This window comes from Elgaria multicarinata, chromosome 3 (assembly GCF_023053635.1).
Source record: "Elgaria multicarinata webbii isolate HBS135686 ecotype San Diego chromosome 3, rElgMul1.1.pri, whole genome shotgun sequence".
Classification (NCBI taxonomy): Eukaryota; Metazoa; Chordata; class Lepidosauria; order Squamata; family Anguidae; genus Elgaria; species Elgaria multicarinata.
In genome coordinates this window covers 168,942,027-169,054,525 of record NC_086173.1, presented here as the reverse complement: position 1 = coordinate 169,054,525, position 112,499 = coordinate 168,942,027, and the positions used below count along the sequence as shown (strand labels likewise).

The 112,499-nt window shown below is 44.9% G+C and overlaps 3 protein-coding genes across 4 annotated transcripts; 1 reads left to right on the top strand and 2 right to left on the bottom strand.

Moving 5' to 3' along the window:
- Positions 1 to 17,114: 17,114 nt before the first annotated feature.
- Positions 17,115 to 63,255, bottom strand: LOC134396987 (zinc finger protein 91-like). The gene is made up of 6 exons (XM_063123601.1): positions 62,968 to 63,255; positions 60,000 to 60,111; positions 55,440 to 56,510; positions 37,983 to 37,989; positions 36,313 to 37,859; positions 17,115 to 19,157 (listed from the first exon to the last, which is right to left on the bottom strand). The coding sequence occupies exons 1-6, from the start codon at positions 63,253 to 63,255 to the stop codon at positions 18,238 to 18,240; spliced, it is 3,945 nt and encodes a 1,314-aa protein (XP_062979671.1). The 3' UTR covers positions 17,115 to 18,237.
- An 8,010-nt stretch (positions 63,256 to 71,265) lies between these two features.
- LOC134396279 (zinc finger protein 420-like) lies at positions 71,266 to 95,289 on the bottom strand. Of its 2 annotated transcripts, none has more exons than XM_063122707.1 (7): positions 95,256 to 95,289; positions 85,834 to 85,983; positions 84,919 to 85,045; positions 83,773 to 83,846; positions 78,614 to 78,740; positions 75,988 to 76,083; positions 71,266 to 74,698 (listed from the first exon to the last, which is right to left on the bottom strand). In XM_063122707.1, exons 2-7 carry the CDS (start codon positions 85,855 to 85,857, stop codon positions 71,742 to 71,744), a joined length of 3,405 nt encoding a protein of 1,134 aa, XP_062978777.1. In that variant the 5' UTR covers positions 85,858 to 85,983; positions 95,256 to 95,289; the 3' UTR covers positions 71,266 to 71,741. The 2 variants fall into 2 exon arrangements, with proteins under 2 accessions (XP_062978777.1, XP_062978776.1); XM_063122706.1 differs by lacking the exon at positions 95,256 to 95,289 and adding an exon at positions 88,868 to 88,944.
- A 3,096-nt stretch (positions 95,290 to 98,385) lies between these two features.
- LOC134396358 (zinc finger protein 883-like) lies at positions 98,386 to 112,228 on the top strand. The gene is made up of 4 exons (XM_063122828.1): positions 98,386 to 98,646; positions 100,271 to 100,374; positions 100,592 to 100,718; positions 109,775 to 112,228. Exons 1-4 carry the CDS (start codon positions 98,556 to 98,558, stop codon positions 111,433 to 111,435), a joined length of 1,983 nt encoding a protein of 660 aa, XP_062978898.1. The 5' UTR covers positions 98,386 to 98,555; the 3' UTR covers positions 111,436 to 112,228.
- Positions 112,229 to 112,499: the final 271 nt, after the last annotated feature.

The window sequence follows — 112,499 nt, the reverse complement described above, 5'->3', positions numbered from 1 at the left end:
GGCACCCATGCGTCAGGTATGCTGGGGGTTGGACTCAATGGCCTTAGAGGCCCCTTCCAACTCTACTATTCTGTGATTCTATAACTGGGCATGTTTACCCTGGAGAAGAGGAGGCTGATGGGAGACATGATAGCACTTTTAAAAGAGTTGAAAGGTTGTCACAGAGAGGAGGGCCAGGATCTCCCTCGATCCTCCCAGAATACAGGACACGGAATAATGGACTCAAGTTACAGGAAGCCAGATTCCAGCTGGACATCAGGAAAAATGTCCTCACTATTAGAGCAGTACGACAATGGAACCAGTTACCTAGGGAGGTTGTGGGCTCTCCCACACTAGAGGCCTTCGAGAGGCAGCTGGACAACCATCTGTCAGGGATGCTTTAGCGTGGATTCCTGCATTTAATGGGGTTTGACTAGATGGCCTCATAGACCCCTTCCAACTCTATGATTCTTTGATTCTATGCAGCTGGACAGCCGTCTGTCATATTCGATGATTCTATGAAAGAGGCGAAGAAGTTGCAGAGATAATTCTCCCACATATAATTATCTAAATGATGGTGATTTAAAAAAAAATATTAAGGGTTTTCACCAAAGTTCTCCTTTGAGTCCAACAATGCAAACATCAGCAACATGAGGTAATGCCTTGAAACTCCGCACGAGAGCAGTGGTACATAAATATTCAGTCCTGTCTCACTGGAAGTCTGGACTGAGGGTAGGTTCACAGCTCCATTACAATCAAAGCCACCAACGTTAGAGTGACCCTATGGAAAGGAGGACAGGGCTCCTGTATCTTTTAAGAGTTGTATTGAAAAAGGAATTTCAGCAGGTGTGATTTGTATGCAGGCAGCACTGAGTGAAATTCGCTCTTACAGCTAGAGTGTATAGCTAGAATGACCAGATACAAAAGAGGGCAGGCCTGCTGCAGCTTTAACTGTGGTGATGAAGAGGGAATTTCACCAGGATCTCCATATATACAAATGACACCTGCAGAAATTCCCTTATCTATACAACTGTTAAAGGATACAGGAGCCCTGTCCTCCTTTCCATATGGAGTGAGAAAACAACCGAAGGCAGGGGCGGAAACAAGGATAATCTTAAAAAATATTATTTGTTTGAAAAAGGGTTTATTGAAGATAGCCTACGTGTTTTGGACAAAAAACGTCCTTCCTCAGAGAAATCTGAAAGCCTGGAGAAGAGAAGATTGAGGGGAGACATGATAACACTCTTCAAATACTTAAAAGGTTGTCACACAGAGGAGGGCCAGGATCTCTTCTCGATCCTCCCAGAGTGCAGGACACGGAATAATGGGCTCAAGTTACAGGAAGCCAGATTCCAGCTGGACATCAGGAAAAACTTCTTGACTGTTAGAGCAGTACGACAATGGAACCAGTTACCTAGGGAGGTTGTGGGCTCTCCCACACTAGAGGCATTCAAGAGGCAGCTGGACAACCATCTGTCAGGGATGCTTTAAGGTGGATTCCTGCATTGAGCAGGGGGTTGGACTCGATGGCCTTGTAGGCCCCTTCCAACTCTACTATTCTACGATTCTATGAAAAACATTCTTTTGTAACGAAATATTTACAATAGAAAAAAGGATACACTTTCCAGGCAGCTGTGCCTTGAGGTACATATCATTGTAAAAAAAAACCCAGTTTAAAACAATAAGTATAAGGAGACATTAGAAACAAAATGTTAGGATACATAATTATTCAGGCTATAGTATGACTAAAAAATATAACGGAGGAGAATCATCTTATGTTATACAAATAAAATTCGAATACTTACTCAAATGGTTGTTACAGTTGTCTGCCAATTCTTTTTTCCCCCTTCATATATGAGAATTTATTCCCCAGAAAGTGATTAAAGAATTCAGGTATTTATGTGCATGCCCATTTATACTGTACACACACATGCATACGCACACACAAATATACATATGTTGTTTAAAGCTTGGTGCAACCTTAATAAATAACAGAAGGAACCAGCAGCTAAGCACTAACGTAAGTCAAGGAAAAAGGCTGTAGTCAATTTTCTAATTGTTCTAAAAATAATTATAGTTTAATGAGCTCTTAAAAAACCATCAGACAGGTAGCTATGTTAGCCTGTTACAGTAAAAACAATGAAGTCTTGTGGCATCCTAAAGACCAATGCTAACACATTTTTGGGCATAAGTCTTTGTGGACGCTGGTGAAGTAATCAGTGTTCACAAAAGCCAATGCCGAAATAAATTTGTTAGTCTTTAAAGTGCTACAAGACTCCTTGCTGATATTGGTGGTTTTTTTTGTTTTTTTTAGAGGATTGATCGATATTCTACCATAACATCAGTTTTTGGTTTCATTTTTTGCCTAGAGCTATCATGGCACTAATTGCTTCACATTTCTTTGGAGAAATATATTCTAAATTAACGGGATGTTTCTCTCCCCCCCCCCCCCCCAGGTTTTAATGCTTTATTTATTTCAACAACAACAACAAAATACAACATACTGCCATACAATATATTCATTATACACTGTCAATTATTTCAGCTGTTCAACCAAAAAAACCAACCAGCTTAACACACCTATTAATATCTAAGAATAAATTAAGTAAATTTTGTATCCAATAAATAGAATTTTCATAACACTACACAGAACATCCCAAAATAAATTAAATGTAAATGGAACTAAACAGATTAGATAGTACAAATAAGATCCAAAGTATCTTATGTTATATGGTCAAGGTTTGACCATATAACACCTGCTCTGGTCCGCTTGCACTGGCTGCCTGTATGTTTCTGAGCCCAATTCAAGGTGCTGGTTTTGACCTGTAAAGCCTTACACGGCTTGGGACCACAATACCTGACGGAACGCCTCTCCCGACGTGAATATACCCGGTCGCTACGTTCAACATCTAAGGTCCTCCTCCGGGTGCCTACTCCGAGAGAGGCTCGGAGTGTGGCAACGAGGGACAGGGCCTTTTCAGTGGTGGCCCCTAGACTTTGGAACGATCTCCCTGACAAGGCTCGCCTGGCACCAACGCTGCTGTCTTTCCGGCGCCAGGTTAAGACTTTCCTCTTTGCCCAGGCGTATGGCGGCACATCTTAATCACCCACATGTTTAGTTTTTTAACGGGTTTTAATGCTTTATGTATGTACGTTCTGTGTTTTAGAATTTTAAAGTTTGTATACTCGTTTTTATCTTAATTTTAGAATTTCTGTAAACCGCCCAGAGAGCCCTGGCTATGGGAGCGGTATATAAGTGTAATAAATAAATTAAATAAATAAATATGTCCAATTCGAGGTGTTCCTGTAGTAGCTTGAAAGGTGCAGAGCATTGCACCTGAATGGGTTTGGGGATGATGGTGCCAGGGTGGAGGGATTGAGGCAGGCAGGCGGTGGGCGCCTCTGCCCCTCGGCCCTCCAATGGTTAAAGGAACTGAGCTGCGGTTCCTAGAGAGGATGGAGACCATAAAATTGGGGGGGGGGAGTTCCTGGAAGCTCCACCTTCCTCTTTCAGGAAGGTCAGGGGGGGCTGCTGTGGTGTGGGCAAGAAGGTGTGGGCTGGTGCATGAAGAATGCAAGACAAAGAGGTACAAGGTTGGGCCGCGGAAGGAGGCGTGGGGACCCCCCCCCCCTAGAATTTGCATTTGGGGGGAGGGTTGGGGGGAAGGAGAAGAGCCTCCTCCTCCTTGACTCCCTTCTTATCATCCTAGGGAGGGGGGTGGGTTGATGGATGCCACCCAGCTGCAAAGCGCTGCCCAAACAGCTGTGTGGTTCTGAGATCAACCCATCTGCCCGTGGAATAGGGCGATGGGTCCGCCTTGGCACAGAGGAATCAGTGTTGGTGGGAGAGAAGTAGGAGTTCTGTCCCCCCAGAGAGAGCAGAGACATCCAAAGGATCCCAGCTTACGGTGTTGCAAATTGTCTGTTTTGGACAACGGTGCCGTCTTCCTTAAGAACATAAGGTGAGCCCTGATGCTGGATCAGACCAAGGGTCCATCTAGTCCAGCACTCTGTTCACATAGTGGCCAACCAGCCATCGACTAGGGATGAGCAAGCAGGACATGGTGCAACAACACCCTCCCGCCCATGTTCCCCAGCAAATGGTGCACACAGGCTTACTGCCTCGAATACTGGAGACAGCACACAACCATCAGGGCTAGTAGCCATGGATAGCCTTTGCCTCCAGGAATTTATCCAACCCCCTTTAAAAGCCATCCAAATGGGTGGCCATCACTACATCTCGTGGTAATGAGTTCCATAATTTAACTCTTCCTTTTATTTGTCCTGAATTCCTTCCGTCCCCACTTGTAGCCCATAGGACATTGGCAGTGGGGTCGCGCTGGTGCAGAGGAAAAAGCCTTGCTGGAAGGCGGGGTGGGGTCACAGCTGTGCCCCCTGCGCCCGAGATGTAAGGGCGCATCCTTGAATTCCCTTCACTGGCAAAGAGCCTGGCCAGTTTCCAGTTTCCCTTCTGCTGGGTGAGGAAACTGACTGTAGGGCCTTCTTGGTGGCCGCTCCAAAGCTGTAGAACTCCCTGCCGAGGGAGGTCAGGTTCGCTCCTTCTCTCTCTTACACTTTCGCTAGCAGGTAAAGAGGTGTTTTTTTTTTAATCCAAGCGGCCCTTGCATGCATAAGCTGGTCTGTTGGCTTGGATGCTGTTTTTTTTCTGCTGTTGAACCGTTTTCAATGGTGTTTCAGTGCATCTTCGGCTGAGAAGTAACGACCCTCTCTCCTTCTTCAAAAGTCATGCGCAAACTAGAACTCGCCTCCCAGCTGGAAGAAGGAATAGATCCATTGGTCCAGGACGCCAGGGAAGCGCAGAGATCAACAGGTACTGCTTAGATATTTTGGGTGAATTTTTCAACTTCTGCTTATTTATTGTATTGCATTTTTATACCGCCCAATTGCTGAAGCTCCCTGGGCGGTTCACAAAAATTAAAACCATTCAAAGTATAAACAAAGAGTATAAAAACATGATATAAAATACAACATAAAAGCACAACCAGGATAAAATCAGCAGCGGTGCAGAAATACAAATTTACAATATAAATTTTAAACAAAGTTAAAATTAAATTTATAGGCTGTTAAAATACTGAAAGGTGCCAGGCAAACCTCCTTAGGGAGCTCATTCCACAGCCGGGGTGCCACAGCAGAGAAGGCCCTCCTCCTGGTAGCCACCTGCCTCGCTTCCTTTGGCAGGGGCTCACGTGGAAGGGCCCCTGTAGATGATCTTAAGGTCCGGGCAGGTACATATGGGAGGAGGCGTTCCTTCAGATAGTCTGGCCCCAAGCTGTTTAGGGTTTTAAATATTAACACCAGAGAGCTTTGGCTATGGGCAGAATAATAATAATAATAATAATAATAATAATAATAATAATAATAATAATAATAATAATAATAGCCATTTAACTTATCCATCCTTTTAAAGCCGTCCAAATTGGTGGCCATCACCCCATCTTGTGGGAGCGAATTTCTGGAGGAATTCCTCTGGTCTGGGTGCCAAAACTGGCCCTTTGAGCATCCGGAGGAGTCCACACTCTTTCCCTCTGTCAACAGATATTAATAACATATTCCCTTCTGGTCCACTTCCCACTGGGTTGGTTTTTTTGTGTGTGTGGGGGGGTGCGTTTCTCCACGCCTGTCCCGCGGTGGCAAAACTGTCCAATTTCCGTGAGATTTTAACTAATCATAGATGGCCATGGGGCAAGGAGGTGCTATGGTGCCCCCTCCAAATTCCAGTCATGATGTCATACTGATAGCTTCATAACACCAGGGTTATACTGTGCAATCACTGCGAATTGTGTGCAAAGGACTCTGAAGTTTTCCAGCTTATAATCTGCTTTGACTGTGAAGTATTCCCAGGCGTCCTGTTTTAATTTTTCTTCTTAACCAAAAGAACTGTTGTATTTTAGTACCCCTTTAAGAGCAAATCTTTTGTTGTTCTCTGAGTGGCCACTGGGGGCGCAGGAGGAGGATGTGATAGGTTTAAAGTACAAATTAAACAAATGCTTACATCTGTGTAACTTTTAAAGATAAAGACATCAAAATTGGCACAGTAATAGATATTAAGGAGAGCTTTAAGCTTACCAAATTTGAATTGGATTGGGTTATCCGTTGATTTTTTATGATTTTTTACATTCCCCCCCCTTAAACCCTTTTCCTGGTATGCAAAGGATCTTACGAGCGCTGCCACCCGGGGTGTGATTTAGCTAGCAACAAGAATGACAGCATTATGCTGTAGGGGATAATTCAAGGGAAACAGGTATGTGGGATGAAGCCTTGAGAGCAGCTACAGCAGCGGCAGACCTGTGCCTATCCTGTCTATCTCTACTTTCAGTTTCCATACTCACAGACAGGACAGGAGGTCAGTTAATTCAACACTGGGAAATGGACATAAATCCAATTCATATTCTTGTGGGAGAGAGAGGAGCATATTTAAAAGTAGCCTGGGTTTCAGCAGTAGAAGCATTCAGAGGAAAAGGGAAGGATTGTTGAGATGTTGAAGTAAGAGCAGCTAACTGGGCTTGATCCCTGAATGGAGATCCTAGGGTTCTGCCATGAACTCCTAATAGGATTTTCTCTTTCTCTTCCTTTCCAAGTAGAGGATGAGCAGGACAATGGGAGTTCTACGGAGCTATCCAAGGTATCCTCAGAAACAACCGAGCATCAAGTGGGAAAAGAGATGTACGGAAAACGAAGGGGACCAAAAAGGACTGAAGGAAACCGCATAAAGGATGGGAGTAAACAATTCTCTACTTCTCTGGGTCCATCCGATGTCCATGATCTGATCCCAGAAGATCACAAAGAAAAGAGAAGGGAAAAGTGTCCAACCTGTGGGGAAATATTCAGATATAAATCGGACTTAAATAGACATTGCAGAACCCACACAGGGGAGAAACCATATAAATGCCTGGAGTGTGGGAAAAGCTTCAATAGGAGCCAACACCTTCTTGTCCATGAAAGTGTCCACACAGGGGAGAAGCCGTATAAATGTCTGGAGTGTGGAAAAAGCTTTAGGAATAGGGGAAACCTCAATAGACATCAAAGAATCCACACAGGGGAGAAGCCATATAAATGCATCGAGTGTGGAAAGTGCTTCAATAACCTTACTTCACACTGGAGAACCCACACAGGGGAGAAGCCCTACAAATGCATAGTGTGCGGAAAGAGCTTCAGTATGAGCAGTAGCCTTACTTCACATCAAAGAACCCACACAGGGGAGAAACCATATAAATGCATGTTGTGTGGAAAGAGCTTTGGTATGAGCAGTACCCTTACTTCACATCAAAGAACCCACACAGGGGAGAAACCATATAAATGCATGGAGTGTGGAAAGAGCTTCATTCAGAGCGGGAACCTAACATCACATCAAAGAACCCACACTGGAGAGAAACCATATAAATGCATGGAGTGTGGAAAAAGCTTCAGTCAGAGTCAGTACCTTATTGTCCATGAAAGTATCCACACAGGAGAGAAACCGTATAAATGCCTGGAGTGTGGAAAGCGCTTCAGGAATAGAGGAAATGTTAACAAACATCAACGAACCCACACAGGGGAGAAACCATATAAATGCATGGAGTGTGGAAAGACCTTCATTCAGAACAGTAACCTCATTTCACATCAAAGAATGCACACAGGTGAGAAACCATATAAATGCCTGGAGTGTGGGAAGTGTTTTAGGAATAGAGGAAACATTAATAAACACCAAAGAACCCACACAAAGGAGAAACCATATAAATGCATGGAGTGTGGAAAGAGCTTCAGTAATAGCAGATGCCTTACTACACATCAGTTAATACACTGAAGAGAGAAACCATATGCATGTATGGAGTGTAAAAAAAAGGCTTCAATAAGAAGATAACTCTTATTTTACATCAGAGAACTCAAACTGGGAATTGCATAAGAAGAGCTTCAGTCATAGCAATAACCTAGTAGTAGTCTAACATGTTTGAAATTATTATTTAAAAAATGAAATTTCGCAGCCTATTTTACCTTATGGAGTCCATTAGGTGTCCTGGCAGAGATGCAAAGTACAATTCTGTGTTGCCTATCTAATGAACCTCATGGAGATGGGAGAGGTTAGAACAGGAGTGAGTGTGTCTGGTTACCAGAGAGACAGGAGAGAAAACAAGGAGGAGGGAGTTATGTCAGTTAAGGTGGGGCCCCTCCCTTCCCAGGAAGGAGAAATATCTTTATTGAAAATAAGGGTCACTTTTGAATGGTTTTGTTCATGTCTCTTCTGAGTGTCTGAAGTAACTTTTGGGCCTCTTTGCAATACAGGTCTTGGCTCCTTTTAGCAGTAGTACAGTAGTTTCACCTTAATTTTGCTTATATTTTCCTCAAAACCTCTAGGCCTCAGTGCTGCTGCTTGGCTTTAACCATCCTCCAACTTTGTATCTCATAGGGTGACCATATGAAAAGGAGGACCGGGCTCCTGTGTCTTTAACAGTTGCATAGAAAAGGGAATTTCAGCAGGTGTCATTTGTAAATATGGAGAACCTGGTGAGATTCCCTCTTCATCACAACAGTTAAAGCTGCAGGAGCTGTACTAGAGTGACCAGATGTAAAAGAGGGCAGGGCACCTGCAGCTTTAACTATTGTGATGAAGAGGAAATTTCACCAGGTTCCCCATATATACACATGACACCTGCTGAAATTCCCTTTTCAATACAACTGTTAAAGATACAGGAGCCCTGTCCTCCTTTTCATAGGGTCACCCTAGTATCTCATAAAGGAAAGGGGATCTCTGGGATTTTGTGAGTAAAACACCCAGAGCACTTTGGCTATTGGGCGGTGTAAAAATGAATTATTATGTTTTAATCTTTCACAATTGTGAACATTTTTAGAGTAGCGCTAAATTCCCTGAAGTCATCATCAGTATTTCTTTATTGGAATAAATATGTGTTTGAACAAAGTATGTTAAGGTGCCTCTGTGTGAGTTCTTACCGTTCCAAGGATGCTGTCTTATGCTGATAGGGAATGCTGGGAATTGTAGGACTTTTGTCTGTCAAAACATGCATGGGATTGCACCCTAAGTGGTGTCTAATTTCTTATTGTGACATTTCTTCCTTTCTTGCCCCCCCCCCCCACCAATAATTGCTCTCAAGAACGAACTGCTTCTGTCAAGAGTTTTTCTTCTAATGTTCAACCCAAATCTGCCCTCCTGCAATTTAAGCCCATTCGATCAAGTCCTGCCTTCTGGGGAGCACAGAACAAATCTTCTCCCTCTTCTTTGTGACAGTCCTTCAGATATTTTGAAAAGTGCCATCGTGTGTTTCCCCTTTCTTCATAGGCCCTGTTTCCATATCGGTGATCAGCTTTGCAGCCTTTCTTTGAACTCGTCCCTGTTTGCCGATATCTTTCTTGAAGTGCAGTGCCCAGAAGTAGGCACAATATTCCAGACAAGATCAAATTCAGGGATGCAAAAGTCCACTCCTTCAGCCCATTTTCCTAGGGTGACCATATGGAAAGGAGGACCTGTATTCTTTAACAGTCGTACAGAAAAGGGAATTTTAGCAGGTGGCACTGGTAAAATCCCCTCTTCATCACAACAGTTAAAGCTGCAGGAGCCCTGCCCTCTTTTGTTTCTGGTCAAGAGGGCAAGGATCCTGCAGCTTTAACTATTGTGATGAAGAGGGAATTCCACCAGGTACTGCAGGCATCCAAATGACACCCGTTGAAATTCCCTTTTCTACACAACAGTTAAAGATACAGGAGCCCGGTCCTCCTTTTCATAGGCTCACCCTACATTTCCCCCAACCTTGGATCGTTCATTTCCCAGACTTTGTGGCAGGTATTTTCCCCACTCTAGAAAGTTGAAACGCTGCTCTTATATCACGTCCTTCAGGGTGAAAGAGAACTCGTACAACTGTTGCAGCCAAAAAAAACCAAAACTACAGGATAGAACCTGCAACAGCCTTCTTGAAACTGTTTTGGAGAGTGATGATAAAATGGGAAGGAGAAATTGTTTCGAGGAGAGAGCAGGGGGGATGGATATCTTTTGTGGGGTGGAATCTTTGAGCAGGAACAGTGGGGATTTGACAGGTAGAGAACAGAGTAAGAAGAAAAAATCCATACAAAATGGCATTCACCAACCAATTTGGCTTGGTATTTATTTTTCATTCTCTTGGAAAATTCTGAGAGTGCCTTGGACTGCAAGAAGATCAAACCAGTCCATACTCCAGGAAATAAAGCCAGACTGCTCACTTGAGGGAATGGTATTAAAGGCAAAACTGAAGTACTTTGGCCACATAATGAGAAGACAGGATACCCTGGAGAAGAGGCTGATGCTAGGGAAAGTGGAAGGCAAAAGGAAGAGGGGCCGACCAAGGGCAAGATGGAGGGATGATATTCTGGAGGTGACGGACTTGACCTTGGGGGAGCTGGGGGTGGCGACAGCCGACAGAAAGCTCTGGCGTGGGCTGGTCCATGAAGTCACGAAGAGTCGGAAGCGACTGAACGAATAAACAACATGAATCAAATCAGGTACCTTGTTTATCTTGTTCTGTCTCCGCTGGAGTTCACATTAACGGGTTACATTAACGGGTTACAAATCCACCCCAAAAGTATTCATGGCAAGATTGTGTCGATATAAAGCGCACTGTAATAAAAAAACCCAACCCTCTAATAACTGATATTGTTGAAAAGTTGCTTCACTTCCTGAACTGTTCCCCTTCCTGAATATTTCCCTTCCATGGCGTATTTACTCCATAAGGCAAAATAACCAATTATGTTTCTAGGTTGAGAATGAGATATGGTCTTCTAGGACAGAACTCCAATACTGTAGTGAAAGTAAAAATCCTGGTTTTCTCCAATTCCCTCTTCCCAAAACGTGTGCGCATTGGAGAAGCCAGGCACCAAACAAAAGACAAAATGGCACCACAGCAGATTGCGTTGTAACAAATGTCTCTCCCACACTAGAGGCCTTCAAGAGGCAGCTGGACAAGCATCTGTCAGGGTTGCTTTAGGGTGGATTCCTGCATTGAGCAGGGGTTGGACTCGATGGCCTTGTAGGCCCCTTCCAACTCTGCTATTCTATGATTCTATGAATACATCTTTATTTTTCTATTTAATATTTTTAGCCAGACTAAGGCCTAATCTACACCAAGCAGGATATTGCACTATTAAAGTGGCATAAAAGCGGTTCACAAAACCCCTTTTCTTTTTCTTTCTTAGTCACAAATATTGGAACATTTGTGATCAACCCAAAACCTTCAGAAAAACCAATTGGAAAACAAAAGTCAGTCCCAACAGATCAGAAAGGCTTCCCTCAAAAGCTAAACCACAGTGTGTCATGGTCCTGTTGGAGGGATACAAAAGACAGATACAAAAAGAGGGCAGGGCTCCTGCAGCTTTGTTGGGATGAAGAGGCAATTTCACCGGGTGCTGCATGCATACAAATGACACTTGATGGAATCCCCTTTTCTAGGGTGACCCTATGAAAAGGAGGACAGGCCTCCTGTATCCTTAACAGTTGTATAGAAAAGGGAATTTCAGCAGGTGTCATTGTATGCATGCAGCACCTGGTGGAATTCCCTCTTCGTCACAACAGTTAAAGCTGAAGGAGCTATACTAGAGCGGCCAGATACAAAAGAGGGCAGGGTTCCTAAAGCTTTAGAGGGAATCTCGCCAGGTGTTGCAGGCATACAAATGACGTCTGCTACACAACTGTTAAAGATACGGGAGCCCTGTCCTCCTTTCCATAGGGTCACCGTAGCTTTAACCTTTTCCCTTCAGCACATTCGGAGTTCGTTTCCAAGGTTTTTCATTTTCTTTCGGTTTTAGACAAGTCCCAGAAAAGGCGATCTGAGTAATTCATGGCGCAAGGCAATGGAACATATAAATCAGGGCTGTGCTTCGCCTCGGATCTGAACCCCGAATCCAAAGTGGATAGGGGTGGTTCGGACACTTCGGGTCGCCTCGGGGCTTCAGAGCCAGCCCCACCACCCACCCCCAGTCTCCTTACCTGCTGCCTCTGTCACTGCTGCCACCTTCCTTCTGGCGGCTTCCGGTGCTGCCGCCAGAAATGACAGGGAGTAGGCCATGCGGTTTTAAGTTAGCGCACGGCCTACTCCCTTTCATTTCCGGCGGCACCGGAAGCCGCCAGAAGAAAGATGGCGGTGGTGACGGAGGCAGCAGGTAAGTTCCCCTCCCCCTTACCTGCCTCCACCGCCGCCGGACACAAGCCAGCAGCAGCGGACCCAGGTAAGTCCACTCCCCCACTTACCTGCATCCGCCACTGCCACTGTGTTAGATCAATGTTCTTTTCACCCAAGGACGAGATCCAAACAGCCCTTAAGCACGACTCCATCTTTATCTGTGTGAAAAACTCCAGCTTGCATTACTGTGTTTGCACTACCAGCCTCAAGTGTGCTGTGCCAAAAACGTGGCACAGACCAGTGGAGTACAGTGGAAGAAGCTAACACCTGAACCCTGCCTGCCAGTCCAGATATGAGATCAACCTCCTCGTGGACCCAAGGCTCGCCTCATTGAATCCTGCCACGTTGATACCTGAACTACAAAGAAGAAGTTCCAGAGAATGCCTTGAAGTCTTGCAACTTGGCACCAAACCTCACCCAGACCTATACGATGACCTCGAGTTGTTTACTGATGGATCCAGCTACAATTGTACAACAACTGGCTTGCATCCGGTGGCTTCCACACGAGGACGGCCTGCTTCTGGCCTTCAGCGTCCTCGTGTGGAAGCCGCCGGACACGAGTCAGTGGCAGTGACAGATGTCTGCGGTGGTGGAGGCACCAGGTAATTGGGGAGAGTTTTCTGAGTACCTCCTGTGCAGAAAAATCAAGTACCCCCGAAGCAGCCCCGAGGCGGATCAGGAGGGGGTCCCTGCACAGCCCTAATAATAAACCACAATCCTCTCTAGGCTCAGCATTAAAAGCACAATCATCATTTCATTTGAATTGGCGGAGGCACACGCCCGCTGCCCAGGTTCCAGGTTTCTCTTCCGCAAGAGCGGAAGTGAAAGCTGTTCCTAGAAAACAGTTTGAGCAGTCCTAGCATTTTACCGTAGCTGTGAATAGGCAGCAATGCGTCAAAAGGGGGTGGCAAAAACGGTAGGCCGTGTTTTTTTAAGAGCTCCTTTTGTGTGAAAATGGACATTTTTGAGTTTTAAAACATGAAACAGGCCATGTATCTGTGTGCAAATCAATGGATCACCAGGACGTCTGCATGCAAGTCAATGCTGCTGCCCAAAGACATTGTACACTATTCCGTTTTGCCTTCCTTAATGGCTTTTCCGGGATAAGGAGAAAAGGTGGAAGAACCAATGGGAAAACATGGGAGGTTTAGCGGGAGACTACAACCCTGTTCAGACAACACGCAAAGCCACGGTGGTTAAGCATTTTGAGCTAAACCTTATGGCTTAGCATTTATTATTATTATTATTATTATTTATTTATATAGCACCATCATTGTACATGGTGCTGTACAGATAACACAGTAAATAGCAAGACCCTGCCGCATAGGCTTACATTGTAATAAAGTTGTAGTAAACAGTAAGGAGGGAAAGAGAATGCAGACAGGCACAGGGAAGTGTAAACAGGCACCGGGTAGGGTGAGGCTAACAGTATAGAGTCAGAACAAACTCAGCATTTAAAAGCTATAGGGAAAAGAAAAGTTTTTAGCTGAGTTTTAAAAGCTGTGATTGAGTTGGTAGTTCTCAAGTGTTCTGGAAGAGCGTTCCAGGCGTAAGGGGCAGCAGAGGAAAATGGGCGAAGCCGAGCAAGGGAAGTAGAGACCCTTGGGCAGGCGAGAAGCATGGCATCAGAGGAGTGGAGAGCACGAGCGGGGCAATAGTGTGAGATGAGAGAGGAGAGATAGGCAGGAGCTAGACCGTGAAAAGCTTTGAAGGTCAGCAGGAGAAGTTTATATTGGATTCTGGAGTGAATTGGAAGCCAATGAAGAGATTTCAGAAGTGGAGTGACATGGTCAGAGCGGCGGGCCAAGAAGAGTGGTGGACAGAGACCAGTGGACTGATGTGAGACGAGGGAAGGCCAGAGAGAAGAAGGGTGCAGTAGTCCAACCGAGAGATAACCAGTGCGTGAACGAGAGTCTTGGCAGAAGAGACAGACAAAAATGGTCGAATCCTGGCAATATTATACAGGAAGAAACGACAGGATTTAGCTACTGCCTCGATATGAGGAATAAAGGAGAGCGAGGAATCAAATATAAAGCCAAGACTACGAGCTTCCTTGACCGAAGTAAGCGTGACATCGTTGACAGTAAGAGAGAATGAGAGGTGAGGAGAAGGTTTAGGAGGAAAAACAAGCAGTTCAGTTTTTGCCATATTAAGTTTCAAACGACGATGAAGCAGCCAGGCTGACTTAGCATGCCGTGTGAACCATTCCTAACCATGGTGACTACATAACCATGGTTTAAACACGCTCTGTTTGAGGCAAAATGGTTAGCAGCCTAACCATGGTTTAGTGTGTCATCTGAACAGGCCCAATGTTAGGTTTTGTCAGGCAGTTGCTTTATCTCATTCATAGGATGTTACAGGGGGCTTATTTGTAACCCTCCTGCGTTTTCTCAGCGCTTCTTGTCTTCAGAAACGTCCCTTAATTTTTAAAATCTCTTCACTGGCTGCCAATTAGTTTCTGGGCGAAGTATAAAGTGTTGGTTACTACCTTTAAAGTAGGGTGACCATATGAAAAAGAGGACAGGGCTCCTGTATCTTTAACAGTTGTATTGAAAAGGGAATTGCAGGTGTCATTTGTATATATGGGGAACTTGGTGAAATTTCCTCTTCATCACAACAGTTAAAGCTGCAGGAGCTCTGCCCTCATTTAAATCTGGTCACTCTAGTATAGCTCCTGCAGCTTTCTAGGATGACCATACGAAAAGGAGGACAGGGCTCCTGTATCTGTAACGATTAGAAAAGGGAATTTCAGCAGGTGTCATTTGTATATATGGAGATCCTGGTGAAATTCCCTCTTCCTCACACCAGTTAAAGCTGCAGGTGCCCTGCCCTCTTTTAAATTTGGTCACTCTAGTATAGCTCCTGCAGCTTTAACTAGGATGACCATATGAAAAGGAGGACAGGGCTCCTGTATCTGTAACAGTTGATTAGAAAAGGGAATTGCAGCAGGTGTCATTTGTATGCATGTCGCACCTGGTGAAATTTCCTTTTCATCACAGCAGTTAAAGCTGCAGGAGCTATACTAGAGTGACCAGATTTAAAAGAGGGCAGGGCACTTGCAACTTTAACTGGTGTGAGGAAGAGGGAATTTCACCAGGATCTCCATATATACCAATGACAGCTGCTGAAATTCCCTTTTCAATGCAACTGTTAAACATACAGGAGCCCTGTCCTCCTTTTCATATGGTTACCCTATTTAAAGCCCTACATGGTTTGGGTCCAGGCTACCTGCGGAATCGCCTTCTCCTGTACAATCCGCCCCCCGCACTCAGGTCTTCTGGGAAGAACCAACTTCAGTCTGCCAAAATTAGGCTGACGGGTATTACTCAGAGGACCTTCTCTTCTGCTGCTCCCAGACTGTGGAATGGCCTGCTGGAGGAGATTCGCCAACTTCAAAGTCTTTTAGCATTTTAGCTATAAAGACTGATCTCTTCCGGCAGGCCTATCCAGGGGAATTTTAGGATGTTTTAATAATGTATACTATGTCTTTAATTCAATTTTATGTATTTTATGCTTGTTGTTCCCCGCCTTGATCCAGACGGAGAGGCGGGTAAGAAATAAATTTATTATTATCATTATTGTGAAGAGTTATTATGGTTTATATAATCAGAAGACAAAGACTCATTTCTGTCCATTTATTTATTTATTTATTTATTTATTTATTACATTTCTATCTTGCCATTCTGCCAAGGCAGTTTACAATTTTCAAAATACTGAAAAGGAAGAAAGGTTACCGACAAAAAACCCACAAATGAAACACATACATCAGAATACATTTCTCTCAGGCTAAATGAAAGCATGGGTTTCGTGGCCTCTCTTTTGCCTCTCTTCAGAACACGCACAATTTAAGTAGTCCCAGGGAAAGTGAAAAGGGCAAATGCCATGTTAGGCATAATTAGGAAAGGCAATGATTTTTTTTTTAAATGCCAACGTCATACTGCCCTTATACACATCTATGGTGTGTAGGGTGACCATATGGAAAGGAGGACAGGGCTCATGTATCTTTAACAGTTGCATAGAAAAGGGAATTTCAGCAGGTGTCATTTGTATATATGGGGAACCTGGTGAAATTCCCTCTTCATCACAACAGTTAAAGCTGCAGGAGCTGTACTAGTGTGACCAGATACAAAAGAGGGCAGGGCACCTGCAACTTTAACTGTTGTGATGAAGAGGAAATTTCACCAGGTTCCCCATATATACAAATGACACCTGCTGAAATTTCCTTTTTAATACAACTGTTAAAGAGACAGGAGCCCTGTCTTCCTTTTCGTATGGTCACCCTAACAGTGCAACCACATTTGGAATACCATCTACATTTCTGGTCACCACAACTCCCCTGCGGAAAAAGGTTGCCACTGTTTAGTTTAGATAAAAAGTGAATATCGGGAGACATGATAGAGGTGCATAAAATTATGGATAGGGAGACATTTCTCTCTCTTTCTGGTCATTCCATGAAGATGCATGGTGGGAGATTCAGGACAGATAAAAGGAAGATTTCTTCACGTAGGGTGACCCTATGAAAAGGAGGACAGGACTCCTGTATCTTTTAACAGTTGTATAAAGAAGGGAATTTCAGCAGGGGTCTCGCAGCACCTGGTGAAATTCCCTCTTCATCACAACAGTTAAAGCTGCAGGATCCCTACCCTCTTTTGTATAGCTCCTGCACTATTGTGATGAAGAGGGAATTTCACCAGGTGCTGCATGCATAACAATGACACCTGCTGAAATCCCCTTTTCTATGCAACTGTTAAAAGATACAGGAACCCTGTCCTTCTTTTCATAGGGTCACCCTATCTTCACATAGCACATAAAACTATGGAATTTACTTAGGGTGACCCTATGAAAAGGAGGACAGGGCTCCTGTATCTTTAACAGTTGAATTGAAAAAAAAACATCAGTAGCTGTCATTTGTATATATGGAGAACCTGGTGAAATGTCCTCTTCATTACAACAGTTAAAGCTGCAGGTGCCCTGCCCTCTTTTAAACGTGGTCATTCTAGTATAGCTCCTGCAGCTTTAACTGTTGTGACGAAGAGGGAATTCCACCAGGTGTTGCATGCATACAATGACACCTGCTGAAATTCCCTCTTCTATACAACTGTTAAAGATACAGGAGCCCTGTCCTCCTTTTCATAGGGTCACCCTAATTTACTACAACAGATGTAGTGATGGCCACCAGTTTGGCTTCTAAGAGGGGATTACAGAAATTCATGGAGGGTTAAGCCTATCAATTTTCTTCCTGTAAAATCTTAACATACATGTCTTTTATCGGTCATATTGTTTCAAAACACACCAGATGTCCAGAGTGACTTCTCATACAAGTTGAAGTGGAGCATTTTTGGGCAGCCCTCAGAACTTCTCATCAGACAGGAAGCGGAGAAGGGGGCCTCATCTACATCAAGCAGGGTATTCCACTATGAAAGCGGTATATAAAAGGAAGGAGCCACACTACTGCTTTATAGCGGTGTTGAAATGCACTGACAACTGTTGGGGCCTATTGACATATACCATATACCACTTTCATACTGCTATATCCTCCTTAGTGTGGCTCCTGCCCTTTATATACAGCTTTCATAGTGCTATATCCTGCTCAGTGTAGATTAGGCCAGGGAAAACAGCACAGTAGAATGATACGGTTTATACAGCTTCCTTCCTTCTATACTGCATGTTTTGTCAATGGGAATTAGCTCTGTCACTAGGAAAAACGATTTGAGTGTCCCAGACTACCAGGTGAGCGCTTTCAAAAAGTTGATACTTCGGAAGAATGTCGGCTCCAACTTTCTTACGTTCACTTCTTTCCTCTCATGTAGTAGAGTTTTGCACGCTTGACAATGTTTTTAGCATTTATGTTTTCCCACTGCGATAGATTCTCTCTATGATGGGGCGTCAAAATCATTTGATGTGAAAATCTGTGCTCCACCTCAAATTTCCCCACGCCCTATGCTAGGAAGAAAAGTATTCACAGGATACTTGTGTGAGCTATTTGTTATATTTATATCCTACCTTTCCTCTAAGGAATGCAAGATAATTATCCTTCTCCTATCCATTTAATTCCTCACAAGAACCTTGTGAGGTAGGCTAGGGCGAAATCGACCCATAGTCACCCAGTGAGCTTCATGGCAGAGTGAGGACTCGAACCTGGGTCTCCCCAGTCCCAGTCCAACACTCTAACCACCACGCCACACTGCTCGTCTTTGCTTTCATCAAACATTTCTCTTGTTACGGAAGTCCTTTCCGCCCTCTTGGCATTTTTATGTGGCGTCGCCGTGTGGATTCTTTGATGATAAGTAAGGCTACTTCTCTGACTGAAGCCCTTTCCACATTCTGAGCATTTATAGGGCTTCTCCCCTGTGTGGATTCTTTCATGATTAGTAAGGGTGCTGCTGTGACTGAAGCTCTTTCCACACTCTAAGCATACATACGGCTTCTCCCCTGTATGGGTTCTGTAGTGTAACCCACGGGTTCGGCTACAACTAAAACTCTTCCCACATACTGAGCATTTAAATGGCTTTTCCCCTGTGTGGGTTCTTTGATGGTAAGTAAGGTTGCTGCTGTGACTGAATGTTTTTCCACACTCTGAGCATGTATAGGGTTTCTCGCCTGTGTGGATTCTTTGATGGGAAGTAAGGGTACTGCTCTGACTGAAGCTTTTTCCGCACTCTAAGCATTTATAGGGCCTCTCCCCGGTATGGGTTCGGTGATGCAAACCAAGGGTTCGGCTACAACCAAAGCTCTTTCCACACACCGAACATTTAAACGGTTTCTCCCCTGTGTGGATTCTCTGATGATAAATGAGGATGCTGCTCCTACTAAAGCTCTTTCCACACTCTGAGCATTTAAAGGGCTTTTCCCCGGTGTGGATTCTTTGATGATAAATCAAGGTATTGCTCTGGTTGAAGCTTTTTCCACAATCAGAACATGTAAACGGTTTCTCCCCGGTGTGGATTCTCCGATGATTTGTGAGATGCATCCTCTGGCTGAAGCTCTTTCCGCACTCCGGGCATTTGAATGGTTTCTCTGCTTTGTGCCTTCTCAGCTTTTCGCCCTCTTTATTGCTTTCGCTCCCATCTCCTACAGGAATAATGAGAGAAACCTGATCAGGAAGGGTCTAGAATCAGAGAACGAACCAAATTAACTGCAGGATGAATAATGTCACAACGCCCAGGTGGCTGCGGTGTCCAAGAATGCATTCTACCAGCTTAAGCTGGTACACCAGCTGTGGCCGTACCTGAGGAGGACAGACCTTGCCTCAGTTATCCATGCACTAGTCACATCTTGGCTGGGCTACTGTGATGCACAGTACGTGGGGCTGCCTTTGAAGACGGTTTGGAAACTTCAGCCAGTGCAGAATGCGTCCACCTGACTATTGGTGGGGGCCAGGTGATTTGATCAAATAATGCCTATACTGCACCAGCTGCACTGGCTACTGGTGTGTCTCTGAGCCCAATTCAGAGTGTTTTGAGCTTTAAAGCTCTAAACCAGTGGTTCCCAAACTGGGTGGTACTGCCTCCTTGGGGGCTTTGGGATTGCATAGGGGGGCGGCAGGGGGGCGCTAAGAGGCAAAGGGGCAGCAGGGGGGCCGTCGAGGTAGTCTTTTTCGAGAAGCACCTCCCCAGAAGGTCTTAAAACCCAGGGACATCTTTATGGGAGAAGGTAGTTTGGTCCCAAGCCAAATAGGGGAAGAATCCACACATGTATTAATACCGTTTAAGAAGAGTCCTTTTAATTGTGAATTGAAATGTTTCAAAAGCACCAAAATGCTAATGAAGAGACATACCCTGCGTGGTGTGCCCCGCTATCCTGCACTATGGAGAGTGGTTCAGAAGCTCCTGGTTGCATTTCCAACATCCTATTTGGTGGAATGTGGTTTTAGTGTGGTCTGCCTACTTCTCTCCAAGCAAAGAAATCAACTCCCGATTACTAAACGTGGCGATTTAAGACTCATGTTAAGTGACTTTAAACCAGACATTGGGAAACTGGTATCACTTCATCAAGCCCATCCATCACATTAAGTATTTACAGAATAGTGAGGTAGTATTGAGCATTGAGCAGGGGGTTAGACTCGATGGCCTTGTAGGCCCCTTCCAACTCTGCTATTCTATGATTCTACTGCCCAGAGAGCTTTGGTTATGATGTGGTATATAAATGCAATAAATCACATCAAATCAAATCTATCCTAGTTAATAATGTGATATCTAATATTCTTGCTAAATGACTATCAGACTTTGAAAAGATGATATCACTGGATCAAGTTCATCAATTATGTTTAATTGAATAAACTAAAAAAATGTAATTGGATTTTGAATACATATTCAATTAATTGTTACTGTTTTGAATTTTATTGTTATTATCTAAACTGGGCATGTTTAGCCTGGAGAAGAGAAGATTGAGGGGAGACATGACAGCACTCTTCAAATACTTGAAAGGTTGTCACACAGAGGAGGGCCAGGATCTCTGCTCGATCCTCCCAGAGTGCAGGACACGGAATAACGGGCTCAAGTTACAGGAAGCCAGATTCCAGCTGGACATCAGGAAAAACGTCCTGACTGTTAGAGCAGTACGACAATGGAATCAGTTACCTAAGGAGGTCGTGGGCTCTCCCACACTAGAGGCCTTCAAGAGGCAGCTGGACAACCATCTGTCAGGGATGCTTTAAGGTGGATTCCTGCATTGAGCAGGGGGTTGGGCTTGATGGCCTTGTAGGCCCCTTCCAACTCTGCTATTCTGATTCTATGATTCTATCTTCCATAGAGGGTTGTTGAAATCCACTATTCTGAATAATGATTTTTATAGGGTAGGGCAGGGGGCGCTGGGCATGAGTTTGTGGAACCAAGGGGGTGGTGACCTGAAAAAGTTTGGGAACCACTGCGCTAAACGATTTGTGACCAAGCGTCTTGAAGGACCGCCTTCACCCACATGGGATCATGATCTCCCTGACACCAATATTGTCATCTTTTTGATGCCAGGTTAAAACGGTCATTTGGAAGCACATAATGAGTCTTTTGACCGGGACTTGGAGTGTCTCTGGATGATGGTTTTAAATGGTTTTTTATATGTTGTCGTTGTGTGCTATCTATTTCATGTCCTTATGTGAATAGTTTCATGCCTTATATAATGTATTTTAATGGTTTTAAATTTTCGTGAATCGCCCAGAGATCTTTGGCTATTGGGCGGTATTGAAATGAAATGAATGAAATGAGTAAAATAAAAGCTCTAAATAACATTTGTCTCAAATTATTATATTTCGTCTGAAAAACTATACTATCAGTGGGGGATGGTAGAATCATAGAATCATAGAATAGCAGAGTTGGAAGGGGCCTACAAGGCCATCGAATCCAACCCCCTGCTCAATGCAGGAATCCACCCTAAAGCATCCCTGACAGATGGCTGTCCAGCTGCCTCTTGAAGGCCTCTAGTGTGGGAGAGACCACAACGTCCCTAGGCAACTGATTCCATTGTTGTACTGCTCTAACAGTCAGGAAGTTTTTCCTAATGTCCAGCTGGAATCTGACTTCCTTTAACTTGAGCCCGTTATTCCGTGTCCTGCACTCTGGGAGGATCGAGAAGAGATCCTGGCCCTCCTCTGTGTGACAACCTTTCAAGTATTTGAAGTGAGCTATCATGTTTCCCCTCCGTCTTCTCTTCTCCAGGCTAAACATGCCCAGTTCTTTCAGTCTCTCTTCATAGGGCTTTGTTTCCAGACCCCTGATCATCCTAGCAGCTGATAAGGCCACAATCTTCCAGGTGTGCTATTTCGGCACTATTAGAAAGTATAGTTCATTGCATGATGAAGCTATGAATTCATTTTAGAAGAGACCGTTGCCAACAGTCTGATCAGCAAAACATATGCCTTCGTTTCAACGGACGGGATCAATGATCCATAAAGGATAATAACAAATTAAATCACAGCACCCAAAGCAGATGGAGTAGCCACGGTTGTCCTGAACGACATCCGTAAAGTCCACTAAAAAAAATAGCAGCGATTCTCTTTTTCAGCATCAGCTAAGTGAAAGAATACACTTTATTTATTTAAGCATTTTTATGCCGCCATTCAGCCAAAAAAGGCCCTCACGGCGGCTTACAAAAGTATTTCTTGACAGTCCCTGCTCACAGGCTTACAATCTAAAAGATTAATTAATACAGACATAGAAGAGCTGCAATCCCGCCTTCTAGGATCTGTTAAGAAGGCAAAGAGGGAGCCTTACCCAGAGGAATCCCATTCCTTACCCAGAGAGGCCTGGTTCCCATTCCTTACCCAGAGAGGCCTGGTTCCCACGATTCTCCTCCATGACTTCCTTGTGCAGAGTCCTCTGGCCTGGATCCAGCAGAGCCCACTCCTCTTCCGAGAAATGCACAGCCACCTCCTCAATGGTTACCGGACCCTGAAAGAAGAAGAAGAAATCACGTTCTCCTTTCACATAATGTTGCAATCCATGAAGACAGTAGAGGTGAGATGGTTGGAGGTTTTTCTGCCGGTTCAGAGCTTCACGAGTGACATTCAAGGCCTTCCTAGCCGCTGTAACAGAACTCAGCGTCCACCTGACGTCCCTGCAAGGTAGGCTCCTGGACCAAACGTCGTAAACTGGGCATGTTTAGCCCAGAGAAGAGAAGATTGAGGGGAGACATGAGAGCACTCTTCAAATACTTAAAAGGTTGCCACACAGAGGAGGGCCAGGATCTCTTCTCAATCATCCCAGAGTGCAGGACATGGAAAAAGGGCTCAAGTTACAGTAAGCCAGGTTGTGTCTGGACATCAGGAAAAATGTCCTGACTGTTAGAGCAGTACAACAATGGAATCAGTTACCTTGGGAGGTTGAGGGCTCTCCCACACTGGAAGCCTTCAAGAGACAGCTGGACAACCATCTGTCAGGGATGCTTATGGGTGGATTCCTGCATTGAGCAGGGGGTTGGACTCGATGGCCTTGTAGGCCCCTTCCAACTCTGCTATTCTATGATTCTATGATAAACTCCCAGGCAACCCACCTCCCTAGCGGGATGAGCCAGATGTTCCAAGGATAAAGCACAAACACCCATTAGGGACCAAAGCAAGTTTATTACCACCACTAAGACTAACATGCAGGGCCTTGGTCAGTAAAAGCTAAGCAAAAGGGAAAGGGAAAATAGGGGAAGGGGGGGTGAGGGGAAAAGGGGTGAGAAGTGAGGTTGAGGAACACAACTAGCAATGACCTCAATAAAACCATCAGTCATTCCACCAACCAGCCGCAGCGACGGCTCACCTTGTCCACGATACTTCAACACTTAAAACGTAAGAAAAGCCTAACTAACTCCAAGTAGTCCCCCCTGACTGCCCGAACCTGTGTCATCCAGCAAAGAAGATGGAAACCCTCCAGCACTAGACATTTTTATCCCTTTTCAGTCACCTGGCCCCATAGAATCATAGAATAGCAGAGTTGGAAGGGGCCTACAAGGCCATCGAGTCCAACCCCCTGCTCAATGCAGGAATCCACCCTAAAGCATCCCCGACAGATACTTGTCCAGCTGCCTCTTGAAGGCCTCTAGCGTGGGAGAGCCCACAACCTCCGTAGGTAACTGGTTCCATTGTCGTACTGCTCTAATAGTCAGGAAGTTTTTCCTGATGTCCAGCTGGAATCTGGCTTCCTGTAATTTGAGCCCGTTATTCCGTGTCCTGCACTCTGGGAGGATCGAGAAGAGATCCTGGCCCTCCTCTGTGGGACAACCTTTTAAGTCTTTGAAGAGTGCTATCATGTCTCCCCTCCATCTTCTCTTCTCCAGGCTAAACATGCCCAGTTCTTTCGGTCTCTCTTCATAGGGCTTTGTTTCCAGACCCCTGATCATCCGTGATCCACATCAACCAACCAACGCCCTTCCGGAGCTTCTGGCGACCCCTCCCAACAGGAGCGAGACCCACATTCTTTCCCAGAGCTGAAACAAGTTGATTTCTAAGCAGCCCTGATAATCCCCAGGTGCTACGGCGGGAGTTGGAAGTGCCAGGCAAGGATGACCTTGGCAGGCGCTCCCAGCTCCTTCCCTCCCACCTGAGCCTGGGACAGCAAACTCGAAGCACAAAAAAATGCACATTCAGGTGGACACAAAAGTAGGGTGACCCTATGAAAAGGAGGACAGGGCTCCTGTATCTTTAACAGTTGCATAGGAAAGGGAATTTCGGCAGTTGTCATTTGTATATATGGAGAACCTGGTGAAATACCCTCTTCATCACAACAGTTAAAGGTGCAAGAGCTACTAGAGTGACCAGATTTAAAAGAGGGCAGGGCACCTGCAGCTTTAACTGTTGTGATGAAGAGGAAATTTCACCAGGTTCCCCATATATACAAATGACACCTGCTGAAATTTCCTTTTCAATACAACTGTTAAAGATACAAGAGCCCTGTCCTCCTTTTCATATGGTCACCCTACACAAAAGTAACATAAAAATCAGAACAGAAACCATTCCAGACCCCTTGTCCTTCACAGCCGCCATCTTGGAAGAGAAGGAAAGGGGCAGGTTCTTCCAGGACCAAAGAGATTTTCAAGGGACAGAGGCACCCAGGAGGAGGGCTTTCTCCGCTGTGGCACCCCGGTTGTGGAATGAGCTCCCCAGAGAGGTCCGCCTGGCGCCTACACTGTACTCCTTTCGTCGCCAGCTGAAGACCTTTTTATTCACTCAGTATTTTAACACTTAATTTTAACTTAAATTTAAATTATACTGTTTTTAACTCTGTATTTTAACCTTATATCAATTTTGCTGCGTGGTTTTATCCTGGTTGTGCTTTTTATATTGTATTTTGTATTTGTATTTTTAACTTGTTGATTGTTTTATGATGATTTTAATTTTTGTGAACCGCCCAGAGAGCTTCGGCTATTGGGCGGTATAAAAATGTAATAAATAAATAAATAAATAAATAAATAAAACCCAGGACTCCCCTCCCTGCCCTGGCCGCACAGAAACCGCTTCCACTTCACCAAATATGTGGGCATTCTCGGTGCGTCTTCCCTTCATCTCCCCCTCCCACCATGAACTGTGTCTTTCACTCCCTTTCCTTCCGAAATCCCTTCCTCCAGACCCCTGCTTCTTTCCAGGTCCTATTTTGCACACATAAAGTGGTGTGAACCCGGTTTCCGTGCATCCAGATTTAGAAGGCACACTATTATTTCGTTAATGATCTCTATGAACACATTAAAAGACATTTTTTTTTTAAAAAAAACACCTTTCTAAGCAATGCACAAAAATCTGCTATTGGGTCAGAACATCTGACTTTGGCCTAAATCTACACCAAGCAGGATATAGCACTACGAAAGTGGTATGAAAGCGGTATATAGTATGTGTCAATGGGCCCCAACAGTTGTCAATACACTTCAATGTACTTACACGGCTTGGGACCACAATACCTGATGGAATGCCTCTCCCGACATGAACCTACCCATACACTGCGCTCAACATCTAAGGTCCTCCTCCGAGTGCCTACTCCGAGGGAAGCTCGGAGGACGGCAACAAGGGAGAGGGCCTTTTCTGCGGTGGCCCCCCAATTGTGGAACAATCTCCCTGACGAGGCCCGCCTGGCGCCGACATTGTTATCTTTTTGGAGCCAGGTCAAGACTTTTCTCTTCTCCAAAGCATTTAGCAATATGTAATCAGCCTGGATTTGTTTTTGTAAGTTCTTGTGGTTTTAAATTGTATCTTTTTGTGATTTTAAATTTTGTATATTGTTTTTAAGTGTTATTATCCTATGTAAAATGCCCAGAGAGCTTCGGCTATGGGGTGGTATACAAATGTAATAAATAATAATAATAAAATAATAATTCAATACCACTATAAAGCAGTAGTGTGGTTCCTGACTTATATACTGCTTTCATAGCGAAATATTCTCTTTTTTCTTTCTTTGTCAGGTGCTCTGATTGGATTTGTTTGCCTGAAAAACCAAGGCCAAATCTACTCCAAGGAGGATATTGCACTATGAAAGCAGTATATAAAAGGCAGGACCCACACAACTGTTTTATGGCGATATTGAAGTGCACTGACAACTGTTGGGGCCCATGGACACACACCATATACCGCTTTCATATGCTATATCCTGCTTGGTGTAGATTAGGCCTTTTATAAAACATGGCAGAATTTCATTTTATATACTGATACACAGCAGGATCTGTTCATGTTTTTCCTTAAGACTACAGAAAAGAGACTGAGGCCTTAGCTAGACCTAAGGTAGGGTGACCATATGAAAAGGAGGACAGGGCTCCTGCATCTTTAACAGTTGTATTGAGAAGGGAATTTCAGCAGCTGTCATTTGTATATATGGAGAACCTGGTGACATTCCCTCTTCATCACAACAGTTAAAGCTGCAGGAGCCCTGCCCTCTTTTAAATCTGGTCACTCTAGTATAGCTCCTGCACTTTAACGGTTGTGATGAAGAGGGAATTTCAGCAGGTTCTCCATATATACAAATGACACCTGCTGAAATTTATTTATTTATTTATTTATTACATTTCTATACCGCCCAATAGCCGGAGCTCTCTGGGCGGTTCACAAAAATTAAAAACATTCAAAGTATGAAACAACAGTATAAAACCATAATATAAAACACAATATAAAAGCTCAACCAGATAAAAACAACAGCAATGCAAAATTACGAATTTAAAACACCAAGTTAAAATTTATTTATAGGCTGTTAAAATGCTGGGAAAATAGGAAAGGAAATTCCCTTTTCTATGCAACTGTTAAAGATACAGGAGCCCTGTCCTCCTTTTCATATGGGCACCCTACCTAAGGTTTATCCTGGGATTGTCCTGGGGTCATCCCTGTTCATGTAAATGACACACATGGGATCCCGGGAGCAGGCAGGGACGACCCCGGGATAAATCTTAGGTCTAGCCAAAGCCTGAATATACTTAGATACAGAAAAACATTACAAAACAGTGTGTGGATTCCACATATACCTTAGTTTATAAGGTAACGGGGGGAATTATACATATCCGTTTAATGTTCAGCCCTATGTCAATAACTAGATTTAAATTCCATGCATTTATTTTTCTTGTTGTTGGGATTTGTTTGCTCTTTGTTCTGGAAAACTAATGAAATCTTTGAAGAGAAAAAAAACTGCTATGGGGGACCTCTGGGGTTAAAAGCAGAAAGGCAGGAAAAATGTTCCAACACTGGATGTCATGGGGGGAACCCCATAGGGGTCAGGCTCTCTCCCTTGGTGGTGAATTTGGTGTGGTGTGTGTGTGGGGGGGTCCCCTTTCCACCTGGCATGAAAAAACTGGCATGAAACTTGCTTTACCGTCTCCAGATTCACAGGGAACAGCCTACATCCCTTTATTTATATATTATTTGGGGTGAAGGGGTGGAGGGACATTACTCTTTTCTCACCCCCCCCCATCACCCCCAAAACAGTGAATTGTCTCCAGGCCATTTTCCTCCCATTCCCTGCATGAACATCTATTACCAACTTCGCCCCCCACCTCCACGTCCTGGTGCCCTCCAAATATTTTATTTTGTGGGGAGGTGTCCCACTCTCATCATTCATAGCCAGCCTGGCCAACGGTTGGGGATGATGGGGTTTGTAGTCCCGAACATCTGCAGGGCAGCCGGTGGCTGGGGAGGCTGCAAAGGACCATTGCACAGCCTCCCCCCTTTCCACGCCTTGCATTCCCACCCCCCCACACCCCAAATCTCCCCATTGCACCCCAGTCTTGCTTTGCACTCACTGGGTGGATCCTCTGGGCCTGCAGTTGCGCCAGGTGGGAATCGGGGGGGGGATTCCCTGCCCATTTCCCAGGGAAGGGGCGGGACCGGAAGTGAGTAATTTTAGGGATAGCCCCCCCCCCTTATTTGCCGTTCTAGGCATCCGGATGGCTCCTTCCTTTTCAGTGGAGGCTGGTGGCTCAGATGTCAGAGGGGGCGTTGAACCTGCTCTGGGTTTCAGCCAGAACCGTCCAGAACTCTAAAAAAAGCGCTCCAAGGTGCTGAACCCACTTTGGAGCGATCCTTTGGAGAGTTCTGGACGGTTCTGGCTGGAGCCCAGAGCAGGTCCAACGCCCCCACTGACACCTGAGCCACCAGCCTCCACTGCCCTGGAGGGAGACTCTCCTTTGCAGTTCCCCAACCTGGCGCCCCTCTGGATAATTCGGACTACAACCCCCAGCATGCTTGACCATTGGCCACAGTGACCGGGACTGATGGAAGTTGAAAGCTTCCGTTGTTGGGAGGTACAGAAACGCAAATAAATAAATAAATATATTAATAAATCAAAGGAGCCCAAAATGTCTGCAGACAGCAATTTGGGGAAACTGCTTTATATAGGGTGACCCTATGAAAAGGAGGTCAGGGCTCCTGTGTCTTTAACAGTGGTATTGAAAAGGGAATTTCTGCAGGGGTCATTTGCATGCATTCAAGAACCTGGTGAAATTCCCTCTTCATTACAACAATTAAAGCTGCAGGATCCCTGCCCTCTTTTGCATCTGGTCAAGAGGGCAGAGCTCCTGCAGGTTTTACTGTTGTGATGAAGAGGGAATTTCACCAGGTTCCCCATATATACAAATGACACCTGCTGAAATTCCCTTTTCTAAGCAACTGTTAAAGATACAGGAGCCCTGTCCTGCTATTGGGAAGGCCTGGTGTGTGATCTGCAGGAGCTGAGTGTCTGTCTGCCCCGCCCTCTTGCAGGTACAAAAGGCCCCTGGGTGCTAGAAGGCTGGGGAAAGGCTGCTGTTGGGAAGGCCTGGTGTGTGATCTGCAGGAGCTGAGTGTCTGTCTGCAAGAGCCCTGCCCTCTTTTGTATCTGGTCACTCTAGTATAGCATACAAATGACACCTGCTGAAATTCCCTTTTCTATACAACTGTTAAAAGATACAGGAGCCCTGTCCTCCTTTCCATAGGGTCACCCTAAATAAATTGCACCGGTATATAGTACCTGGGTTGTATTTCTCTTTCTTTTCCCCTCCCTTAGAAATCTACTCTTTGGTTTTATTTGGAGCTGGGTTGCAAGCGTTGAAGTCCTGTATTTCTAGAGTTAAAAGAACTACATGGATTATCCATAAGCTACTTCAGGGGTTCCCAATGGTTAGGCTGACCCTATGGAAAGGAGGACAGGGCTCCTGTATCTATAACAGTTGTAGAGAAAAGGGAATTTCAGCAGGTGCTGTATGCCTGCAGCACCTGGTGATAATAAAAGTTAACAGTTAAAGCAGCAGGAGCCCTGCCTAGCATGACCAGATACGAAAAAAGGCAGGGCTCCTGCAGCTTTAACTGTTGTGATGAATAGGGAATTCCACCAGGTGCTGCATGCATACAAATGACATGTGAAATTCCCTTTTCTACACAACTGTGAAAGATATAGGAGCCCTGTCCTCTTTTTCATAGGGTCACCCTACCAACGTGGCACCCAAGGGCAATCAAAAAACGTTTTTAAACCCTGTGTGTTTGTTTTTAATATTGTGTGCATTTATTTTTTATATATCCACAACAATAAATACATACGAAATACAAAAAAACTTTCTAGTAATTATACGTAGGCCAAATATACACCGCCCAATAGCCGAAGCTCTCTGGGCAGTTCACAAAAATTAAAACCATGAAGACAATTCAAAGCATAAAGTATTATTATTATTATTATTATTATTATTATTATTATTATTATTATTATTATTTGTATATAATATAGCTTGGTTCCTAGCCATTTGGTTCCTTGGTGTGACCTGATAGGGGAATGGTTTGGATTTACTTTATTTTTTTTATCACATGCTATTCCATCCTCTGAACAGATTACAATCTAAAAGCCAAAAACAGAAAAGGGTTGCAGTGTCTGGGACTCAGAGGTGGGGCTGTGCAAGTTGATATTCTCTTGCATGGAAAGATGGTTTCTTCGGAATTTTTTATAAGTGGTTCCCAATTTGCTAAGTACTGCGGACCCCGTGTTTTTCAAATGCTGAGCCAGGGAATTCCCTACTTTTGAAAAAAATGTTAACTCTATGGTAGTGCCCTGTGCGAAGCAATTTTTTTGAGAAAATCAGGGTTAGCCCCTAATAAGCAAAGGATTTTAGGTATACTAAAAAGCAGACCATAAAATTTGTGATATTTATGATATTACCACGCAAAAATGACAATGATTTAGCCAGGAATATAAAGACGAATTTAATTTTACTAACGTCTAGTTTTCAATTGAACAAATTATGACTTGCCTAGCAGCTACTAAACCTAAATGTGATGGGAGAAATCAAGCCTCTTTTCGTCCCGAACAATCCCTTCCATATCCGGTTCAATATTTCCTACTTTTAATCTCAAATCTTGGATCAACATCAAGCCGATTTCTATGCTTGTTCTTCATATAACAAAATGTCGAAAATGTTTGTTCACAAAGATATGTAGAACGAAAGGGAACTAGATGTTTCAAAGCTTTTTCACCTAACTTCTTATAATCAGGAAAAACCTTCACCCAGAATTGATCCAGTCTATATTCTTTGAGAAATGATTTCAATGAACCATCACAAGTCACGTCAACAAGTGCATCTCGCTCTTCCGCAGATAGAGTTGTTAGTTTGTACATCACCACATTCAAGAGGATTCCTTCTCCATGAGTTTTCAGGATTAGGTGCAGGGAAGTAATCTCTGAAGCTAGTCGCTAAATCACGCAGGTGCTCAGTGATGTTATATTTTACTTCTGGTAGGAATTCGTTGTCAGTGGACTCCAGAAATGAATGGTGAATATGTGAATGGTGCCACGGACCCCCTGGGTAGGTTATGTGGACCCCCTGGGGTCTGTGGACCACCAACTGGAAACCACTGATCTAGAGTTCAGAAAGCTCAAATTTTATGTCCTTTTGTGAAAGAGAAGGAGAGAATGCGGTTTGCAGAGACTCACTGGGAGGGCGTATCTGGTCTTTGCAGGACGCTGATGGAGGCAGCTTGTAGGCTGCAGGAAGTCCTGAGCTGGAGAAAGGAGAGATGGAGACCTGGAGACCACAGCAGAACACACAGAGAGGTGACAGCTTAGAGGTGAAACTTTTGGATAACACTGGAACATACTAAAATGAAGGACATAGAACGGACATTGACATATACCGATTCTTTCCCAATGCAGCTCATGAGGGAGCAACCAGAAGTTCCTGAAATATTATTAATCCAAGGAAGGCATGCTGTCAAAAGGTGTTAGCTTCTGTGATGTGTCCAATAAAGCAGTTTCTTGCAACTACTCGAACGCATGTTGCAAAAAAGTAAAATAAAACAAAAAAGCCCAGTTTATTGTACATTCACAGACCCATCGGAAGACAACGCACAGCACCGAAACACCTACATTCCATGACATATCAAAATGTTAAAATATAAATACATATTTTATTTATTTATTTATTTATTTATTAAATTTATATACCACCCCATAGCCGAAGCTCACTGGGCAGTTTACAAAAATGCACATTGAAAGGAGAGAAGATAAAAAGATGGACAAAAAGAAAGCCAAACGTCACTTAAGATGTAAATAACATCTTTTACAAGTCTTTACAGGAGAGAAGAGAAATTTGGCAACTCCTTCTGTACAGTTTTGTGGGAAGCAGTCAGCAAGGCTCAAAACCTAGGGAGGTTGTGGGCTCTCCCACACGAGAGGCCTTCAAGAGGCAGCTGGACAACCATCTGTCAGGGATGCTTTAGGGTGGATCCCTGCATTGAGCGGGGAGTTGGACTCGATGGCCTTGTAGGCCCTTTCCAACTCTACTATTCTATGATCCTATGAAATAATTTTAGGGTAACCATATGAAAAGGAGGACAGGGCTCCTGTATCTTTGCCTGACGGAACACCTCTCCCAGCATGAACCTACCCGTACACTACGCTCAACATCTAAGGTCCTCCTCTGGATGCCTACTCCGAGGGAATCTTGAAGGACGGCAACAAGAGAGAGGGCCTTCTCTGTGGTGGCCCCCCAACTGTGGAACGATCTCCCTGACGAGGTTCGCCTGGCACCAACACTATTATCTTTTTTGTGCCAGGTCAAGACTTTTCTCTTCTTCCAGGCATTTAACAGCAAATGTTGAGTTTTTAACCATACCATACATCTTTATTGCGATCCATAGATCCATGAAAAAACTAGAATCAAACATGAAACATCAGACAGAGCTATTGTCAACTGTTGTCTAATACACAGAGAGCTCTAATCCTGGCTGCCACTGTAAGAAATTTAGCAACAGCCAAAGTTACTTTTGAGGACATATCTTCCAACAGAAACTTAACATAAAATTTGTCTGAACTTCTGGACAGTTTACTCAACAATGGGGTGATCATAAGATGACGGGCCTGATTATAGAGTTTTTAACTAACCCGGAATAGTTATTTGAAATGGATATTGTATGTAATCTGTTTTTATGCTTTTCATGGTTTTAAATTTTGTACATCGCTTTTTAATGTTCAGTGTTTAATCTTTGTAAACCATCCAGAGAGATTCAGCTATGGGACGGAACACTTTCCCCCCCATATAAACATCTCTACAAATGGGGTGCGTCTTAGAATCGCGGGTGCGTCTTAGGTTTTTTTTTCTGTTGGTGGTACTGAAATTAGTGTGCGTCTTACAATCGATGGTGTCTTACAATCGAAAAAATACGGTGGTAATTATTATTATTATTATTATTATTATTATTATTATTATTTAACAGTTGTATAGAAAAGGGAATTTCAGCAGGAGTCATTTGTATGCATGCAGCCCCTGGCGAAACTCCTTCTCCATCACAACAGTTAAAGCTGCAGGAGCCCTGCCCTTTTGACCAAATACAAAGGTTTTAAAGATACAGGAGCCCTGTCTTTGCTTTCATATGGTCACCCTACCCAAATGTCACCCAAGAGTCTTTCCTGGGTATCTTAATAAAACAGGAGTGAGTAATCAATTTTGCTTAGCGATATAGGAATTACGTTCAAGGATAATGTGTATTAAGATGTCTAATATTCCATCCTTAAAGAACAAAAGCCACACGTGTTGAAATCCAACAAGGCCCAGGTTGCCCCAGAATCTGCCTGAAATGGCCGGCCGCAGACCCTCATCCACCATATTTCTTTCATCCATCTGCTCCTCTCCAAGTGGTCTCTTCATCCTTTGACACACCAAAAACTACCTGAAGAGTTCTAAGGCCTCTTTGCAGAGGACATCCTGTGTTCTCCAAGGGACATGCAATGTCGTTTTGTAAGGACCAGGTGGGCCCTGTCTTGAACTCTCCCCTCACCCCACAACCACAAAGAAGGTGCAGTGATGGCCCACTGAAGACCAAAAAATCAGAAGGATAAGTTCTGGGCCCATAATCTTTGCTGATCAGTGTCTAATGTCTGGCTCCAACTCAGCACAGCCAGATCTTCAAGAATGGTGGTTTTTAGAAGCACAGCCTGAAGCAAGCCGTTTCAGGGCTCAACATGGCGCCAGAGTGAATGACAGGACTAGATCCAAACGAAATGCTATTTTGGGCTGCATTAATAGAATATAGCTTCCAAATTGTGCGAGGTCCTGGTTCCTCTCTATTCGGCCCTGGTTAGGCCTCACCTAGAGTATTGCGTCCAGTTCTGGGCTCCACAATTCAAGAAGGACGCAGACAAGCTGGAGCATGTTCAGAGGAGGGCAACCAGGATGATCAGGAGTCTGGAAACAAAGCCCTATGAAGAGAGACTGAAAGAACTGGGCATGTTTAGCCTGGAGAAGAGAAGATAGAGGGGAGACATGATAGCACTCTTCAAATACTTGAAAAGTTGTCACACAGAGAAGGGCCGGGAGCTCTTCTTGATCCTCCCAGAGTGCAGGACATGGAATAACAGGCTCAAGTTGTTGCCTAAATGGCAGAAAGAGGTTTGTTTCCCCTGGAGGACTGTGCCAATTTTATCCTTCAGAGTGGAATCAGATTCAAAGACCGTCCACGGATGAAATTCAGCTTTATTTCTCGAGAAAGGCGAGGCTCCAACAAGCTAGTGCCCTGTAGGATCTGGCCCCGAACAATCTAAAGGTTTTTCCTTATATTAGCATACAAACAATGGAGATGAGTCACAATCATGTGAGGTTACTTCAGAGTCAAAGTTCAAATGCCACGTTGCTGTTTCTGGGCAGAGTTTGCACTCGGCACACAAAGCTAAGCTCCCGGCCTACTACCTTAGGCATGGATGTGTATTCAGGGTCTTGTGATTAGCTAATTCAAGTAGGCATTTTGCAATTTATTCTACAAAGTGACAGGAAGCCAGATTTTGGCTGGACATCAGGAAAAACTTCCTGACTGTTTGAGCAGTACGACAAATGGAACCAGTTACCTAGGGAGGTTGTGGGCTGTCCCACACTAGAGGCCTTCAAGAGGCAGCTGGACAACCATCTGTCAGGGATGCTTTAGGGTGGATTCCTGCATTGAGCAGGGGGCTGGACTTGATGGCCTTATAGGCCCCTTCCATCTCTACTATTCTGTGATTCTATGAAAGGCAGAGTGAAGGATGCAGGAACACCTCAACGTTCAGGAAGACCATGCTGCTCAAGAAAAGCTTCGCCGGAACAGGAAACCCGTTTATACTCTTCCTGCCCCGAAGGATCCAATGGCACTCTTGGGTGGGTGGAGTCAGGGCCACGCCAGAAGGTGCTTCACTGAGAAGGCTGCCACCTGCAGTTCAGTGGTTCACCACATGGCGGCTGCTGCGCACCCCCCAGCACTTCCTGTCACGGCTGAAGGGGCGCACCGAGAAACAAGATGGCGGATGCCGCATGGGAGCCCTGACGTTTGCAGAAGTCGCTACTCTTCCTTTCCACGGAAACATGGTGACTGGGGCGCTTTTGCTGCCTCTCTGGGGGGAGAAAGTGAGAGAGTAATTCTCGCAGGAGAGAGTAATTCTCCTCTGTAATTCTCCACACAAGTCTCACAGTCTCTCTCTTGGCCCCGAGGCAAGGCTGGCCCTTGAGATTTTGCCGCCTGAGGCAAAAAAACCAAGATGGCAGCTGCTCCCATTCCGTGTACAAAAGCTGGCCTGACTGGCAGTTAGATGTTTCTTCAAGACAGCATTTGCCACTACGCCTGAAGGGGAGCAGGCTAGTTTAGAGGGCAGGGAATGTGGCTCACAGCTCTCTCCTCCAACCGCGCTCTGCCACCTCCTAGTATCTGCCGCCTGAGGCAACTGCTTCCCTCTGCCTAATGGTAGGGTCGGCCACACCACAAGGATTGGATGGTGTGTGTGTGTGTGTGTGTGTGTGTGTGGAGACAGAGTCTGAGAGCGTGCTGAACAAGATTACCTAAGATCTGCTAAGAACTATAAGATTTTAACGATGACTGCTTTGCTGGTCAAGAGGAATGTAACTTTGATCTTACTAAACAATATGCTAGCCAAGGGTGACCCTATGGAAAGGAGGACAGGGCTCCTGTATCTTTAACACTTGTATTGAAAAGAGAATTTCAGCAGGTGTCATTTGTATATATGGGGAACCTGGTGAGATTCCCTCTTCATCACAACAGTTAAAGCTGCAGGTGCCCTGCCCTCTTTTAAATCTGGTCACTCTAGTATAGCTCCTGCAGCTTTAACTGTGAAGAGGGAATTTCACCAGGTTCTCCATATATACAAATGACACCTGCTGAAATTCCTTTTTCTATGTAAATGTTAAATATACAGGAGCCCGGTCCTCCTTTTCATAGGGTCACCCTATGCTAGCCACTGTTTCTATTATGCTTCTAATTACCCTAATTACATTGTATGTCGTATTTCATCATTTCGAAGAGTTGTTATTCTCTAATACCATTTGAGCAATAAATATATAGTTTGTGTATAGTTTGAGCAATAAATGTATAGTTAGCCTCAGAGGGGTTTCAGGGACCACAACCCAAATCAGTTCATTCTTGGAAGCCCAGAACACTCAGCCGGGATTCATACATCTATCACTGAGTGGGGTCGGTCCATATATAGCCACTGTTTTTTTTTCCTTGGCCAGGTGAGTCACAGAGACACTTGTTGGATGGAGCAGGAATGGGTCTCCCATCTCATTCTCTTGTTGTATCATTTGATGGGACCTATGCTGATGACTTGGATGGAAGTTCATTCCACACTCTGAGTATTTACGTGGCTTCTCCCCAGGGTGAATTCTTTGATGAGAGTTGAGGTCTGTGCTCCGTCCAAACCTCTTTCCACGCTTAGATGGGTTGTCTCCTGTGTGGATAATGTGACGGGGGTTGGAGGCTCATTCCATTCCCTTGAGCATTTATATGGCTTCTCGCCTGTGTGTACATTCTGATGTGACTTTAGGCTTCTGCTGTCGCTGAAACTCTTTCCACACTCTGAGCATTTATAGGGCTTCTCCCCGGTGTGAATCCGTTGGTGAGATTTAAGGTTTGAGCTCTGACTAAAGCTTTTCCCACACTCCGAGCATGTATAGGGCCTCTCTCCAGTGTGGTTTCTTTGATGTAAGGTGAGGCTTATGCTCTGGCTGAAGCTTTTCCCACACTCCGAACATTTGTAGGGCTTCTCCCCAGTGTGGATTCTTTGATGAGTTTTAAGGACCGAGCTCTGGCTGAAACTTTTCCCACATTCTTGACATTTAAAGGGCTTCTCCCCTGTGTGATTGGTTTGATGAAAGGTTAGGCTTTTACTATGAATAAAACTCTTTCCGCACTCTAAACACTTATAGGGTTTTTCCCCCGTGTGAATCCTTTCATGTGATTTTAGGCTTCTGCTATCACTTAAACTCTTTCCACATTCTAAGCATTTATATGGCTTCTCCCCTGTGTGAATTCTTTCATGTGATTTTAAGCTCCTGCTATCACTGAAACCCTTGCCACACTCTGAGCATTTATAGGGCTTCTCCCCTCTATGAGTTCGTTCATGCGATTTAAGATTTGAGCTCTGGCTGAAGGTTTTCCCACATTCTGAGCATTTATACGGCTTCTCCCCTGTGTGGTTTCTCTGATGTAAGGTAAGGCTTATGCTCTGACTGAAGCTTTTTCCGCACTCCAGACATTTGTAGGGCTTCTCCCCGGTGTGAATTCTTTGATGTGAACTGAGACTTCTGCTATCATTGAAACTCTTTTCACACTCTGAGCATTTATAGGGCTTCTCCCCCGTGTGAATTCTTTGATGCGTTTTAAGGTTTGAACTCTGGCTGAAGCTTTTCCCACACTCCAAACATTTGTAGGGCTTCTCCCCCGTGTGGATTATTTGGTGTAAGATCAAGCTTTTGCTATGACTGAAAGTCTTTCCACATTCCAAACATTTGTACGGCTTCTCCCCTGTGTGGATTCTTTCATGTGAATTGAGACTTCTGCTATCACTGAAACACTTTCCACACTCTGGACATTTATAGGGCTTCTCGCCTGTATGGATTCTTTGATGTGTTTTGAGATTTGAGGTCTGGCTGAAGCTTTTTCCACACTCTGAGCATTTATAAGGCCTCTCCCCTGTATGGTTTCTTTGATGTAAGATCAGGCTTATGCTCTGGCTGAAGCTTTTTCCACATTGTGAACACTTGTAGGGCTTCTCCCCTGTGTGGATTCTCTGATGTGTTTTAAGGACTGAACTCTGGCTGAAGCTTTTCCCACACTCTAGACATTTATAGGGCCTCTCAATTTTGTGGTTTCTTTGATGCAGGTTAAGGTTCTTGCTGTGACTGAAACTCTTTCCACATTCTGAGCATTTATATGGCTTCTCCCCTGTATGGATTCTTTGATGTGATTTCAAATATTTCCTTTGACGAAAGCTCTTTCCACACACTGAACATTTACAAAGATTCTCTCCTGTGTGGAACTTCTGATGTAAGTTAAGGTCTGAGCTGCAACAGAATTGTTTTCCGCACTCCAAGCAATTATATGTTTTCTCTTCTGTGTAATAACTTTGATGATCAGTAAGGTATGTCTGCTGGCTAAAACTCTTTTCAAACTTAAAGAATTTGAACAGTTTCTCTGTGTTGTGACTATTCCTTTTGCTTCCTTTGTAAAATCCTTCTAGCGTTGGGATATCATGGATGTCAGCAATGAATTTGATTCTCTGCTTTTCTTCAGTTTTCACACTGTGCTGTTCACCCCCTTTATTGCTCGCCCTCCCATCATCTGAAGGAATAAAAAAAGAAATATGATCAGGGAGGAATTAATTCACAGCTCGCAGGAATAAATCTAATAAACCACTATTAATAATACAAATCCAGAGGGAGTATATATCGAAGGATCATTAAAATAAAAAACAGCCTAGAACCAACTTCTTCCAAAATATATTATGGTAGGGTGACCATATGAAAAGGAGGACAGGGCTCCTGTATCTTTAACAGTTGTATAGAAAAGGGAATTTCAGCAGGTGTCATTTGTATATATAGAGAACCTGGTGAAATTCCCTCTTCATCACAACAGTTAAAGTGCAGGAGCTATACTAGAGTGACCAGATTTAAAAGAGGGCAACTTTAACTGTTGTGATGAAGAGGAAATTTCACCAGGTTCCCCATATATACAAATGACACCTGCTGAAATTCCCTTTTCAATACAATTGTTAAAGATACAGGAGTCCTGTCCTCCTTTTCATATGGTCACCCTAATACTGCCCCATAGCCGAAGCTGTCTGGGTGGTTTACAAAAGTTAAAAACAATGAACATCAATCTGGCCGCTGCATTTTGCGTTAAACTTGAATTAAACAAACTGATTTTCCTCTTCTCAACAGGATAGTCGCTAGTATCTTTATTTATTAGAAATATGGGGCTGTTCACGCATCACAATAACCCACACTCAGTGGTTGAGTGTGGGATATCGTTGAACTGTTGTTTTGTTGAATCTTGGGTTCGCCTGTTGTCTGGCTTGTTAACTGTGGCTTGCAAACTATGCAGTGTGGCTTGATAACCATGGGGAAAATGTCCTGGGTTCAGACCACACAATAACCCACGGTTCAGCGCCAACCCACACTCAACCACTGAGTGTGGGTTAACACATTGCACGAACCCGGTCATAGGTCCGTTTCAGACATCATGCTAACCCACTGCGGATTGCTCAAAAAGCGGCCTCAGTGGGTTAGTGCATCATGTGGTGGGTGTTCTCCCCATGATGGTCGAACTATCCACGCCCTCTACAGTGGGGTTAGCAGGCATCCACAGTGGTTCCCATGTCGTCTGACGGGACATCCATGTTTTTTTCCTCATTGTTCCAGCAAAAAATAAACCCACCCCCAAATGGCGGAGACCATAGAGTCCACCGGCAAGAACAACCACCGCTTCCGGCGATGTTCTTGCCACCGTGGACTTTTTCTATGGTCGGATGGCTAGGATGGCTGGATTGACGCCATGGCACCCGCTGGGATACATGAGCACACAGGCAGGAGAATACAAGGTTACCCATGGAATGGGGAGGGGTAAGTAAGTCACAGCACTCTGTGGTAACAGTCATGTGACAAACATGTGCACCATGCTTTCCGTAGCCGTCCCTGCTCCATGGATAATTTACCTCCCCCCGTTATCATGTGAACGTAGCAACAGCTGGACAGCCATCTGTCAGGGATGCTTTGAGGTAGATTCATGCATTGAGCAGGGGGTTGGACTTGATGGCCTTAGAGGCCCCTTCCAGCTCGACGATTCTATGATTCTATGATAGACTGACGCGCCTGCCAAAACTACCCATGACACATGAGTAGCACCGACCTGTTGACCTCTCTCCTTCCTCGGACCCTTCTACAAATGGATTTCCCGTTCTTTCTTGCCAGGAGATGTCAGATCTGGCAGCAGGAAACTCTGTTTAACAGAGAGACGGGCATTTAAAACATATGCATGCATTTATTCCATGGGCCAACGTTCAGAAAATAGAAATGATATCGTAATAATAACATTCTAAAATCGTAACGCCCCTTCTCTCTGCGTTTATTTATTTATTTATTTATTTATTTATTTATTTATTACATTTTTATACCGCCCAACAGCAAAAAGCTCTCTGGGCGGTTCACAAAAATGAAAACCACGAAAAGCATAAAAACAACCAACAATTTAAAAACATGAATACAAAATACAATATAAAAAGCACAACCAGGATTAAAACCACACTGCAAAATAACAAAATAAAAAACCATAAAAAAATAGGATAAAATAATAAGTGGACATATGCAACTTCAAAAGCCTCAGTTTCAAATATCACAACATTCTAAATCAGTGGTTCCCAAACTTTTTCAGGTAACCTCCCCCTTGGTTCCACAAACTCATGCCCAGTGCCCCCTACCCTACACTATTAAAACCATTATTCAGAATAGTGGTTTTCAATGACCCACTAAGGAAGATAATAACAATAAAATTCAAAACAGTAACAATTAATTGAATATTTATTTAAAATCCAAAGCACCCGCCGCAGGCTTGCTGAGGGAGGGAGGGAAAAGAGAGCGAATGCCTCTGTTTTGCAGCCAGCATGGCAGGGCACACCAAGCAGAGTTTGTCTTTTCATTAGCGTTTTGGTGCTTTTGAAACATTTCAATTCACCGTTAAAAGGACTCTTCTTAAACGGTATTAATACATGTGTGGATTCTTCCCCAATATGGCTTGGGACCAAACTACCTTCTCCCATAAAAATGTCCCTGGGTTTTAAGACCTTCTGGAGAGGCGCTTCTCAGAAAAGACCACCTCGAGCACCCCTCTGCCGCCCCCTTGCCTCTTAACGCCCCCCTATGCAATCCCACGGCCCCCAAGGGGGCAGTACCGCCCACTTTGGGAACCACTGTTCTAAATGAACAAAGATCAAAAAGAAAAGTAGCATATATTACACATAAATGTCCGTAAAGACAGACCAAATGTCTGAGTAGAAGTCCATTTGCAAATGGTGCCTGTCTGCCACGCTTTCAAATGTGGCTAATGTGGGTAAGTCTTCAATCCATTTCATTATTGGCAGTTTTATCTTTCCAACGTTGTAGAATCAGTCCTTTGGCAGTCTCTGCTTTTAGTAGCTTCTCCTCCTTTCATTCACACTCTGCTTCTACTCACTAATTAACTTAACTACCTGTGGCAGCTAATTTAGGGCGACCATATGAAAAGGAGGACAGGGCACCTGTATCTTTAACAGTGTTATTGAAAAGGAAATTTCAGCAGGTGTCATTTGTATATATGGGGAACCTGGTGAAATTTCCTCTTCATCACAACAGTTAAAGCCGCAGATGCCCTGCCCTCTTTTAAATCTGGTCACTCTAGTATAGCTCCTGCACTTTAACTGTTGTGATGAAGATGGAATTTTATCAGGTTCTCCATATATACAAATGACACCTGCTGAAATTCCCTTTTCTATACAACTGTTAAAAGATGCAGGAGCCCTGTCCTCCTTTCCATAGGGTCACCCTAAATAAACAGTACCGGAATATAGTACCTGGGTTGTATTTCTCTTTCTTTTCCCCTCCCTTAGAAATCTACTCTTTGGTTTTATTTGGAGCTGGGTTGCAAGCGTTGAAGTCCTGTATTTCTAGAGTTAAAAGAACTACATGGATTGTCCATAAGCTACTTCAGGGGTTCCCAGTGGTTAGGCTGACCCTATGGAAAGGAGGACAGGGCTCCTGTATCTATAACAGTTGTAGAGAAAAGGGAATTTCAGCAGGTGCTGTATGCCTGCAGCACCTGGTGATAATAAAAGTTAACAGTTAAAGCAGCAGGAGCCCTGCCTAGCATGACCAGATACGAAAAAAGGCAGGGCTCCTGCAGCTTTAACTGTTGTGATGAATAGGGAATTCCACCAGGTGCTGCATGCATACAAATGACATGTGAAATTCCCTTTTCTACACAACTGTGAAAGATATAGGAGCCCTGTCCTCTTTTTCATAGGGTCACCCTACCAACGTGGCACCCAAGGGCAATCAAAAAACTTTTTAAAACCTGTGTGTTTTTTTTTATATATATATCCACGACAATAAATACATATGAAATACAAAAAAACTTTCTAGTAATTATACGTAGGCCAAATATACAACGCCCAATATCCGAAGCTCTCTGGGCAGTTCACAAAAATTAAAACCATGAAGACAATTCAAAGCATAAAGTATTATTATTATTTGCTGTTGTTTATTCGTTCAGTCGTTTCCGACTCTTCGTGACTTCATGGACCAGCCCACGCCAGAGCTTTCTGTCGGCTGTCGCCACCCCTAGCTCCCCCAAGGTCAAGTCTGTCACCTCCAGAATATCATCCATCCATCTTGCCCTTGGTCGGCCCCTCTTCCTTTTGCCTTCCACTTTCCCTAGCATCAGCCTCTTCTCCAGGGTATCCTGTCTTCTCATTATGTGGCCAAAGTACTTCAGTTTTGCCTTTAATACCATTCCCTCAAGTGAGCAGTCTGGCTTTATTTCCTGGAGTATGGACTGGTTTGATCTTCTTGCAGTCCAAGGCACTCTCAGAATTATTTGTATATAATATAGCTTGGTTCCTAGGCAGTTTGGTTCCTTGGTGTGACCTGATAGGGGAATGCTATTCCATCTTCTGAACAGATTAAGAACTGTTAAAGATACAGGAGCCCTGTCCTCCTTTTTATATGGTCACCCTAAGCTAATTCTTTTTGCTATCACCCTCCATCCAAATTCAGCTCGATCTCCCTCTGACCTTTCCCTGTTCTCCTCCTAACTTACGTACTCTAACTGCCACTATATCTCCACCCAATTCTGGACAGAGCTGTACATAGGGTGACCCTATGAAAAGGAGGACAGGGCTCCCGTTTCTTTAAGATAGAGCCTGGAGAAGAGAAGACTGAGGGGAGACATGATAGCACTCTTCAAATACTTAAAAGGTTGTCACACAGAGGAGGGCCAGGATCTCTTCTCGATCCTCCCAGAGTGCAGGACACGGAATAACGGGCTCAAGTTAAAGGAAGCCAGATTCCGGCTGGACATCAGGAAAAACTTCCTGACTGTTAGAGCAGTACGACAATGGAACCAGTTACCTAGGGAGGTTGTGGGCTCTCCCACACTAGAGGCCTTCAAGAGGCAGCTGGACAACCATCTGTCAGGGATGCTTTAGGGTGGATTCCTGCATTGAGCAGGGGGTTGGACTCGATGGCCTTGTAGGCCCCTTCCAACTCTGCTATTCTTTCAAGTATTTGAAGAGTGCTATCATGTCTCCCCTCCATCTTCTCTTCTCCAGGCTAAACAAGCCCAGTTCTTTCAGCCTCTCTTCATAGGGCTTTGTTTCCAGACCCCTGATCCTCCCGGTTGCCCTCCTCTGAACACGCTCCAGCTTGTCTGTGTCCTTCTTGAATTGTGGAGCCCAGAACTGGACGCAGTACTCTAGATGAGGCCTAACCAGGGCCAAATAGAGAGGAACCAGGACCTCACGTGATTTGGAAGCTATACTTCTATTAATGTCCCAGGGCATCCAAATACCACACAAGGGATCCCAGGAGCAGGCAGAGATAATCCCTCCATTTTCCTGGGAAAAACCTTAGGTGTAGAAAGGGCCTTTGATACTTTCCTGAATCTATTTCTTTATTTATTACATTTTTATACCGCCCAATAGCCAAAGCTCTCTGGGCGGTTCACAAAAAGTGTTGTTTGACCCAGCTTCTGACGGATACTTCGGCTTTCAACCACGGACTATTTGTTGACATTTCCCTCCTGCTTATCGAGTTTAACGCCGGTGATTTACGCCACCCCTTTTCCTATCTCTGTCTCCATTTCCACGCATAGATATGTAGCGATTCAATGTCCCTTGCGCCACGAGGCACTGCCTGAGGTGCATAGAATTACTCCATTTTTTTAATTTAAATTTTAATAATAATAATAATAATAATAATAATAATAATAATAATAATAATATATTTATTACCAACATCTCTCTTTGGATCAAGGTGGGGAACAACACGACTACAACAATACAATATAAATCAAATACATAAAATTAATTTTAAAAGCCTATAAAACCAATTCAATATCAAAATAACAATCAAGACATCTTAAAATTCTTGATTTAAAATTCATCTGGGTAGGCCTGCTGGAAGAGACTAGTCTTTATAGCTGTCTTAAACTCAGAGAGAGAGAGAGAGAGAGAGAGAAAGAGAGAGAGTTAAGTTGACAAATCTCCGGCCGAACATTCCACAGTCTAGGAGTGACAGATGAAAAGAACCCCCGGGGAACAGTTGTCAGCCTAGTTTTGGCTGACTGATGCAAGTTCTCTCCAGAGGACCTGAGTGGGTGGGGTAGATTGTATGGGGGAGGGCGATCCTGCAGGTAACCTGAACCCAAATCATGTAGGGCTTTAAAGGCTCTCCCACACTAGAGGCCTTCAAGAGGCAGCTGGACAACCACTTGTCAGGGATGCTTTAGGGTGGATTCCTGCATTGAGCAGGGGGTTGGACTCGATGGCCTTGTAGGCCCCTTCCAACTCTGCTATTCCATGATTCTATGATTCTATGACCAACACTTTGTGTTTTGCCCGGAAACAAATTGGCAGCCAGTGAAGTGATTTTAAGGTTGGTGTAATATGATCGCTCCTAGGTGTACCGGTGACCAACCTGGCTATATTTTGAACTAGTTGAAATTTCCAGGCTAGGCACAAAGGTAGCCCTATGTAGAGCACATTGCAGAAGTTGAACTTCAAGGTTACCAGCGCGTGCACTACCGTCTTTAGGTCTTCAAACTCTAGGAAAGGTATCACTGCAAGATGGACTATCCACTGTTGTCCTCAATGACATCCACGAAGGGCATTGATGGAGGCAGCGATTCTTGCTTATGATTCATCTCCCCCAAGGAAAAGAGGGATCCTTACCCAGAGAGGCCAGGATCCCACGGTTCTCCTCCATGACTTCCATGTGAAGAGTCCTTTGGCCTGGATTCAGTAGAGCCCACTCCTCCTCCGAGAAATGCACGGCCACCTCCTCAAAGGTCACCGGACCCTGAAAGGAGAAGTAAACATGTTGTCCTAGCAGATAACGTACCAATCTAAAAGGAGACGGTTGGAGGTTGTCCTGTAGGGTCCAGAACTTCCCTCAGTAATGTGCGATGTTTTCTTACCTTGCAAGTTTGACTGAAGCAAAAAGGCAGATCCTTCATGGCCCAGGGAGATTTCCAGGGGATCCCTGATGATCCTTCCCCTACCTGACCTGGCCACACAGGTGCCGCATGTCTGACAGCCCAAAGAGAACGAGGCCTAGAAGAAACCCCCGGTGTTGGTTCACTTTCTCTGAGCATTGTTCCATTTTCTGTGAGGAAAGCAAGGAAGGTGAGAAGATATTTTGCAATTTAGTTCCTTTTATTTTCGATCCACCCAGTAACTAAAGTTCTCTGGGCAGATTACAAATAGCTTGTATCAATCCCTTACCAACCTGCCTGGTCACCGAGTTCCTCAGAGGGCATGATCCTGCTGGTTCCGCATAGACCTATGGCCCAAGTGGAGTCCACCAGGAGAAGAGCCTTCAGTGTGGTGGCCCCCTTCCTTTGGAACTCCCTGCCCCTGGAGGTCAAGCAAGTGCCAACACTAGTGTTTCCGGCACCTCCTGAAAACAGCTATATTCCGGAAGCCTTCCTTAACTGACAGCCATTTTTTTATTGGCATTCTGTGTTGTTGTTTTAAAAGTGTAATTTTAATGGTGTTCAAATCTTTGTATATTTTACTGTTTTACTTCTTATGTTCACCGCTCTGGAATTTGTTTCGGATACGGAGTGATATAACACAGATTCTGGCCTGATTGCATTGGCTGCCTATACGTTTCCGAGCCCAATTCAAGGTGCTGGTTTTAACCTATAAAGCCCTACATGGCTTGGGACCACAATACCTAATGGAACGCCTCTCCCGACATGAACCTACCCGTACACTGCGCTCAACATCTGAGGTCTTCCTCTGAGTGCCTACTCCGAGGAAAGCTTGGAGGATGGCAAAAAGAGAGAGGGCCTTTTCAGTGGTGGCCCCCCAATTATGGAATGATCTCCCCAATGAGGCTCGCCTGACGCCAACATTGTTATCTTTTCAGTGCCAGGTCAAGACTTTTCTCTTCTCCCAGGTATTTAGCAGCATTTAACAACATATGCTAAGTTTGTTTGTTTTTTTAATGGACCCCAGAACTGTTGTTGTTTTAAATGGATACTGTTGTTTTATACTGTTGTTTTTATATTTTTGATGGTTTTAAATTTTGTATACTTTTTAATGTTCACTGTTTTTAACTTTTGTAAACCGCCCAGAGAGCTTTGGCTATGGGGTGGCCTATAAATTTAATAAAATAAATAAATAAACAAAATCTTTTGGCATGTTGCCTTTTGGCATATTTCAAAGTACAGCTTTGGACGCTTACAGTGCGAGTCGATTGAAAGAAGACGCCTTTTCAGATATATCGGAGTGGAGGGAGAGGAAGGGTCTCTTTCCCATAACAGGCCCGTGGGAAACCTCAAAGCAGTCTGTTGATTTCATAGAATCATAGAATCATAGAATAGCAGCATTGGAAGGGGCCTACAAGGCCATTGAGTCCAACCTCCTGCTCAATGCAGGAATCCACCCTAAAGCATCCCTGACAGATGGTTGTCCAGCTGCCTCTTGAAGGCCTCTAGTGTGGGAGAGCCCACCACCTCCCTAGGTCACTGATTCCATTGCCGTACTGCTCTAACACTCAGGAATTTTTTCCTGATGTCCAGCTGGAATCTGACTTCCTGTAACTTGAGCCCGTTATTCCGTGTCCTGCACTCTGGGAGGATCGAGAAGAGATCCTGGCCCTCTTCTGTGGGACAACCTTTGAAGTATTTGAAGAGTGCTATCATGTCTAGGGTGACCATATGAAAAGGAGGACAGGGCTGTTGTATCTTTAACTGTAATGTAGAAAAGGGAATTTCAGCAGGTGTCAATTGAAGAGAGTGAAATTCCCTCTTCATCAGCACAGTTAAAGCTGCAGAAGCCCTGCCCTCTTCTGCATCTGGCCACTCTACTATAGCTAGTGTAGCTTTAACTGTTGTGATGAAGAGGGAATTTCACCCACTTCAATTGACATCTGCTGCAATTCCCTTTTCTACATTACTGTTAAAGATACAGCAGCCCTGTCCTCCTTTTCATATGGTCACCCTAATCATGTCCCCCCTCAACCTTCTCTTCTCCAGGCTAAACATGCCCAGTTCTTTCAGTCTCTCTTCACAGGGCTTTGTTTCCAGACCCCTGATCATCCTGGTTGCCCTCCTCTGAACATTTCAGCCCCATTTGGGAGAAATAGAGACCTTGTTGAAATATGGCCCAAATATTCTTACCCAGTGAGGCAGCACTGCCATCAGCCTCTTCAACGATCCACTTGAACAATGTCCTGTGTCTGGTGTACGACGCAGCTTCTTGTGGCTGGGAGATCTCAATGGCCACATTTGAAGGCTTCTGTACCTAAAGCGGGAAAGAGGGCCCCAGTAAGGAAAATGGAAGAGAGATTCTGAAAATTATTATTATTAATTATTTATTGTGAATATTATAATAATAGTAATAATAGTAATAATGATGATGATGATGATAATAATAATAATAACAATAATAATAATAATAATAATAATAATAATAATAATATATTTATTTATTTGTTACCCGCCTCTCCCTCTGGATCGAGGCGGGGTACAACACAAATACAAACACCATAAAATACATATAACTAATTAAAACATTTAAAAGCAGCACATGATAAAAAAGGCATCTTAAGCAAACAATATCAACAAACAAAACAGAAAATACATCGTGAGAATGGGGAAAAAACCCCATAGATTTTGTATACTAGGGCTGTGCTCTGCTTCTTTTCGGGTCAGAGAAGCAACAGCGAGGCGGCCTGATTCGCCTCCAGAAAAGGCGGAGGAGAAGCGAGTCGGGGGGGGGGGCTGCGGATTGAGGCGAAGAGGATCACCTCAATCCGGAGCTCTGGACGCAGGTAAGGGGAGGGGAGGGGGACTCATCTGGCTCTGCCGCTGCCACCGCAGTCCCTGTGGCGACAGCGGTGGCGGAGCCAGGTAAGGGGGCAGGGAGGAGGGAGGCTTACCTGCGTCCATCGTGGGCTTCAATTGAGGCTGCGGTTGAAGCCAGAAGTGAAGGCCGGGGCCTCTTCTGGCTTCAAGCCGGGGCCTCGATTGACACCTGCGATGACAGATGCAGGTAAGGGGGTGGGGGTGGGTTGGCTTACCTGGCGCCGCCACCGTCGCCGTCCATGCGGCAACAGCGGTGGAGCCGGATCTTGCTCTGCGGAGCGGGGGGAAGGCGGATCGCCCCGAAGCAGATCGGGGGGGTCTGTGCACAGCCCTAGTGTATACAGAATTATCATCATTTCCATTGTATGAACTGTTAAAAAAAATATTATTATTAATGTTTCTTTACTGTCTGAAAACCAAAGCTCTCTGGGCAGTTTCTTCTTCTTAAGGTGCCTTCTCCTATCGGAGGTTAGCTATCATTACAGTTATTTTTGGGTTTGACACCGCTGCATTAAATAATTGCATAGAAGGACATCAGGACACGGAATAACGGGCTGAAGTTACAGGAAGCCAGATTCCAGCTGGACATCAGGAAAAACTTCCTGACTGTTAGAGCAGTACAACAATCGAACCAGTGACTTAGGGAGGTTGTGGGCTCTCCCACACTAGGGGCATTCAAGAGGCAGCTGGACAGCCATCTGTCAGGGATGCTTTAGGGTGGATTCCTGCATTGAGCAGGGGGTTGGACTCGATGGCCTTAGAGGCCCCTTCCAACTCAACTATTCTATGATTCTATAACAATTAGTAATAAAGGTCGTGTCTTAAACCAAAATCAATATACAGAACAAAATGGGTTTATTTATTGATTTCATTTATATACCTCCCCATAGCCGAAGCTCTCTGGGCAGTTCAATAAGATGTAGGGACTGGGCTTCTGTATCTTTAACAGTTGTATAGAAAAGGGAATTTCCGCAGGTGTCCTTTGTAAGCATGCAGCACCTGGCGAAATGCCCTCTTCATCACAACAGTTAAAGCTGGAGGAGCTACAGTAGAGTGACCAGATACAAAAGAGGGCAGGGCTCCTGCAGCTTTAACTGTCTTGATGAAGAGGGGATTTCACCAGGTGCTTTATGCATGCAAACAGCACCTGCTGAAATTCCCTTCTCTATACAACTGTTAAAGATATAGGAGCCCTGTCCTCCTTTCCATAGGGTCACCCTAGGACCAAATGTTCTCACCTGCTCCTCTTCCTGCTTCTTCTTTTCTGCTTGGCTCAAGAGGAAGCCTTCTGCCACGGCCACCGCCTGGGAACTGGTCTCCGCTCCACACTCTCTGACCCAGCTCTCCATCTCCGGGGGCAGGACAGCCAGGAACTGCTCCAGAACCACCAGGTCCAACATCTGAGCTTTCGTGTTCCTTTCTGGCTTCAGCCACTGACGGCAAAGGCGGTGGAGTCGGCTGCAAACCTCCCGGGGGCCCTCGGCCTCCTGGTAACAAAATGTCCTGAAGCTGTGGTGGGGTTCTTGTGAACTGGAGCGGTCCTCAACCAGAGCCTTTCGTGGTCTTGTTTCCCAGTGCTCCATGCTGCTTCCAGTGTCACGGGGGTCTTGCTCTTCCATCCTGACATCCTGCTCCATCTTCGCCTCCAACAGCACTCACAGGACCTCTGCTCTCTGCGGCCAATGTCTTTCTTGAGGGATGGGCCGGCTGAATGGGAGACCCCCACCCCGTCTTGCAAAGGTCTCCCGGCCCTGGGTGCAGGTACTAAACACCCCAAGCAGGAAGATGCTTCACCCTCCTCCCTCACCCACCCACACCAGTTGTGTCTGTCTGCCCTCCCTCTCCCCTGACCCCAAAGTCCTGCCTCCCAGTTTTCCAGTCCTAGCCTGCAAACGTCAACCGGTCCGAATCCTGTTTCATTGTTTCCAGAGTTCTGACCCAGGGAAGGAACTGACAAAAGCTCCTGGCCTAGCAGAGGAAGCCCAATAAACATGGGTGAGCAAAGACAGTCCCAACCTGTTGTGGGATGGGGTGGGGTCAGGATCTCAAGCACCCCCTCCCATTGATCCGCAGTGGTGTCCCTGCCGTTTGCTGCCTCCACGCATTGTCTGCGCTTCTCTGCCTACCAGCTCTTCTATCCCACTCACCCCCCCTCCCTCTTCTACCTAAAGGCACTCGGCATCCTCTAGCTCCCTTGGAGGGGGCTGCTGATGGGATGGATGGAAGAGGAAGTGGGTGGCCCAGCGCCTTTCTAGGCATCCTGACTCTCTCTCCCGTTAACCCCAACTCGGATTTTCCCAGGATGCAAAGCAGACCCGACCCCCCCACCCCCACAACCCATCCCAGTGGAGGCTGGTGGCTCTGAAAACAATGGGGCAACGAATCCGCTCTGGGTTTCAGTCAGACGGCTAAAGAAACATCCAAGGTGCTGAACCCTATTTGGGGCATATGGTTTGGGACCTTGGAGAGCTCCTTTGGAGTTCTGACTGAAACCCAGCGAGGATTCACAGCCCTACTAACATCGGAGTCACCAGCCTCCCCAGCCATGTCCCTTCTTCTTTTACACTGTGCTGCATGATTTGAATAGGGAGGAGCCAGGGATTGCATTGAGGACATCCAAACCTCCCCCCCTGACTGTTAGAGCAGTGCGAAGGTGGAATCAGCTACCTAGGGAGGTCGTGGGCTCTCCCACACTAGAGGCCTTCAAGAGGCAGCTGAACAACCCTCTGTCAGGGATGCTTTAGGGTGGATTCCTGCATTGAGCAGGGGGTTGGACTTGATGGCCTTGTAGGCCCCTTCCAACTCTACTATTCTATGATTCTATGACCCACCCCCGTAATTTCAGCACTGGACAGCTACAAACATACCTGCTAGGGCTTTTCATGCCTGTTTTCTTTTGAGTTTTCCTCGCCCCCAGGAAAATGCAGCGCATTTGAACTTCTGAGCTTCAGTAAAAAAAAAAAGTGAAAAAGGCTGCACCTGAAGTCCTAGAGAAGGGTGTGGAGGAAAGAGGAGGGGGTGGACCTGTCAAAGCCACCCCTCCCTCCGGCTTCCGAGTGTCCCAGCCTGGCTGCAGGTTCTGTTGAATTCCAAGTGGGTTTGGGAGAAGAAGAGGAAACAGACAGGCTAAATTCTATAGTCCAGGCAGAAGAGAGGGAGGGAGAGAATGCAGACAGAAGAGAGAGAGAAAAGGCAGACAGGTCTTTATATTATTATTATTATTATTATTATTATTATTATTATTATTATTATTACTACATTTATATCCCGCCATTTTTACTCCAAGGAATGGAGGGCGGCCTACATAATCCTCCTCCTCTCCGTTTTATCCTCACAACAGCAACCCTGTGAGGTAGGTTGGGCTGAGAGTCTGTGACTGGCCCAAAGTCACCCAGTGGGTTAACATGGCCGAGTGGGGACTAGAAGCCGGATCTCCAGACTCCCAGTCCAACACTCTAACCACTACACCACACTGGCTGGAAAAAAGGGGAGGGGAAAGGGATTGTTATGGAGGGGGGGGGGCTTTATGAGGATTGGAGGTTGTTGCGAAGACATAAGAACGTAAGAGACCAGCTGGATCTGACCAAGGGTCCATTTAGTCATAGATCATAGAATAGCAGAGTTGGAAGGGGCCTACAAGGCCATCGAGTCCAACCCCCTGCTCAATGCAGGAATCCACCCTAAAGCATCCCTGACAGATGGTTGTCCAGCTGCTTCTTGAAGGCCTCTAGTGTGGGAGAGCCCACAACCACCCTAGGTCATTGGTTCCATTGTTGTACTGCTCTAACAGTCAAGAAGTTTTTCCTGGTGTCCAGCCGGAATCTGGCTTCCCGTAACTTGAGCCTGTTATTCCGTGTCCTGCACTCTGGGAGGATCGAGAAGAGATCTTGGCCCTCCTCTGTGTGACAAAGTTTTAAGTATTTGAAGAATGCTATCATGTCTCCCCTCAATCTCCTCTCCTCCAGGCTAAACATGCCCAGTTCTTTCAGTCTCTCTTCATAGGGCTTTGTTTCCAGACCCCTGATCATCCTGGTTGCCCTCCTCTGAACACGCTCCAGCTTGTCTGCGTCCTTCTTGAATTATGGAGCCCAGAACTGGACACAATACTCTAGAGTCCAGTGCTCTCTTCACATAGTGGCCAACCAGCTGTTGACCAGGGACCAACAAAGCAGGACATGGTGCAACAGCACCCTCCCGCCCATGTTCCCCAGCAACTGGTGCACATAGGCTTAATGCCCGGATACTGGAGGCAGCACATAACCATCAGGGCTAGTAGCCGTTGATAGTCTTCGCCTCCTACAGGAATTTATCCAACCCCCCTTTTGAAGCCATCCAGATTGGTGGCCATCATCACTACATCTTGTGGCAGTGAGTTCCATAATTTATTTATTTATTTATTTATTTACATTTATATACCGCCCCACAGCCGAAGCTCTCTGGGTGGTTTACAACAATTAAAAATAGTAAACATTAAAAGTATACAAAAATTTTAAAAACATAAAAACAGTATAAAAACAACAGTATCCATTTAAAAACAACAATTCTGGGATCCATTAAAAACAAACTTAATGTTGTTCAATGCTGTTAAAATGCCTGGGAGAAGAGAAAAGTTTTGACCTGGCGCCGAAAAGATAACAACGTTGGCGCCAGGCGAGCCTCATCGGGAAGATCATTCCACAGTTGGGGGGCCATCACTGAGAAGGCCCTCTCCCTTGTTGCCATCCTCTGAGCTTCCCTCGGAGTAGACACTCAGAGGAGGACCTTAGATGTTGAGCGCAGTGTACGGGTAGGTTCATGTCGGGAGAGGCGTTCCATCACAATAGGGCTTTTCATGCCTGCTTTCTTTTGAGTTTTCCTCGCCCCCAGGAAAATGCAGCACATTTGAACTTCTGAGCGTCAGTAAAAAAAAAAAAGTGAAAAAGGCTGCACCTGAAGTCCTAGAGAAGGGTGTGGAGGAAAGAGGAGGGGGTGGACCTGTCAAAGCCACCCCTCCCTCCGGCTTCTGAGTGTCCCAGCCTGGCTGCAGGTTCTGTTGAATTCCAAGTGGGTTTGGGAGAAGAAGAGGAAACAGACAGGCTAAATTTGTGGTCCCAAGCCTTTTAACTCTGCGCTGTGTGAAGCATCTCCCACCACTCAGCTTCATGGGATGACTCCGGGATTTAGTATTATGGGAGAGGGAGAAAAATGTCTCCCTATCCACATTCTCAACACTCTGCATAATTTCCTACACCTCTATCATGTCTCCCCTTAGCTTCCTTTTTTCCAAGCTGAACAATCCCAGCTGTTGTAACCTTTCCTCATCTGGGAGATGTCCAGTCCCTTGATCATTTTACTTACCCTTTTCTGCCTTTTTTTTTTTACAGTATCTGACAATAACATTTAGAACTTTATTTGGATTTTGAAATATGGAAAAAATACATTGAAAGACACCACACCACTGTGGAGAAATGTGTTGTCTAGAGGGAAAACTCCACCCTACAGTGGTTTTTTTTTGGGGGGGGGGAAACACAGCACACTGAATATCCACGCTGAGCAGAGGAGAGTTCCTGCACAACCGCTGTGTTGCATGTTGTGTGGCAGGCTCTGTGGAATTCTCCGTTGCGTTGCGTTGACTTTTCCCACTGGCTACAGAGTTCCCTGGCAAGAGTGGCGAAAGGAGCGAGTGCCACTCTAGGAGAGCCACTGGGATTTTCTTTTTTGCAGCAATGGCTGATGGGATACCATCGGGAGGACCGGAGGTGGGGGGAGGAGAGAGGGGGGAGGAACTGTCAATCAAATGTCACAATGGATTTTACTCAACTCCATAGTAGCCCACAGTCACACAACGATGGAGTTAGAACATGTTGTGTGGGGCGTAACTCTTAAAAACTCAACCGTTGAGTGGAGTTTTTACACTGCATTGACTAACATGTTGTCTGAACTGAGCCAGTGTCACAGGAATTAACTTCAACCATGTATCTGAGTATAAAACAGTGGCGGCCTAGAGCCTCTGGACTACAATAAAGCCTTCTTAGCGATAAGAGACAACATTTCCAACTTACATGACAGTTCTGATACACACACAAATACATCATTAGCTGGGTACATGCATGTAAATGAATAGAGAAACGGCCCTTCTACGTTCAGACGGCTTACTTCTGACTAAGCCGGCACAGGGTTATAGCATAGCTTTTCCCCCCTTGTCACAGCATATCTTGACATAAGTGACGCCATGTTTGAGCGATTTGACCAAGCCAGATAGAAAGGTCAGACATTGAGCACTAAGCAGCAGCTTTTAGGAAATGGTCTGCATTTCATAGACCCTCGATCTCGCTTCTGTGAAAGGGTCTGTGGTGAGGCTGAATTTCCTCTTTCCCCTCGTTGCCTTGGTAACAGGGCTGCTGCAAGAAAAGTTGGGGTCAGCTAGAAACTTCCGGTTTTAGTAAACAGCTTTCTGCGCATGCTCTACTTCCTTTGTCAAACTGACTTAATAAAAATAGCGGACACACCCAGAAATCCTCAGAGAAGAATATTCCTTGGCAGAGGTAATGTCTTCTCTCCATTGCAATGTGGATGCCTTTCTTTCTATTAAAGATGTGTTGGATCATAAGAAGTGTCTTCGTAATGTTTGGTAGGGTGACCATATGGAAAAGAGGACAGGGCTCCTGTATCCTTAACAGTTGTATTGAAAAGGGCATTTCAGCAGGTGTCATTGTTATGCATGCAGCCCCTGGTGAAATTCCCTCTTCATCACAACAGTTAAAGCTGCAGGAGCTATATTAGAGCAACCAGATACAAAAGAGGTCAGGGCTCCTGCAGCTTTAGCTGTTGTATTGAAAAGGGACTTTCACCAAGTGTCATTGTTATGCATGCAGCCCCTGGTGAAATTCCCTCTTCATCACCACAATTTATTTATTTATTTATTTATTACATTTTTATACCGCCCAATAGCTGAAGCTCTCTGGGCAGTTCACAAAAATTTATCACCACAGTTAAAGCTGCAGGATCCCTTCCCTCTTTTGTATCTGGTCACTCTAGAGGGCAGGGCTCCTGCAGCTTTAACTGTGGTGATAAAGAGGGGATTTCACCAGGGGCTGCATGCATAACAATGACTGCATGCTCAAATTCTCTTTTCTATGTTAAAGATACAGGAGCCCTGTCCTCTTTTTCATATGGTCACCCTAGTTGAACAAACAAATCTGTGACTTTGGTCCAATGCTCTTCCACTGACAACCAACCAATTCCAAGGTAGTAGTGAAGCTGGAAAGAACCACAGCATACGGTTCCATGCCAGATGTGTATTTCCAAAATAATACATCTCTTAGGGGTGTGGCCCTTGAGAGTTGTAATTTCGGAGTCTGGCTGAGCATGGAAAGCGCTTAAAACAACATGTTACACCAAATGCCTGTCTGTTTATTTAACGGGGCTTGTCCCCTGTGTGTTTACTTCCATGTGAGCTGGAATCACAGGACACACTTTAGAACATTTATATGCTTCCTTGCCTTTGAGTATACCTTGATGTGATTTTAGGCTCCTCCTGTCACTGAAGCTTTTTCCGCACTCGGGGCATGGATAGGGCTTCTTCTCCTTTGTGTGGATTCTTTGATGGGATTTAAGGTGTGAGCCATGACTAAAGCTCTTTCCACACTCTGCGCATGTATAAGGCTTCTCCCCTGTGTGGTTTCTCTGATGTACGACAAGGCTTATGTTCTGGCTGAAGCTTTTCCCACACTCCAAACATTTGTAAGGCTTCTCCCCTGTGTGAATCCGTTGGTGTGTTTTGAGGACCGACTTCCGGATGAAGCTTTTCCCACAGTCTGGGCATTTAAAGGGCTTCTCGCCTGTGTGTGTTTTCTGATGGAAGGCCAGGCTTTGGCTGTGAATGAAACTCTTCCCACACTCTGAGCATTTATAGGGCTTCTCTCCTGTATGCATTATTTGGTGCGACTTTAGGCTCCTGCTATCGATTAAACTCTTTCCGCACTCTGAGCATTTGTAGGACTTCTCTCCGGTGTGGATTCTTTGATGTAAGGTAAGGTGTGTGTTGCGATGAAAGCTCTTACCGCATACAGAACATTTATAGGGCTTCTCACCTCTGTGGATCCTGTGATGGGAGTTAAGGTGTGACCTCCGACTGAATTGCTTTCCACACTCTGAGCATGTATAGGGCTTCTCCCCCGTGTGGATTCTTAGATGCAATTTGAGATACTGACTTTGACGGAAGCTCTTTCCGCACACCAAACACTTACAAGGATCCTCTCCTGTGTGGAATCTCTGATGCAAGCTGAGATCTGAGCTGCGACTAAATTTCTTTCCACACTCCAAACATTTATATGCTTTCTCTTCTGTGCGATTTCTTTTAGGATTAGCAAGGTTTAGCTGCTGACTAAAACTCTCTTCGAACTCAGAACATTTTAAACCTGTCAACTGGTTGTGTACATTCCTGTTGCTTTCTTCACAACATTCTTTTAGTAGGGGAATTTTGGGGAAGTCATTGTCTTTAAAAGCAATGGATATGTTTTTCTTCTGTTGTACACCTCTATAAAAAAACTTCTGGTTTTCTTCCATTTTTGATCTCTGTTGTTCACTCTCTTTACTGCTCGCCATCCCATCATCTGAAGGAATGAAAAGACAAAACTGATTAGGAAAGAAACCCGATGAACTGCTGCTAGCAATAACAGGAAATATCTACAGTGGTGACCAAAATTGTAGACACTTTTTTGAAATTTGCATGTTTTGCAACTTCGCATGCTTATAGAAAATGTTCTGTTTCACAAAATTCAAATGTTCATGTATCAATTGAAAGAGAATTTAATGCTGAATTCAATACAAAAAAACAGAATGCAAATACCTGCAGTACAAAAAAAGGTTATGCTTACATTAGTCTAAAAACAAACAGGTGTGATTGAGTGAAGAAGCGGATTGGAATGGCAAACCCTACTGGCCAATCACAGTCCTTGTTCTGAGGACCAATCACATGGCAGTGATACATCATGTTTCAAGTTGGAGAAAGTCAGTTCTGCTGTTTGTTCTGTAACTGAAGCTCAATTGGAGATTGTGTGAATATTTGAAGTATTTCTCAAATTAAAAGTATATGTACGTACATCATGAATAGAGCTATGGCATCAAAGAAAAGAGTTGATTGGACACACCCAGGAAAAGAAGCAGGATGGTTGTATTACGTGAATCAGGTCTTTCAATTGATCTAAACATTTGAATGCATGCAAAGTTGCAAAACATGAAAATTTCAAAAAGTGTCCACAATTTTGGCCACCCCTCTATCTACCTATATCTCAAACCACCATTACAATAATAGTGGTAGTGAATCCCAGAGTTTAACTCTGCACTGTGTGAAGAAGTACTTTTTTAAAAAAAAATCTGTCCTTCATTGACTTGGAGGGAATTTTACATATCTGGTTAAACGCCTAAAAAAAGAGATATTATAGAGCTGAGAAAAATGCAGAAAAGGGCATTTATTTATTTATTTATTTATTTATTACATTTCTATACCGCCCAATAGCTGGAGCTCTCTGGGCGGTTCACAAAAATTAAAAACATTCAAAGTATAAAACAACAGTATAAAACCATAATATAAAATACAATATAAAAGCTCAACCAGATAAAAACAGCAGCAATGCAAAATTACAAATTTAAAACCATGTTATTTAAAATTCATAGATTGTTAAAATGTTGGGAGAATAAAAAGGTCTTCACCTGGCGTCTAAAAGCATATAATGTAGGTGCCAAGCGAACCTCCTTAGGGAGCTCATTCCACAGCCGGGGTGCCACAGCAGAGAAGGCCCTCCTCCTGGTAGCCACCTGCCTCACTTCCTTTGGCAGGGGCTCACGGAGAAGGACCCCAGAGGATGACCTTAGGGTCCAGGCAGGTACATACGGGAGGAGGCGTTCCTTCAGATAGCCTGGCCCCAAGCCATTTAGGGCTTTAAATGTTAAAACCATCACTTTGAATCAGGCCCGGACCTGGACTGGCAGCCAATGAAGCTGGAAAAGGACTGGCGTAATGTGGTCTCATCTAAAATGATGAAGGGGCTGGAGCATCTCCCCTAGGAGGGAAGGTGACATCAACTGGGATTGTTTAGCTTGGAGAAAAGGAGGCTGAGGGGAGACATGATAGAGGTGTACAAAATGATCCATGGTGTGGAGAATGTAGAGAGGGAGGCATTTTCTCCCTCTCTCAAAATACTGGAACCCAGTGGGGTCCTCCCATGAAGCTGATTGGTGGGAGATTCAGGACAGATAAAAGGGCGGACTTCTTCACACAGCACATAGTTAAACTCTGGAATTCACTACCACAAGATTTGGTGATGGCCACCCATTTGGATGGCTTTAAAAGGGGTCTGGATGAATTCTTGGAGGAGAAGGCTATCAATGGCTACTAGTCCAGATGGCTAAGTGCATCCTCCAGTATTAAAGACAGTAAGACTGTATACACCAGTTGCTGGGGAGCATGTGGGTCCCTGGGCCACAGCTGGTTGGCCACTGTGTGAACAGAATGCTGGAATAGATGGACCCTTGGTTTGATCCAGCGGGGCTCTTCTTCTTACCATCTTAGGACATCTCACTCTGTGAGATGGACATCTCACTCTTAGGACATCTCACTCTGTCCAGGTCTTCCTCCAACAGCCAAGAAGGGTTGCCAGCTCAAGAGAGGGTGAGGTTAGTGTTTGACCATTTAAAAAAATAATAATAATTGTGGGCTTCAGCTGGAATAGCGACTAATACTTTGGGAGAATAATGAAGTATCTCAGGATCATACACCAACCAACATTGTCTTCAATAATATCCAGTCTGCGCACTGACGAAGACAAAGGATCGCCGCCATTTGGAAAGAGAGAGCCTTACCCAGAGAAGCCAGGTTCCCATAATTCTCCTCCATGACTTCCTTGTGCAGTGTCCTTTGGCTGGGATCCAGCAGAGCCCACTCCTCCTCCGAGAAATGCACGGCCACCTCCTCAAAGGTCACTGGACCCTGAAAGAAGGAGTAAACATGTTGTTCTAGCAGGTAAATAAAGACAGTACAGGTGAGCTTCTCCTGCAGGGTTCAAGGATTCCCCAGTTATGTGCAAAGCTTTCTTACTCTGCAGTTTGGACTGAAGGAAAGAAACAGCTCCTTTAAGGCCCACAGAGATTTCCAGGGAATCTCTGATGATTCTTCTCCTACCTGCTCTGACTGTACAGCAGTATTATGTCTGCCACCCCGAAAGGAAGAAGGCCTAAATGGAGCCCCCGGTGTGGTATCACTCTCTCCAAACGTCATTCCGTTTCCTAAGAAGACGACAAAAAAGGTGGGAGTAGATTATATCATTCATGAACACTTTTCAACTTAGTTTCCTTGTTATTACTGCCTCATTAACCAACATATTCTTCTTCTTCTTCTTCTTATTATTATTCTTTTCTCGCTCGTGGTGGTTTTTCTAGGCAGACATGACGGGCTTCGCCAAGTCATGCTGTCTTTTACTGATTCAGGAATTTCCTGACAATTGAACATGTTTTAAGTATGTCTGCTTTCTGGATGTTGGTGTGGATGCATTTTAGTAGGCCCAATTTCTGAAGTTTTTCTGTAATTTTTTGGATGTGATGCCAGTTACTGATGTGACTAACGAGATAATTGTGACCTTTTCCTGTTACCATGGTTCTTTAACTTCCATAGCCAGTGGTGTATATCTCTCTCTCTTTTCCTCTTCCTTTTCTACAACATTTTTTCATTCGGTATTGCTGTGTCGATGAGGTAAGTGTTTTTCTTCCTTTTTTGCCTATAACTATTATGTCTGGTTGGTTGCAGGATATTGTTTCGTCTGTATGAATTGTTCTGTCCCAAGATGATGATGATGATGATGATTGCCCCCCCCCCCCATTACCAATGATTCTGGCTGCATTAAGACCAGTTTAAATCGATCAAACTACTAATTTGGATGTTTAAATGCTTAATCTACTGAAACCAAACTCCTTTTTAAATATGTTAGAGACTAGAGAGAAATATCTCCTTCCCACACAGGATCAAGGAGAACTGCAAAGCAGCCCATAGATTTCAGGCACATTAGACAGAAAAAGGCCATGCTAAAATCAGCCCAACTTATCCTTACCCAGTGAGGAGGCAGCTCCATCAGTTTCCTGAATTGCCCGCCTGAGCAGCAGCCTCTGTCTGGAGTCCTCTGGTTCTGGGATCTCTGTAGCCATATTTGAAGTCTCCTGCACCTGAAAGAATAGAGGGCCCCAGTCAGGAAGAGAGATTAGGGAAGGAATGGGGCAGGCCAAGGCCAAGGGGAGCATTTCTCAATCTCCTTGAACTTGTGTTGCCTTCAAAATTCTCCACCCTTCCACGCACTGCAACACACAGGTATGTCTTTGGCAGGTAAGAACATAAGAGCCATGCTGGATCAGACCAAGGGTTCTACAAGTCCAGCATTCTGCTCAAACAGTGGCCAACTAGATGTTGAACCGGAACCTACTATTAGAGGCAGAAAGCCTATATACACCATAGAATCATAGAACAGTAGAGTTGGAAGGGGCCTTTAAGGCCATCGAATCCAACCCTTTGCTTAATGCAGGAATCCACCCTAAAGCATTGCTGAAAGATGGTTGTCCAGCTGCCTCTTGAAGGCCTCTAGTGTAGGACAGCCCATTGCTGGATTCCTGGCATTACTTGAAGGAAAGGCACTTAGAATCCTAGAATCGTAGAGTTGGAAGGCGCCTCTAAGGCCATTGAGTCCAACCCCCTGCTCCATGCAGGAATCCACCCTAAAGCATCCCTGACAGATGGTTGTCCAGCTGCCTCTTGAAGGCCTCTAGTGTAGGACAGCCCATTGCTGGATTCCTGGCATTACTTGAAGGAAAGGCACTTAGAATCCTAGAATAGTAGAGTTGGAAGGGGCCTACAAGGCCATCGAGTCCAACTCCCTGCTCAATGCAGGAATCCACCCTAAAGCATCCCTGACAGATGGTTGTCCAGCTGCCTCTTGAAGGCCTCTAGTGTGGGAGAGCCCACAACCTCCCTAGGTAACTGGTTCCATTGTCAGAGAAGCATAGAATAGCAGAGTTGGAAGGGGCCTACAAGGCCATCGAGTCCAACCCCCTGCTCAATGCAGGAATCCACCCTAAAGCATCCCTGACAGATGTTTGTCCAGCTGCCTCTTGAAGGCCTCTAGTGTAGGAGAGCCCACAACCATTGGTGGGTGTATTCCAGCTGAAGCCCACAATTTTTAAAAAATATATATCGTCAAACACTTACCTCCTCTCCTGAGTTGGCAAACCTTCACCCCTTACCTGTTTCCCTTCTTACAGCTGCTATAAGATTTGCTATAAGACATTGGGCATTGTGAGCTGTCCCAAGATGGTAAGGGGGAGAGCCCTGCTGGACCAGAACAAGCGTCCATCTAGTCCAGCATTCTGTTCACACAGTGGCCAACCACCTGTTGACCAGGGACCCACAAGCAGGACACCTATGTCCCCCCAGCAACTGGTGTATACAGTCTTACTGCCTCTGATACTGGAGGATGCACTTAGCGATCAGGACTAGGAGCCACTTTCTCCTCCAGGAATTCATCCAGACCCATTTTAAAGCCATCCAAATAACGCCTGCTCTGGTCTGCTTGCACTGGCTGCCTGTATGTTTCCGAGCCCAATTCAAGGTGCTGGTTTTGACCTATAAAGCCTTACACGGCTTGGGACCACAACACCTGACGGAACGCCTCTCCCGACGTGAATATACCTGGTCACTACGTTCAACATCTAAGGTCCTCCTCTGGGTGCCTACTTCGAGAGAGGCTCGGAGTGTGGCAACGAGGGACAGGGCCTTTTCGGCGGTGGCCCCCAGACTATGGAACGATCTCCCTGACGAGGCTTGCCTGGTGCCAACGCTGCTATCTTTCCGGCGCCGGGTTAAGACTTTCCTCTTTGCCCAGGCGTATGGCGGCACATCTTAATCACCCACATGTTTAGTTTTTTTTTTTAAACGGTTTTTAATGCTTTATGTGTGTATGTTCTGTGTTTTAGAATTTTAAATTTTGTACACTCGTTTTTATCTTAATTATAGAATTTCTGTAAACTGCCCAGAGAGCTCTGGCTATCGGAGCGGTATATAAGTGCAATAAATAAATAAATAAATAAATAAATAAATAAATCCAAATGGGTGGCCATCGCCAAATCTTGTGGAAGTGAATTCCAGAGTTTAACTATGCGCTGTGTGAAGTACATGTTTTTATCTGTCCTGAATCTCCCACCAATCAGCTTCATGGGAGGACCCCACTGGGTTCCAGTATTTTGAGAGAGGGAGAAAAATGCCTCCCTCTCCGCATTGTCCACACCATCCATAATTTTGTACACCTACTCCCTTTTCATAAAATCATAGAATAGCAGAGTTGGAAGGGGCCTACAAGGCCATCAAGACCAACCCCCTGCTCAATGCAGGAATCCACCTTAAAGCATCCCTGACAGATGGTTTCCAGCTGCCTCTTGAATGCTTCTAGTGTGGGAGAGCCCATAACCTCCCTAGGTCACTGGTTCCATTGTTGTACTGCTCTAACAGTCAGGAGTTTTTCCTGATTCCATCCGGAATCCAGCTTCCTGTAACTTGAGCCCTTTATTCTGTGTCCTGCACTCTGGGAGGATTGAAAAGAGTTCCTGGGGCCCCTCTGTGTGACAACCTTTCATGTATTTGAAGACTGCTATCATGTCTCTCCTCAATCTTCTACTTTGCAGGCTGGGGAACATACGTGGGAGGGTGCTGTTGCACCGTATCCTGCTTTATTGGTCCCTGGTCAACAGCTGGTTGGCCACTATCTCAGCAGAGTGCTGAACTAGATGGACCCTTTGTCTGATCAAGCAGGGCTCTTCTAATGTACTCACCTGCCAAAGACATACCTGTGAGTGTGTTGCAGGGCTTGGATGGGAGGATAATTTATATCATTCGTGGATGCTATTGAGTCCCTGGAAACTGTCAGGATGAACTGCTCTCACCTGCTCTTCCTTCTTCATGTCCTCTGCCTGGCTCAGGAGGAAGCCTTCTGCCAGGGACACCGCCTGGGAACTGGTCTCTGCTCCACACTCTCTGACCCAGCTCTCCATCTCCGCGGGGAGGACGGCTAGGAACTGCTCCAAAACCACAAAGTCCAACATCTGAGCTTTTGTGTTCCTTTCCGGCTTTAGCCACTGACAGCAAAGGTGGTGGAGTCGGCTGCAAACCTCTCGGGGGGCCTCGGCCTCCGGGTAGCAGAACCCCCTGAAGCACTGGCGCTCCACATCTGGGCTGGTGTCGCTCCCACCCAAGTCCTGCTGCAGCCTTCTTTCCCAGAGCTCCGCGCTGCTCCCAGCCCCGATCTCACGGGGTTCTTTTCCTGCCATGATCCCAGCACCGTCTTGCTCTTCCACCTTGACTTCTTTCTCCACCTTAGCCTCCCGCAAGACTCACAGGAATCCCTTCCTCCACTCCCAAATCCTTTCTCTAGGCAAGCCCTGGCAGAACCCGAGGCGCGGAGGAGGCCATGTCTTGCAAAGGTCTCACGTTTTCCTCTGTGGAAGTGTCAATCACCCCCCAAGGAGGAAGATGCTTTCTTGAGCTCCCCTGACCCACAACAGGGTTTCCCCCCTCTTCTCTCCACCCTGCCAAGTCTGCCAGATCCCTTCTGCTTTCCCCACTCCTAGGCTACGTCAACATCAACAGGTCTGAAGCCAATTTCCCTGCTTCCAAGTTCGCAGTCCTCAAGATAGTGCAGCCAAGCGCCCCTTGTCTTAGCAGAGAGGGAGAAAAGGACTACAAGATGTGGGTCCACTGAAAAAAGCCTCTTTGCCTTTGTGGGTTCATCTCCCACCGGTCCACAGCTGATTTCCTGCCTTCTGTGGTCCCCCTCTTCTGGCTCAGGAACTCCAGCCTGCTATGCCCTGACATCTCCCCGTCTGCCAAGCCCTGGCAGCCCCCTTTGCACCAAAAACGCACTTCGCATGCGCAGGAGGACTTGGAGGGGAAGGGTCCATCCCCCCCCCCCACTGATGGAAGAGGAAGTGGGTGTTTCATTGCCTTTCTAGGCCTCCTGACCCTCTCTCTCCCGTTAACCCTGATCAGCCTGGCCAGAGCTGGGTTTGGGGGAAGGAAAAGGAACAGATGCAGTGGAGGCTGGTGACACCAACGCCGGGGTGGGGGTGAGAATCCGCTCTGGGTTTCGGTCAGAGCCAAACAGATCTCTAAAGGAGCTCTCCAAAATTCTGAATCCTATCCTTGGAAAATGGGTTCAGCACCTTGGAGAGCTCATTTAGAGCTATAGCTGGTTCTGAGCAAAACCAGGAGAGGATTCACAGCCCCGGCGGTAACAGAGCCACCAGTGTCCACTGAACAGTTGGAGAGCAGAGAGAGAGAGAGAGATGGAAGGCAGGCAGGAGAGAGGGAGGAAGGGCAGGCGGATCTGGCTGGGAAAAGGGGCAGGAGAAGCCTCCCCTTTCCTGGTGGTAGTACTAGAGGGAGGGGCAGGCACTTCCTTAACAAGTAGCTCCCCCCACGTTGCTGGATTCCTGACATTACTTGAAGGAAAGGCACTTAGAATCCTAGAATCGTAGAGTTGGAAGGGGCCTCTAAGGCCATCGAGTCCAACCCCCTGCTCCATGCAGGAATCCACCCTAAAGCATCCCTGACAGATGGTTGTCCAGCTGCCTCTTGAAGGCCTCTAGTGTGGGAGAGGCCACAACCTCCCTAGGTAACTGGTTCCATTGTCGTACTGCTCTAACAATCAGGATATTTTTCCTGATGTCCAGCCGGAAGCTGGCTTCCTTTAACTTGAGCCCGTTATTCCGTGTCCTGCTCTCTGGGTGGATCGAGCAGAGATCCTGGCCCTCCTGTGTGTGACAACCTTTCAAGTCTTTGAAGAGTGCTATCATGTCTCCCATCAATCTTCTCTTCTCCAGGCTAAACAGGCCCAGCTCTTTGACATATGCAAGTGGATTCATCTATTATCATCCCTTCTACAGTTCGGATGGAACCCTTGAGCCAACAAAAGCCACGCATTTTGCAGCTAAATGAGATATTGTTCAAGATGCCCACAGACCCACCAGAGGCCATCATCCATGTTTAGCCTGGAGAAGAGAAGATTGAGGGGGTAATAACTCAATCTTGAAGTGGGTACTAACTTTGAAATTTACTCTTTTCTATCCAAAGCAAGCTGCTCTAAACAACCTAACAAAATTATCAGGGGATCAAAGGGACTTCACGCTGGAGCGTGTTCAGAGGAGGGCAATGAGGATGATGAGGGGTCTGGAAACAAAGCCCTGTGAGGAGAGACTGAAAGAACTGGGCATGTTTAGCCTGGGGAAGAGAAGACTGAGGGGAGACATGATAGCACTCTTCAAATACTTAAAAGGTTGTCACACAGAGGAGGGTCAGGATCTCTTCTTGATCTTCCCAGAGTGTAGGACACGGAATAATGGGCTCAAGTTACAGGAAGCCAGATTCTGGCTGGACATCAGGAAAAACTTCCTGGCTGTTAGAGCAGTACGACAATAGAACCAGTGACCTAGGGAGGTTGTGGCCTGTCCCACACTAGAGGCCTTCAAGAGGCAGCTGGACAACCATCTGTCAGGGATGCTTTAGGGTGGATTCTTGCATTGAGCAGGGGGCTGGACTCGATGGCCTTATAGACCCCTTCCAACCCTGCTATTCTATGATTCTATGAAAGGGAAAATATCTGACATGCAGGAGAGAGAATTAGCTTAATTTATTATGTATATATTGGGGTGCCTAACTGTAAAAACAAAAAAAATCAAGTAACAAATTAATATTTTTCAAAATTAAAATTATTTTCTGCTTCTGTAGTATAGAGGTAAAGTAACCTTTCCCCCCCATTTCTTTCAGAAATTATATTTTTAGGATGGGAGTTTTAATGTGAAATATACAATTATTTTTCTTTCAGCGATCTTAACATATGGGACACATTTCATCAACCCTCCTGCTCTCACTTTGTTTCCAGATGGGAACTTTGTGATTTTTCTCCCCCCAGGCTTTCTCGCTATGACTCTCCTGTTGCTTCATTTTTGAATTTCCGAGTTGTGTAGTTGCTCGTTTATAAAGTAATTAGTTTTGCGCTCTTGAAACTAATCAAGTCGTGTTGCAATTCATCTCCAGTCACGTGAGCGGAAGGCCAATAGGGTTCATGAAGAGCCATTAATCTCTCTTTGAGGAAACTTATAAGGGTCTACCTTTGCTATATTTAGGGTGACCCTATGGAAAGGAGGACAGGGCTCCTGTATCTTTAACGGTTGTATAGAAAATAGGGCTGTGCACGGAACCCCCGAACTGCTTCGTGGCCCGATCTGGAACTTTCGGATCGGGCCCGAACTGCTTCGGGTCGATCCAACCCCCCACCCCACTCTGCTCCATGGAGCAAGATCCAGAGGGGTGGATCAAGATTTTGCCCCCTCTTCCCTACTTACTTGCCTCCATAGCGGATGGTGCAGGCAGGCAAGCGAAGAAGGGGGGACAAAATGGGGGCCGAATAAGCCCCCCCTCCCCCCTTGCCTGGTTCCACCGCCGTCGCCGCACAGACTGTGGCAGTGGCGGAGGCAGGTAAGTGGGGGGGAGGGGGCTTACCGTTATGGTCTGGCCCAGGCTTCAAGTGAGGCCTGGCCCCCAGTTGAAGCCTGCACTGCACCGCGACGAACACAGGTAAGCCCCACCCCCTTACCTGGCTCCACCGCCGTTGCTGCACAGACTGCAGCAGTCGCGCCAAGTGAGCCCCCCCTCCCCCCCACTTACTGCATTTGGAACTCCAGATGGAGGCGAACCACTTCGCCTCGATCCGCAGCTCCCCTGACCTGATTTGGATCTGCTTTTGGGGGAGGCAATCGGGTCGGTCCACTCCAGATTCGTGATCCGAATCTTAGCCCTAATAGAAAAGGGAATTTCTGCAGGTGTCATTTGTGGGCATGACCATGTAAATGGATTCACTGAGCCCTTTTGGCAGCTAAAAGACTGATCTAACCACACTGGGAAAATGGACACTCTCCTCCTAGAATTCAGGTGAACGAGGACCCTACACCACGACACCTTTTTCTGGGAATAGAGACATAGATACAGACTGAAGCTCTAAAGAGACTTGTCCACTCATTCATCAGCCCCAAGAGATGATGAGGGGGGAGCGTCCCGATTGGTTCCTTGCAACTAGGCTTGCAGACTCCATGGACTCCCCAGGCACATACAGCTCACCCACATCAAGGCGAAGCTCTTCAAAGGTTTCTGTGGCGATACCCACCTTTCTGTCCCTTAGGTATGTCTGCATTTGTAGATCTAGTGAGTGCGGAATGTTTGACTGAGTGGGTGTGGCTAGTGATGTGGTGATGCTGAGTGGGTGTGGCTAGTGATGTGGTGATAGAGGGGGAGGGAGGAGTATAAATAGGTTGGCTGAAAGGATTGTGAGGTTTAGTTTGAGGTTTGGGAGGTTAGTCTGGGTGTTTTAGTCTGGTTTGTGCTTCATGAGAGTGTGTGGTGTGTGAGGAGTGAGAAGAGATAGGATTTTAAGGGACTTGGGATTGTTGTTTTAAATATAAAAATAAGCAGGTTTGATCGAAATTGAAATACCAAAGATCTGTTTAATTTCAATAAACTTTACTTTGTGTGTTCTGTTACCACAAACCACGTGTCAGCTCGGATTTATTACCTGCTATATTACCCAGTGTAAAAGCATCTACCAATGCATCTGCAGTTCAGTACCTCAACAATAGAACCTATTTATCAAAACCCTTTACCTTCTTCCCTCACATATAGGGGAAAGGTTGTGTTGTTTTTACCCTTTCCTCAGGCTTTTCAAGAGGTGGCGCTTGGCTTGAGAAGGTGTGTTAGGCCAGACCTTCTGTGTGAGGTCCTTCAGGCATTTTGCTCTTTTCCTCATTTCAGCCTTATCCTATGTGGGTGTCTGTAGGGAAGTTGTTAGTGAGAAGAAATATGGACTTCACAGAGTCCCAAAATGCTAAGAGACCTGTGTAGCCTAAAATAGAGTAGATTTTAGCAGGCTTTAGCTGACAAGAGTAGGCTTCATTTCCTGTTCATTATAGACCCTGTTCAGATGATGCACTAAACCACAGCATTTAAGTGCTTTGAGCTAAACACCGGCCCCATTCAGAAGACACTTTAAACCATGGCTTTAATCACGGTGGTTAAGCCAGAAAACCGGGTCATGTTCAGAAGACACCTTAAACCATGGCTTTAACCACAGTGAATAAGACTTTTTGCTTTAGTCATGGTGGTTAACGCCTTGCTTTAAGGTGTCTTCTGAACATGACCTGGCATTCTAGCTTAACCACCATGGTTAAAGGTGTCTTCCAAACGGGGCCATTATGATTTAGCATGTCGTGTGAATCATTCCTAACCATGGTGGTTACATAACCATGGTTTCAACATGGACCTATTTAGAAGACACACTCAACCACGGTTAGGCTGCTAATCTTTTTGAGACACATGGTTAGTGAGTTTTTAAACCATGGGTTATGTAGCCACATATTTTCATTGACTATTAAAATGGCGGATCACCCTTTGCAAACAACCCAAGAGGCATCAGAGGTTGATGACATCATGAAAAGGGCCCACAAACTTCCGTGAGCAATCACGAGTGCACGATAAACACTTTGTGTAGAGTCGCTCAAAAGTATCCTGAGTTCACTTGTGCTTATTTTCACATACAACTGAATATATGTTTTTGTTTTGTGAATTGCCCAGAAAGTTTAAGCTGTTGGGAAGTATAGAAATGTAATAAATATACTAATAAAATATTTATATCTAAAGAAGTATAAGCTGACACACAGGTCTCCAATAACTGCTGTGCATTAACTAATGTGGATTTGTGCATTTGTGAGGTGCTCATTAGTGCGAATACCCCAAAAGTGAAAAGCCAGACTGCAAGGCCATGGAGTCAGTGTGGCTCAAAAAAGCACCCCCACCTCCCCGTGGGAACCCTCAGGTGGGATTCAGAGAAACCCCAAATTCATTTGAATCTGTAGCAGTTCTTTGACCCTATGTAAGAGCACTTAGGAAAGGAAAGGAACCTCTTGTGCAAGCACTGAGTCATTGCTGACTCTTGGAGGGACGCCAGCTTTCGCTGATGTTTTCTTGGCAGGCCTTATAGCAGGGTGGTTTGCCGTTGCCTTCCCCGGCCGTTATTCCCTTTCCCCCCAGTTAACGGGGTACTCATTTTACCGACCTCGGGAGGATGGAAGGCTGAGTCGACCCGAGCCAGCTGCCTGAAACCAGCTTCTGCTGGGATCGAACTCAGGCCGTGGGGGGAGTTTCGGCTGCAGAAACTGCTGCTTTACCGCTCTGCGCCACACGAGGCTACGTAAGAGCACTTAGTTTATGGAATTTGTCACCACAAGATGATTCGTTACCACAGGCAGTAAAACTATGAGGAAAATTGTGCAAACGTCAAGTAAATATGGAGGGGGAGAATTACGCAAATTTCTTGGCAGTGGACTTGCATTCCTGTGCACTTGTGTAGGAGTGGGGGGAAATGGGAACACCTTTGGGAACACTCTCAGGTGTCTTTTCTTCAAGTTTTCTATGGAAAAAAAAGAAGAATTAAAAATCTATCCTGAGGCAGAGGGTGATAAGAAGGGATGAGGGAAAATGGTGGCAGCACTGGTGTAATCACAAGGAAAGGCAGGGTTTTTTGTCACCGTCACCAGCTGGCTTGGAAACTGTTCCTAAAAACCCACGAAAAATCGCTCCAATCCAGAGGTTTTTGCAAAGGAACTCAGCCAACTGCAGACTTCCAACTAAAGTTCATTTATTAAAGAGCGAAGACAAAGAGGGGTTCAAAAACAAGAGGCCGCTTTTAAAAGAAAGAAAACACACATTTTACTAGCTAGCACGTAGTTAAGAGAAAACCTAAAAGAGGGTGACCATATGGAAAGGAGGACAGGGCTCCTGTATCTTTAACAGTAGTACTGAAAAGGGAATTTCAGCAAGTGTCATTTGTAGGCATGCAGCACTTGGTGACATCCCCTCTTCATCACAGCAGTTAAAGCTGCAGGAGCCCTGCCCTCTTGACTAGCTACAATAGAGGGCAGGGCTCCTGCAGCTTTAACTGGTGTGATGAAGAGGGGATGTCACCAGGGGCTGCATGCATGCAAATTACACTTACTGAAATGCCCTTTTCTATACCACAGTTAAAGATGCAGGAGCTCTGTCCTCCTTTCCATATGGTCACCCTACCTAAAATCCATATAACTCGCATATAAGAGCAGCTTAGAGGCAGAGCCTGTGTTCCATGGGTGGAAGTGGAAACACACACACACCCTTTAGTTATCAAGAATGGGCAGCTAGAGGAATTACAGGCAGGCCTGGTTAGAAGAGAGCAAAACCAAACAAAAGCTATCTCCAAAATCATGCTATTTTACCCAGGACTCCAGAGAGAAAACAACGACCCAATGAGAGTATAAGCCAGGGAGAGCAGGGTGTCCAACCAACCGTTCAAAAAGCTGAGGAGCAAACTTAAAAGGTTGTCACACAGAGGAGGGCCAGGATCTCTTCTCGATCCTCCCAGAGTGCAGGACACGGAATAACGGGCTCAAGCTAAAGGAAGCCAGATTCCAATTGGACATCAGGAAAAACTTCCTGACTGTTAGAGCAGTACGACAATGGAACCAGTGACCTAGGGAGGTTGTGGGCTCTCCCACCCTAAAGGCCTTCAAGAGGCAGCTGGACAACCATCTGTCAGGGATGCTTTAGGGTGGATTCCTGCATTGAGCAGGGGGTTGGACTCGATGGCCTTGTAGGCCCCTTCCAACTCTGCTATTCTATGATTCTATGAATTTCCGACAATGAGAATTGAGCTGGAAAAAGTGCAGAAAAGGGCAACTCAAATCATTAAGGGCCTGGAGAATCTCCCCTACGAGGGAAGGTGACATCAGCTGGGATTGTTTAGCTCAAAAAAAAGGAGGCTAAGGGGAGACATGATAGAAGTGTAGAAAATTATGGAAGGTTGTGGAGAATGGGGATAGGGAGACATTTTTCGCTCTCTCTCATAATACTAGAACCCAAAGGGGTCATCCCGTGAAGCTGAGTGGTGGGAGATTCAGGACAAATAAAACGAAGAACTTCTTCACACAGCACAGAGTTAAACTATGGAACTCACTACTATAAGATATAATGATGGCCACCAATTTGGATGCCTATAAAATGGGGTTGGATAAAGTCCTGGAGGCGAAGGCTATCCATGGCTACTAGCCCTGATGGTTGCGTGCTATCTCCAGTATTTGAGGCAGTAAGCCTGTGTGCCCCAGTTGCTGGGGAACATGGGTGGGAGGGTGCTGTTGCACCATGTCCGGCTTGTTCGTCCCTGGCCAATAGCTGGTTGGCCCCTGTGTGAACAGAGTGCTGGACTAGATGGACCCTTGGTCTGATCCAGCATCAGGGCAATTCTGATGTTCTTAAAGGGTTGATGAAGGAGCAGCCAAACTCACATTGTTGAAAGTAACGTCATTACAATAAAAAATTGGCAGCACAGATGGAAGAGTTGGACCGAAACCTCACAACCAATATAGGAAGAGGTTTAAAAAATGAAGTCCTGTTGGTTTACAAAAGGATTCCTTGAGCAGACACCTGTACTGGTGCCTCTATCTTTGTGGAAGTCTGGAGTCACATAGTCACCAAGTGGAGTCAATGTTGATTCATCATAGGTGAGCAGGGGATTTTTCAGGCACAAGAGTCCGCGGACCTCCTGCCAGATGCTGGCTCCAGCTGAATTCCATGCCAACGTCATGCCGACGGCAGTCACATTTTGAACACGGAAAGGGTGTTCAGTGTTTGACTCTTTCAAAGAGAAGAGCTGCGTTCCATTTGAAAATCTTCCCACATTTCACTCATTGCTAGAATCGACAGCTTTCCCCACTGTGTGCATGCGTTCGTGCGATTTAAGGCTTCTGCTGTGACGGAAGTTCATTCCACACTCTAAGCATTTGTACGGATTCTCCCCCGTGTGGATTCTTTGATGCGACTTAAGGTGTGTGCTGTGACTGAAGTTCTTTCCACACTCGGAACACTGGTAGGGCTTCTCTCCAGTGTGAATTCTTTGATGGATTTTAAAGTGTGTGCTGTGACCAAAACTCTTTCCACACTCTGAGCATGTATAAGGCTTCTCCCCCGTGTGGACTCTTTGATGTCGTTTAAGGGGCGCACTGTGGCTGAAGCTCTTTCCACATTCTGAACATTGGTAGGGCTTCTCCCCTGTGTGTATTCTTTGATGTCTTTTAAGGGGCGCACTTTGACTGAAGCTCTTTCCACACTCGGAGCATGTGTAGGGCTTTTCCCCTGTGTGGATTCTCTGATGTACTTTAAGGATTCTGCTATCACTGAAGCACTTTCCACACTCTGAACATTTATAGGGCTTCTCCCCAGTATGAGTTCTTTGATGTCTTTTAAGGAGCGTGCTCTGATTGAAGCTCTTTCCACACTCTGAACATGTATAGGGCTTCTCACCAGTATGGATTCTATGATGTAACTGAAGATCTGACATGCGTCGGAACTGCTTCCCACACTCAGAACACTTGTGGGGCTTCTCCCCTGTGTGAATTCTTTGGTGCATTTTAAGGTGTGTGTTCCGACTGAAGTTCTTTCCACATTCTAAGCATTTGCAGGGCTCCTCTCCTGTGTGGATTCTTTTATGCGTATTAAAATGAGAACTATGACGGAAACTCTGTCCGCACTCTAAACATTTATACGGCTTCTCTCCTGTGTGGATTCGTTGATGTGATTTAAGATCTGTATTGCGATTAAAGCTCTTTCCACATTCAGCGCATTTATATGGCTTCTCGCCAGTATGAATTCTTTGATGCGACTGAACGTCTGACTTGCGACTAAATTGCCGTCCACACACTGAGCATTTGTAGGGCTTCTCCCCTGTGTGAATTCTTTGATGTCTTTTAAAGTGAGTGCTCTGACTGAAGCTCTTCCCACATACTGAGCAGTTATATGGTTTTTCACCTGTATGAATTCTTTGATGTGCACTGAAGTGTGAGCTCTGACTGAAACTTTTCCCACACACAGAGCATGTATAAGGCTTCACCCCAGTGTGGATCCTCTGATGTGAACTAAAGTGTGAGCTCTGACTGAAACTTTTCCCACACACTGAACATTTATAGGGCTTCAGCCCTGTGTGAATTCTTTGATGTGATTTAAGATATGTGCTCTGAGAGAAGCTCTTTTCACACACCAAACATTTATAGGGCTTCTCCCCTGTGTGGATTCTTTGATGCAAGTTAAGATCTGATTTGGAACTGAATTGCTTTGTACACTCAGAGCATTTATAGGGCTTCTCCTCTCTGTGATTTATCTGATGCCTTTTGAAGTTTGAGCTCCAGCAGAAGCTTTTGCCACATTCTAAACATTTATAGGGCTTCTCCCCTGTGTGGATTCTTTGATGAAAAGTCAGGCTTATGCTGTGACTGTAACTCTTTCCGCACTCCAAGCATTTATATGGCTTCTCCCCTGTATGAACTCGTTGATGCCATTTAAAGCTTATGGTATGACTGAAACACTTGCCACACTCAGCGCATTTATAGGGCTTCTCCCCTGTGTGGATTCTCTGATGGGATTTAAGATATGGGCGGTGACAAAAGGATTTCCCACACTCTAAACATTTATACGGCTTCTCACCTGTGTGTATTATATGATGCCTTTTAAGCCTTCTGCTGTCACTGAAACTCTTTCCACACACTGAGCATGTAAAGGGCTTCTCCCCTGTGTGAACCCTTTGATGCAACTTAAGGTCCGAGCTGCGTCTGAATTGCTTTCCACACTCAGAGCACTGATAGGGCTTCTCCCCTGTGTGAATTTTTCGATGCCTTTTAAGGTTTGAGTGCCAATTGAAGCTTTTTCCGCAATCTGGACATTTATAGGTCCTCTCCCAGGGGCGGCTTCTTTGATATAAGGTAGGACTGATGTTATGACCAAGTGGCTTTCCATATGCCAAGCCTATATAGGTTTTCTCCGCTGTGTGAATTCTTTGATGTACATTGAGGACTGTTCTCCGACAGAAGCACTTTCCACATTCTGAGCATTTATATGGCTTCTCGCCAGTGTGAATTCTTTTATGTGAGCGGAGATCTGCCCTGCGACTGAATTGCTTTCCACACTCCATGCACGTATAGGGCTTTTCCCCAGTGTGGATCCTTTGATGTATTTTAAGGTATGTGCTCCGACCAAAGGTTTTGCCGCAGTCTGAACACTGATAGGGCTTCTGCCCTGTGTGAATTCTTTGATGTGACTTAAGGTATGAGCTCTGATGGAAGCTCTTTCCACACACTAAGCATGTATAGGGCTTCTCCCCTGTGTGGATTCTCTGATGAGAATTAAGGTCTGATTTGCAGCGGAATTCCTTCGCACATTCCAAGCACTTATAGGGCTTCTCCCCTGTGTGAATTCTTTGATGTCTTTTAAGGTTTGAGTTCCAGCAGAAGCTTTTTCCACACTCCAAACATTTATAGGGCTTCTCCCCTAAGGGATTTCTTTCATATAAGGCAAGGCTTATGCTATGACTGAATTGGTTTTCACTCTCCAAGCACTTATATATTTTCTTTCCTACGTGGTGCTCAGTAAGATATATCTTCTGACTCACACTTTTTCCACACCCAGAGCATATCAACAGTGTCTCCCTACTGAGAATATTTCCTTTGCTTTCTTCGCAACGTCCTCCTGGGATTGGGGTTACAAAGAATTCAGCCCTGTTGGAAGCAATGGCTTTGCTCTCCCTTATCTGGTTTTCTTCCGTTTTCACTTTGCGCTCTTCGCCCTCTTCACTGCTCTCCTTTTCAGCACCTGAAGAAATCAAAAGGGGGAAAAATGATCCACAATCCAAGGGAAGAAACTCAGTGACCTGATGTTTCGATTTAACTTGGAAGAAAATATTTGGAGGAAGGTAAGAGGGCACTAAGCATGTTTAGGGCTTCTCACCTGTGTGGATTCTCTGATGAGAATTAAGGTCTGATTTGCAGCGGAATTGCTTCGCAGACTCCAAGCACTTATAGGGCTTCTCCCCTTCCATGGAAGACTGCCATGGGTAGATCCCATTGGACAGAAGATCTTAATCCACTTCTACTTACTGAGGTTAGATATGTCCTTACTTGGAGAAAAATATTTGGAGAGGGCATCTGTGTGTGTGTGTGTGTGTGTGTGTTTGAGCAAACCCCGGAGCAACTGCAGCTACTGACCCAATTAGGTCATGGCTCTGATGCCATGTTTCTTACCTGCCCAAGGGTCTCTACCTCCCTTGCTCGGCTTCGTCCTTTTTCTTCCGCTGCCCCTTACGCCTGGAAGGCTCTTCCAGAACATTTGCGAACTACACGTTCAATCGCAGTTTTTAAAGCTCAGCTAAAAACTTTTCTTTTTTCTAAAGCTTTTAGAACTTGATTTTGATCTGACTTCTATACTGTTAGTTTTACTCTACCCTGTGCCTGTTTGGTGCATTCTCTTCCCCTTCTTATTGTTTTATTATGATTCTATTAGACTGTAAGCCTATGCGGCAGGGTTTTGCTATTTTATTGTTTTACTCTGTACAGCACCATGTACACTGATGGTGCTATATATATATATATATATAAATAAATAAATAAATAAATAAATAAATAAATATAATAATAATAATTAGGAAGGCAAGATCTATAAATATAGAATACAAATTGGGCAGCGCACTAGTCCCCATGCATTGCGAGAAAGAACGCCTCCCCCGACACGAACCTACCTGTAAGCTACGCTCAACATCTAAGGTCCTCCTCTGGGTGCCTACTTTGAGGGAAGCTCGGAGGATGGTAACAAGGGAGAGGGCCTTCTCTGTGGTGGCCCCCCAACTGTGGAATGATCTCCCCGATGAGGCCCGCCTGGCGCCAACACTGTTATCTTTTCGGTGTCAGTTCAAGACTTTTCTTTGCTCCCAGGCATTTAACAGCATGCGTGTTGTCTGAACTGAGCCATTGTGGGGCGGATATGAACTTGCCACCAGAAATGGGAAACCTGTCCCGGATGAATTAAAATACAATCCAAAGTATCCCCCAGCCTTCCTGGGAGCCCTCCCTGAAGCTAATAGCCAACCCTCACATCCCACAACACACCTGAGCAGTTACCGGCTGATCCCCGTCTGTCAGCTGGCTCCTGGACGAACGGATATTCCTCTTCTTCAAGCCAGGAGATGAGACCAGGTTTTGGAGCTTTGTTGGGAGAAAACAAAGAGATGGATTAGTTCTGCTCACAAAATATCCAGGCCTCGTAAAGCAGGCTCTTTCTGTGCCCTCCTCCTAGAAGGCAGGAAGAAGAAAGGGCTCTTCAGTCAATCTCCTGCAAGTGCCGTAGAATGGGAACTTCCATTCCTGCCTGGTGTTTACGTGTCATTTTTCTCCCTCTCTCAAAATACTTGAACCCAATGGGGTCCACCCCATGAAGCTAAAGGGTGGGAGATTCAGGACAAAGAAAAGGAAGGACCTCTCCACCCAGCGCAGAGTTAAATTATGGAACTCACAACCACCAGATGTAGTGATGGCCACCCATTTGGATGGCTTCAAAAGGGGGTTGGGTAAATTCCTGGAGGCGAAGGCTATCCATGGCTACTAGCCCTGATGGTTGTGTGCTATCTCCAGGATTCGAGGCAGTAAGCCTGTGTGCACCAGTTGCTGGGGAACATGGGTGGGAGGGTGCTGTTGCACCATGTCTTGCTTTGTTGGTCCCTGGCCGATGGCTGGATGGCCCCTGTGTGAACAGAGCGCTGGACTAGATGGACCCTTGGTCTGATCCAGCATGACACTTCTTATGTTAGTCTGTGTTGCAACTGAACAAAGAGTCTTGTGGCATCTTAAAGACAAAGAATCATAGTAGAGTTGGAAGGGGCCTACAAGGCCATCGAGTCCACCCCCCTGCTCAATGCAGGAATCCACCCTAAAGCATCCCTGACAGGTGGTTGTCCAGCTGCCTCTTGAAGGCCTCTAGTGTGGGAGAGCCCACAACCTCCCTAGGCAACTGATTCCATTGTCGTACTGCTCTAACAGTCAGGAAGTTTTTCCTGCTGTCCTGCTTTGTTGGTCCTTGGCCACTGCGTGAATGGAGTGCTGGATTAGAGGGACCCTCGGTCTGATCCAGCAGGGCACTTCTTATGTTCTGAAGTCACAAATTTTGGGTCAGAACACAGGCTGGGAGATGCGACATGGAAGTGATGCTGGTCAAGTTTCTTTCAGCCACATCTCAGACAGCTGAGTGGGAGGCCCTAGTTGGGAGGCCCTGCCTTCGCCTTCTCCGCCTCCGCCTCCGCCTCCTCCTCCTCCTCCTCCTCCTCCTCCCAAGGCTGCTTCCTCCCTGTATACATCAGATGTCCACACTCTGGTGTACACAGGCTGTGTTCCCCAAATAAGTCGGACTACAACACAACCCAGGATTTCAGGCCATTGACCAGGCTGGCTGGGACTGATGGGACTTGAAGTCCATAACAACTGGAGGGTGCCAGGTTGGAGAAGGCTGGGATACACTGATGGAAGTGAGAAAAGGCAGGGAAGAGGTCTTAAGGCCACTGGGGATAGTTCAAGCCGTCCAATGTCCCAGATAAGACAAAGGAACACATGGATGGTCAGGGCACCAGCATCCACAGTGAGATTCCTTAACACAGCACAGAGTTAAACTGTGGAACTCACTACCACAAGATGTAGTGATGGCCACCAATTTGGATGGCTTTAAAAGGGGGTTGGATATATTCCTGGAGGCGAAGGCTATCCATGGCTACTAGCCCTGATGGTTGTGTGCTATCTCCAGTATTCGAGGCAGTAAGCCTGTGAGCACCAGTTGCTGGGGAACATGGGTTGGAGGGTGCTGTTGCACCATATCCTGCTTGCTCATCCCTGGCCATTGGCTGGTTGGCCACTGTGTGAACAGAGTGCTGGACTAGATGGACCCTTGGTCTGATCCAGCATCAGGGCACACCTTATGTTCTTATGTTCTAAACAGCAAGGCTAGGAAGGGTCAATGGTGAGTGATTACTGTAGCTCACCAACCACCCAGAGGTCCACCTTTCTGCAGCCTTGCATGTCTGTGTTAAACGGCTGTTCTCAACTTCAGCAATATGAAATAAGGGCAGAAGGGTCCTGTGACATTACCCACATTTCTATTCCCTTAGGTATGTCTGCGTCAGTATGTCTAGAGAGTGCGGAATGTTGGACTGAGTGGGTGTGGCTGGTGATGCTGTGGAAAGGGGGAGGAGTCTATATATGGGGGAGCAGAGTGGTTCTGGTGGTTGGGTTTTGGAGGGTTGATGTGTGTAGCTGAGTGATTCCTTGTCAGGAGTTGTGTGAGGAGTGAGTGAAAATAAGATCATAGGGACTAAGGATTGTTATTATTAGATTTGTTTCTACCGGTATTCTTAAGAATAGGCAGGAGTTGAATAGAATTTGAAGGAACTAAGAACTGTAAAAAAACAATAAACATTTTCTTTATTTTGCTACCATAAAACCACGTGTCAGCTTGGCTGTGTCTCCTGCTCTATTGGTTCATGAATAAACACATGACATTAAACCTTCAGCCTTCTATATTCACGGAAAAGCCTTTTCCAAATCTCCTTACCTTTTCCCTCTGCTATAAGGGAAAGGTTATACTTTTTTCTTTTTACCTCTTCCTCAGGTATGGAAGTGGTGGTGCCTAGCCTGAAGGAGGTGTGCACGTCAAAGCCTGGTGTGGGAGGGGGTGGCATCACAGGTCCCTTACCCAGAGAGGCCACGTGCCCATAATTCTCCAGCATGACGTTCACATACAGCCCCTTTTGGCCCAGATCCAGTAGAGCCCACTCCTCTTTCGTGAAATGCACAGCCACGTCCTCGAAAGATACGGGACTCTGAAAGAGGAAGGGAAAAAGATCCTCTCCACACAGGTAATTCCACACGCACACACAAAATGTAGAGAAGGCCACCAATTTGGATGGCTTTAAAAGGGGGTTGGATAAATTCCTGGAGGCAAAGGCTATCCATGGCTACTAGCCCTGATGGTTGTGTGCTATCTCCAGTATTCGAGGCAGTCAGCCTGTGTGCACCAGTTGCTGGGGAACATGGGTGGGAGGGTGTTGTTGCACCATGTCCTGCTTGTTCATCCCTGGCCAATGGCTGATTGGCCCCTGTGTGAACAGAGTGCTGGACTAGATGGACCCTTGGTCTGACCCAGCAGGGCTCTTCTTACATTCTTATGACCAGAAATGAAAACTTTAGATCAAATAACTAAGTATTTTCTTGCAGGAGTCAAAATTTCATAGGGGATTGTTTTTTATGTGTGCAATTAGAAAACAACTATCAATCGCCTGGTCAGATATTGACAAATAACAGCCAAATATTTAAAGGATTAGTTTATTACAGCAATCATGAAGAAGAGGTCATATTACGCTAGTCACAAACACATCTGTCTTCTAAGCGACTCTGTCATGGATACTTTACGGGACGCCACAGCATGGAGGACATTCCTGTCAACAGCAAATGCTCATGATTTCATGTGAATCTGGACTTTTTCCATTCGGGATCTGTGTGGCATTCCTACTTTTTGTTTGCAAAAATTCTCGCCCCATCCATGCCAAAATACACATTGTGCATGTGCAGAGGACCATTTCCTATTTATTTATTTATTTATTTATTTATTGCATTTCTATACCGCCCAATAGCCTAAGCTCTCTGGGAAGTTCATTTCCTAGCAAATGGGACGCTACATAAGAATATAAGAAGAGCTATGCTGGATCAGGCCATGGTTCCACTTGATCATGCCCAAGAAATTAGGAAAAGAAACATAGAAGGAGCATGACCAGGTGCCTTCAATGCGAGGGTCGCAGGAGATTTAGAACAGTTTCCAGGGAAGGCGTTAAATGTGAGCTTCACTCTTGCAGAGTTAGGGTATAATTAGGGATGTTGGAGAAATCCGTCCAAGGGGTGAAGTTCGCTGAGATTTCATGACCTCAGCTCTCTGGACTTCAACTTGCTTAGCCACGGGACGGCCCAACTTGATGCAGATCAAGTTACACCAGCTTGCGGATTTTCATTTGTTCCCATTAAATCAACGTTGTGATTTGCGCAAAAGTTTGGCCATAATTTGCGCTGACTTCAGTTGCAATTTGTGCACGTTTCGGTTGTAGTTTGGGCAAGTTTCGGTTGTAGTTTGGGCAAGTTTCGGCACATCTTAATCACCCACATGTTTAATTTTTTTTTAACGGTTTTTAATGCTTTATGTGTGTATGTTCTGTGTTTTAGAATTTTAAATTTTGTATACTTGTTTTTATCTCAATTTTAGAATTTCTGTAAACCGCCCAGAGAGCCCTGGCTATAGGAGCAGTATATAAGTGCAATAAATAAATAAATAAATAAAAATAAAATAGTCTGCCCAAATTTTGGTCGTAATTTGCACAAATTTCATGTGTAACTGGTGCCCACTTCAGTTGTACTTAGTGCATATTTCAGCTGTAATTTGCATGATTTGCAGGTGTCATATTTCTGCAAATTGTATGCACCGCCTCCCAAAAATCGGCGGTGCAATTCGTGCAAATTAAGCATATTATAGCTGCAATTTGTGGAAAACTTTGGAAGGGATTTGTGCCGATTATAGCCACACTTTGCATAATCGTTGATTTAAGGGTGGGGGGAATGAGAAGATGTTCGGGACTTCAGGGGGAATAATCTGCAGCTCGGATCAGAAACACAAGCTGAGACAGGGCCTCTGGGAAAATCCAGAGTCTAAAGAGGGGCTGGAGTTCCCCATGACGGTCATCCCTAGGAATAATTAGGTGCGGTTCCTCTCACTATGCTAGTGCTAAAACAGGGATGTTGAACCTCGCCCTCTTTTGGCCTCGCCCTCTCTTGCCTTTGGCCCCTTCCTCCGCTGGGCCATGCCCAAGAGCTTCTCTGAAATTGAAATCAGCCCTGAAAGAGATTTGACTCTTCTGCGATGAAGGATGGTATGGCGTTACCCCACAATTGAGTATCTTGTATATGTCTAGATTAGTAGGTCTGGTAAATATGGAATGTTAGAACTGAGTGGGCGTGGTTTATGACGTCATAGGTGGCAGGGGGAAAGGAGTATATAAGGAGTGTGTTGGGAGCTTGTGAGGTGAGTTTGAGGAGTGCGTGTGAGGAGAGTTGTTCATTGAATAGTTTGGATTCTAGTAGGGTGACCTTATGATAAGGAGGACATGGCGCCTGTATCTTTAACAGTTTCATAGAAAAAGGAATTTCAGCAGGTGTCGTTTGTATATATGGAGAACCTGGTGAAATTCCCTCTTCATCACCACAGTTAAAAGTGCAGGAGCTATACTAGAGTGACCAGATTTAAAAGAGGGCAGGGCACCTGCAGCTTTAACTGTTGTGATGAAGAGGAAATTTCCCCAGGTTCCCCATATATACAAATGACACATTATTATTATTATTATTATTATTTATTTATTTATTTATTTATATAGCACCATCAATGTACATGGTGCTGTACAGAGTAAAACAGTAAATAGCAAGACCCTGCCGCATAGGCTTACATTCTAATAAAATCATAATAAAACAATAAGGAGGGGAAGAGAATGCAAACAGGCACTGGGTAGGGTAAAACTAACAGTATAAAGTCAGAACAAAATCAAGTTCATCGGAGATGAAAGATATAATTGTGTATCATCGGCATACAGATGATATTGGAGGCCATGAGCTTGAATAAGATTACCCAAGGGCAACATGTATAAAGAAAACAACAACGGACCAAGCACCGAGCCTTGCGGAACCCCTACTGAAAGGGGAAAAGAAGAAGACGAGCTGCAGTTAGCCAAGACGCTGAAAGAGCGACCCGCTAGATAGGAGGCAAACCAGTTATAGACAGAGCCACAAAATCCAAGGTCATGAAGGGAATCTAAAAGAAGATCGTGATCAACCGTGTCAAAGGCTGCAGTTAGATCAAGGAGAATAAGAACGGAATAAAGGCCTTTAGACTTGGCAGTAAGAAGATCATTGGTGATCTTGGTAAGGGCTTTTTCAGTGGAATGCAAAGGACGGAATCCAGATTGAAAAGGATCCAGAGCAGAGTTACTAGAAAGAAAATCAAGACAACGAGAGTAGACCACATGCTCCAGGATCTTTGAAACAAACGGCAACAAAGAGACAGGTCGGTAGTTAGACAGAGATAGCCTATCAAGAGTAGGTTTCTTGAGAATAGGAGAGACTGTAGCGTGTTTAAAAGCAGAAGGAAATGAACCAGAGGACAGAGAAAAATTAATAATATGAAGCAAGGAAGGGAGGATAGCAGGGATAGATTAATAAAGATGCAAGAAGGAATCGGATCACGAGAACAAGTGGAAGGCTTCGAAGAGCGCAGTATTGTAGACAGTTCGTCTACAATGCTGAAATTTCCTTTTCAATACAACTGTTAAAGATACAGGAGTCCTGTCCTCCTTTTAATATGGTCACCCTAGATTCTAGGGATTTAGGTTTGGTGTGAAGAGAGTTTAGATCAGGCAGGATTGAAAGTATTATGTTATGATTTCAAGCCTTTAAATAAAAATCAACTTATTATTATTTTGTTAGCTACCAATTACCAAGTGTCAGCTGTGCATTATTTACCTGCCATACAGTTATCAAACACTAGGGTGACCATATGAAAAGGAGGGCAGGGCTCCTATATCTTTAACAGTTGCATAGAAAAGGGAATTTCAGCAGGTATTATTTGTATATATGGAGAACCTGGTGAAATTCCCTCTTCATCACAGGAGTTAAAGCTGCAGGAGCTATACTAGAGTGGCCAGATTTAAAAGAGGGCAGGGCTCCTGCAGCTTGAACTGTGGTGATGAAGAGGAAATTTCACCAGGTTCTCCATATATATAAATGACATCTGCTAAAAATCCCAATTTCAATACAACTGTTAAAGATACAGGAGCTCTGTCCTCCTTTTCATATAGTCACCCTATCAAACACCCACACCAGAATATACCCACAGTACACAGTACACTTAAAAACAGATCCTATATTAAACCTGTTCTCCACATAGCTAGGGGAAAGGTTTTACTGAACCTTTGCTCAGGTTCTCAAGGGGTGGCGCTTGGCCTGAGGAGGGTTTATTCGATGGGCCTAGCGTAAAAGGTCTGTGACGTCGCAGATGGCTCCAGTGAAGAGGGAGACGACCACTTAGGCCAAGGCCATTCTTGAGTTCAGGGAATATTTCGACAGTCAAACAACTGAGAACATTTGGGGGTGTCCTAATGTTTGGCTGCCATGGCAACATTCCCTTCCGACGAGAAGATCGGGGGTGCTCCCGGCCTTCTGCGTGGGCGTGCTTTGATATCGTGCAGCCGCAGAAAAGGAACAGGATCCTTCAGATTCAATAATCATAGAATCATAGAATAGCAGAGTTGGAAAGGGCCTACAAGGCCATCGAGTCCAACCCCCCCCTGCTCAATGCAGGAATCCACCCTAAAGCATCCCTGACAGATGGTTGTCCAGCTGCCTCTTGAAGGCCTCCAGTGTGGGAGTGCCCACAACCTCCCTAGGTCACTGGTTCCATTGTCGTACTGCTCTAACAGCCAGGAAGTTTTTCCTGATGTCCAGCTGGAATCTGGCTTCCTTTAACTTGAGCCCGTTATTCCGTGTCCTGCACTCTGGGAGGATTGAGAAGAGATCCTGGCCCTCCTCTGTGTGACAACCTTTCAAGTATTTGAAGAGTGCTATCATGCCTCCCCTCAATCTTCTCTTCTCCAGGCTCAACATGCCCAGTTCTTTCAGTCTGTCTTCATAGGGCTTTGTTTCCAGACCCCTGATCATCCTGGTTGCCTTTGTTTCGGGGTGGGTGGGTTACCCACCCACCCCGAAACAAAGGCTTCCACGCTTGTCCCTTCCACAGCAACCTTATGAGTTCGCCTCTCCTCTTACCTGGGCAGGCTGCATAGTAGCTGTTTCCCAAGGAGGGAACGATCCGGAACAGGAGACTAAAGCCATCCCACTGCCTGTAAAGGAGACAAAGAAGACAGCAAAGCTTTTATCCTTCAGACCCAGATCATATAGTTCCATTGCCTTGTATCGGTCTTCCTACGTGCTTTATGACGTTGGCTGTGATCTAGAGAAAAAAAAAGGGGTCGCCCCCACATATCCTGCCCTACCCCCTACTCACTCTGTTGTCATGCCCAGTTGGGCTTTCCACTCTCATTACTCTTCTCCCTCGCTCGAAAACTCAGACCCAAATTCACTTCTCAGAAGCCTTTCCAGGGTATTTATTTATTTAGTTAGTTATTATTGCATTTATATCCCACCTTTTTTCTTCAAGGAACCCAAGGCGGTGTACATAATCCTCCTCCTCCTCCTCTCCATTTTATCCTCACAACAACAACCCTTTGCAGTTGGTAAAATTATGCCTGGTACGGAGAATGTGGATAGGGAGATATTTTTCTCCCTCTCTCAAAATACTAAAACCGGGGTCATCCCGTGAAGCTGATTGGTGGGAGATCCAGGACAAATAAAAGGAAGGACTTCTTCACACAGCGCAGAGTTAAATTATGGAACTCACTGCCACAAGATGTAGTGATGGCCACCCATTTGGATGGCTTTAAAAAGGGGGTTGGATCAATTCCTGGAGGAGAAGTCTATCCATGGCTACTAGCTCTGATGATTGTGTGCTCTCTCCAGTATTCGAGGCAGTAAGCCTGTGTGCACCAGTTGCTGGGGAACATGGGTGAGAGAGTGCTGTTGCACCATGTCCTGCCTTGTTGGTCTCTGGCTGATGGCTGGTTGGCCACTGGGTGAACAGAATGCTGGACTAGATGGACCCTTGGTCTGATCCAGCATCAGGGCACTTCTGATGTTCTTATGGGCTGAGAGTCTGTGACTGGCCCAAAGTCACCCACTGGGTTTCCATGGCTGAGTGAGGACTAGAACCCGGATCTCCCAACTCCCAGTCTGACACTTTAGCCACTACACCACACTGGCTCCATGTCTGCTGTTCACCATAAAACCTGTCATCATGTTACCAGGGTCATTTCCTGGCGAGAGCATCTTTGAATCAAAGGGAAGAGGGACCTTTACCCAAGAATTCCAAGTTCCCATAATTCTCCAGCATGACGTCTCTGTACAGGTGTCTTTGGGTGGGATCCAGCAGAGCCCATTCCTCCTTGGTGAAATGTACCGCCACCTCTTCAAAAGACACGGGGTCCTGAAAAAGGAAAATATCATATTATTTCACATTAAAAAATTCTTGGGTGGTGCGTTCCCGCACATTCACTTCCACATCTTGCAATCTGAAAAAAGTAGGAGAAACTCGTCAAACTTCTGCAGGAGCTGAATCTTCAAATGAGAAAACCATACAAGCAGTTTATGGTTTTGTTGGACCCTGGGAAAGACCGGACGAAAACACAGTGTTGTAGGGTAGAAAAAAGTTCCATTTCATGCATTAGTACATATATAACACAAGTTATGAAGTTGTAGATAGTGGTTGTGAATATATCAGGCACAGGTTTTGGGGTTTCTGAACTTTATCAGTGTCAACAACTTGGAGACTCCAATAAAATGTTCTACATAATATCATTATAATATTAAGTCTCATTAAATGCATTTTATTTTCCCCCTCATACATTTCAGATCCAATATTTGTTTTGTATCAGGACAAAACGAAAACAAAAAAACAAATAAAGCAAAAACAACAATAACAACGGAGTACTTTTTCCCCCGTTTTAGCTTTGTTGTTTATACTGAACGTAAACCAATTAGATTGCTCTCTAGGGCATCCAAAAAAAAATCCCAATCAAAATCACCCTCGGTAAATGACCCAATGAAAATTACACTAATTTCCATAAGATTCCCCCCACCCCCAATTAAACATTTTCTGGAAAACCCAAATCATTTTTTTTTAAAAAAAAGAAAAGTAAAAAGAGATCTTACCAAAGAATAACCCTAGAAAAAATATCATTCCCCCTTTCATCTCCCAAATAATCTGTTCCATACCTGAGCTGGATGAATAATTTCCATTCTATCACAGAGATGAGATCATCTGGAATGTTCCGCTGATATCACTTCACTGGTTGCGACGTAGACAAAAAGGCTCCACACATCTTCGAGTTCAAAATATGGCTGCCAGGCTTGTCACCAGTACACCTAGGGGTGAACACATTACACTACTAATTACACTCTCCTCACTCGCTGCCAATTAGAATAATAGAATCATAGAATAGCAGAGTTGGAAGGGGCCTACAAGGCCATCAAGTCCAACCCCCTGCTCAATGAAGGAATCCACCCTAAAGCATCCTGACAGATGGTTGTGCAGCTGCCTCTTGAAGGCCTCTAGTGTGGGAGAGCCCACAACCTTCCAAGGTAACTGGTTTCATTGTCGTACTGCTGTAAAAGGAAGTTTTTTCTGATGTCCAGCCGGAATCTGGCTTCCTTTAACTTGAGCCCGTTATTCCGTGTCCTGCACTCTGGGAGGATCGAGAAGAGATCCTGGCCCTCCTCTGTGTGACAACCTTTTAAGTATTTGACGAGTGCTATCATGTCTCCCCTCAATCTTCTCTTCTCCAGGCTAAACATGCCCAGTTCTTTAGTTTCCGGGCGAAGTATAAAGTGTTGGTTATCACCTTTAAAGCCCTACGTGGTTTGGGTCCAGGTTACATGCGGGATCACCTTTCCCATACAATCCGCCCTGCACACTCAGGTCCTCTGGGAAGAATCTACTTCAGCTACCAAAAACAAGATTAACAACTATTACGCAGAGGATCTTCTCTTCTGCCACTCCCAGACTGTGGAATGGCCTGCCGGGAGAGATTTGTCAACTTAACCGTCTTCCGGAATTTAAGAAAACCATAAAGACTGATCTCTTCTGGCAGGCCTACCCAGTTGAATTTTAAGATGCCTTTTAATAATGTGCTGCTTTTAATAACGTATTTGTTTAAATGTTTTAATCAATTATATGTATTTTATGGTGTCTGCATTTGTGTTGTACCCCGCCTCGATCAAGTGACAGGAAGCCAGATTCTGGCTGGACATCAGGAAAATTTTCCTGACTGTTAGAGCAGTACAACAATGGGACCAGTGACCTAGGGAGGTTGTGGGCTCTCCCACACTAGAGGCCTTCAAGAGGCAGCTGGACAACCATCTGTCAGGGATGCTTTAGGGTGGATTCCTGCATTGAGCAGGAGGTTGGACTCGATGGCCTTGTAGGCCCCTTCCAACTCTACTATTCTATGGTTCTATGAATTAGTAAGTCATCTATTGTTAGTGGCAAGATGGTTGATAGCCAAGAAAAGATGGTAAAGGGCTCTATAACGAAAACTGGTATCAGAGAGTATGGCGGATCGCTCTTTTAGAAAAACGGACTCAAAATGTAAGGGCAGAATTAAATGAAGACAAACTTGAAGGGATAGGGAGGAAATGCATTGATTTTGTAAATAAAGCAGAACATGGGGGAATGCCTCTGTTGGCATATACAGAGCGAGGGAGGGTAGAGGTCTAAGGAAACGAGATGAAAGGAAACATGGGCCTTATCTACACCAATCAGGATATTGCACTATGAAAGTGGTATGAAAGTGGCATCTAAAAGGCAGGGGCCGCACGACTGCTTTATAGCGGTATTGAATTGCACTGACAACGGTTGGGGCCCATTGACACTTATCATATACCGCTTTCATACTGCTGTATCTTGCTTGGTGTGGCTCCTGCCTTTTATATAACGCTTTCATAGTGCTATATCCTGCTTGATGTAGGTTAGGCCATGGTCTGTAAAAGGGGGATTCAGGGCTTTAGCGGGAGGAGTGAGGAAACAAAGGCTGTTTCTACACCTGCGTTTTTCCCAGGGATCGTCCTGGGATCATCTTCATCATCATTTATTTCTTACCCGCATCTCCACTCGGATCGAGGCAGGGAACAACAGTGAATATAAAACACATAAAAACTGATTAAAAACATAGTATGCATGATTAAATCATCCTTAAAACATTCTAAAGTTTCACTGGATAGGCCTGGCGGAATAGATCAGTCTTTATCGCTTTTTTAAATGCTAAAAGACTGTCAAGTTGATGAGTCTCCTCCGGCAGGCCATTCCACAGTCATAGAATCATAGAATAGTAGAGATGGAAGGGGCCTACAAGGCCATCGAGCCCAACCCCCTGCTCAATGCAGGAATCCACCCTAAAGTATCCCTGACAGATGGTTGTCCAGCTGCCTCTTGAATGCCTCTAGTGTGGGGGAGCCCACAACCTCCCTAGGTAGCTGATTCCACTGTCGCACTGCTCTAACAGTCAGGAAGTTTTTCCTGATGTCCAGACGGAATCTGGCTTCCTTTAACTTGAGCCCGTTATTCCATGTCCTGCACTCTGGGAGGATGGAGAAGAGATCCTGGCCCTCCTCTGTGTGACAACCTTTTAAGTCTTTGAAGAGTGCTATCATGTCTCCCCTCAACCTTCTCTTCTGCAGGCTCAACATGCCTGGTTGTTTCAGCCTGGGAGCAGCAGAAGAGAAGGTCCTCTGGATAACACCTGTCAGCCTAGTTTTGGCTGACTGAAGTAGATTCTTCCCAGAGGACCTGCATGTGCATCCCTGTGCATCCCAATGACACACAGGGGATCCCGGGAGCAGGCAGGGAAAATCCCTCCACTTCCCTGGGATAATCCTTCGGCGTCGAAAGGGCCCAAGTGCTTTTAAGCAAGCTAATGTTTAGCGATATTAAATCCAGGCGGGAATTGGAATTGAACGTAAACGTCTGACTTACGATTTGACTTGTGTCAAATCAGAACGAAAGAACAATAAAACATTAATATAAATTAATAAATAAGAAGAAGAAGATGTGGGAAGAAAGCTGCAAGAGAAAAGCCCACCTAGAGCAGTGGGGAAAGGCCTCAACCCCTTTGTGTGTGGGGTGGGGGGGGATTTTCCTTCCTAACCTGCAGCTGCCTGCCTTTCTTTTGTTCTGGCTGGGCTTCTCTGCCCACCCCCACTTCCATCCCTGGGGGGGGGAACCCTCCCCTCTCCAATGCACTTTGCAACTCACCAGCTCCTTTGCAAGGGAGGAGAGGCTGCAGGATTGCTCGCCCACCCGCGCGTGGGAAAATCCCAGGCTCCTTTCCCATGCAGCGAGTGAATGGGAGGGGCAGGAAGTGAGTGGTCCCATTCAAGTTTTTTTCCTTTTAAATCTCTCTCCAGAGGCCTTTCTAGGCATGGGCGCTCTGTGGTTTTAACCCTTCCATTGATGGCAGGAGGGCTTCTTGCAGAAAGCAAGCAATAGAATCTGTCCAACATTGTCGTTTTGCATTATAACATGGATGAGGAATGCAGAAAGAAGTTAATCTAGGGTGACCATAGGTAGGGTGACCCTATGAAAAGGAGGACAGGGCTCCTGGATCTTTAACAGTTGTATCGGAAAGGGAATTTCAGCAGGTGTCATTTGTATATATGGGGAACCTGGTGAAATTCCTTCTTCATCACACTATTTATTTATTTATTTAAATACCCTCTTTTAAATCTGGTCACTCTAGTATAGCTCCTGCAGCTTTAACTGTTGCGATGAAGAGGGGATTTCACCAGGTTCTCCATATATACAAATGACACCTGCTGAAATTCCCTTTTCTATGCAACTGTTAAAGACACAGGAGCCCTGTCCTCCTTTCCATATGGTCACACTAGGACTGAGTCCATCTCATATTCCAGGCTGCAAAACTTTCTGCCCTCCAGGAAAAACCAGGTCTGCTTATGAACCAGTTTCACTCCTAATCCATCCCACGGCTCCCTTCTAAGCTCTCTCTGTTCCCAGCAAGTAATGGTGATTTCCTCCAATGTAATGAAGGACAGATTTAAAAGAAAGTACTTCTTCACACAGCGCATAGTTAAACTCTGGGATTCACTACCACTATTATTGTAATAGTTAGGGTGACCCTATGAAAAGGAGGACAGGGCTCCTGTATCTTTCACAGTTGCATTGAAAAGGGGATTTCACCAGGTGTTATTTGTATATATGGAGAACCTGGTGAAATTTTCTCATCAAAATTGTTAAAGCTGCAGGAGCCCTGCCCTCTTTTAAATCTTGTCACTCTAGTATAGCTCCTGCAGCTTTAACTATTGTGATGAAGAGGGAATTTCACCAGGTGCTGCATGCATAGAAATATGTATATATGGAGAACCTGGTGAAATTCCCTCTTCATCACAACAGTTAAAGCTGCAGGAGCCCTGCCCTCTTTTAAATCTGGTCACTGTAGTATAGCTCCTGCAGCTTTAACTGTTGTACTGAAGAGGAAATTTCACCAGGTTCTCCATATGTACAAATGACACCTGCTGAAATCCCCCTTTCTATGCAACTGTTAAAGGTACAGGAGCCCTGTCCTCCTTTTCATACGGTCACCCTACCATAGGTGCATGACGGTAAAGAGGACAGGTGTCCTGTATCTTTAACATTTGTAGAGAAAAGGGAATTTCAGCAGGTGTCATTTTCATGCATGCAGCACCTGGTGAAATTCCCTCTTCATCACAACACTTAAAGCTGCAGGCGCTATGCTAAAGTGAGCAGATACGAAAGAGGTCAGGGCTCCTGCAGCTTTAACTGTTGTGATGAAGAGGGAATTTCACCAGGTTCCCCATATATACAAATGACACCTGCTGAAATGTCATTTTCTATACCACTGTTAAAGATGCAGGAGCCCTGTCCTCCTTTTCCTAGGGTCACCCTTGTTAATCTTTCCATTATTAACAGCCTTTTCTGGATGTCACCCCACAACGTTGGTATTAATTTGTTTAAGGGATGTGTCCTCCCATTAAGGGACAGTGGAGGCTGGTGGCCCAGATGTCAATCAATCAATTTATTGAAGGCAACCAAATACAGGTTTTAGCCAATTGCATACACAAAAGTTATACACAGAGTATAAAAGCGTGTCATAAACAAAAGAATAGATAAAATGTTATAAAATGTTAAAACATACAGTCGTGTGAAAAAGAAAGTACACCCTCTTGGAATTGTATGATTTTATGTATCAGGACATAATAACAATCATCTGTTCCTTAGCAGGTCTAAAAATTAGGTAAATGCAACCTCAGATGAACAACAACACATGACATATTACACCGTGCCATGATTTATTTAACAGAAATAAAGCCAAAAGGGAGAAGCCATGTGTGGAAAAGTAAGTACACCCTTACTGCTTCCATAGGAATTAAGATGCTAAGTAGCAGACAGGTGCTGCTAATCAAATGCCCGTGATTAATTGATCATCAGCAAGTATGACCACCTCTATAAAAGCCAAAGTTTTTTTCAGTTTCCTGGTCTGGAGCATCCAGGTGTGTGTTAAGACAATGCCAAGGAGGAAGGACATCAGCAATGATCTTAGAGAAGCAATTGCTGCTGCCCATCAATCTGGGAAGGGTTATAAGGCCATTTCCAAACCATTTAAAGTCCATCATTCTACAGTGAGAAAGATGATTCAAAAGTGGAAAACATTCAAGACTGTTGCCAATCTTCCCAGGAGAGGATGTCCCAGCAAAATCACCCCAAGGTCAGACCGTGCAATGCTCAGAGAAATTGCAAAAAAACCAAGAGTTACATCTCAGACGCTACAGGCCTCAGTGAGCATGTGAAATGTTAAAGTTCATGACAGTACAATTAGAAAAAGACTGAACAAGTATGGTTTGTTTGGAAGGGTTGCCAGGAGAAAGCCTCTTCTCTCTAAAAAGTACATGGCAGCACGGCTTAGGTTTGCAAAGTTGCATCTGAACAAACCACAAGACTTCTGGAACGATGTCCTTTGGACAGACGAGACCAAAGTGGAGAAGTTTGGCCATAATGCACAGCGCCACGTTTGGCAAACACCTCATACCAACTGTCAAGCACAGTGGTGGAGGGATGATGATTTGGGCTTGTTTTGCAGCCACAGGACCTGGGAACCTTGCAGTCATTGAGTCGACCATGAACTCCTCTGCATACCAAAGTATTCTAGAGTCAAATGTGAGGCCGTCTGTCCGACAGCTAAAGCTTGGCCAAAATTGGGTCATGCAACAGGACAATGATCCCAAGCACACCAGCGAATCTACAACAGAATGGCTGAAAAAGAAAAGAATCAAGGTGTTGCAATGGCCCAGTCAAAGTCCAGACCTCAAACTGATTGAAATGCTGTGGCGGGAACTTAAGAGCGCTGTGCATAAACAACTGCCCTCAAACCTCAATGAACTGAAGCAACGTTGTAAAGAAGAGTGGGCCAAAATTCCTCCACAACGATGTGAGAGACTGATAAAGTCATACAGAAAACTATTACTTCAAGTTATTGCTGCTAAAGGTGGTTCTACGAGCTATTGAATCATAAGGTGTACTTAATTTTCCACACATGGCTTCTCCATTTTGGCTTTATTTCTGTTAAATAAATCATGGCACGGTGTAATATGTCATGTGTTGTTGTTCATCTGAGGTTGTATTTACCTAATTTTTAGACCTGCTAAGGAACAGATGATTGTTATTATGTCCTGATATGTAAAATCATACAATTCCAAGAGGGTGTACTTTCTTTTTCACACGACTGTACATGCGCCTACAATGAAAACCTTACATCTCAAGGCAGGCTACAAGGGTTTGTCTAAGCTGAGCAGCCTTCACAGCAAATTTGGTTGTGTTAAACATTACAAACCTGTCTATACTGGACAGTAGATATTTCACCTTGTCCATATCTCTGAGGGTAGGAATCACCCTTAAGAGCTTGGGGCTCAGATGTCAGTGGGGGCGTTGAACCTGCTCTGGGTTTCAGCCAGAACTGACCAGAACTCCAAAGGATCCCTCCAAGGTGCTGGACTCAATCCCCCAAATAGGTCTAGCACCTTGGATAGCGTTTTTACAGTCCTGAATGGATTCACAGCCAGACCGACGTGTGAGTCACCAGCCTCCACTGGGAAGAGGGAAAGAGGAGTTAAAGGGTTAAAGCCAATGACTGTGTTCCTAGAGAGGCAAAAAGGATATGAACTGGGGGAGCCATTTCCACGCTCCCCACCCCTCCATTCCATTTTTGGGAAAGATGGGAAGGATCTGGAGCAGTGGAGGCTGGTGGCACCGACGTCAGTGGGGCTGTGAATCCAGGCTGGGTTTCAATCGGAGCGGTAAAAGAGCTCTCCAAAGTGCTGAACCTATTTTGGAGGTGGCGTTCTGCACCTTGGAGAGATCCTTTAGCATTCTGACTGAAACCCAGAGCAGAATCACGGCCCACTGACCTCTCCATCGTGCCTGGGTCCAGCTCCAGCTGACGGCCCCCTCCCTTCTGCTACCAATTGTCGCTGCTGAGGCAATCAGAGGGAAAGGAAGCAGCTGCTGATTTTTGCAACTAAGAATCCAGTGCCGGAATTTGCATTTTTTTCCTCCTCCCTCCCATTCCCCTTTCCTTTTGTGTCATGTTTTTTAGATTGTAAGCCTGTGGGCAGGGACTGTCTTAAGAAATATTTTTGTAAGCTGCCCTGGGCAGGATAAAAGTACTATAATAAATACAAATAAATAAAATTGGCATTTTTGTGCATATTTTTGGTTTGTGGAGGGGGGAGGGGGGAGTGATGCATCCACAACAACCACAGGTTCATTTTCCAGCCTCTCCATCTAACATGAGATATTTGCTCCTTCCTTCTTAATAAGGCTTCTTGCGATTGTGTTCAGCTGCACAGGTAGAAATGGGGAAACCTATAAACTGCTGAAAACTCAGACCACTGGGCACTGAGCATTAGACGTCACGTGGGTCTGAGGCAACTCTAACTCAGCTGCACCATTTTATTAAGTACCAGAGGCAAGGGCTTTTTTTTTAACAAAACACTAAGCCTAAAACAAAACTAATGGCTGGGGATAGCTTGGAAATTCCATCTGTGGGTTCTACATCTAGGAAATAGAAACCGAATGCACAGTTACAAGATGGGGGATACTTGGCTCAGCAATACTACAAACGAGAAGGATATTGGAATTGTTGTAGATCACAAGATGAATATGAGCCAACAGTGCAATATGGCTGCAAGAAAGGCAAATGCTATTTTGGGCTGCATTAATAGTATAGCTTCCAAATCACGTGAGGTACTGGTTCATCTCTATTCGGCCCTGGTTAGGCCTCATCTTGAGTATTGCGTCCGGTTCTGGGCTCCACAATTGAAGAAGGACACAGACATATTGGAGCGTGTTCAGAGGAGGGCAACCAGGATGATCAGGGGTCTGGAAACAAAGCCCTATGAAGAGAGACTGAAAGAACTGGGCATGTTTAGCCTGGAGAAGAGAAGACTGAGGGGAGAGATGATAGCACTCTTCAAATACTTAAAAGGTTGTCACACAGAGGAGGGCCAGGATCTCTTCTCGATCCTCCCAGAGTGCAGAACACGGAATAACGGGCTCAAGTTACAGGAAGCCAGATTCCGGCTGGACATCAGGAAAAACTTCCTGAGTGTTAGAGCAGTACGGCAATGGAACCGGTGACCTAGGGAGGTTGTGGGCTCTCCCACACTAGAGGCCTAAAAGAGGCAGCTGGGCAACCATCTGTCAGGGATGCTTTAACGTGGATTCTTGCATTGAGCAGGGAGTTGGACTTGATGGCTTTATAGGTCCCTTCCAACTCTACTATTCTATGATTCTATATCTGGTGAGTACGGAATGTTAGAACTGAGTGGGTGTGGTTTGTGATGTAATAGGTGCTGGGGGGGAAAGGAGTATATAAAGAGTGACTGAGGGGAGGAGTTATAGAGTTGTAGTTAGGGTGTTGGGTTTGGAAATTGGAATTGTTTGTGGAGTGAGAGTAGGGTGACCATATGAAAAGTAGGACAGGGCTCCTGTATCTTTAACAGTAATGTAGAAAAGGGAATTTCAGCAGGTGTCAATTGAAGAGGATGAAATTCCCTTTTCATCACAACAGTTAAAGCTGCAGAAGCCCTGCCCATTTTTGTATCTGGTCACTCTACTATAGCTAGTGTAGCTTTAACTGTTGTGATGAAGAGGGAATTTCACCCTCTTCAATTGACACCTGCTGAAATTCCCTTTTCTACATTACTGTTAAAGATACAGGAGCCCTGTCCTCCTTTTCATATGGTCACCCTAAGTGAGAGGAGATTAATTGCTAGGGATTTAGGATTGGTGTGTGGAGAGAGAGAGAGAGGTGGTTGTTGTGTGGGGAGTTTGCATTAAGCAGGATTAGAAGCCTTATATTTTCATTTAAAGCTTCTAACATGACAATAAACTTATTATTATTTTGTTAGCTGCTAAATATAGGGTGACCATATTTTGGAAACCAAAAAGGAGGACAACATAGTCGGCCCCCAAGGGGGCGTGTCCAGCACCAAGGGGGCGTGCCCACCCAAACATAGGTCATGTGTGATTTTACAGCACACATTTAAGACAAATCTGTTCTACATAACATTGTATCTGAAATATCGTATCTGAAACTAACTTCACTTACTCCTGCTTTTGTAGCTTTTGCTGTACACCAGCCGCCTCTCCCTGTACCAACACTGGACTCTGAGACTCTCTTGAAAGGCTCTGTGTGCCACGCCAGCCTCTCAGGGCTCAGCTACAACCATCTCCGAGTTGAGTCTTCAGTCGAACTCTGGCTCTAAGACGTGCTGTTTTAAGAATATGGAAGAAATATAAAGTAAGGTTCTGTCAGAAAATGCCACTTTGGGTATTGGCCCAGGGGGCTATTCACAGAAGGGAATTGACAAGTAGCTGCAGGAGCTATACTAGAGTGACCAGATTTAAAAGAGGGCAGGGCTCCTGCAGCTTTAACTGCTGTGATGAAGAGGGAATTTCACCGGGCTCTCCATATATACAAAAGACACCTGCTAAAGATACAGGAGCCCTGTCCTCCTTTTCACAGGGTCACCCTACTTAACCTCTCTCTTTTTAAAGCATTTATTCATGTTTAGAGTCCCGAAGGGCGCCAGGCAGAAGGATGGGGGGCTCTCATGCCGGAGGCAGCGTTACGCACTCAAAGGGGAAATGGATGTGGGTCCCACAAAGACCCAAGAGCAGATGGGGCGGCGATGCTGCAGAGGGAGATAAAAGACCCCCCAGTGGAAAAGCCCCCTTCCCAAGTCCCTGTCTTTGCCATGAGCCTCCGCGGCTCTCTAGTGTTGCCACCACCAAAGGGTTAAAGAGGCGGAGTGGGGGCTGGGTCCTAGAGCCCAGGCTGGATGAGGCCCCTCCCTTCCGGCCCCACACTTCCTCCCCCCCATTGCAAAGGAGCCTGGGATTTCCCCCCTGCTTCTGCCAGCCTCGTCTGTCCGCCGCCTGCAGCGTCTTTTCCCCTGCAAAGGAGCCTGTGAGTGCAGATTGCAAGGGGGTCTCCGGGGGGAGGGGGCAGAGGAAAGAGAGACCCCCAGGACAGCCAAGGGCAGGGGGGCAAGTCCGGGGCGGGGAGAGAGACAGAGCCCCTCTGCCCGCCAGGGGACTGACCCACTTGGTGCCCCTCCAGGAGACCCCCCCCCCCCCGCCTTGCACCTCCTTCCCTCCCCATAACTAGGGGATCCCGGAAGGGAAGGCTGGAGAAGGGGGGTTGTCTGGGAGGGACACAAGAGGAAAGCTCCTGGGTGGGGAGGAGGAACGTCCTACCTGTAGGCAAAAGGCTGCCCTGGTGTCCTGTTTGCATTGCATTTTTGTTTTGTTTCCCCTCCCTGATTCAAACCTAGTAAATAAGTAAAATTAACAAGTCACTTTGGTCACGAGACCTTTGAAATAAAACCTGGGGCGCTTTTGTTGATTAAGAAGGGAACCTGTTGTTGGTTTTGTACGTCCCTCTTTGATGTATTAGGTGAGCCCGATGTTCACATCCTGAGAGTGGGGAGAAATGGCTGTTACTCTGGTGCAATTTTGGGTTTCAAGTGCTGGGAGCAGAGATGGCATAGAAAAGGGAATTTCACCAGGTGATCCATGTATGCAAATGATAGCTGCTGAAATTCCCTTTTCAATACTACTGTTAAAGATAGTAGAGTTGGAAGGGACCTAAAAGGCCATCAAGTCCAACCCCCGGCTCAATGCAGGAATCCACCCTAAAGCATCCCTGACAGAGGGTTGTTCAGCTGCCTCTTGAAGGCCTCTAGTGTGGGAGAGCCCACAACCTCCCTAGGTAACTGGTTCCATTGTCGTACTGGAGTACAACTGTTAAAGATACAGGAGCCCTGTCCTCGTTTTCATAGGGTCACCCTAAATCATTCATCTCTTAAGGCTTCCTTAGTGGCATATTTCATGTGTTTAACAAGCTGAAAAAGTATTCATTGTTTTCTTGCTTAACTTTTAAAATAAACATTCACACATTATTAACTTTTAATGGAATTAATTCAGCTCTGGTTACACTCTCTCTCCCGTTGGGGCAGAGTCAGAACTTCATTTTCAACCACAAATCTGGTTCCTTTGGGACGGGGGTCGCGGAGCCCCCTTTGAGACAGGTGTTGGCTCTTACGAACAAGGAGGGGGGTCCGATCTTCTCAGCTGCAAACTGTGAAGAAATTCAAGCAAATAGGTATGTGGGCTTCCCCTGTGCCCACCCTGTGCGAATGTAATTGCTTTGGGCCTGTTCTCTAGAAATTGAAGTATCTATGCTTCCACAGTAACTGGAAAATGTATTAAGGATGCAACCATGAATACTCTTGTGAGTATTCTTGTGAAGAGTATTGAAACACTAGTTCCACAAGATTGTGTGCCTACTAGAACTGTTACAGGGTGTTGTGGCTTGCTTTAGAAACAGCTAACCGTGAAATGAACAGGTGGGCACAAGTTTCTCAGTAATCATTGATGTATTGTTTTTCTGTCCTTGAAAAGATTGTGCTCTGCACATGCGTAAAATCCTTGCTTATAACTGGCTGAGCAGCTTACCTGTTACTGTTTTATGATTGTATGGAGCGGTTCTGCCTTGTTTCGAAGGGGACTGACCCTATAAGGAGGTTAAGGCTTTCTTGAAAATATTGGGCAGTTCCTTGGGTCCTCTGAGGGCTTCCGCCTTGCAGTGCTAAGCGCTGTTTGCAATAAACTTTCTCGAAAGTGAGAACCGTGTCTTAGAGTCTTTGACCACCACTCAGCGATCCCACTTAGAGGAGACGCGCCTTTCCAGGGTTCCTCGACACCCCTCGAAATATCAGCTCTGAAGCTTGGGCCTGTGGCCTACCTTGCTAGGCTGTTGTTTACAAGAATCAAATTATTGGGGAAGGCACATGGGCCTTGTTGCTCGGGGGGCGTGGGCGTTAATCGACCGTCCTTCGGCAGAATGATCAGTCAAGCAGCCATCCGGCTCCGTTACCAGGTTTTGCCAAGGAGGGAAGTTGGGAACCTTCTCACGGGGAACCCTGGTGTGCCTCCTTCACACTCTCCGTTTTAATTCCTACAGCGCAGTCCCTGCCTCAAAGGAGAAATTGGCAGCCAAGGAAGGAGACTGTTTCGAGTCCTGGTGGGAGCAGAAGAGAGTGAAGATGGAAGAGCAAAGCTTTGCTGGCCCTGAGGCAGGAAACATCCAGGAAGGGAGCAGTGCAGAGCCCTGGGAAGGAAGAGTGCAGCAGGACCAGCCTGGGAGCAACACCTGCTCAGACACGGAGCGCCAGGGCTTCAGGGACTTCTGCTACCAGGAGGCCGTGGAGCCCCGAGAGGTTTGCAGCCAACTCCACCACCTTTGCTACCAGTGGCTCAAGCCAGAAAGGAACATGAAAGCTCAGATGCTGGACTTGGTGGTTCTGGAGAAGTTCCTGGCTGTCCTGCCCAGAGAGATGGAGAGATGGATCAGAGAATGTGGAGCGGAGACCAGTTCCCAGGCAGTGGCCCTGGCAGAAGGCTTCCTCCTGAGCCAGGCGGAGGACCAAGAGCAGGTGAGAGCATTTCATCCTGATGACTAATAGGGACTGTGTTCTTAATACTTATCTCAACTTTATTTTACATGTCCTCTAAGGAAGAGATGCCCCAATGTCCAATGACACCTGCAAGTATAGTTGTTCTTCATGTGTAGAGCAGGCCCTTGTTAAATTAACAGTACATCGTTAAAATATGCAATTCCCTACCAGAGGATGCAGGGATGGCCATGAATTTTGACTGTTTAAAATGGGGGTAGAACAAATTCTTGGAAGAGAAGGCTATGAATGGCTACTAGCCTAGATGGCTATATCCTACCTCTAGTATCCTAAGCAGTATGTCTGTGTACACCAGTTGCTGGGGAACATGGGCTGGAGGGTGCTGTGACACTCATGTCCTGCTTGTGAGTTCATAGTCAACAGCTGATGGACCACTGTGGGGAGAGAATCCTGGAGTAGATGGACCCTTGTTCTGATCCAGAATGGCTCTTCTCATGTTCTTATGATCACAGGAAAACTGAATGGGTTTATGAAGTTCTGGGGAAGGAGGGGATCCTTCTTCAGCCAGTGGCAGAGTCTCCTCCCAGCAGAACAGGACTAGTGTTTGTAGACACCAAACTGGGAATGTCTGGGAGGTTCTGCCTTTCCTCCTGGCTGGTTTTTGGAGGGTGTTAAAGCACTTTGCTTATGCCAGGGTTGATATCTTAGCCCCCTGACAAAGACACGTCGCTGTGTGTCTTGGATGGTAGATCAACTTTAGAATGAGACCTGAAAGGTAAAGCCATTGGGAAATGCTGCCCTTGGCCTTGACCTGAGCCGTTTCTTTCCTTCTCTAATCCCTCTTCTCTGCCTGGGATCCTCCCTCCTGCTCCAGGTCCAGGGTATGTTGGCCAGAGCACCCACAGATTTCCCTGAGGCAGAGAAGGCTCCACCGGGCACCACACAGAGGCCGCTGGACGGGCGGATCTTGCAGGAGGGAGACGGAGGACCCTCCTCACAGGGTAAGGATTAGTGGGACGTATTTCCCCATGGTCTCCCTCCCTCTATTACGCCTGAGGTGCATGAGCTGCCTTAACGTTCTCCTTGAGCCTGATTTTCCTGGGGGAGATACTCAAAAAGGAAATGTTGTTTAGTAACGTGGTTCAAGGGTATCAGACCCACTCTGGCCCGGTCTTACACACTCCACAACTAAGGTCCTCCTCCAGGCGCCTACTCAGGGGGAAGTTTGGAGGACGACAACAAGGGAGAGGCCTTCTCTGTGGTGGCCCCCCAGCTGTGGAACAATCTCCCCAATGAGGTTCATCTGCCGCCGACATTGTTATATTTCAGTGCCAGGTTGAGCAATATGAAATTAGCAGTATGTAATTAGCCTGGGTCTGTTTTTTAGGGTCCTAGTTTTAAAACTTGTTATAGTAGTTTTATATGTATGTGTATATTGTATGTTTTTGTGGTTTTTAATATATGCTAATTATTTTTAAGTGCTATTATGTTATGTTAACTGCCCAGAGAGCTTCGGCTGTGGGATGGTAAACAAATGCAATAAATTAATCAATAAACACTGATTCCAATAAAACAATGAAAATGGGAATGCTTAAGAACGTTAACTTTACTTCTCACCTTCCCACCTTCTTTGCCTTCCTCACAGGGAGTGGAAAAACCTGCAGGGGAAGTGAACTGATCCTGGGGGATCCTTCTAGGCCTCCTTCGCTTTGTGGTAGAGTGGAAGCGGTTTCTGCACAGCCTGGGCAGGTAGGGGAGTCCTGGGGTGCCTCCGTTCCCTGCACATCTCTTTGGTCCTGGAAGAACCTGCCCCTTTAGCCTTTGCTCTTCTCCAAGATGGTTGCTAGGAAGGCCCTGAATGCCACTCAGGAAGCTCTGGCATTCAGAAGGAGGACCTCACCATCCTTGTCGTCAGGGATTGCTACATAATGCTTAAAGAGACCATCATTTTTTCTGCTGCTTTCAGGTTCCGGTGACTTTTGAGGAGGTGGCCGTGCATTTCTCGGAGGAGGAGTGGGCTCTGCTTGATCCAGTCCAAAGGACTCTGTACACAGAAGTCATGGAGGAGAATCGTGGGATCCTGGCTTCTCTGGGTAAGGAATGGGGTTCCTCTGAGTAAGGCTGTCCAGCTGCCTCTTGAACACCTCTAGTGTGGGAGAGCCCACAACCTCCACTCTGGGAGGATCGAGAAGAATCCTGGCCCTCCTCTGTGTGACAACCTTTCAAGTATTTGAAGAGTGCTATCATGTCTGCCTTCACTCATCTCCAGGCCAAACATGCCCAGTTCTTTCAGTCTCTCTTCATAGGGCTTTGTTTCCAGACCCCTGATCATCCTCATTGCCCTCCTCTGAACCTCCTACAGCTTGTCTGCATCCTTCTTGAAGTGTGGTGCCCAGAAGTGGACACAATTCTCAAGATGAGGTCTAACCAATGCTGAATAGAGGAGAACCAGTTCTTCACACAATTTGGAAGCTCTACTTCTTTTAATGCAGCCCAGAATAGCATTTGCCTTTTTTGCGGCGATATCACACTGTTGGCTCATATTCAGTTTGTGATCTACAACAATTCCAAGTTCCTTCTTCCTTGTAGTATCCCTATTAAATCTAATTCTGTTCTATTCAGCCCAGCACTCCAGCCTATCAAGATCGCTTTGAAACTTGTTTCTGTCTTGCAGGGTATTAGCTATTTGTGTCATCTGCAAGTTTGATGATAATAATAATAATAATTTTATTTCTTACCCGACTCCCCACTCTGATCGGGGCGGGGAACAACATCAAGGCAGAGAACGACATTCCTTGCATCTCCTTGTCCAAATCATTAACAATTATGAGAGCTCTGAGTTCTCATCCTCACTCGGCCATGGAAACCCACTGGGTGACTTTGGGCCAGTCACATACTCTCAGCCCGACCTACCTAACAGGGTTGTTGTTGTGAGGATAACACCGCCTTGGGTTGATTGGTGGAAAAAAGGACAATATAAATGTAATAAATAAATACAAATAAAAATGTTGAAGAGCACTAGGCCCAGGACTGAGCCCTGCGGAAACCCGCTCATTACCTCCCCCCAGTTTGAGAAGGTACCATTGAGAAGCACTCTTTGAGTCCGATTCTGTAGCCAACTGTGAATCCACCTAATATTTGCTCCGTCTAGCCCACTTTTAGCTAGTTTTTTTAATCAGAATATCATGTGGTACTTTGTCATACTCTTTGCTGAAGTCAAGGTATATTATGTCCACAACATTCCCACAGTCCACAAGGGAGGTTACCCGATCGAAAAATAAGATCAAATTCACCTGGCAGGATTTGTTCCTGGCAAATCCATGTTGGCTCCTAGTACTCACTGCATTGATTTCAAGGTGTTTACAGATTGACTTCTTTAGAATCTGCTGCATAATTTTCCCAGGGATGGATGTTTACTTACCACTGTTTACTTACGTAGATATTATAATTCCAATCTATAAAAGAGGGGCTAGCAATGACCCAGCAAACGATAGACCAATTAGTCTTCTGAATACCATTAGGAAATTATACGCAAGACATCTGTGTACAAAACTGTGCGACGGGATGGAGGAAGAAAGCATACTTGAAGATGAACAAGCAGTATTCAGGACAGGCAGATCTACTTTAGACCACTGCCTAATTCTGCAACATTCGGCAGAAAAATACACCCGTAGCAGTAGCTCCCGGCTATATGCAGCCTTTGTAGATTTTAAAGCGGCATTCGACTCGATCCCAAGATCCAATTTATGGGGAAAACTTAAAAACACCACAATTATTATTATTATTATTATTTATTTATTTATATAGCACCATCAATGTACATGGTGCTGTACAGATAACACAGTAAATAGCAAGACCCTGCCGCATAGGCTTACAATCTAGTAAGTTGTAGTAAACAATAAAGAGGGAAGGAGAATGCAAACAGGCACAGGGAAGTGTAAACAGGCACCGGGTAGGGTGAAGCTAACAGTATAGAGTCAGAACAAACTCAATATTTGAAGGCTATAGGGAAAAGAAAAGTTTTTAGCTGAGTTTTAAAAGCAGTGATTGAGTTTGTAGTTCTCAAGTGTTCTGGAAGAGCGTTCCAGGCGTGAGGGGCAGCAGAAGAAAAAGGACGAAGCCGAGTAAGGGAAGTGGAGGTCCTTGGGCAGGCGAGAAGCATGGCATCAGAGGAGCGGAGAGCCCGAGCGGGGCGATAGTGTGAGATGAGAGAGGAGAGATAGGCAGGAGCTAGACCGTGAAGAGCATTGAAGGTCAGCAGGAGAAGTTTATATTGGATTCTGGAGTGAATTGGAAGCCAATGAAGAGATTTCAGAAGTGGAGTGACATGGTCAGAGCGGCGGGCCAGGAAGATGATCTTAGCGGCAGAGTGGTGGACAGAGACCAGCGGACTGATGTGAGACGAAGGAAGGCCAGAGAGAAGAAGGTTGCAGTAGTCCAGCCGAGAGATAACCAGTGCGTGAACGAGAGTCTTGGCAGAAGAGACAGACAAAAATGGTCGAATCCTGGCAATATTATATAGGAAGAAACGACAGGATTTAGCTACTGCCTCGATGTGAGAAGTAAAGGAGAGCGAGGAGTCAAATATAAAGCCAAGACTACGAGCTTCCTTGACCGGAGTAAGCGTGACATCGTTGACAGTAAGAGAGAATGAGAGGTGAGGAGAAGGTTTAGGAGGAAAAACAAGCAATTCAGTCTTTGCCATGTTAAGTTTCAAACGACGATGAAGCAGCCAGGCTGAGATATCTGAAAGACATGCTGAGATACGATCGTGAACATCTGGAGAAAGTTCCGGAGATGAAAGATATAATTGTGTATCATCGGCATACAGGTGATATTGGAGGCCGTGAGATTGAATAAGCTTGCCCAAGGGCAGCATGTATAGAGAGAACAACAACGGGAATTGATAAACGCCTACTACGGTTGATGGCTAAATTATATAGTAACACAAGCCTTAGAGTAAGATTTAACAGAGAAGGTCAGCTCTCCAACCCAATTGCAGCCAATATGGGGGTCAAGCAAGGATCCGTTCTGGCCTCACATCTGTTTAACATATAGAGAAACTCCTTGATCCAAGGGCTCCAAGCTTTAGATATACACGCCCCAAAAATAGCAACTAAAAGAATACCCATACTGCTGTATGCAGACGACACGGTCCTTCTCTCCTTGTCTCAAATAGGCCTTAGAAGAGCCCTAAAGGCCCTTGCCCGACATTGTAAGGAGGACCGAATATACTAAATTCAATTACACTAAAAATTACACTAAATCAAATATTATGAGGTTTGCCAATAGCAAAAAGATCCACAGATGGTATATAGATAAAAATAAAAAATTCTCTTATTTTAAATATCTAGGTGTCATTTTCCAAGCTTCTAGAAGGAAAACGGCACAGATCAACTCTACCTCCTCACTTGCCAAGAAAAGTTCAGCAGCCATTCTGAGGTTCTTTCGTACGAGGAGGAAATTTTATTCCAGCTGCAATTAAACTGTTTGTGGCAAAATTGAGAGCACAGCTCTTGAATGGAGCACAATTGGGACCATTTTCCTACATAGCTATATATGAGAAAATACAATCGGGCTTCTTAAGGTCGTTATTTCTGACACCAAGAAGTGTCTCCAATGCGACATTACGAATGGAGAGTGGATTAATTAGAATTGAAGCGAATGTGTGGCAAATTACTATATTTACCTGGCTTAGACTTAAACTGACCCCAGCGGGGCTGCTTCCCCTAATTTTACAAGATAATTATCAGATGAAATGGTGGAACATTATCAAAGAGAAATGATGCACCTATGGGCTCTCTGCAGAACATCTACAAGCCATAGGTTTAGAAAAAAGCCTTGTTAAGCAGTGTATTTGGGATTTTGAACTGCAGAACGGTCTAAGCCAAATCCTATATATTTACCGTTCTCCTCAAGATGTACAGGGCATTGGCCCTGCGGCCTATCTGAGCTCCCTTACATATTATAAATACAGGTGGGCGTTTACTAGGGCTCGCTGTAATGCTCTCCCTTCCAAGTTCACAGAAGGCAGATATCCAGGAATTCCAGTCCCCCAAAGGTTATGCCCATGTGATTCAGGTGAGATGGAGACATCCTATCATGTGCTTTTACACTGCTTGTTCTACTCAGAGGCCCGGTCAGGATTAATCCATCCTCTACTACAGGACTTTCTAGGTAACACTGAAGAATATTTATACCATGTTCCTCCTTGCCAATATATTTTTTTAAATTTTTATTGCTTTTTTCAAATAATACAACTTGACATAACATACAACTAAACAACAAATACAATCAAATACATAACAAATTACTTGAGTATATAAATGTTAACCACTTGTTATTCATAAACAACTCCACCTACTCTAACTAGTGCACCCCCATCCCATCGGGATCACTCCTGCTTCCAAAATTTTAACACCTCTTCTGGTGGTGGTCTTCCACTTCCCTTAGAAAACACAAAAGTCAGGAACTGTTTCCATATCACCTCAAATTCATTCGTCTTTGTTATACCTCTCCTAACTTTAATATTACATGTCAATTTATCATTAATAGCAATATCCCAAACTTCATTATACCATAATTCAATATGATAATCACCTTGACTCTTCCAATTCCTAGCTACAATTAACCTCGCTGCAGTCAGCAAATTTGTTATCAATTCCTTCTTTTCCTTGTTACACTTTAAATCTCCAAATAGTGAGAGTAATGCCACTCTTGGTGTCATCTCTATCTTCATTCCCACTATTTCTTCAATCTCATTAAACACCGTCTTCCAACATTTCTGCACAAATTTACATTCCCACCACATGTGTAAATACGTTCCCTTTCCCCCACAACCTCTCCAACAATTTGCTGAGTGCTGCGTGTTTATTTTATTTAATCTAACCGGCGTTAAGTACCACCTCCAAATGATTTTGTAATAATTCTCTTTTATTCTCACTGACATATTCCTCAACACTCTTTGTCTCCATAATCCATCCCAACTCTGTTGCCCTATTTGTTCCTTCAGGTCTGTCTCCCATACCATCTTTCCTGAACTTCCCATCTCCCCTTCCCCGAGCAATATTCTATATATTTCCCTCATTAATCCTTTTATTGGTTTATTTTCTCCCTTATCAATTTCTTTTTTAATAATTAATTCCTCAAACTTCGTTAACTCTCTGCCTTCCCCATTATCTCTTATCCAGTTTTTCGTCCACTGTTCCAGTTGTCTATAATTTAACCATATTAACTTCTTTTCTTTTAACACCTCTTGTAATTCCTCTCTCGTTTTCATCCCAATCAGCCATTCCCTTAATTTCATTTTATTTTTCTCTAATAAAATTTTATTCAAACTATTCTTTAAATTCTCGGGGAAATTCTTTAACATTACTACCGGTGATAGAAGGGAGTTGTTCGGGAGCAACTCATCTTTATATCTACTCTAAATTTCCCAGTGACTCCGTAAGAGGGGATTACCTATACTTATACCCCAATTTCCACCCCCTTCCTTAAAAAATATATTTTCCAATTTCAGGTCTATGTTAATTTTACTTACTTCTTCCATCCAATCTAAATTTCCTACTCCTAAAATTGCTTCTACTACATGTCTTAACCTATTAGTTACGTAATTTAATTTAATGTTTGGGAGTCCTAAACCTTTTGACTTTGATACCATCTATTTTTATTTAATCTTGCTTTCTTATCCCCATTGCAATAATTATTTATTATATTCTGCCAACTTTTTAACTCCATTTCCGAAATTTTTATTGGAAGCATCCTAAAGACAAAATTTATCTTTGCTAAAATTTTCATTTTTATTAATGCTATTCTTCCAAACCATGATAAATTCAATCTTTTATATTTTGCCAATTTATCCATGACCCCTTTCTTCAATCTATTTAAATTCTCCTTCTCTAAATTCTCTAAATTTTTTGTGATATTAATTCCCAAATATTTAATCTGTTCTTTAGGTCTCATTTCCATTCTCTTTCTTTCCAACTCTTTCATTTCCTTTTTAGAATAATTAAATAGCATTAAGTCAGATTTTAACCAATTTATTCTTAAGCCAGTAATTTCTTCTTCTTCTTCTTCTTCTTCTTCTTCTTCTTCTTCTTTTTATTTATTTATTTATTTATTCATTTATTTATATAGCACCATCAATGTACATGGTGCTGTACAGAGTAAAGCAGTAAATAGCAAGACCCTGCCGCATAGGCTTACATTCTAATAAAATCATAATAAAACAATAAGGAGGGGAAGAGAATGCAAACAGGCACAGGGTAGGGTAAACAGGCACTGGGTAGGGTAAAACTAACAGTATAAAGTCAGAACAAAATCAAGTTTTAAAAGCTTTAGGAAAAAGAATTTTTTTTAGCTAAGCTTTAAAAGCTGCGGTTGAACTTGTAGTTCTCAAATGTTCTGGAAGAGCGTTCCAGGCATAAGGGGCAGCAGAAGAAAATGGACGGAGCCGAGCAAGGGACGTAAAGACCCTTGGGCAGGCGAGAAACATGGCATCAGAGGAGCGAAGAGCACGAGCGGGGCAATAGAGTGAGATGAGAGAATTCTTCAAATTCTTTCAGATGCTGTTTAATTCTTCCTAATTTTTCACCCATATTTTTGACAGTTAACAATGTGTCATCTGCAAACATATTCAATTTCATCTCTTTATCCCTTCCTATCCCTTCTATTTCCTTATCTTCTCTTATTACATTTGCCAATACCTCCATAACCAGAACAAATAGGACTGGCGAGAGTGGGCAACCCTGTCGTGTTCCTCTGGACAGTCGTATTTTATCTGTGAATCCATCATTTACCACCACTAAGGCCATATTATGGGAGTATAATTGTTCTATTATAGCTTTAAATTTATTACCAAATCCCATTCTGTTTATTACCATCTTCAATGCTTGCCAACTCACACAATCAAAGGCCTTAAATATATCCAACGCTAATATCCCTGCTTTAATCTTTAAATCCTTTACCTCATGCATTACATTTAAAACTCTTCCAACTAAATTATGCATCTGTCTTCCTGCTACAAACCCACATTGATCTTCCCCTATATAATTAAATATAAATTTATTCATCCGTTTCTCTAAAATAGTTGAGAAGAATTTTGCATCCTGATTTATTAATGAAATAGGTCTGTAAGAATCTGGAACAGTCAAATCTTTATCCAACTTTGGAAGTAATATTATTAATGATTGTTCCCAAGATTCTGGAATCTTTTCTCCATCTAGTACTGCATTATATAATTTTAATAACTTTGGTACTAAGAGTGACTTAAAAATTTTATAATATTCTGTTCCTAACCCATCCACCCCAGGGGATTTACTGCCTTCAAATTTTCTATAGCTACTTGAATTTCACGTTTGTCTCGGACCATAATGAAGTGATTGATTGCATTGATTTCAAGGTGTTTACAGACTGATTTCTTTATAATCTGCTCCAGAATTTTCCTAGGGATGGATGTCAGACTGACTGGTCTGTAGTTCCCAGGTTCCTCCTTTTTGCCCTTTTTGAAGATAGGGACAACATTATTTATTTATTTATTTATTTATTTATTTATATAGCACCATCAATGTACATGGTGCTGTACAGAGTAAAACAATAAAATAGCAAAACCCTGCTGCATAGGCTTACATTCTACTAGAAGTTGTCCGGCACCTCACCCGTTTTCCATGATTTTTCCAAGATAATAGACAAAGGTTCTGAGAGTTTTTCCGCTAGCTCATTCATTACACTAGGATGCAGTTCATCAGGCCCTGGAGATTTGAACACATTCAAGGAAATTAGGTGTTCTTTGACCATTTGTTTATCAATCTCAAACTGCAATCCTGCCCCCTCAACTTCTGCTTCACTTTTTCCAGGGGGGTCATAGACCCACTTTTGGGAGAGGACTGAGGCAAAGTAGGAATTGAGCACTTGAGCCTTTTCTTGTCATCTGTTATCAATTTGCTTTTTGTGGAGCCACATAGGTTTCTTCTGTAGTATATAGACATCAAAGACCATGTGCTTTATATAGAGCCTGGCTTCCTCCTTACATTATTGTGAAGACTATTAATAGCCACTATTAGATCTGTTCTCTGTGCTAAGCTGCAGGAGCCTTCATCCATTTTCCCTCCCCCGTAGGATTCAGTTGAAAGCCCTCCTGAAGAAGTTCTTCATGGTGTTGCCAAACACATTCTTTCCAGCCCTTGTGAGGTGCAACCGTCCCTTACCATCAGTTCATCCTCCAAGAAGCGCAAATGGGCGACCTGCTTCGCGATGCTTTGCCCCTGACCCGACCTGGTTCCGCCTTTGGCGGAGGTGAATCAGGCTGTTCTGCTATCGCTTCTACGAAGCGAAGCGGAGCACAGCCCTACCTGTAACCTCCACAGGGCAGGAGGATCACACGGGATGACCAGGCCCTAGAGGCTAATGAATCCGGAGGGTTTCCTGCGCTTGCTGGGGGAGTTTTGTGCAGTGTCCTTTATGGGCCTTGGGCTCTCGATATGATTGCTCCAAAATACACTTCCATAAATTGAAAAGCTTTGCCACCTTCACATTTTTCTAAGGAGCTGAAGGCAATGAAACAATTGGTTTGACGCCAAAAATTCAAGGAGGAAAACACGTCGAAGACCTGTCTAAACACTGATAAAAGCCTGTTGATGAACTTATTCTGTGACACTGATGGCTGCCAACCAATCTTACTTTGCTGCCATAATTGCATCTGCATAATGTTGAAGACATTACAGATATTATCTTAATGGTCTCCATGGAGGAGAGGAGAGTAAGGCATATTCAGAAGACAGCTCTGGACAGCTTGCTTTCCATTTTAAGATATAACTGGACATTGAAAATAACCATTAGGGTTGAAATCCCACTTTCCAGTTCCCAGTTAAATGATCAGCTAGGAGAAAAGGGCAGATTTTAAGTGTATTTTATTTTTACAGTATTTGATGTTGTTCATTTATTCTCTGAGCTACTTTATATGAGATATTCCTAAAAAATGAAAGCATTGTATAGCAGTCTAGTTCTCAGTTCTATTGATCATCGGGATATTTAATATGTTTGGAAGGATCTTCCTCACTAACGATTTTTTAATATATATCCTGTGAATCAAATCAGCAACCGTTTGTTTTGTTCCAAGATTTCAAGACGATTTCTGTGTTTATACTTGCAGGTGATCACAGGGAGAACAGGAAAAATGGCCTACACCAGAGGAGGAAAACTGAAACTGAAGAGAAGAGGGAAAACAAATCCATTTCTTTTGAAGGATCAGACGTTTGTGAAACTCCAATCCTGGAAGTAACAAGAAAAAATAACAGTCACAATAGGAAGACACAGAGGAAAAGCTCTCTGTACATAAAGGCTCAGAAGATTCATCTTAGCAAATATCAAAGATTTCAATACTTAGAGTGTGAAAAACAATTCAGTTTCAACACACAACTTAAGTTGCATCAAAGAATTCACACTGGGGAGAAGCCCTATAAATGCTTCGAGTGCAGAAAGGGCTTTGCTCACAGCACAAAACTTAAGCAGCATCAAAGAATTCACACTGGGGAGAAACCCTATAAATGCTTAGAGTGTGGAGAAAGCTTTGCTCAGGGAGCACACCTTAAGCGACATCAAAGAATACACACTGGGGAGAAGCCCTATAAATGCTTAGAATGCGGGAAGAGCTTTGCTTACAGCACAAGCCTTAAGCTGCATCAAAGAATACACACTGGGGAGAAGCCCTATAAATGCTTAGAGTGTGGAGAAAGCTTTGCTCAGAGAGCACACCTTAAGGGGCATCAAGGAATTCACACTGGGGAGAAGCCCTATAAATGCTTAGAATGCAGGAAGAGCTTTGCTTACAGCACAAGCCTTAAGCTGCATCAAAGAATACACACTGGGGAGAAGCCCTATAAATGCTTAGCATGTGGAAAGAGCTTTGCTTACAGCACAGGCCTTAAGCGGCATCAACGAATTCACACTGGGGAGAAGCCCTATAAATGCTTAGAATGCGGGAAGAGCTTTGCTCAGAGCATGCTCCTTAAGCTGCATGAAAGAATTCACACGGGGGAGAAGCCCTATAAATGCTTAGAATGCGGGAAGAGCTTTGCTCACAGCAGAAGCCTTAAGCTGCATCAAGGAATTCACACTGGGGAGAAGCCCTATAAATGCTTAGAATGCGGGAAGAGCTTGGCTGACAGCGCAAGCCTTAAGCAGCATGAAAGAATTCACACTGGGGAGAAGCCCTATAAATGCTTTGAGTGCGGAAAGAGCTTTGCTTACAGCACAAGCCTTAAGCGGCATCAACGAATTCACACTGGGGAGAAGCCCTATAAATGCTTTGAGTGCGGGAAGAGCTTTGCTCAGAGCGTGCTCCTTAAGCTGCATCAAAGAATTCACACTGGGGAGAAGCCCTATAAATGCTTAGAGTGCGGGAAGAGCTTTGCTAGCAGCTCAAGACTTAAGCGGCATCAGGCAATTCACACTGGAGAGAAGCCCTATAAATGCTTAGAGTGCGGGATGAGATTTACCCACAGCACACACATTAAGTGGCATCAAAGAATTCATACTGGGGAGAAGCCCTATAAATGCTTAGAGTGTGGAAACAGCTTTGCTCGGAGCATGCACCTTAAGCAGCATCAAAGAATTCACACTGGGGAGAAGCCCTATAAATGCTTAGAGTGTGGAAAGAGCTTTGCTCAGAGCTCATACCTTGCGCAGCATCAAAGAATTCACACTGGGGAGAAGCCCTATGAATGCTTTGAGTGCAAGAAGAGCTTTGCTTTCAGCAGTAGCCTTAAGCGGCATCAAAGAATTCACAGTGGGGGAATCCCTATAAATGCTTAGTGTAGCATTTATATAATAGAATAGTAGAGTTGGAAGTGGCCTATAAGGCCATTGAGTCCAAACCCCTGCTCAATGCAGGAATCCACCCTAAAGCATCCCTGACAGATGGTTGTGCAGCTGCCTCTTGAATGACTCTAGTGCGGGACAGCCCACAACCTTCCAAGGTAACTGGTTTCATTGTCGTACTGCTCTAAAAGGAAGTTTTTCCTGATGTCCAGCCGGAATCTGCCTTCCTGTAACTTTAGCCCATTATTCTGTGTCCTGCATCCTGGAATGATCGAGAAGAAATCCTGGCCCTCCTCGTGTGACCACCTTTCAAGTCATTGAGGAGTGCTATCCTATCTCCCCTCAATCTTCTCCAGGTTAAACATGCCCAGTTCTTTCAGTCTCTCCTCATAGGGCTTTGTATCCAGACCCCTGATCATGCTCTGAACATTAGGGTGACCATGTTTTGGAAACCAAAAAGGGGGACAACGTGGTCAGCCCCCAAGAGGGTGTGTCCAGCACCAAGGGGGCGTGCCCACCCGAACATCGCCTTGGTCACTGCCACGACACAGGCTCTGAACACCAGGCCTGGCCGCGGCTACTCCCTGCTCAAGCCAAGCACCACTGCTTGATATGCCTGAGGCGAGGGAAAAACACTGCCTTTCTCCAAACTATGTGGAGAAAGGGGTTAAATGGAGAAGGTTTTCAATAATAAATTAGAACACTGTGAGTTATATGTGCTGAGGTGAATTATTGTCAGAGTGAGTGCTAGATGTATAAACTTCAGATGATAAATGCCAAACAGACACGTGGGATTTTTGTGGTAGTTAAAACTAAATAATTAAAATTAATTTTGCAAGTTCACAAGCTTTGTTTCAAATAAAACATTTAAAAACCTTTTTGAAACCTTTCATCCAATCCTTTCACCCATTCACATATGCGCTTTCCTTTCTCTCACACAATCTCTCTTCAGCTTTCTTTATTATCAGTATTGATTAATATACATCTACTATGTGCACACCACACTCCAAAGGCACCACTCTCTACCTTGAACCTCAAATTCTCCAGACCCAAGTACT

What these genes read in the sequence shown, in the direction of transcription:
- LOC134396987 (XM_063123601.1), bottom strand. Translation starts at nt 63,255, where the DNA reads ATGGCAGGAAAAGAACCCCGTGAGATCGGGGCTGGGAGCAGCGCGGAG. An exon ending in CCGCGGAGATGGAGAGCTGG is followed by an intron (nt 60,112 to 62,967) that starts GTCAGAGAGTGT and finishes CTATTCTTTCAG; the next exon opens with GTGCAGGAGACTTCAAATAT. An exon ending in TGGAGCTGCCTCCTCACTGG is followed by an intron (nt 56,511 to 59,999) that starts GTAAGGATAAGT and finishes TCATTCCTTCAG; the next exon opens with ATGATGGGATGGCGAGCAGT.
- LOC134396279 (XM_063122707.1), bottom strand. Translation starts at nt 85,857, where the DNA reads ATGGAAATTATTCATCCAGCTCAG. An exon ending in TGGGAACTTGGAATTCTTGG is followed by an intron (nt 83,847 to 84,918) that starts GTAAAGGTCCCT and finishes TCTCCTTTACAG; the next exon opens with GCAGTGGGATGGCTTTAGTC. An exon ending in CTACTATGCAGCCTGCCCAG is followed by an intron (nt 78,741 to 83,772) that starts GTAAGAGGAGAG and finishes TTCCTCTTTCAG; the next exon opens with AGTCCCGTATCTTTCGAGGA.
- LOC134396358 (XM_063122828.1), top strand. Translation starts at nt 98,556, where the DNA reads ATGGATCAGAGAATGTGGAGCGGAGACCAGTTCCCAGGCAGTGGCCCT. An exon ending in TTTCTGCACAGCCTGGGCAG is followed by an intron (nt 100,375 to 100,591) that starts GTAGGGGAGTCC and finishes TGCTGCTTTCAG; the next exon opens with GTTCCGGTGACTTTTGAGGA. An exon ending in TGGGATCCTGGCTTCTCTGG is followed by an intron (nt 100,719 to 109,774) that starts GTAAGGAATGGG and finishes TTATACTTGCAG; the next exon opens with GTGATCACAGGGAGAACAGG.